The sequence below is a fragment of the Danio aesculapii genome, chromosome 16, assembly GCF_903798145.1.
Source record: "Danio aesculapii chromosome 16, fDanAes4.1, whole genome shotgun sequence".
NCBI lineage: Eukaryota > Metazoa > Chordata > Actinopteri > Cypriniformes > Danionidae > Danio > Danio aesculapii.
The window spans coordinates 26,552,984-26,697,162 of record NC_079450.1 but is presented as its reverse complement, the minus strand read 5'-3'; the positions used below and the strand labels follow the sequence as shown (position 1 = coordinate 26,697,162).

At 34.7% G+C, this 144,179-nt stretch overlaps 6 protein-coding genes and 1 pseudogene across 6 annotated transcripts in view; 3 read left to right on the top strand and 4 right to left on the bottom strand.

Annotated features, from left to right (window-relative positions):
- Positions 1-3,562, top strand: part of tmod4 (tropomodulin 4 (muscle)) — a 24,956-nt gene extending 21,394 nt beyond the window's left edge. The window contains exons 9-10 of the mRNA XM_056475599.1: positions 1,413-1,557; positions 3,334-3,562. Of these exons, the coding sequence (XP_056331574.1) occupies positions 1,413-1,557; positions 3,334-3,356 (168 nt within the window). The 3' untranslated portion in view covers positions 3,357-3,562. The remainder of the gene's footprint in view (positions 1-1,412; positions 1,558-3,333) is intronic.
- A 1,602-nt stretch (positions 3,563-5,164) lies between these two features.
- Positions 5,165-9,344, bottom strand: LOC130243966 (sodium channel modifier 1-like). Its single transcript, XM_056476285.1, is given in 10 exon segments — positions 5,165-6,103; positions 7,321-7,411; positions 7,414-7,455; positions 7,550-7,644; positions 7,780-7,880; positions 8,157-8,251; positions 8,935-9,023; positions 9,119-9,177; positions 9,179-9,190; positions 9,279-9,344. Coding segments are annotated over 10 exon segments (747 nt in total). The 5' UTR covers positions 9,330-9,344; the 3' UTR covers positions 5,165-5,991.
- Positions 9,345-10,438: 1,094 nt separating this feature from the next.
- On the top strand, positions 10,439-17,526 carry LOC130243420 (lysM and putative peptidoglycan-binding domain-containing protein 1-like). The gene is given in 6 exon segments (XM_056475588.1): positions 10,439-10,525; positions 10,527-10,571; positions 10,573-10,620; positions 12,751-13,058; positions 16,656-16,684; positions 16,687-17,526. Coding segments are annotated over 6 exon segments (633 nt in total). The 3' UTR covers positions 16,803-17,526.
- Positions 17,527-24,838: 7,312 nt separating this feature from the next.
- On the bottom strand, positions 24,839-28,557 carry LOC130243418 (sodium channel modifier 1-like). The gene is given in 10 exon segments (XM_056475585.1): positions 24,839-25,144; positions 25,147-25,183; positions 26,403-26,538; positions 26,634-26,728; positions 26,864-26,964; positions 27,243-27,317; positions 27,319-27,338; positions 28,019-28,107; positions 28,202-28,272; positions 28,363-28,557. Coding segments are annotated over 10 exon segments (750 nt in total). The 5' UTR covers positions 28,414-28,557; the 3' UTR covers positions 24,839-25,069.
- Positions 28,558-29,012: 455 nt separating this feature from the next.
- On the top strand, positions 29,013-37,197 carry lysmd1 (LysM, putative peptidoglycan-binding, domain containing 1). Its single transcript, XM_056476184.1, has 3 exons — positions 29,013-29,711; positions 31,853-32,160; positions 35,796-37,197. The coding sequence occupies exons 1-3, from the start codon at positions 29,532-29,534 to the stop codon at positions 35,941-35,943; spliced, it is 636 nt and encodes a 211-aa protein (XP_056332159.1). The 5' UTR covers positions 29,013-29,531; the 3' UTR covers positions 35,944-37,197.
- A 1,019-nt stretch (positions 37,198-38,216) lies between these two features.
- On the bottom strand, positions 38,217-53,864 carry tnfaip8l2b (tumor necrosis factor, alpha-induced protein 8-like 2b). The gene is made up of 3 exons (XM_056475247.1): positions 53,689-53,864; positions 40,971-41,290; positions 38,217-39,004 (listed from the first exon to the last, which is right to left on the bottom strand). Exons 2-3 carry the CDS (start codon positions 41,286-41,288, stop codon positions 38,762-38,764), a joined length of 561 nt encoding a protein of 186 aa, XP_056331222.1. The 5' UTR covers positions 41,289-41,290; positions 53,689-53,864; the 3' UTR covers positions 38,217-38,761.
- A 4,846-nt stretch (positions 53,865-58,710) lies between these two features.
- Positions 58,711-89,280, bottom strand: LOC130243862 (soluble guanylate cyclase 88E-like; annotated as a pseudogene).
- Positions 89,281-144,179: the final 54,899 nt, after the last annotated feature.

The window sequence follows — 144,179 nt, the reverse complement described above, 5'->3', positions numbered from 1 at the left end:
AGGTCATTTATTGTTAATTTCATGCTATATAAATAATTGCATTGTTTCTTTTACTTGTCCAAGCGTGACAATTGAAATTATAATGTGTTTAGGCTGCGACTAATATTAAACACCTGAGAAGAGATGGCTTTTTAAACAGCTTAAAGACAGTCGTTGATTCTGGTTTAAATCGCGTCTGGTAAAGTACAGTCTCTGTTCATCATTCTTTTTAGTAAAAGTAATCTATTTATTGCCTACTGGTTCAGTAAACTGTTAATTAATAATGAATGAGAAAATGTGAATAAAAAGAATGAATATTAAAAATTACTGATAGCTACAAGCAAATTTTGACAATTTTGTCAGTCATTTTGACTATGTGCGTGTGAGAATGTCCTCTGTGACTCAATCTGACTATGCTCTGTGTAAGTCAGTGGGCAGAGCAACAGAATCAGGCATTGCTATTTTTTCTGTGGAGGTGGTGTTTAACCTACAAAATATAGGTACATTCCAGAATCTGACATTTTTTGGGCCTGCTGTCAATAAAAGCTTCTATTTCCAGTTACAAGGATGATTTCAATTCTGAAACTTAAAGGATATTCGCTCCTACTTTATATTAAGTGGCCTTCACTAATGTGTACTGAAATTAATAATTTTTTACAATGTACTTATTGTGCTTTTACATTGTACTTATGATTGGTTAAATCCGTGCATGTAATTACATCTGACCATCCCTTACATCTTAACCCACCCTTAAACCTACCCATATCACCAAATCTGTCCCTAAACCTACTCGTATCCCAAATGAACATGTGCATTATGAACACAATAAGTACTGTACATTGTATTTATTTTTTAATGAATGTAAATAGTAGTTAAGGCCACCTAAAACAAAGTGGGACCAGATATCCTTTTAATACAATTACCCAAGGCTAAGCGATTAAAGGTCAATTCTTTTGATTACTTTCCCTACCGCATGTGTAGTCATGTGACGCCGCTCCGTTACATTATTCCGCCAGCATGTCGAGCACCGAGACAACTGAGCAACAAGAGCAGCTTCTACCAAAGAAAAATGCATATTTACTGTACAAAAATACTCAGCAAAAAATAAATAAATAAAATAATCATTCATTAATCACAATCCAGTTAAATTGTTCAACTAATCGAGATTTTGATTTTAGATTTGATTTTCAAATTGCCCAGCCCTACAATGACCTCTTTTATATCATAAGTAAAAATTATCCCTTTAAAAATGGTTTAGATAAAACCAGATTAAAATTGGGGTATTTCTACCTACAAGCTCCAGCAGGCCAAAAAGACCCCTGTAATACCTCTGTTTTCATGCTGAAATGTTTGCTCTGTTTATGTTTAAGCATTCAAGTTGGTTATGCAATGACCCCTGGCAGTGTTAAAATTGTTGACCTGTGTTCTTACAGAGGCAGAAACTGGGCGACTCTGTTGAAATGGAGATTGCATCCATGTTGGAGAAGAATCCCAGCATCATAAAGATTGGGTACCACTTCACTCAGCAGGGCCCGCGTGCCAGAGCCGCCATGGCCATCACTAGAAACAATGACATCCGTGAGTGGTTTCAGGAGTTGTTTTCTCGAATACTACTCTCAGTACTTGTAGATACCTAAAACAGGAACTTCATTTAATTTATTTCAGTGTTTGGCTCTGATTACATCAGGTACTGTAGTTCATCCAACCAATGAAAATTCTGCCATTTACCCACCCTCCTCATGTTCTATACCTGTTGAGTTCTTTCATCTGTTGAACACAAAAGAAGATATTTTGAAGAATGTTTGAAACTGGTAGCTATTGACATCCAAATGGTGGAAGTCAATGGCTAGCAGTTTTCAAATTTCTTCAAAACAGTCTTATTTTGTACTCTACAGAAAACTAAACTCATACTGGTTTGGAACCATTTAAAGATCAGTAAATGATGACCAGTTTTTCATTTTTGGGTGAATTATCATGTGAGCTATTATGGGATGTTTTTTGGTCAATCGAATAACAAGTAGACTAGGAAAACACATTGCCGTGTACAGCTTAAACTATCTTTTGTCCAGTTTTGACCACTTTTCTCATGAGGGAAGGTCTGTTTAATGGTTTTTTTTTGTATCTTTTGATCTAACATTTGCAGCATAAGACTTTTGTTAACAACTGTTTATTCTGGAAACAATTATATTTAAAAAAAAAAAACAAGTGCAAATTTAAACCTCACTCCCACCCATGGTAGACTTTAAAAGATGAATAAATAAAAATAAACAAATTAATAAAATAATTTTCACAAAAAAGTTTACAAAGATTTTTCAAAGTATGACACAACATCAAAAGCTGAATGCCACATACTGACAGTTTTCGCATTAGCTATATTGTTAATATTATATTTAATAATTATAATATTAGCTATATTGTTAATATATTATTGTTAATATATTGTTAATAGTGTACACAATAGACAATAGTGTATACTATATCACAAATATGGCAATTCAGACGGATGAATGGGGAACGTTATTTCTGATCGTCATTCAATATAATAGACTGAACAGTTTTCATAGATGATCAGTCGTTATTTAGTGAGTAGCAGATACTCGTTTGCTGGCTTTGCTGAAACATTTTTCAGAGATATATAAACGATCTAAATTAGACAGGTTTAGTTTATATAATAAATTCATTATAATGAAGGAAATAATGGCAAGTTAATACGGATAAGCTCTAATATATAATACATCTGTATATGTAAAAAAAATCTTTTCACATTTAATAAATGTATAACACTATATTAATATTTTACTCCAGCGATTGAATAGTATTTATTTTCTTAATAAAATAATAGTCATTAGTGTTTTAACTAATTATTTTAAAATACGTAATATGAGTACCAAGATGGTTGATGATGTTACACGAGAAAGCAACATAACTAAAGAATGCGTTCTTCAGCGATCTTGTGTCTTCATGTTCTCGTGTAACGTCATCATTAACTGCCAAAGTTCAGTTCCAACCAGTTACCAACCTACATGATGCATGATGTCACACAGGGTCCCGGTTGCAAAGAGTAATGAGCTGATGATCTGAATCAGGTGTGTTTGATTAAGGAGACATGGTAATGTGCAGAGCTGGTGGTCCTCCAGGAACATGGTTGAGAAACACTGCTCTACATTAACACCAGCAATCCGATCATATTGTGTCCGACAACCTCTGGAAGTGGTTGATTGTGGGCAAGCTCAAAACCTTTCAGTCTCTGTTTACTCCTGTATATTTAGTGTTGTTAAATCGTGATCAGATTGAAGTAAAGCGTCTTAATACCTGACATAAACTTGATATTATTGTATTTTTTTCCATCTTCAGTTCGTCAGCAGAGAGTAAGATGAGCAGATGGAGTTCAACATCATCATCATCTTCACTGTTCTCCTACAAGCACTCCAGTAACAGCCAGGACAACTGAAATGCCTTTAGCATTCACCATCAGCCATTGTGGATATCATTACCACCAGCTTCATAAGACTTTGTTACTTTTTATGAGTTGAGTTTCATAAAATCTAAATCTCTGACCTAATAAAATTGACCTGCTCTTTAATACCTCAAACTTGAACAAGACGCTATATAGTTCATTTTCTGGTAATATGGTGCTTCCACAACATTTCTTTTTTTGTGTAAATATTTGAAATAAAATACTACATTCTATATTGTTTAATAAGACTTCAAAGTTTTATTAAATTACAAAATCATCAGTTGATTTAGGTTCAATCACATGCTACTGATATTTTATAAAACATTTTTGAGAAGTTAATATTATTATTTAACAGGATGGATTCAACTTTTTGTAGACACTTTGGAATATTGGTTAACCATTAGTTGATGTTAATGTATTTACAAACATTTGCTAATACATTTGTTATGCATTTTATAATCTTTGTTAATGTTAACGTTTTTTAAGCTAAATAATGTTACTTTATGTTTACTCATGATGCATTAATTGATGTTAACAAGCACAACTTTGGATTTTAATAATGCATTAGTAAATGTTGAACTATGATTAATAAATGTTCTTATCATTCATACTTAGCTAATGTTAGTAAATACAATAACTAACATTACCTAATGGACCATTATTCTAACGTATTACCAATATTTATATAACATTGATCGAGCTAAAATGTTATTAAAGGATTTTAAAAAACTTATTTCTTAAAACACACATGTCAGTGTTTTTCAAAAACTATTAAATAAAGAAATTATTCATAATAAAAAACTTTAATTTTATAATATATATGTGTATATAAGAAATGCTAATTATATTATTATTATATGTAAATTAATATTTAGAATTATTAATTTAGTTCATTTATATTTTTGTATATTGACATAATAAACATTCTGATAAATCATCAAATATAATAGAAATTGATTATAATAGTATAATGTTCAGCATATATATTTTAGCATACTGAATATTTTTAGCATTTACTGCATAGTTGCAGTAAACAACTAAACAACTACATTCTCACCTAAAAGCCTCAAAAGTACAAACAGCTGCAATATTTGTCAAACTGTAGTGAGTTTATTGATCTGCTAATACACAACAGTGAAGAGGCAGTACAAGTTCAGATACTGCAGAATATTGCACGACTATCAGCCAATCAGATTCGAGAACTAGACAGAACTGTTGTGTATATATATATATATATATATATATATATATATATATATATATATATATATATATATATATATATATATATATATATATATATATATAAATATATATATATATATATATATATATATATATATATATATATATATATATATATATATATATATATATATATATATATATATACATACATACATACCATACATTATTTTATTATTTTATATACCTTTTTTATATATCTTTAAATGTATTATTTAAACTTTACATTTTTTAAAATAAATTTTGTAATCATTATCAATAGAATCGAATTATTGCTGTCTTCGTAAGACATCATTCTAGATCATTTTAAAATAATAAAGTCTGTAATGCATCCTCCTAGCAGATACTCTCAGCACGTCCACTGTACAAAACAGCTTCATTATCATTCCCAGGTCTGGACTCTGTAACGATTTAGATTAGATTTAGATTATGCATAATCGTATTAATAGAAGTCTGGAATGAAATGATGCACGACTCATGTCATAACTTTAGACTACACCATTAACCTTTTAATTAATGATGACCCAAACCCAGAGGCACAAAAACAAATGTAACCGTTCAATATCCCGCAGCCCTGCTTCCTGCTCTCCTTCGCTAACCTATTTATAAACCCAAACCACTCAGTCATGAAACCCAGTCGCATGGCTTTGAGTTACAAAGCTCCAAATATACCAGAGATTTATGCTCTCCTTCTGAACAGCTGCTAACCTACGCAGACTCTCAAACATCGCCAATTAACAAACACGCATTACTGCACTTTTCAAATGTTTACAGGCTGCGTTTTCTTCAAGTTTATATAAAGGGACCACAGTCAGGAAAAGTTGGCTGTTTTTTTTATTTATTTCTGAGGCCGACTAAAACTTCACAGGTCTATACTGCAGAAAGCCAAGATCTCTCTCTGATGGCGTTTTGGCAAAGGAACCGCAGAACGAAGCAGCCGTTCCACATTCTGTTCTCGATTTGGAACAGATTTTCAATCCTGCGACAAACATTTCAGATACTGAATGCAAACTGATTATGATAGTTGTAAAAACACCACATCAGATACAAGGTTGAAAGCTTATTTCATCTAAAAATGTATTTTGTGGAATAACGGCAAGTACACAGTACTAATATAATTACAAACAATGCAAACTCTTTTCCAAAAAGAACGTCTGGAGGTTTTAGCCTTATTATATAAAAAGTGGGTCGCTTGTAGATGTCATGTGATATACTGTGACTACTGAAATGTCATCCTGCATGCAGAGCAGTTCAAATGTAGCCTGAAGTCTTTTTCCTGAACAGTATAGAGTTGTTTTCAGTAGAGTCCGCTATGAAGATTCACTGCAAGGAGGCAACAGAGTCGGTTCTTCTTCATCAGAGTCAAACTCCACATTCTCATCTTTAACCCATTTACCACTCCGGTCCTGCAGCCACCCTGAACTGGAGGAGAGGCGTTAAAAAGAAAGAAAAGATAACAATTATGAATATTAATTATTTCATAATGATCTGCATTTACATTTAATACCTAATACCTACTGAATGATTGACTTGTTGAATTCTGGATGAATTTGAAACTTTTCATTGGTGAAACAGCAAAAGAAAGGCAATATTGATTATAAAATATGATACACTCGATATTAATTTCTTGCTGGTTATACTATTGTATCAAATTTGCAATTAAGCTCATTTGCATATACAATATCGTATCATTTTCTTCTGAAGAAAGTCTTATTTTAGTTGGAATAAAAGCAGTTAATATTATATATACAGGAACGAAACAATTAAATAAATGAAAATAATAATAAAATAAAACCTAATTACACAACTAAATAAGGGGCAGATGTCTACATTTATACAACAATCTCAATGCTACAATTCAAATAATGAAAACTGATGTGTTATTGTCAGGAGAAAGCAACGGTGATCAGTCTAGATCCAGCTGGAGAGTTTTAACATAAGAAAAAAAGGGCTTCCAAATTTTAACAACCGTTCTGTTATGTCTTTGAAGGGAGTATCTAACCTTCTCTACTTTCACAAAATACAAAACATCTTTCAGCCACTGTACATGCGAGGGTGGCTGGGGGCTTTTGCAGTATATATTCAAATAATATGCCTAGCAAACAAAGTAAGAAAGGCCACAAAGTTTAAAAAGTAAGTGGGTAATGTATAATTATCAGACATCACACCAAACAGGCCAATAATAGGTTTTGTGCTATATCTATAGAAGTAATGGCTGAAAGAGAGAGAGATACTGAACCCCAGAATGAGGAAAGAGCTGGGCATGTCCAAAACATATGGGCTAAAGTGCCTACACCTAAATGACAACTATCACACTTCAGATCAATAGTTGGGTCAATCCGTGCAATCCTACATTTCGACCAATGTACTTGGTGAACCACTTTACACTGAATGAGGCTGTGACATGCGCATGTAGATGAGGAATCTCTGTTTTGCCTCAACTATGCATGTATAAATTAAGATCTGTGTAAAATGATTTAAGACATTGATCACAATACTTTAGTGAACTTAAAGTAAGAAATTAAGTATTTTACAAAAGTCCCTTTAAAGGTCTAAAATGTAGATTTTGACAACATTTATATATATTTTAGTTTGTTATACTTTATAGAAACTCTAATGTGAGTGAATGTGTTGCAAACCTCTTTAGTTTGAGATAGTGGTCCAGTTCTCTGCGTCTCTGCTCTGTTAAAGGTTCACAAACACTGGAGCTCACAGTGCTGGATCCCTTTTCTTCTTCTTTGCTTCACCTTTAACTTCACTCGGACCCTGATGCACTACAGATGACAATTATCACAATACATATAATCTTTTACCATTTATTTAATTGACAAAATCAATCTATCCTCATATAATTTAATTTTGTTGTACCTGTTGTTATGGAGTCATTACTTTCTGTCCTCATGGACGGATGAGAGTTGGCTAAATCGTTTCTTTGCTCTTTGCTTAAAGACTCTGATCGTTCACTTCATGAAATGAGAACAAAATTCTGATGAATTGATTGAAGAAAGTAGAGACACAAACAGCCTAGAGAGGAAAATAACAACTCTATCATGTGAAAGGAGATTTAAATGCAAAGATGTTTGGCTCACAGTCCTTACCTTGCTTTTTTGTGGCAGCTACTGTAAGGAACAGTTCTGAGTAAGGCATGATGGGTAATTTTGCGTGTTTGGGTCAGCAGAGGAGCTGAACTGGAGGGTTCCTGAGTACAAGCAACAATGTAATAATGAGTATGTGTCACAATACTTTATTAATGTGTATGTAGGGTTTGAAAATAGAAATAGAAGACAAATACAGCAGAAAAAATATGATAAAATGGATAGAAAAAAGTTTTTTGTCATTGATCACACTACTAATACTGCCAATACTTTTGAGCACATGACAAATAAAAATTGTAATGTAAAAAATGTGCATTAAATTAGCAAAATGGAAAGGTGAACGATTGGATAAAGTGATCAAAGAAAATACATTGAATCACCTGTCGATCATCTTCTGCTTTGACATATTCTTGATGCCTTCTTTTGTCAATTTCGCGTCGCAGCTGATTTTTTTTGCCATAAAAATATTTCATTCCTGTAAATAAAAAAACCAAAGAGGACTTAACTTTGTGGTGATGGATTTAAAATCTCCATTTTTTTGCATTCTAGGCCTGTTTGCAAACACAGTGTCATTACTTTATAAAAGTCTTCTTTCGTTTCTGAAGGAATGATTTCTAAATGATCATGTGAAAATTCTGCATTAACAACACTAAATAAATACTACTAAGATATATATATATATATAATATAAAAATCTAAATTCATCCTACAGGTTCACAATGTTGCTGTTTATATATATATATATATATATATATATATATATATATATATATATATTTAACATTGTTTCCAAACTTTTAACTATTATATATGTCATTAATAATAATAAATATTGTACTTAATATAATATTTGAACACATCAATGTATGACTGAATACAATATTAAGAAAAAAATGTTTCACGTTGCAACTTGCAATGGTTTGTCAACAAGCACATACTGTATGTATATGTGTAAAGTTTGATAGTCACATTTTTTTGCCACTCATTTGCCTTTACAGATAATTTTAGACATATATTTGACACTAAAGGTGATCCATATATGACAGAGTCCAAAATGACCCAAGATTTGTCACCAATTTTTACTTAAAGTTTAATAAAATCAGAGAGAAGAAAGTCATATACTGTAGGTTGGGTAAAATGTACTGGTAGAAATCTCACCTTCAAGGTGTCGTTTCCCCTTCCTGTGCACCACGAGCATATCAACAGTATCAAACACGGGACGGTGAGAACACACAAGACAACTGTATCTACGGTGAGATTAACACACACACATTTACATTTCGCTGATCTTTAATCAAATGAATACTATTACCGAGCTCTTGCTACTAACCCACATAATCACCTTCCGTTTTTCATCAGAGTAGCTTCATCATCTGGGATAAAGTTTGACAGAAGATCTGAAAACACGTCGTTTCTAGTCAAGTAAAGAAAGAAACAGAAAGACAGTGTCGGCTTGTGCATGTAACGTAACACAGACAGACCTTTTGCCGCTTTTATTATACCTTCAGTATATTAAGCTGGCTTTGATCATCCCCTTCTCGTTTGAAAGACATACTTGGCGACCTATTCTCCCAGAAACTATAAATAGTGTTTTTTTTCTTATTTTGCTGCCAAATATAACAAGCTTTCAACATCAGCTTGAATTCCTGTTTCTCTGTGGAATTATGGGTAGTGGTGTTTCGACTCATGAATGAACGAGTCAGTTTGCAAAACAGAGCGAACGATTCATCCGCATTTCAGACCGATGTCGAACTCATGCATGTTTTGTATCTGCTTATATTTCGAGTTTGTTTATTATTTAGTTAATGTTGTATTTTCAACAAAGTGTACAGAATTCCTAAATAATTAATATAATGGATATCGTATTAATTAAAAACATTGTACATTTGATTTGAAGAACGTGCTAGTGTAATCGAGGGCAATCCTGATTCATTATTATTTTATTTTTAAACACATTTTCAAATACAACAAAACATGTTTTTTTCGAAAATGTATCTATGATGAATGTGAAATTTAATAAATCCCTAATTACGTTGAATGTGCTTTACGTCGCGTAAAGGAGTTCAAAACACGAAGCTTCATACAGAAACTGATCATTGTACTGATTCATTGTTCAAAAGAACGATTCGCTAAAATGCATGGGCGGATCTACATTTAGCCGACGCCATGGCAACAGTGGCTAGCTAATCTGCTACGGGCTTGTGACAAACAAGTTTTAAGACTCTTCATTTACAATGTAACGTACTAGTAATGTGTATCTCTAGGTTATTGTAAATATATTTAAATAGTCACTTTAGTGGGAGCGTCACCTCCATTTAATAAACGCTTAGCATTAGTTAGCAGGTACGTTAAACATGTTAAAGTATTAAAACTTCTCTAGGACTGCGCGGGGCTACATTATGTACCTCTAATGGTTTAATCGCTTGTTTAAGCGGCGGTTAACAGCTTTTTTTTAGTTCCAATTGTCGCTTTCTAACGTTAATCATTCAAATGCGTGACAATAAATAATCAATGGATTTCTTGTTCATAGCTTTAGACTTTATTTGCCCATAACAGACGCGGTTATGTTTAGTCCTGCCGTAATGCGATCAGCAGAAGTAAGAGACGATCAGCTGAAGTTTATCTTAAATCATTATTAGATAAACACTCTGGAGCTCGAGTCATGTCCGCGGATCAATCAGCGGCTCCAAGCTGGAGTCACGGCCTCCTCCGCGGCCAGCGCACCCGCTCGTACGGCAGCCTGGTGTCCCTCTTCACAATCACCCGTCAGACAAAGAAGAATTGAACACAAAGTTTCAGCCTGGTGAAACTCTGCAAGGACTGTCACTGAAGTATGGCGTGTCTGTAAGTATATGAGAATTATGAACTAATTACTTTGGCAAGCTTGTTTAACAGTTTAATCTTATTAATATTATTGCGTCTTATTAGTATTTGCTTTTATGCTGTATTATTTTAGATGAAACTGTCTGACTACTAATGAATAAGTAACTTTGTACTTAAACATTAGCTGCCAGTACTTTATAATTAGATACTCATACTTATATAGACACTTGGACTTATTCACTGGATACTAGAACTCATTCTTTAGATACTACTAAATGTATACTAGTTCATATTTATTAAATATTAGTACACATTTCATTTGTGGTCACTAGTAACTGCTCTTGTAGATACTATTTAAGTAACAAATTAAAAAGATCTGTTGTTGAGATATACTATATATCTCAACGGCAGATCCTCTTGTATGTAATTTGTTAATAAAATAGTATCTACAAGAACAGTAGATAGTACATTCTAGTATCTAAAAAAAGCACTAGTACCTATACCGAATAACTGCTAGTGTATTTACATTGCAATGTATACTAGTCAAAATTCAATAGTTGATATGTCAAAGTTAGATTAATATAGAAGTCAATGACAAAATGAGAAATGTACGGTGGCCGAGAGAGCTTAACGTGCTGCAATTCACGAAAAGTGTTAATTTTGACAACAGCATAGTCCCTAGTCACTAATGATTTCCGCTTGTTAAGTCGTGACATATGGAATACTGTTTCCAAGTCCAAGATGGTGGTCAGTTGAATTGAGAAAATATTCGTTTATGACCCATTTTTAGTCATATCACACATTAAGGTGATTTTTTTTGTAACATCATGGTGTACACGACAGTCTCTGCACTTGCAGCATTGCGGACATCAATATTTTTAACAAATTAATGAAAAATTAATAACTTTCTGGGCATCTGATATTAGGCATGCTTGTGTGTGTGTGTGTGTATATATATATATATATATATATATATATATATATATATATATATATATATATATATATATATTGTGATCAGGATTTTCGAAAGTATACAGCACCTTGTAGACATTTATTATTACCATTTGTTGAGCCTCCCCAAACAGTTTGATAGAGACAGGGTTCGTACGGGTGCTGGGAATCCTGGAAAATGCTTGATTTTTAATATAGTGTTTTCAAGGTCAGAAAAGTGCTTAACCTGCTTGAATTTGAATTTGCATTGCTTTCATAATAACTCGTTATCTTACAGAGTAGGTTTTCTTTTAGCTTAAAATGCATTTTGCACGTAACAAACCATTTGACAGGTGGGACATTTACCATACAGTTAAAACAGTACCTTAGTCTTAACCTAAAGTAATATTGACAATAATAAAAAGTAATATTGATGAAAGCTTTCAACTGTGGTTTCCATATTTGGTGACTGATTTTCGAAACAGTTGACATAGTTCATTAATTTGCAGCAGGAATATTCTCTGACTCATTAGGATTTAATTTGTTACATGACTTTTGAATAGTGGTGGACATGAAAGTTTGGTACTACACCCAAACACAATCTGACTGTGAGCTCATTTTTTGAGAAATCAACTTTAGGTACCATAACTTAAAGATTATTCATACAATAACTGAACTTTTTTTTTTTTTTTTTTACGTTTTTAATGTTTTTGTGTGAACTATTTCATTAAATCTATGCTCCAAATTATTTAACAATTTAAGTCGAAAGGTCATATTGTGTTTTTTAAAATAGCACAAATGGATTTAAATGCGAAAAAGTACATACAATATAAATGTAATTTATTGTGTTTGTTAGATGCTGAAAAAACATAAAAATGCACCTTGAAAAGTGCTGGAATTTGAAGTTGGAAAAGGTGTAAGAACCCTGTAGAGAGCTTGTATCCAGAAGCTGCTTCACGTGACGTCAGACTAAACAAACAGATACTTAAGTACTAGTCACAAAAAAATATGTTTTAGTATTAATTTAATAATTACTAGTATCTTATGAACAAGACCTGGTACCGAACAAACAAGTCCTAGTAAAATAACTACTATAAGTTAATGAAAACATACTATCTAAAAATAAGTGTTTATAACATGAAAACCATTTACAAAGATTAAATGTTAAAATGGCTTGCCAAATTCTGACAGTGGAATGAACTTGTACTTTCTTTACAGATGGAGCAAATCAAAAGGGCAAACAGACTGTACACAAATGAATCAATATTCCTGAAGGAGTCCCTCTTCATCCCTGTGCTGACGGAGTCTGTGTCTTTCACAAATGGAGTGGAATTGACCGAGGAGGAGACGAGTCCAGCACAAACACACACTCTGATTTCTAATGAGACTCCCAAAAGCCAAACAGACTCTAGCAAATGTGAAGCGAATGCTGATCTGTCACCGGTTGAGTACCTGAAAAAGATAGACAGCTTGATCAGTCAGTCCAAGCAAGCTGCTGTGAAGACCTTCCAGGACGGAGAAAAACAGTAAGTTGTCAGAATGAAATTTTGACTGCTGTCATTGTGGTTATGGTGCTACAGAGTTCACTTATTGCAGTCGTTTGCTGTCAGTTGAGTTGTTTAGAAAGTTTTATTTCAGTGGGTGAACTATGTCATATGACTATGGAGGGAATGCAATGAATGAACATCAGCTGATTCAATACACTGGAACATTTTGTTAAAGGATTTACTTTTACTTTAAAAATGCTAATAAATTTCACTAATTATTAGTGAACATAGTACCATTGAATTAAATTGACTGTGTTCTTTGAATGTAAAGTGCGCTCCAGTAATCTAATTTACAACTTGAAAAATAAATAGTAATGGCCGAAGAACATAAATCACACATTTAAGTAAAAGTACATATAAAAAATATATTAAGTATGTTTTATTTCCTCAATCTTAGTTGTAGGGTTCCCACAGGTCATAGAATTTCTGGAATATCATGAAATTGTTCTTTTTTAAAAGAAAATTTGTATTTTTTGAATCAGCCATGGGACTCCCATATCAATTTGTCGCTCCATAGGCAAATATTGACTAATTGTGATTCATTATGATTCCCTTAAATGTATAAAGTCTACTACATCAGTGTTTCACAACCCTGTTCCTGAAGGCACACCTACAGTACACATTTTCAACCTCTTCCTAATCAAACACGCCTGAATCAACTTAAGAAGAGACTATTCAAAACATAAGTAGAGACTACAAACCCTGAAGTTAACGGGTCAGATGAGGGAGAATCCAAATTATGTATTGTTGGAGTGCCTTTAGGAACAGGGTTCTGCATCATATATGATACATAAATGACTCTACATGATCAAACTTAACAAAACTGGTAAATCTCTTCAACAATAGCATTAAAAAAGTAATGTTAGAACATCACTAGTAGAACATCACATCTAAAGTGGGTCACACCTAAGGAGAAGCGCAGCGCTGTGCAGCTTAAGATTTTGTGCACACCAGATGAGCTCTTTCTGTAAGTAAATTTAATGTTATTTATTTAAAAGAGTTCAGATGGCGCAGAGGGAATTTTATCCAAAGTCTGTAAGAAATCTGCAAAGAATAACAAATTGTGACCTTCTTTAAGTTCTTTTCTACCATTATTATTTTCATTTTGCCTTAAATTCATCTGTAGAATCGTTAAATTCTGGAGGAACACAACAGTTGGCTGTTTTTTTTTCTTTGCTATAGGTCATGAAAGTTTTAGAAGTGAAAGTAGAGAAGTACAAATATGCTGTCCCCAGTTCGAAATAAAGCAAATTGTATGTTTTTACGAAATGATGCAGAGTAAATCTCAAACCCAACAGGAAGTCAGATATTTTTTTTTACTTCCTCTGCCGAAAAAGCGAAATTTTAGTGATGTTAAATTGCGAAGATCTAGAGTTTTCATTGAAAGGCGTGTCTGTGGCGGCCTCACAAAATTCGATGTTTGGCCACGAAAAGGAAGTTGTTATAACTCAGGATCGCATTGTCCAATCTGCCTCAAAATCCAGATGTTTGATAACAGGCTCGACCCACGTTTACATGCCAAAATTCAGTTACAGTTATAGCGCCGCCTGCTGGCAATAGGAAATTACGTTTTACACTATAACAAACTCCTCCAAGAAATGTTATCAGATGAATCCAAAATTTCTCAGTATAATCCAAAGGTCTTGTGATGTGAATTTGTGAAGATCCAGAGTTTTTGCCCAAAGGCGTGTCCGTGGCAGACTGACAAAGTTCAGTGTTTTGCCATGGAGGACGAAGTACTTACAACTCAGCCACACAATGTTTGATCTGGCTGAAAATTCACAGGTTAGATGAGATCATAGCCCTAACATCAATTGTGATGAAAATTTTTGAAAAGTTTGTGAGGTCTGAAATACTGAGAAGAACAGAGTATGCACTTGATCCCATGCAGTTTGCCTATAGGCCTCACCGGGGAGTAGAGGATGCCACAGTTACTTTGTTTAACCTACTTTTTAAACATTTGGAAAAAAATGGTTCCCATGCCAGACTTCTGTTTGTCGACTTTTCCTCTGCTTTTAACACAATTCAACCTCACATTTTAATTAGTAGACTGCTGGAACAATTTGACCTTAGTAATACCTGGTGGGCTGGATCCTTAACTTTCTAACTAATCGAACACAAAGTGTTAGAGTGAATGGATGCTTATCTGATAAAGTTGCTCCTCAACCGGTCCCCACAAGGATGTGTTCTTTCACCTCTGTTATACATCCTTTACACAAACATGTGCCAGAGCAGGTGGGAAAATAGAACCATTATTAAGTATGCAGATGACACTGTCATTGTCAGCCAACTTCATGATAATGAAACAGGTCATGGTCCAGTACTAACTGACTTTGTCAGATGGTGTGAGGAGTCATATCTTCAGTTAAATGTTTTAAAGACAAAAGATATGATCATTGATTTTAGGAAGGCTGCTCACACAGGTGAGCACTTCCATTAAAAATCATGTGGAAAGTGTGCAATCATACAAATATCTTGGCACAATTATTGATCTAAACTTTCCTTTGATGAGAATTGTGCAGCAGTGTGTAAAAAGGGGCACCAGCGATTATTTTGTTTGAGAAAGCTAACATTTCCTATTGACAAACACATGATGATTTATTTTATCATGCTTTTCTTGAATCCATTTATCCTTTGCTTTGGTGTCATGGTTTGGGAATCTCTGTCAAGAATAAAAACTCACTAAATCAAATAGTTAAGTGGTCCAGTAAGCTGACTGGGGTGTCACTAGCAATCTAGAGGCTGTGTACACCAGCAGCTAAAGAGAATCACAAATTCAATTTTAAGTGACACTGCTCATCCCTACACTCAGAGTTTCAGCTCCTTCCTTCTGGTCGCAGGTTTCTAGTATAAGCTGTAGAACGAAACGATACAAAAATAGTTTCATACCAGCAGCCATTAGATTTAAATAAGGCATAGACTAAAGCAGAGGTATTTCGGTGACTGTATATTTTAGATCGTTTTAAACATTTATTTGGGGGTGGGGGGGGGGTGGACACTTGAAGTGATTATTTATTATACTTTATAAGTGTTTTTATGTTTATGTTCTATGTCTTAATGTTCACTTGTTGTTGTTACTGTGTGAGTTCCTTTGTGTGGCACTGTTGTGAGATGAGGACTCTTGACTGCAAACCAAATTTACCTTAATTAAATAAAGTAACCTAACCTAATTCCTCTCCTGAAGACATCTACATGCCAAAATTGAGTCACAGTCATAGCATCACCTGCTGAAAGAAGGAAGTTTGGCATTAATCTGTGATTTTTTTTTAAATTATTTTTTTCTCAGGTTTTTTAATATATATCGGCTTAAATTATTGTCCACTGTTCTCTGTTATCCACTGGGCCGGTGAGCTCGGTGCGAGGTCCCTTTCATCGCTGCTTGCAGCTTTAATTGTTTTCCGATACTTTAGAAATCTACTGAAGTACAGTAATGAAATAAATAATACTTATTCAGTGCAGTTTACAATGCAAATTGGCTTCACCATTTTCACATTTGCAAATCTGTGAGGCCTTTATAAGGAATCAGTTCCTTTTTTCCATGCATACAACATCAAACTTTCGCTTTTGCATTTACAGGTTCTCTTCTGTAGAGCATCTTAAGCACACAGTCTGACCTGCAGCACAGCAACATCCCAGCAGGCCATATTGGGAGCTGTTCCTGTTACCATCACCAAACGCACCAGGAATTTGAGGGATAGTGAAGATGAGATGTTCCAGCTCTGATGTAGGCATTTACTAGGGCTCTCCTGACTTACTTCTGTGTTATTTGTATGAATGCACTGTTTTAGAAGGCTCCCACTTCTGCATTCACGTCTATACAATGTGGAGACTGCTGGAGTCATTTGCAATAGTGGTGTTTTATAAAACTACTGCCAGCAAGACAGGCACATAAATTAGCACTGCTATAACACTGTAGCCCGATACCGAAAAATATCTGTATCTCTTAAAAGCTCAACCAAAGTAATGACTGTTTTTGTTTGTATAAAAGTGCTAACCAGGAATGTAGCTTGAGAAATAGTTCTACTTGTAGATAATATTTAATACTACCTCACACATACTCAATAGAAATGCCTTAGATTTCAGGAAATTGGAGGAAGATATGCTTTAGGAATGTGCCATTGGGAAATCGATCAGATGTTAACACAATGCGTAGTTTTGCACTGCATCATCTTGGTTTTGTAATGTTTACAATGTGCTAAAGTGTCTAATACTGTTTGTGGTTACCAAATCATGATAAAGGCTTTGTTTTCATTTGCTAGAGCATTTGTGTTTGGCATCAGTGATTTGTGAACTTCAGACTTACAACCGTAAATGAATGCGCTTTGAAACTCTCAGGTCAAATGCCAAAAACTCAACTTCAGTATGAAGTCTTGCGTGATATTCAGTGGCAAAGAACAGATGATCTAAGCAGTGTGTAACAAAATCATGCATTGTGTTCCTCCAGGTAATGTCAGTTGAACTGTGCCAGCATTCTATCAATTGTGCACTTTTAATCAGAAACACTTTTAGAATTTAATTTCACGTTTATACAAAGGGTGGAATTGTGAAATGAATGTCTTCCAAGAAAAATAAAATATAGGACTGTTGCTTTGGTAAACAGTTTCTTGTCATTAGTAAATTATTTAAAGGGCACCTATTTTACCCCTTTTTTTAAGATTTAAGAGAAGTCTTTTGTCTCCAGAACGTGGAAAGTTTCAGCTCAAAACACACATCAGATTCTTTATTATAGCTTTCAGAATATTAGAATTTTCTGCTCTGAACACAGTGTAGCTGTTTTTGTGGCCTGTGCCTTAATACTAGTTCTTCCCCCCACCGTTCCCACGTGCCTGTCAGTATGGATTGTATGGATATCATTGTTAATGTACAAAATAAACCTGATTTAACTTTTTCTTTTATAATTGTACTGACATGCTGCTGTGGTGATTAAGTAAAGACGCATTACAAACTTGCACTGTTTTAAAAACGTTTTAAACTTGTAAAACTCATTCTTGATCACATTGATGACGATTGATAATTACAGCGAGCTGAACAGATCTTTTAATTCTGGTTGCTTTGCTCACATCCTGTCTTGTTGATATGATTATTCGCGTTACTACACGTTATACGGTGGGGCTCAAAATAGTAGGGATCTGGATCCTATTTTATCTACACACAGTTCTGTCAAAACAATATTTTTTTTTTATCATAGGTGCCCTTTAAAGGGATACAAGGTTTAAATGTTAATATCAAATGTAACTCAAAGCAAATATATAGGCTTTAATAAAACTATTAAAATTATTACAAATTAAAATAATGATTTTCTATTTTAACCTTCTGGTGCTGAATTTTAACTGTTAATTTTAAACTTTATTGAAATGGAAACTCTGTAAATGTTTTGGCATCTGCCATGTTTTTGAAGTAACAATGGTTTTGTAATGTTTGAGCCTCACATTTAAAAACAACTCGTTTGGTTTCATGGCATTATTTTTCTCAATTTTACAGAGAAACATGTTGCAGCAAATACATTTCTCATTTAAAATAAAATTGTTATTCTGTGCATTTTTCAAAACAGTTAACCTAAACTAAACTACTATTTTTAAAGACAGAGACCAAACTGTGCTCCACAAGGTATGCTTATGGACTACTAACTATGAACTACTTGTCTTAGTTTTACTAATGCATAAATAAAATGTTGTACCATACAGTTACACAATATACAATATCAAATGCAAAATGTTTAAAAAATGTAAACATAATTGAAATATAATCAATTTATTTACATTTATAATAGAAATAAAACTCATTTATAATAATATATTTTTATTTAAAATTAAAAACTGTTAGGAGCACCAGAGGGTTAATATGTTTCAAAATGTAATAATAATAATAAGGCAAATTTTCAGTCTTTAGCAATCATTTTAATATGCCGAATTAAATATAAATCTAACTGACCCTAAACTTTCCATCTCAACTCCATATGCAATTACATAAGCAATAAGTGAGGGCTGTAAAATATTTATTTAGTGGTTGTTCCCTTTCAGAACACAGCAGATCCCTCTCAGAGATGTTCAATATAGTAATGTTGTTCATGCTATATAAAATAATTGCATTGTTTCTTTTACTTGTCCAAGCGTGACAATGAAATTATATGTGTTTAGGCTGCGACTAATATTAAACACCTGAGAAGAGATGGCTTTTAAACAGCTTAAAGACAGTCGTTGATTCTGGTTAAATCGCGTCTGGTAAAGTACAGTCTCTGTTCATCATTCTTTTTAGTAAAGTAATCTATTTATTGCCTACTGTTCAGTAAACTGTTAATTAATAATGAATGAGAAATGTGAATAAAAAGAATGAATATTAAAAATTACTGATAGCTACAAGCAAATTTTGACAATTTTGTCAGTCATTTTGACTATGTGCGTGTGAGAATGTCCTCTGTGACTCAATCTGACTATGCTCTGTGTAAGTCAGTGGGCAGCAACAGAATCAGGCATTGCTATTTTTTCTGTGGAGGTGGTGTTTAACCTACAAAATATAGGTACATTCCAGAATCTGACATTTTTTGGGCCTGCTGTCAATAAAGCTTCTATTCCAGTTACAAGGATGATTTCAATTCTGAAACTTAAAGGATATTCGCTCCTACTTTATATTAAGTGGCCTTCACTAATGTGTACTGAAATTAATAATTTTTTACAATGTACTTATTGCTTTACATTGTACTTATGATTGGTTAAATCCGTGCATGTAATTACATCTGACCATCCCTTACATCTTAACCCACCCTTAAACCTACCCACACAAATCTGTCCCTACTACGTATCCCAAATGAACATGTGCATTATGAACACAATAAGTACTGTACATTGTATTTATTTTTTAATGAATGTAAATAGTAGTTAAGGCCACCTAAAACAAAGTGGGACCAGATATCCTTTTAATACAATTACCCAAGGCTAAGCGATTAAAGGTCAATTCTTTTGATTACTTTCCCTACCGCATGTGTAGTCATGTGACGCCGCTCCGTTACATTATTCCGCCAGCATGTCGAGCACCGAGACAACTGAGCAACAAGAGCAGCTTCTACCAAAGAAAAATGCATATTTACTGTACAAAAATACTCAGCAAAAATAAATAAATAAAATAATCATTCATTAATCACAATCCAGTTAAATTGTTCAACTAATCGAGATTTTGATTTTAGATTTGATTTTCAAATTGCCCAGCCCTACAATGACCTCTTTTATCATAAGTAAAAATTATCCCTTTAAAATGGTTAGATAAAACCAGATTAAAATTGGGGTATTTCTACCTACAAGCTCCAGCAGGCCAAAAAGACCCCTGTAATACCTCTGTTTTCATGCTGAAATGTTCGCTCTGTTTATGTTAAGCATTCAAGTTGGTTATGCAATGACCCCTGGCAGTGTTAAAATTGTTGACCTGTGTTCTTACAGAGGCAGAAACTGGGCGACTCTGTTGAAATGGAGATTGCATCCATGTTGGAGAAGAATCCCAGCATCATAAAGATTGGGTACCACTTCACTCAGCAGGGCCCGCGTGCCAGAGCCGCCATGGCCATCACTAGAAACAATGACATCCGTGAGTGGTTTCAGGAGTTGTTTTCTCAATACTACTCTCAGTACTTGTAGATACCTAAAACAGGAACTTCATTTAATTTATTTCAGTGTTTGGCTCTGATTACATCAGGTACTGTAGTTCATCCAACCAATGAAAATTCTGCCATTTACCCCCCTCCTCATGTTCTATACCTGTTGAGTTCTTTTCTCTTTGAACACAAAAGAAGATATTTTGAAGAATGTTTGAAACTGGTAGCTATTGACATCCAAATGGTGGAAGTCAATGGCTAGCAGTTTTCAAATTTCTTCAAAACAGTCTTATTTTGTACTCTACAGAAAACTAAACTCATACTGGTTTGGAACCATTTAAGATTAGTAAATGATGACCAGTTTTTCATTTTTGGGTGAATTATCATGTGAGCTATTATGGGATGTTTTTTGGTCAATCGAATAACAAGTAGACTAGGAAAACACATTGCCGTGTACAGCTTAAACTATCTTTTGTCCAGTTTTGACCACTTTTCTCATGAGGGAAGGTCTGTTTAATGGTTTTTTTTGTATCTTTTGATCTAACATTTGCAGCATAAGACTTTTGTTAACAACTGTTTATTCTGGAAACAATTATATTTAAAAAAAAAAAACAAGTGCAAATTTAAACCTCACTCCCACCCATGGTAGACTTTAAAAGATGAATAAATAAAAATAAACAAATTAATAAAATAATTTTCACAAAAAAGTTTACAAAGATTTTTCAAAGTATGACACAACATCAAAAGCTAATGCCACATACTGACAGTTTTCGCATTAGCTAATTGTTAATATTATATTTAATAATTATAATATTAGCTATATTGTTAATATATTGTTAATATATGTTAATAGTGTACACAAAGACAATAGTGTATACTATATCACAAATATGGCAATTCAGACGGATGAATGGGAACGTTATTTCTGATCGTCATTCAATATAATAGACTGAACAGTTTTCATAGATCGTCGTTATTTAGTGAGTAGCAGATACTCGGTTTGCTGGCTTTGCTGAAACATTTTTCAGAGATATATAACGATCTAAATTAGACAGGTTTAGTTTATATAATAAATTCATTATAATGAAGGAAATAATGGCAAGTTAATACGGATAAGCTCTAATAGATAATACATCTGTATATGGTAAAAAAAAAATCTTTTCACATTTAATAAATGTATAACACTATATTAATATTTTACTCCAGCGATTGAATAGTATTTATTTTCTTAATAAAATAATAGTCATTAGTGTTTTAACTAATTATTTTAAAATACGTAATATTGAGTACCAAGATGTTGATGATGTTACACGAGAAAGCAACATAACTAAAGAATGCGTTTCTCAGCGATCTTGTGTCTTCATGTTCTCGTGTAACGTCATCATTAACTGCCAAAGTTCAGTTCCAACCAGTTACCAACCTACATGATGCATGATGTCACACAGGGTCCCGGTTGGCAAAGAGTAATGAGCTGATGATCTGAATCAGGTGTGTTTGATTAAGGAGACATGGTAATGTGCAGAGCTGGTGGTCCGCCAGGAACATGGTTGAGAAACACTGCTCTACATTAACACCAGCAATCCGATCATATTGTGTCCGACAACCGCTGGAAGTGGTTGATTGTGGGCAAGCTCAAAACCTTTCAGTCTCTGTTTACTCCTGTATATTTAGTGTTGTTAAATCGTGATCAGATTGAAGTAAAGCGTCTTAATACCTGACATAAACTTGATATTATTGTATTTTTTCCATCTTCAGTTCGTCAGCAGAGAGTAAGATGAGCAGATGGAGTTCAAACATCATCATCATCTTCACTGTTCTCCTACAGCACTCCAGTAACAGCCAGGACAACTGAAATGCCTTTAGCATTCACACATCAGCCATTGTGGATATCATTACCACCAGCTTCATAAGACTTTGTTACTTTTTATGAGTTGAGTTTCATAAAATCTAAATCTCTGAACCTAATAAAATTGACCTGCTCTTTAATACCTCAAACTTGAACAAGACGCTATATAGTTCATTTCTGGTAAATATGGTGCTTCCACAACATTTCTTTTTTTGTGTAAATATTTGAAATAAAATACTACATTCTATATTGTTTAATAAGACTTCAAAGTTTTATTAATTACAAAATCATCAGTTGATTTAGGTTCAATCACATGCTACTGATATTTTATAAACATTTTTGAGAAGTTAATATTATTATTTAACAGGATGGATTCAACTTTTTGTAGACACTTTGGAATATTGGTTAACCATTAGTTGATGTTAATGTATTTACAAACATTTGCTAATACATTTGTTATGCATTTTATAATCTTTGTTAATGTTAACGTTTTTTAAGCTAAATAATGTACTTTATGTTTACTCATGATGCATTAATTGATGTTAACAAGCACAACTTTGGATTTTAATAATGCATTAGTAAATGTTGAACTATGATTAATAAATGTTCTTATCATTCATACTTAGCTAATGTTAGTAAATACAATAACTAACATTACCTAATGGACCATTATTCTAACGTATTACCAATATTTATATAACATTGATCGAGGCTAAAATGTATTAAAGGATTTTAATAAAAAACTTATTTCTTAAAACACACATGCAGTGTTTTTCAAAACTATTAAATAAAGAAATTATTCATAATAAAAAACTTTAATTTTATAATATATATGTGTATATAAGAAATGCTAATTATATTATTATTATATGTAAATTAATATTTAGAATTATTAATTTAGTTCATTTATATTTTGTATATTGACATAATAAACATTCTGATAAATCATCAAATATAATAGAAATTGATTATAATAGTATAATGTTTCAGCATATATATTTAGCATACTGAATATTTTTAGCATTTACTGCATAGTTGCAGTAAACAACTAAACAACTACATTCTCACCTAAAAAGCCTCAAAAGTACAAACCAGCTGCAATATTTGTCAAACTGTAGTGAGTTTATTGATCTGCTAATACACAACAGTGAAGAGGCAGTACAAGTTCAGATACTGCAGAATATTGCACGACTATCAGGCCAATCAGATTCGAGAACTAGACAGAACTGTTGTGTATATATATATATATATATATATATATATATATATATATATATATATATATATATAGTATATATTATATATATATATATATATAAATATATATATATATAAATATATATATATATATATATATATAGATATATATATAATTATATATATATATATATATATATATATATACATACATACATACCATAACATTATTTTATTATTTATATACCTTTTTTATATATCTTTAAATGTATTATTTAAACTTTACATTTTTTAAAATAAATTTTGTAATCATTATCAATAGAATCGAATTATTGCTGTCTTCGTAAGACATCATTCTAGATCATTTTAAAATAATAAAGTCTGTAATGCATCCTCCTAGCAGATACTCTCAGCACGTCCACTGTACAAAACAGCTTCATTATCATTCCCAGGTCCTGGACTCTGTAACGATTAGATTAGATTTAGATTATGCATAATCGTATTAATAGAAGTCTGGAATGAATGATGCACGCTCATGTCATAACTTTAGACTACACCATTAACCTTTTAATTAATGATGAACCCAAACCCAGAGGCACAAAAACCAATGTAACCGTTCAATATCCCGCAGCCCTGCTCCCTGCTCTCCTTCGCTAAACTATTTATAAACCCAAACCACTCGTCATGAAACCCAGTCGCATGGCTTTGAGTTACAAAGCTCCAAATATACCAAGAGATTTATGCTCTCCTTCTGAACGCTGCTAACCTACGCAGACTCTCAAAACATCGCCAATTACAAACACCTTACTGCACTTTTCAAATGTTTACAGGCTGCGTTTTCCTTCAAGTTATATAAAGGGACCACAGTCAGGAAAAGTTGGCTGTTTTTTTTATTTATTTCTGAGGCCGACTAAAACTTCACAGGTCTATACTGCAGAAAGCCAAGATCTCTCTCTGATGGCGTTTTGGCAAAGGAACCGCAGAACGAAGCAGCCGTTCCACATTCTGTTCTCGATTTGGAACAGATTTTCAATCCTGCGACAAACATTCAGATACTGAATGCAAACTGATTATGATAGTTGTAAAAACACCACATCAGATACAAGGTTGAAAAGCTTATTTCATCTAAAAAATGTATTTGTGGAATAACGGCAAGTACACAGTACTAATATAATTACAAACAATGCAAACTCTTTCCAAAAAGAACGTCTGGAGGTTTTAGCCTTATTATATAAAAAGTGGGTCGCTTGTAGATGTCATGTGATATACTGTGACTACTGAAATGTCATCCTGCATGCAGAGCAGTTCAAATGTAGCCTGAAGTCCTTTTCCTGAACAGTATAGAGTTGTTTTCAGTAGAGTCCGCTATGAAGATTCACTGCAAGGAGGCAACAGAGTCGGTTCTTCTTCATCAGAGTCAAACTCCACATTCTCATCTTTAAAACCCATTTACCACTCCGGTCCTGCAGCCACCCTGAACTGGAGGAGAGGCGTTAAAAAAGAAAGAAAAGATAACAATTATGAATATTAATTATTTCATAATGATCTGCATTTACATTTAATACCTAATACCTACTGAATGATTGACTTGTTGAATTCTGGATGAATTTGAAACTTTTCATTGGTGAAACCGCAAAAGAAAGGCAATATTGATTATAAATATGATACACTCGATATTAATTTCTTGCTGGTTATACTATTGTATCAAATTTGCAATTAAGCTCATTTGCATATACAATATCGTATCATTTTCTTCTGAAAGAAAGTCTTATTTTAGTTGGAATAAAGCAGTTAATATTAGTATATACAGGAACGAAACAATTAAATAAATGAAAATAATAATAAAATAAAACCTAATTACACAACTAAATAAGGGGCAGATGTCTACATTTATACAACAATCTCAATGCTACAATTCAAATATGAAAACTGATGTGTTATTGTCAGGAGAAAGCAACGGTGATCAGTCTAGATCCAGCTGGAGAGTTTTAACATAAGAAAAAAAGGGCTTCCAAATTTTAACAACCGTTCTGTTATGTCTTTGAAGGGAGTATCTAACCTTCTCTACTTTCACAAAATACAAAACATCTTTCAGCCACTGTACATGCGAGGGTGGCTTGGGGCTTTTGCAGTATATATTCAATAATATGCCTAGCAAACAAAGTAAGAAAGGCCACAAAGTTTAAAAGTAAGTGGGTAATGTATAATTATCAGACATCACACCAAACAGGCCAATAATAGGTTTTGTGCTATATCTATAGAAGTAATGGCTGAAAGAGAGAGAGATACTGAACCCCAGAATGAGGAAAGAGCTGGGCATGTCCAAAACATATGGGCTAAAGTGCCTACACCTAAATGACAACTATCACACTTCAGATCAATAGTTGGGTCAATCCGTGCAATCCTACATTTCGACCAATGTACTTGGTGAACCACTTTACACTGAATGAGGGCTGTGACATGCGCATGTAGATGAGGAATCTCTGTTTTGCCTCAACTATGCATGTATAAATTAAGATCTGTGTAAAATGATTTAAGACATTGATCACAATACTTTAGTGGAACTTAAAGTAAGAAATTAAGTATTTTACAAAAGTCCCCTTTAAAAGGTCTAAAATGTAGATTTTGACAACATTTTATAATATTTTAGTTTGTTATACTTTATAGAAACTCTAATGTGAGTGAATGTGTTGCAAACCTCTTTAGTTTGAGATAGTGGTCCAGTTCTCTGCGTCTCTGCTCTGTTAAAGGTTCACAAACACTGGAGCTCACAGTGCTGGATCCCTTTTTCTTCTTCTTTGCTTCACCTTTAACTTCACTCGGACCCTGATGCACTACAGATGACAATTATCACAATACATATAATCTTTTACCATTTATTTAATTGACAAAATCAATCTATCCTCATATAATTTAATTTTTGTTGTACCTGTTGTTATGGAGTCATTACTTTCTGTCCTCATGGACGGATGAGAGTTGGCTAAATCGTTTCTTTGCTCTTTGCTTAAAGACTCTGATCGTTCACTTCATGAAATGAGAACAAAATTCTGATGAATTGATTGAAGAAAGTAGAGACACAAACAGCCTAGAGAGGAAAATAACAACTCTATCATGTGAAAGGAGATTTAAATGCAAAGATGTTTGGCTCACAGTCCTTACCTTGCTTTTTTGTGGCAGCTACTGTAAGGAACAGTTCTGAGTAAGGCATGATGGGTAATTTTGCGTGTTTGGGTCAGCAGAGGAGCTGAACTGGAGGGTTCCTGAGTACAAGCAACAATGTAATAATGAGTATGTGTCACAATACTTTATTACATGTGTATGTAGGGTTTGAAAATAGAAATAGAAGACAAATACAGCAGAAAAAATATGATAAAATGGATAGAAAAAAAGTTTTTTGTCATTGATCACACTACTAATACTGCCAATACTTTTGAGCACATGACAAATAAAAATTGTAATGTAAAAAATGTGCATTAAATTAGCAAAATGGAAAGGTGAACGATTGGATAAAGTGATCAAAGAAAATACATTGAATCACCTGTCGATCATCTTCTGCTTTGACATATTCTTGATGCCTTCTTTTGTCAATTTCGCGTCGCAGCTGATTTTTTTTTGCCATAAAAATATTTCATTCCTGTAAATAAAAAAACCAAAGAGGACTTAACTTTGTGGTGATGGATTTAAAATCTCCATTTTTTTGCATTCTAGGCCTGTTTGCAAACACAGTGTCATTACTTTATAAAAGTCTTCTTTCGTTTCTGAAGGAATGATTTCTAAATGATCATGTGAAAATTCTGCATTAACAACACTAAATAAATACTACTAAGATATATATATATATATAATATAAAAATCTAAATTCATCCTACAGGTTCACAATGTTGCTGTTTATATATATATATATATATATTATATATATATATATATATATATATTTAACATTGTTTCCAAACTTTTAACTATTATATATGTCATTAATAATAATAAATATTGTACTTAATATAATATTTGAACACATCAATGTATGACTGAATACAATATTAAGAAAAAATGTTTCACGTTGCAACTTGCAATGGTTTGTCAACAAGCACATACTGTATGTATATGTGTAAAGTTTGATAGTCACATTTTTTTGCCACTCATTTGCCTTTACAGATAATTTTAGACATATATTTGACACTAAAGGTGATCCATATATGACAGAGTCCAAAATGACCCAAAGATTTGTCACAATTTTTTACTTAAAGTTTAATAAAATCTAGAGGAAGAAAGTCATATACTGTAGGTTGGGTAAAATGTACTGTAGAATCTCACCTTCAAGGTGTCGTTTCCCCTTCCTGTGCACCACGAGCATATCAACAGTATCAAACACGGGACGGTGAGAACACACAAGACAACTGTATCTACGGTGGAGATTAACACACACACATTTACATTTCGCTGATCTTAATCAAATGAATACTATTACCGAGCTCTTGCTACTACCCACATAATCACCTTCCGTTTTTCATCAGAGTAGCTTCATCATCTGGGATAAAGTTTGACAGAAGATCTGAAACACGTCGTTTCTAGTCAAGTAAAAGAAAGAAACAGAAAGACAGTGTTCGGCTTGTGCATGTAACGTAACACAGACAGACCTTTTGCCGCTTTTATTATACCTTCAGTATATTAAGCTGGCTTTGATCATCCCCTTCTCGTTTGAAAGACATACTTGGCGACCTATTCTCCCAGAAACTATAAATAGTGTTTTTTCTTATTTTGCTGCCAAATATAAACAAGCTTTCAACATCAGCTTGAACTTCCTGTTTCTCTGTGGAATTATGGGTAGTGGTGTTCGACTCATGAATGAACGAGTCAGTTTGCAAAACAGAGCGAACGATTCATCCGCATTTCAGACCGATGTCGAACTCATGCATGTTTTGTATCTGCTTATATTTCAGTTTGTTTATTTATTTAGTTAATGTTGTATTTTCAACAAAGTGTACAGAATTCCTAAATAATTAATAATAATGGATATCGTTATTAATTAAAAACATTGTACATTTGATTTGAAGAACGTGCTAGTGTAATTCGAGGGCAATCCTGATTCATTATTACTTTTATTTTTAAACACATTTTCAAATACAACAAAACATGTTTTTTTCGAAAATGTATCTATGATGAATGTGAAATTTAATAAATCCATAATTACGTTGAATGTGCTTTACGTCGCGTAAAGGAGTTCAAAACACGAAGCTTCATACAGAAACTGATCATTGTACTGATTCATTGTTCAAAAGAACCGATTCGCTAAAATGCATGGGCGGATCTTACATTTAGCCGACGCCATGGCAACAGTGGCTAAGCTAATCTGCTACGGGCTTGTGACAAACAAGTTTTAAGACTCTTCATTTACAATGTAACGTTACTAGTAATGTGTATCTCTAGGTTTATTGTAAATATATTTAAATAGTCACTTTAGTGGGAGCGTCACCTCCATTTAATAAACGCTTAGCATTAGTTAGCAGGTACGTTAAACATGTTAAAAGTATTAAAACTTCTCTAGGACTGCGCGGGGCTACATTATTGTACCTCTAATGGTTTAATCGCTTGTTAAGCGGCGTTAACAGCTTTTTTTTAGTTCCAATTGTCGCTTTCTAACGTTAATCATTCAAATGCGTGACAATAAAATAATCAATGGATTTCTTATGTTCATAGCTTTAGACTTTATTTGACCCATAACAGACGCGGTTATGTTTAGTCCTGCCGTAATGCGATCAGCAGTAAGAGACGATCAGCTGAAGTTTATCTTAAATCATTATTAGATAAACACTCTGGAGCTCGAGTCATGTCCGCGGATCAATCAGCGGCTCAAGCTGGGAGTCACGGCCTCCTCCGCGGCCAGCGCACCCGCTCGTACGGCAGCCTGGTGTCCTCTTCACAATCACCCGTCAGACAAAGAAGAATTGAACACAAAGTTCAGCCTGGTGAAACTCTGCAAGGACTGTCACTGAAGTATGGCGTGTCTGTAAGTATATGAGAATTATGAATAATTACTTTGGCAAGCTTGTTTAACAGTTAATCTTATTAATATTATTGCGTCTTATTAGTATTTGCTTTTATGCTGTATTATTTTAGATGAAACTGTCTGACTACTAATGAATAAGTAACTTTGTACTTAAACATTAGCTGCCAGTACTTTATAATTAGATACTCATACTTATATAGACACTTGGACTTATTCACTGGATACTAGAACTCATTCTTTAGATACTACTAAATGTATACTAGTTCATATTTATTAAATATTAGTACACATTTCATTTGTGGTCACTAGTAACTGCTCTTGTAGATACTATTTAAGTAACAAATTAAAAAGATCTGTTGTTGAGATATACTATATATCTCAACGGCAGATCCTCTTGTATGTAATTTGTTAATAAAATAGTATCTACAAGAACAGTAGATAGTACATTCTAGTATCTAAAAATAAGCACTAGTACCTATACCGAATAACTGCTAGTGTATTTACAATTGCAATGTATACTAGTCAAAATTCAATAGTTGATATGTCAAAGTTAGATTAATATAGAAGTCAATGACAAAAATGAGAAATGTACGGTGGCCGAGAGAGCTTAACGTGCTGCAATTCACGAAAAGTGTTAATTTTGACAACAGCATAGTCCCTAGTCACTAATGATTTCCGCTTGTTAAGTCGTGACATATGGAATACTGTTTCCAAGTCCAAGATGGTGGTCAGTTGAATTGAGAAAATATTCGTTTATGACCCATTTTTAGTCATATCACACATTAAGGTGATTTTTTTTGTAACATCATGGTGTACACGACAGTCTCTGCACTTGCAGCATTGCGGACATCAATATTTTTAACAAATTAATGAAAAATTAATAACTTTCTGGGCATCTGATATTAGGCATGCTTGTGTGTGTGTGTGTGTATATATATATATATATATATATATATATATATATATATATATATATATATATATATATATATATATTGTGATCAGGATTTTCGAAAGTATAACAGCACCTTGTAGACATTTATTATTACCATTTGTTGAGCCTCCCCAAACAGTTTGATAGAGACAGGGTTCGTACGGGTGCTGGGAATCCTGGAAAATGCTTGATTTTTAATATAGTGTTTTCAAGGTCAGAAAAGTGCTTAAACCTGCTTGAATTTGAATTTGCATTGCTTTCATAATAACTCGTTATCTTACAGAGTAGGTTTTCTTTTAGCTTAAAATGCATTTTGCACGTAACAAACCATTTGACAGGTGGGACATTTACCATACAGTTAAAACAGTACCTTAGTCTTAACCTAAAGTAATATTGACAATAATAAAAAGTAATATTGATGAAAGCTTTCAAACTGTGGTTTCCATATTTGGTGACTGATTTTCGAAACAGTTGACATAGTTCATTAATTTGCAGCAGGAATATTCTCTGACTCATTAGGATTTAATTTGTTACATGACTTTTGAATAGTGGTGGACATGAAAGTTTGGTACTACACCCAAACACAATCTGACTGTGAGCTCATTTTTTGAGAAATCAACTTTAGGTACCATAACTTAAAGATTATTCATACAATAACTGAACTTTTTTTTTTTTTTTTTTACGTTTTTAATGTTTTTGTGTGAACTATTTCATTAAATCTATGCTCCAAATTATTTAACAATTTAAGTCGAAAGGTCATATTGTGTTTTTTAAAATAGCACAAATGGATTTAAATGCGAAAAAGTACATACAAATATAAATGTAATTTATTGTGTTTGTTAGATGCTGAAAAAACATAAAAATGCACCTTGAAAAGTGCTGGAATTTGAAGTTGGAAAAGGTGTAAGAACCCTGTAGAGAGCTTGTATCCAGAAGCTGCTTCACGTGACGTCAGACTAAACAAACAGATACTTAAGTACTAGTCACAAAAAAATATGTTTTAGTATTAATTTAATAATTACTAGTATCTTATGAACAAGACCTGGTACCGAACAAACAAGTCCTAGTAAAAAATAACTACTATAAGTTAATGAAAACATACTATCTAAAAATAAGTGTTTATAACATGAAAACCATTTACAAAGATTAAATGTTAAAATGGCTTGCCAAATTCTGACAGTGGAATGAACTTGTACTTTCTTTACAGATGGAGCAAATCAAAAGGGCAAACAGACTGTACACAAATGAATCAATATTCCTGAAGGAGTCCCTCTTCATCCCTGTGCTGACGGAGTCTGTGTCTTTCACAAATGGAGTGGAATTGACCGAGGAGGAGACGAGTCCAGCACAAACACACACGCTGATTTCTAATGAGACTCCCAAAAGCCAAACAGACTCTAGCAAATGTGAAGCGAATGCTGATCTGTCACCGGTTGAGTACCTGAAAAAGATAGACAGCTTGATCAGTCAGTCCAAGCAAGCTGCTGTGAAGACCTTCCAGGACGGAGAAAAACAGTAAGTTGTCAGAATGAAATTTTGACTGCTGTCATTGTGGTTATGGTGCTACAGAGTTCACTTATTGCAGTCGTTTGCTGTCAGTTGAGTTGTTTAGAAAGTTTTATTTCAGTGGGTGAACTATGTCATATGACTATGGAGGGAATGCAATGAATGAACATCAGCTGATTCAATACACTGGAACATTTTGTTAAAGGATTTACTTTTACTTTAAAAAATGCTAATAAATTTCACTAATTATTAGTGAACATAGTACCATTGAATTAAATTGACTGTGTTCTTTGAATGTAAAGTGCGCTCCAGTAATCTAATTTACAACTTGAAAAATAAATAGTAATGGCCGAAGAACATAAATCACACATTTAAGTAAAAGTACATATAAAAAATATATATTAAGTATGTTTTATTTCCTCAATCTTAGTTGTAGGGTTCCCACAGGTCATAGAATTTCTGGAATATCATGAAATTGTTCTTTTTTTAAAAGAAAATTTGTATTTTTTTGAATCAGCCATGGGACTCCCATATCAATTTGTCGCTCCATAGGCAAATATTGACTAATTGTGATTCATTATGATTCCCTTAAATGTATAAAGTCTACTACATCAGTGTTTCACAACCCTGTTCCTGAAGGCACACCTACAGTACACATTTTCAACCTCTTCCTAATCAAACACGCCTGAATCAACTTAAGAAGAGACTATTCAAAACATAAGTAGAGACTACAAACCCTGAAGTTAACGGGTCAGATGAGGGAGAATCCAAATTATGTATTGTTGGAGTGCCTTTAGGAACAGGGTTCTGCATCATATATGATACATAAATGACTCTACATGATCAAACTTAACAAAACTGGTAAATCTCTTCAACAATAGCATTAAAAAAGTAATGTTAGAACATCACTAGTAGAACATCACATCTAAAGTGGGTCACACCTAAGGAGAAGCGCAGCGCTGTGCAGCTTAAGATTTTGTGCACACCAGATGAGCTCTTTCTGTAAGTAAATTTAATGTTATTTAATTTAAAAGAGTTCAGATGGCGCAGAGGGAATTTTATCCAAAGTCTGTAAGAAAGCTGCAAAGAATAACAAATTGTGACCTTCTTTAAGTTCTTTTCTACCATTATTATTTTCATTTTGCCTTAAATTCATTATCTGTAGAATCGTTAAATTCTGGAGGAACACAACAGTTGGCTGTTTTTTTTTCTTTGCTATAGGTCATGAAAAGTTTTAGAAGTGAAAGTAGAGTAGAAGTACAAATATGCTGTCCCCAGTTCGAAATAAAGCAAATTGTATGTTTTTACGAAATGATGCAGAGTAAATCTCAAACCCAACAGGAAGTCAGATATTTTTTTTTACTTCCTCTGCCGAAAAAGCGAAATTTTTAGTGATGTTAAATTGCGAAGATCTAGAGTTTTCATTGAAAGGCGTGTCTGTGGCGGCCTCACAAAATTCGATGTTTGGCCACGAAAAAGGAAGTTGTTATAACTCAGGATCGCATTGTCCAATCTGCCTCAAAATCCAGATGTTTGATAACAGGCTCGACCCACGTTTACATGCCAAAATTCAGTTACAGTTATAGCGCCGCCTGCTGGCAATAGGAAATTACGTTTTACACTATAACAAACTCCTCCAAGAAATGTTATCAGATGAAATCCAAAATTTCTCAGTATAATCCAAAGGTCTTTGTGATGTGAATTTGTGAAGATCCAGAGTTTTTGCCCAAAGGCGTGTCCGTGGCAGACTGACAAAGTTCAGTGTTTTGCCATGGAGGACGAAGTACTTACAACTCAGCCACACAATGTTTGATCTGGCTGAAAATTCACAGGTTAGATGAGATTCATAGCCCTAACATCAATTGTGATGAAAATTTTTGAAAAGTTTGTGAGGTCTGAAATACTGAGAAGAACAGAGTATGCACTTGATCCCATGCAGTTTGCCTATAGAGGCCTCACCGGGGAGTAGAGGATGCCACAATTACTTTGTTTAACCTACTTTTTAAACATTTGGAAAAAAATGGTTCCCATGCCAGACTTCTGTTTGTCGACTTTTCCTCTGCTTTTAACACAATTCAACCTCACATTTTAATTAGTAGACTGCTGGAACAATTTGACCTTAGTAATAACCTGGTGGGCTGAATTCTTAACTTTCTAACTAATCGAACACAAAGTGTTAGAGTGAATAGATGCTTATCTGCTAAAGTTTGCTCCTCAACCGGGTCCCCACAAGGATGTGTTCTTTCACCTCTGTTATACATCCTTTACACAAACATGTGCCAGAGCAGGTGGGAAAATAGAACCATTATTAAGTATGCAGATGACACTGTCATTGTCAGCCAACTTCATGATAATGAAACCGGTCATGGTCCAGTACTAACTGACTTTGTCAGATGGTGTGGGGAGTCATGTCTTCAGTTCAGTGTTTTAAAGACAAAAGATATGATCATTGATTTTAGGAAGGCTGCTCACATACAGGTGAGCACTTCCATTAAAAAGCAGAAAGTGTGCAATCAGACAAATATCTTAGCACAATTATTGACTCTAAACTTTCCTTTGATGATAATTGTGCAGCAGTGTGTAAAAAGGAACACCAGCGATTATTTTGTTTGAGAAAGCTAAATCATTTCCATATTGACAAACACATGATGATTCTATTTTATCATGCTTTTCTTGAATCCGTTTTATCCTTTGCTTTGTTGTCATGGTTTGGGAATCTCTGTCAAGAATAAAAACTCACTAAATAAAATAGTTAAGTGGTCCAGTAAGCTGACTGGGGTGTCTAATCTAGAGGCTGTGTACACCAGCAGCTAAAGAGAATCACAAATTCAATTTTAAGTGGCACTGCTCATCCCCTACACTCAGAGTTGTAGCTCCTTCCTTCTGGTCGCAGGTTTCTAATAATAAGCTGTAGAACGAAACGATACAAAAATAGTTTCATACCAGCAGCCATTAGACATTTAAATAAGGCATAGACTAAAGCAGAGGTATTTCGGTGACTTGTATATTTTAGATCGTTTTAAACATTTATTTGGGGGTGGGAGGGCATGGGGGTTGGACACTTGAAGTGATTATTTATTTATACTTTATAAGTGTTTTTTATGTTTATGTTCTATGTCTTAATGTTCACTTGTTGTTGTTACTGTGTGAGTTCCTTTGTGTGGCACTGTTGTGAGATGAGGACTCTTGACTGCAAACCAAATTTACCTTAATATAAATAAAGTAACCTAACCTAATTCCTCTCCTGAAGACATCTACATGCCAAAATTGAGTCACAGTCATAGCATCACCTGCTGAAAGAAGGAAGTTTGGCATTAATCTGTGATTTTTTTTTTAATTATTTTTTTCTCAGGTTTTTTAATATATATCGGCTTAAATTATTGTCCACTGTTCTGTTATCCACTGGGCAGCGGTGAGCTCAGGTGCGAGGTCCCTTTCATCGCTGCTTGCAGCTTTAATTGTTTTCCGATACTTTAGAAATCTACTGAAGTACAGTAATGAAATAAATAATACTTATTCAGTGCAGTTTATCAATGCAAATTGGCTTCACCATTTTCACATTTGCAAATCTGTGAGGCCTTTATAAGGAATCAGTTCCTTTTTTCCATGCATACAACATCAAACTTTCGCTTTTGCATTTACAGGTTCTCTTCTGTAGAGCATCTTAAGCACACAAGTCTGACCTGCAGCACAGCAACATCCCAGCAGGCCATATTGGGAGCTGTTCCTGTTACCATCACCAAACGCACCAGGAATTTGAGGGATAGTGAAGATGAGATGTTCCAGCTCTGATGTAGGCATTTACTAGGGCTCTCCTGACTTACTTCTGTGTTATTTGTATGAATGCACTGTTTTAGAAGGCTCCCACTTCTGCATTCACGTCTATACAATGTGGAGACTGCTGGAGTCATTTACAATAGTGGTCTTTTATAAAACTACTGCCAGCAAGACAGGCACATAAATTAGCACTGCTATAACACTGTAGCCCGATACCGAAAAATATCTGTATCTCTTAAAAGCTCAACCAAAGTAATGACTGTTTTTGTTTGTATAAAAGTGCTAACCAGGAATGTAGCTTGAGAAATAGTTCTACTTGTAGATAATATTTAATACTACCTCACACATACTCAATAGAAATGCCTTAGATTTCAGGAAATTGGAGGAAGATATGCTTTAGGAATGTGCCATTGGGAAATCGATCAGATGTTAACACAATGCGTAGTTTTGCACTGCAGTCATCTTGGTTTTGTAATGTTTACAATGTGCTAAAGTGTCTAATACTGTTTGTGGTTACCAAATCATGATAAAGGCTTTGTTTTCATTTGCTAGAGCAATTTGTGTTTGGCATCAGTGATTTGTGAACTTCAGACTTATACAACAGTAAATGAATGCGCTTTGAAACTCTCAGGTCAAATGCCAAAAACTCAACTTCAGTATGAAGTCTTGCGTGATATTCAATGGCAAAGAACAGATGATCTAAGCAGTGTGTAACAAAATCATGCATTGTGTTCATCCAGGTAATGTCACAGTTGAACTGTGCCAGCATTCTATCAATTGTGCACTTTTAATCAGAAACACTTTTAGAATTTAATTTCACGTTTATACAAAGGGTGGGAATTGTGAAAATGAATGTCTTCCAAGAAAAATAAAATATAGGACTGTTGCTTTGGTAAACAGTTTCTTGTCATTAGTAAATTATTTAAAGGGCACCTATTTTACCCCTTTTTTTAAGATTTAAGAGAAGTCTTTTGTGTCTCCAGAACGTGGAAAGTTTCAGCTCAAAACACACATCAGATTCTTTATTATAGCTTTCAGAATATTAGAATTTTCTGCTCTGAACACAGTGTAGCTGTTTTTGTGGCCTGTGCCTTAATACTAGTTCTTCCCACCCACCGTTCCCACGTGCCTGTCAGTATGGATTGTATGGATATCAGTTATGTTAATGTACAAAATAAACCTGATTTAACTTTTTCTTTTATAATTGTACTGACATGCTGCTGTGGTGATTAAGTAAAGACGCATTACAAACTTGCACTGTTTTAAAAAACGTTTTAAACTTGTAAAACTCATTCTTGATCACATTTGATGACGATTGATAATTACAGCGAGCTGAACAGATCTTTTAATTCTGGTTGCTTTGCTCACATCCTGTCTTGTTGATATGATTATTCGCGTTACTACACGTTATACGGTGGGGCTCAAAATAGTAGGGATCTGGATCCTATTTTATCTACACACAGTTCTGTCAAAACAATATTTTTTTTTTATCATAGGTGCCCTTTAAAGGGATACAAGGTTTAAATGTTAATATCAAATGTAACTCAAAGCAAATATATAGGCTTTAATAAAACTATTAAAATTATTACAAATTAAAATAATGATTTTCTATTTTAACCTTCTGGTGCTGAATTTTAACTGTTAATTTTAAACTTTATTGAAATGGAAACTCTGTAAATGTTTTGGCATCTGCCATGTTTTTTGAAGTAACAATGGTTTTGTAATGTTTGAGCCTCACATTTAAAAACAACTCGTTTGGTTTCATGGCATTATTTTTCTCAATTTTACAGAGAAACATGTTGCAGCAAATACATTTCTCATTTAAAATAAAATTGTTATTCTGTGCATTTTTCAAAACAGTTAACCTAAACTAAACTACTATTTTTTAAAGACAGAGACCAAACTGTGCTCCACAAGGTATGCTTATGGACTACTAACTATGAACTACTTGTCTTAGTTTTACTAATGCATAAATAAAATGTTGTACCATACAGTTACACAATATACAATATCAAATGCAAAATGTTTAAAAAATGTAAACATAATTGAAATATAATCAATTTATTTACATTTATAATAGAAATAAAACTCATTTATAATAATATATTTTTATTTAAAATTAAAAACTGTTAGGAGCACCAGAGGGTTAATATGTTTCAAAATGTAATAATAATAATAAGGCAAATTTTCAGTCTTTAGCAATCATTTTAATATGCCGAATTAAATATAATCTAACTGACCCTAAACTTTCCATCTCAACTCCATATGCAAATTACATAAGCAATAAGTGAGGGCTGTAAAATATTTATTTAGTGGTTGTTCCCTTTCAGAACACAGCAGATCCCTCTCAGAGATGTTCAATATAGTAATGTTGACTGTAGTGCCAAGCCTCCATTTGTGTCATCGCCATGAACACATGATAACACTAGATGGCAGTATGAAGAGAGTCCCTTGCTAAAACCTTTGTGTGTTCTCTGCTTCTTGTTATTCTGCTGTCTTGGGGGGTAAATATTCAGCACAAAAAATGCAAACAGTTTCGAACAATACATTGTGCTCTAATTTACAGCAGAGGGGCAGAACTCCAGTGGTTTAAACATCTTGACTTGGAGTCTCAGAGCTTTAAAAAATTGTTCAGATGACAATTTAAGATTTGATCTAAGCTCGCAGTGGCTGTTATAACAGTATCAGGCCACTAAATGAGCTAATGCATTAACACAACACTGTTTCAAAGGTGCCCGATGCCTCCAGTCTGTCGCTTTTCGTCTCTTTGGTTGCATCATATTTGCAATTTGGGATCACGGATGCCAAGTCCTGTAAAAGTCTGTCAGTGTCCTCATAATGTTCCGTTCTCCAGCAGTTTGTTGAGGCCGTTGCAGATTTTGTTGAGGTGGGGTTTAAGGGGCCCGGATGGGTTGTAAAGCTGGGTCAGGAGCTCTGGGTCCGCGTAATGGTTGAACACGTGGTTGATGCGTCCGTGGGATTTTGTGGTGAGGTGAGTATTTACAAGCTTCAGAAGCATGTCCCTACTTTCTGTTAGGATGTCTGACATAACTGTTTTGTCAAATGTGAAATCTACCTGAAAAAGGAAAAGAAGAGACTTTTTTTAGGGTAAAGTTCAAATCTGGGTGCAAGTATGGCTTTGGTTAGAACAGGGGTGCCCAAACTCAGTCCTAGAGGGCCGGTGTCCTGCAAAGTTTAGTATTCACCCCAATCAGATACACCTGGGGTAGCTAATAAAGCTCTTACAAGGCTTTCTAGAAATATCCTTGCAGGTGTGTTGAGGCAGGTCGGAGCTAAAATCAGCAGGACACTTGGCCCTCCAGGACCAAGTTTGGACACCCTTGGGTTAGAACTACACTTAATTATTCAGTTTAAAAAAAACTAGTTTAAAAGAACACAACAAAATTATTACATTGATATTAATTAAATAATTAACAAAACTATTAAATAATGAGACTGAAAATCTTGAATATTTTTATTAATATATGGTTTAAATAATGCAGCTTAAAATGACACTTTATTGACATTTTACTTTCATTCTTTAATGTATTAATTTTCCTTTAGCTTAGTCCCTTATTTATCAGAGGCCACCACAGTTGAATGAACCGCCAACCATTCCTGATTGTTTTACATAGTGGATGCCCTTCCAGCTGCAACCCAGTACTTGGAAACACCCATACACTACGGACAATTTAGTTAATCCAATTCACCTATACAGCATATTTTTGGACTGTGAATGAAAAAGCATTCGGAGGAAACTCACATGAACACGCAGAGAACATACAAACTCCACTTGAACCAGCAACCTTTTTGATGTGATGTGACAGTGCTAATCACTCAGCCACCATGCTGCTATTATTTTACCTTTTATGTTTTGTAAATTCAAAGGACACAAACTGACCTTAAGAAGCAAGTAAAATAAAGTATGAATACTTTTCATTATATATTTGATATTTATATGAATTCCAAAACTAAACAAAAACTAAAAGAAAATTACAAAAATAATTTAATGGAAAACATTATATTAAATAAACTGATAGATATTAAATAAATTGACAGATTTTTCCATTATATGTTTTATAGATCCAAATTCTACACTTTTCAGTGAAAATTGTTGACCTGTGATTTTCATAAACTAATTTTATTTTTCACATAGCAGAGCTCAACATAGACAGTGATCTTACAAGAATAAATAAAGAACTGCTTGTGTTTTTCTGTGCTTTAAAAAGGGGGAATATTTGAAGGTGAGGGAATAGTGAAGAGAGGGCAAACAATTTAAGATGTCCTCACTGCAGTCTATAACCACGATGACGTACTGGACCAGGTCCACTACGTAGTGGACATTGTACCACCCACTAAGGTAATGCCCATGCTACTGTGACGGGTTTAGGGTAGTGGGAGGTGTAGGCGGTGATCAAACTGCAGGCTGCAGCGAGGACTGTCTTAAACAACTTGCAGTTTAGCTTAGCATCGATATCGTCTTAGACAAATTCTTTTTAAAACATTTTACTGACTTTTTTTTTCATCCATTTGTTTTGCATCATATAAAACTTTTTTTTAACCCTTTACCTGTTAGAATTAGCTTTTAGACAGATGGATAGATACTTAAAATAAACGAAAACCAGCATATAGTGGTCTTCTGGGACAAAAAAATAAAATAAATAAAAAACACCAGAGCCAAAGTTGTATTATATTCTAAAACAAAACTTATAATTTCTATATCTAAATTATATATATATTGTCCATATATAACTGAAAATAAATGTGGTGTCCCAAAAAAGGCATATTATTTTTTTTATTTTACAATTACTCCCACTCTGCCAGAAGATGTCACCCCAAAATGGATCATGTAATATTATTACACAAGGTAAGAGTTACATAAGCTTAACCTCTGGGGGGAAACTTCATATATAAATATACACTGTAAAGGGAAAAGCAGACAGGTCCTTACACATTGAGTTTTTGCACTCAGAATAATTGGTTTTCACAGAATATAAATTTAGAAAAAAGTACATTTTCTAAATACTCAAATGTATTCATACCTCATGAAAACTGATGGCCGTCATGGCTCCCTGGCGCATTTTCTTTTGGAAATTCTGGGCCAGCTTTAGCTCCTCCTCATTGAATCGATTGTGCCTGAATAGGACACCTATCTTCACCACCACCTTAATGAGGTCTTTCACCACTTTCTGGGCCTCGGAGCGGTTCCCAGTGTACTCTTTTGACACTCTGTAAAGCTCATCTAGGATCTCACTGCTGGTGTCGTCGATAATCATCTGCACCATAGACTTGGTGGCCATTTTGCTCAGGATCTTTTTCTGGGCCTTCAGAGCCATGTCCTTGGAGCTGAACGTCTCCATATCTTAAAGAGAAAGAGGAGAGATTCAGGATTCTGATATTTCCGGTTTCATACAGTAATCCAAACACCTAATACATTGCGTTTAAGATCAATACCTCTCATTAAGTTAAAGGATCTAATTTGCTTTTCTCGTTTTCAATTTCCTTTAGTTCCAAATGTTGCTGTTTGAGCATTAAACAAATCTTCAAAGTTCAAAAGCACTACAAAAATCACTGACGGCAGTTTGTGAACTCCCTCAAACACATTTGTGTTATAGTTAGTTAACTTCATTAATTATTTAACTTTATTTCTCCCCGTAGGGAAATTTCATTAGCAGCTTACACTCACAGAAACATCTGACATTTCACATTTGCCATTTATATAATTAAATCAAATAAAAACATGATACACCTACTCTAATATCTAATATCCAGTCTACTGGCCATGCTACTGAGAGGGGAGGATTTTAAAAACTTAATTGCTTGAGGTATAAATGATCATTTTGTCCTATTTCTTACACATCTGGTAACACAATATTTAAGACATGATGGTAACAATTGGAGCGTGTATGATAAAAAATGTCTCTCATCATTCACAATCATGATAACCTTATTTAGTACTCCTTCTTTGCATATCGTGTCAATGCTCTTTAGTTTTTTTCCCAACAACTTACTGGCTGTTGTTACCACCTTCACCATTGACTTTTCTGGGCCTCAGAAGCATTTCCATGCCAACAGATCACCCAAAATGTAATAATACTTTCGATAAAAGCACTATACACCATTGTAGTCTTGAGTTTTTCTGACTGTACATGTCTAGTACCTGCCTAGTACATGTCACTATTACACATTTATAGAGATAGTTCATCCAAACATAAAAACTTGGAGTTTCTCTCTCAACCCTTTACATTTACAGTAGTAATCAAAGCAACAGCAGAACAAAAGTATGTAAATATATCAAAAATTCATATATTTATATTTACCTCAAAAATAGTAAAAGAACCATGAAGTATTTTAGGCGGAAATTTGACAGACATTCCTTTAACATTTTATTTCATACAAAACAAATTGAAAAAATGATGCCCTCTAATATGACCCCAATAAAACTATACGTAAACATGTGCCAAAATATAAGTAAATTTTGACTTTATTTTAATGAATAACTCATCATATTAACAAGCTATTAACTAAGACTAGTAGTTCAATAAATGACCAATTAGCTGCTTTATTATTAGTTAGTAAAAGGTGTTCGGTTTAGTATTGGGGAGGGTTAGGGAAGTAGAATAAGATCATAAGATCATTTATAAGTACTATTAAACAGTTCATATCTGAATAATAGGCATGTAATAAGCCAGTAGCTAATTGTGTGAACTGTGACTTAAACTAAAGTGTTATCTAAATATTTTCTTTAGTTTGTGTGCTACAAGTCAAATGATTTTACCACTTGAAATATGCTGCAACATAGTTTCCAAAGTGACTTATGGAGTGAAATTGACTTAGATTTTTATTAAATGCTAAACATTTTGTTTATAGAATGCCACAACATTTTCTGCTTGTTATTAGAATATACAGTCCCATTCTGAATCCTAAAAATCTAATTGAAAGAATTTGTTGTGAAGTGAGGGGAAGGGGACATTTTGTTTGTTGGCAGCTAGCAATGTGTAAAATGCTTTGAGTGTGCAAGAAAAGTGCTATATAAGTTTAAGGAATTATTATTATTTTGTTTTATTTAGAGTAACCACACTGTAAAACCATTTTTTGTAATTACGTTATACATAACTTCTCAGGGTTATTTGTTTCAAGGCAACCATTTAGTTTTTATAATGAGATCCTTATAATTAATTAACCATTGATGCACTATTTCCACCGTTTTCGATTTATTCTATTTTTCTATTGATTTATCTACAAAAAACCTTCCTACTTATACTGTGATGAGGGCTTCTCGTAGCAATTATGAATGCTTGTTCTTTTGTCAGTCTGATTGCTTATAATTTTCTCCTAATTTGAGTGTCGCTTTGGCTAAAAGCATCCGCTGAATCTGCTGAATTTATACATCATGTAAACATAATCACCTGGCTTTGTTTCTTTTTTTTTTGTATTGGTAACACTGTCAGCCCTGGGAGAAATCCCACCATTGGGGAAATCCTCGGTTTACAGACTTCACTCTCACACCTTTTTCACCAGGGGAAACCTGGTGCCATTTAGGAGCTCATCATTTCCCACTCATCTCATAAACAACACTAATTGTTCTCTAGACTCTCTTGATGTGTCATCATATCCAACCCTAGACTCTCAGGGTGAATGTTTACATGCACACAAATACACTGATAACTCTCAAAAACCTGAATTTTGGAATAAGCTGTTATTTTAAAATGTATCTAATGCCAAGTTTACCGTTAATTTAGCTGTCATGTCAAAGGGATAATTCATGCAAAAGAGGAACTCTTTACCCTTCACTTGTCAAAAACCTGTGTTTTTTTTTCCCTTTTGTTGAACGTAAAAGAAGATATTCTGAAGAAAGCTGGAAACTGGAAACAATTGGCTTCCATAGTATTTGTTTTTTCCTCATATGCATGTTAATGCTTAACGTTTTCTGCAGGTTCAGCAGAAAAAAAAATGGAACCATCTGAAGGTGAGACAATAGTGAGCAAATCTCAAAAAAACTAACTCTTTAAATCAGTCATTAAATACCAAAGAAGAGTTTGCACATGTTAACAGGCAACTTAGGGCTCATATATTCTCCTCAAAAATGTTAAACCATGTAAAATCTGACACATGTGCCCTTCAATAAACCGTCAGAAAGCTACAGGTTAACATGCTGGGTGGAATCAGTGTAAGTGTTAAAAATCTCTGACTCTAAACAGGAAGCAGTCGGGTTTGTAACGTTTTGGGTCGCTCAACATATTTTTGTTTTGACTTGCACTATTTGCAACACATTTCTGCATTTGCACGTTGTGAAATTTTATGCATGTGTTGACAAACTGAATGTTTTCACAACTTGTTTTAAGGTTGTTTAAGGTTCGTTTGTTTTAAGGTCTTCCAATATGCATGTTTTCCAATACAATCTCACGACAATTCGTAACTTTTTGATTTAGTTGCTAATTCATATGAATTCGAATGATCTCATTTATATAATTTAGTGTAATTTGCTTATTCCAGAATGACGATTGGGTATAGGGGCAGGGTTGAGTGGCACACTTCCTTTCTAAAATCATAAATTTTCATACAACTTCATATGAATTAGCCACTGAACTGACAAAACGTAAAATACTTTAAAGGGCACCTATGATGAAAACCATCTTTTGGAAGCTGTTTGGACAGAACTGTGTGTAGCTACTGTATAGTGTGTCCACAGTCATATTGGGGTGATATAAAGACAATTAGTCTCATTTTTAAATTTCCTGATGTTAAAATAGGATCCAAATCCCTCCAAGTTTGAGGCCGACCGCACCGTGAAGTAGGAGTGCAGTTTCCCAGCCCACTGAATTGATTGACGTATTACTGCATATTAACATGTCTCTGTAGTATAATCATATAAACAAGTCAGGACGTGCGCAAAGCAACTGGGATTAAAAGATCTGTTCAGCTCTCTGTGATCATCAATCATGATCAAATGTGATCAAGAATGAGTTTTACAAGTTTAAAACATTTTTAAAATAGTGCATGTTTGTAATGAATTACAGCGGTTTTACCATCTTTATCACCACAGCCACGTGACAATTCTAAACGAAGATGCTTCAATCCTGGTTTGTGGGCGTTAAATCAGGTTTATTTTGTACATTAACATAACAGATATCCATACAGCAGTGGCTATTAACGTGTATACTTTCACATTTGCTTGCAAAAACAGTGCAAGTTAAATGTGCATGCTGTGTGTGTGTGTGTGTGTCTGTGTGTGAAATTTGTAATGCAATTGTGTGTGACTCGTCGAAAGGTTTGAATTAACTTCACAACAAATACATCAAATTTAGTAATAGTATTTCTCACAAACGTTACGTGAGATCTGCTTCCTATATGTCTGTCACTCTGCTGTTTATCTGACGCAGCCGGAGATTGAAGCACACTCTGACAGGCACGTGGGAACGATGGGCAGGGAGAACTAGCATTAAAGGCACAGGCCACAAAAACAGCTACACTGTATTCCGAGGAGAAAATTCTAATATTCTGAAAGCTATAATAAAGAATCTGATTTGAGCTGAAACTTTACAGACACATTCTGGAGACACAAAAGACTTCTCTTAAATCTTGAAAAAGGGTAAAATAGGTGCCCTTTTAATAATATTGTGTAAGCTCTCGCAGTCACCGTATTATGCCATTTATGACCATTATGACCATGTACATTGTCAGTTTATGAAGCATAATCAGGTTTCATCAACATACTTGTGAACACACTCAGTGTCATCCAAAAATATATAGACTTCTTTATTTCAACATCCTTAAATTTTAAATGACTTTTTTTTTGTGCAGTGTAATTTAATGTACTATTACATTTATTATAAGTTGCGCTTACAGTTCCTTTATGCATTTAGGCTCAGCATAGTTTAGGATTGCTTCACAGTGTTGAGAACGTGCAAAGACATGTATGAAAGAAACACTCACTGCATACTACTCTCAAGTTCCTACATGAATCTTCAGATTGTATCATGATTAAGGCATCTGTTGGCAATGCAGTTGCCTATTAGCTTTACTAGATATTCTTGTCACTACTGATTATCATTCTGCGCAATGTAATTATTAATATATATTAATGTGCATATAACCTGCACAGTGTTCCTCAAGATATGTCAAAAGTGATGTCATATATCTGTGCCACCATCAGCTGCGTTTAAATCCAATTTTGTTTACAGTGAACCAACCTGATTAAATTTGAATGCAGTTAGAGTTTCATTTCCTAATGAACTCTATTCAATTAGAAGCAATGGGTACATTAGAAAGGCTATTACCTTCTAAGACATGGAACATCAAAACAAGTACATAAACACTGATTTGAACAAATCAGCATTCCGTACACTTCATTTCATCTGTGAAAGCAGCACAATCCTAGGGTTTAACACTCAACACTTCTCATTTAATCTGATTAATCTAATTAAGGCTAAATGGATCTGATGTCTAGGGTTTGTGGGTAGAAAATAAATGCAAATTTGTTTTGAAAGGTTCTGCGCTGGACTTACAAATGCTAAACTATTGATACCTGATATCTGATCAGATGAGGCTTTTGGGTTTTATTTGCAGTTTTGTATTCAGCTGTACTTAGTGGAGCTGCACAATATATCAATTCAGCATCTGCAACATCGCAAAGATATGCAATTTTAGGTCTGGATTATAGACCTATTTGACGAATGTAAACAAAAACAATGGTCACAGCTTATTTCCTGTTTAACATTTTTAATTTCTATAGCTTCCAAGAATCCAAAATGAGCCACATATTGATACATAATGTTATGATAGCTGTTTTAACATGAGGTTATGATTGAATTGCCTCTTCTTACAGTTATGAAAGAGTTTGATAACCAGCAGGAAATGTTCATGGGCCAATGACATGACCATATTAAAATGGTCTATAGTCAACCAGGAGCTACAGAATTGTATTTGATCACTGAATTCATTCATTCATTCATTCATTCATTTTCTTTTCGGCTTAGTCCCTTTATTAATCCGGGGTTGCCACAGCCCCGATGAACCGACATGAACCGCTAACTTATCCAGCATATGTTTTATGCAGCGAATGCCCTTCCAGCTGCAACCCATCTCTGAGAAACATCCATACACACTCATTCACACACATACACTATGGACAATTTAGCTTACCCAATTCACCTGTACCGCATGTCTTTGGACTGTGGGGTAAACCGGAGCACCCGGAGGAAACCCATACGAACGGAGGGAGAACATGCAAAATCCACACAGAAACGCCAACTGACCCAGCTGAGGCTTGAACCAGCGACCTTCTTGCTGTGAGGCGACAGCCTACCTACTGCAATATTTTGCTACTACCTAATGAAATTTTTAATATTTATGCAGTAAGAAATTAAATTTAAATGTTTTTCTTACTTAGAATTTTTGTCTGTTTCTAGTCTAAATATCTACATTTCAAAGCAAAAAAAAAAAAATACTTACAGTGCATCACTAGCAGACAATTTATCTTCTTTTAAGGAAAAACTCTTAATTTTGACATATTTCATCTGACTTTAAATCTGCTGGAATCAGCTTCCAGAAATGATCAGATGTGCTCCAACATTAGGCACATTCAAATCAAGACTGAAAACACATCTGTTTAGCTGTGCCTTTACTGAATGAGCACTGTGCTACGTCCGACAGATCGAACTACTATGTTTTTCTCTTCTTTTTAACTCTTTTATAACACATTTTATCAGCTTTTATTTTATTTTATTTTTATTCTGTTTGTTTTTATTTCTCTTATAATTGTTTCTTTTATTCCTGTTTATGTAAAGCACTTTGAATTGCCACTGTGTATGAAATGTGCTATATAAATAAACTTGCCTTGCCTTGCCTTTATTTTTAAGTATTTTTTAACTTGACAATTTTTTTTTACATATAAGGGCTCGAAATGAGACAGCAAAGAAAGAAAAGCATTTTCTGCATTGTGATTATTTAGTTTCTGTACCTTAATACTGTTAAACTTCCAAGAAAACCATCAAATAGTGTTATTCATCTTGTGAAACTGTATTTATATCACATATTTATCATTTATTCATTTTCTTTTCGGCTTAGTCCCTTTATTAATCCGGGGTCTCCACAGTGGAATGAACCGCCAATTTATCCAGCACTTGTTTTATGCAGCGGATGTCCTTCCAGCTGCAACCTATCACTGGGAAACATCCATACACACTCATTCACACACATACACTGACAATTTAGTTTTACCCAATTCACCTATATCACATGTCTTTGGACTGTGGGGGAAACCGGAGCACCCGGAGGAAACCCACGCAAACACAGGGAGAACATGCAAGCATCCACACAGAACATCCACACAGAAACGCCAACTGACCCAGCTGGGGCTCAAACCAGCGATCTCCTTGCTGTGGAGTGATTGTGCTACCCACTGCACCACCGTGCTGCCCATCAGAATATTTATCGCAGAAAAATTAAATATTGCAATATCAGATTTTTCCAATATCGTGCAGCCCTGGTACTTATGATATATACATTTGATAATATAAAATAATACAAAAATTATTGCCAACATTTAATATATTTCTTAAGTAAAAAGATTTTGTAATTATGTATTAACAATTAACATCAACCACTACAAATTTTATTTGTTTACTTTCATTACTGATTTTATTTGATGCAATTTTAGGTTTAATTCAGCTCTTTAAATAATAATATTTTATTAATAAAAGTATATTTATTGAACAAATAGCTTCTGTTTTTTGAGGTTTACATTGAGCTCATTCATACTTTAGGAAACTCTTGTTCGATATTAAATATGTATTATTTATAAGAATTTATAATAATGACCCTACATGTGCCACAAAACCAGTCACAAGTCTCTCTCTCTCTCTGTTTTTTAAATTGAGATTTAGAATTTATATAGTTCGATTAATAAACAATGAAATAATTGGTACTATTGATATTTATATTCTTATATGAATATTTTTTGAATAATAAATATACAATATAGTTTTAACACACATTATATTACTATAATATAGTATTAACATACAGTTGATGTCAGAATTATTAGCCCCCGCTTGTCTTTTTTTAAATATTTCCCAAATGGTGTTCAAGAGAGCAAGGAAATGTTCACAGTATGTCTGATAATATTTTTTCTTCTGGAGAAAGTCTTGTTTGTTTTATTGTGGCTAGAATAAAAGCAGTTTTTAATTTTTTAAAAGCCATTTTAAGGTCAGAATTATTAGCCCCTTTAAGCTTTTTTTTTTTTTTTTACTTTTAGTATAACTTGCCTTATTACCCTAACCTGCCTAGTTAACTTAATTAACCTAGTTAAGCCTTTAAATGTCACTTTAAGCTGTATAGAAGTGTCTTAAAAGAAGAGTCCTGAAATATCTAAAGTATTATGTACTGTCATCATGGCAAAGATAAAATAAATCAGCTGTTAGAGATAAGTTATTGAAAATATTATGGTCAGAAATGCGCTGAAAGAAATCTCCCTGTTAAACAGAAATAAAAATAAACAGGGGGGCTAATAATTCTGGCTTCAACATATAGTTTTAATTGCTAATTATACTTAAAATATACGATTTAAATCAGTGTATTGAATAATACTGTTCCTTGAAAAAAGTTGCATTTTAAAAGAATTCCAAAGTAAGTTATTGCACAAGTTGATCGACGTTAAGCGCATTCATACCTGGCAGGATGAGACATGAGCAACTTTACCTTAATTTGATTACAACTGACTTTTGGTCCCAACTTTCAGCTAAAAACATCTGAGGTCAGTTCAGTTCATTATTATTATACCTCTTAATTTACTATAAGCTGAATTTGCCATCTGTATCCACTTCCTGATTGAAATGTTTGTCACAGACAAGGTAAATATTTAGCATTCCTCAGATTACTTCAGCTCATAGCCTGAAGCTGTCTCTCTCTCTCTCTCTCTCTCTCTCTCTCTCTCTCTCTCTCTCTCTCTCTCTCTCTCTCTCTCTCTCTCTCTCTCTGTGTGTGTTCACACGTGTGTATGTGCTAAGCCCAGGGATTTACAAGATGTGAGGAATCATGTTGTTCCTCCATCCTAAAGACCACAATAGTCACCCTGTCATTACAAAGCAGCAAGTCACAGCAGTGACAACACAGAAAAGACAGGTCAAAACCTGCCTCTGAGTTGCACAGGCCCACTCTTTTGTGTTTATTCGGGTAAAACATGACCTTTACAATACACATATACAAAAAACAAAAGTGTGGAAAGTCCTGTATTAAGTGTACGAGTGAGAGACAATTGTTTCTGAATGACTCTAGGCTAAGTTTCATTGATTTAGAGAATGAACAACTCCTTAATCCAGCTTAAGATAGACTGCTCTTAAATGTTTTTATATAGGCCAAGATGGTCTTCATCCAAAATCATTTAATACACCCACCTGGGAGCACAGTTATGACCAGTAAACTATATGTTAAGAGGGTTATCTGTGCTGCAAACTGCATTCAATGTAAAATAGCTGCTTGCTAAATGTTACTAGAAGACACCACGTGGACTAAAAATAGATATAGCTTGTTCAGTAAGTCTCTATATTTATCAATGGATCTGATAAATATAGCAACACAATTAGCCAATAATTGTTATTTTAGGCAGGAGAGACCTAGTGTATTTTAGGAGTGACATACACTATAGGTGCGTTTAGAAATGTGAAAGATTTTTTATTAAAAGTTTTCAGCACTCATATCTGCCATAATTACCAAAACTGTAATACATGCCAGGCCAGAAGCTGGAATTTTGCACAGAAATAAAACACACCTACATTCAAACAAAATATTTTGCTGCTTGTTTAAACTACTTATTTAAAATGAGTTTACACAATTCTTGAATTTTATTTGACAACTTATTTATTTTATGTTCAATCTACTAAATTTGTTAAGTTAACGTAAAAGATTTGTGTTGGGACGATGCATGAATTGTGTTAAACTCTGCATTTTTACACTGTATGCACATATGTATTCCTCTACAGTCAAATTCAGTTATATAGATATAAAGTTGTAAAAGTTGTTTTTGCAGTGATGTTATAATATAGAGGAACCATGGTTCTTCTCTGAACAATTGATGCTATAAGATCCTTTATTTAGTCCCTCATTGTAGTTTTGGCTCATGCAAGCTTGTAGACTGAACACAAGAGATGATATACAGTTGAAGTCAGAATTATTAGCCCCCTGTTTATTTTTTTCTCCAATTTCTGTTTAACGGAGAGAAGATTTTTTTCAATACATTTCTAAACATAATCTAATACTGATTTATTTTATCTTTGCCATGATGACAGTACATAATACTTTACTAAATATATTTCAAGACACCATTAAACAGCTTAAAGAGACATTTAAAGGCTTAACTAGGTTAATTAGGTTAACTAGGCAGGTTAGGGTAATTAGGCAACTTATTGTATAACAATGGTTAATTCTGTAGACTATCGAAAAAAATTATAGCTTAAAGGGGCTAATAATGTTGACCTTAAAAAAATTAAAAACCTCTTTTATTCTAGCTGAAACAAAACAAATAAGAATTTCTCCAGAAGAAAAAAATATTATCAGACATACTGATAAAATGTCCTTGCGCTTTAAAACATCATTTAGGAACTATTTAAAAAAGAAAAAAAGGGGGCTAATAATTTTGACTTCAACTGTATCAGTACTGATGAATTAATACTTTTAATTTTCCTATCAGCCCAATAGGAATAAATACATTATCAGCTGATAAATTATGTATTTTTTTCACCAAGATGCTGGCAGTTTTTTTATGTTAAAAAACACACCAGAATTGCAATTTATAAATGATTTTGGGAAAAGAAAGCGCTATATAGTATGTTTGATTACAGTATCCTTGATTTCTTTAGTTTTAAAGATTTTAAAATAAGATCAATTGTCCATTGTATTTTTTTGTGTTTTGTTTTTTAATCAAGCTCAGAAAAATTTGCGATTGTCGAGCTATATTGGTTATTAGTAATACAAAAGTCTTCATATTACTGCACCCCTGCATGCTGAACATTTATGACACATACTGTACACTACTGGTCAAAAGTTTGGGGTCAGTTTTTTTCATGTTTTTTTTTTTATTTATATTTTGATTCTGTTCATTAAGGCGACATTTATTAAATGTAAATAAATAGTAAGTTGTTAAATATTTAATAAAATTTTAAATAACTGTTTTCTTATTGTATGTATTTTCAAATAAAATTATTTCTCCAGTCGTTATTGCTTACTGTTACCATTAATAATAATAATAATAATAATACAGATAATAATAATAGTAATAATAATACTGATAATAATAATAATAATAATAATAATAATAATAATAATAATAATAATAATAATAATAATAAAATAATATAAGATCATGTGACTCTGAAGACTGGAGTAATGAAGTAATGAAGTAATGGAGTAATGGAGTAATGAAGACTGGATGCGGCTTAAAATTCCTCTTTAACATCGCTGGAATAAATTATTCAATTAAATTATAAACTACTTTTGAACAGTTATTTTGTAATGCAATAACATTTCACAATTTTACAATCTGTACTGTATTTTTGAGAAAATAAATGCAGCCTTGGTGAGCAGGATAAGCTTATTTTAAAGCATTTAAAAATCCTACTGACCCCAAACTTTTGACCATTAATGAATGCATGATCACAATACGATAACAGTACAGTTCTCAAAAAACTGTTTCAAAAGTTTTCATTTTAACCCCACTGAAATACCATATTCATGTGAATGAATGGCCAAAATACATAAGAACATGTTTAATAAATGTTTATATCCTTCATTATCAAAACATGATCTATACTGTTTACAGTATCACTTTAAGCTGGTTGACCGAGGTTGATCAGCTGGTTAAGCTAGTTAAAGACATTAGCATACCAAAACGCCATAGGTCTGCTTCAAAACACAACTGATGCTGATCTTTGCGGGTGTTTTCCCTCCAGATTTTTCCCTATAGCATCTGAACAGTGAGATTTGAGTGTGTGATGACGTCACATATTGTGCAAAAGTTTCCTTATTACCCAATGCCGCCTGTTTTTCTTTAGTTCATTTATTAGCATTGTAACTCTACTCATGGGGTACAAATCTTTGTAAAGTAGCAGTTACAGTATGTGAGTGAGTGTGACACTCTTTTCTTTTTAATCTCACCATGAGAAATTATTTTTTAATATAACCAAACAATGTGTAAAGTGATCAACGAAGGAAGTGAAACCCCCCCACCCCCCCACCCCCCAACCCCAAAAAAGAAAATGTTTCAGTGAAACCCACAACAGCATAATATCTCCTGCTACAAAACAGCTCACAAACTACCCATCGCCTGAGAGTTCACCGGAGGCCATTGACCAAACATACTTTACAGTTTATTTTTCAGTTGAATGTGTTTTTTCCATCATCTTACTGGCTTGTAACAGAGACTAGAGCTTGTTTTGTTTATAGAAAGTCCACCGGATGCAACAACAGCTATCCCAGTGTGTTTTAGATGTTTAACATGGGAGTGGTTGAAGGGAAAAACAAGTTTCAACATGATATTATTCTCCACAAACCTCCACGTTTGCTTCTAACCAAAACAAATCTGTCAAATTAGAGTATCTCTTATGGATATAGTAGAATACTGGCATCATGTTACCTTAAAAACACGTGGAGGAGTGCGGTAAAACTTTCAAACCACTGAAGTAAGACCATCTGATGTGTACATAATCACAGCGCTCTCTATTCTGATGGAGGAGAGGGCAGAGGTCAAGCCCAACACCAACTCACCTGGCTTTTCCCTCGTTCTCTCTCCCTCTCGTGTTCAGTCGCTCAGATCAGATGCTTGAATCCAGCGGACGGGTGATGAAATAATGTCCTCAGACAAGGGGATATCAAAGACAACTCCTCGGAAACCTCTCTCTCGTGCTCTCAACACTGTAACAAGATAATTTGACTTGTACTTCCTTGAGGAACTAAATGTATAAGGCACACCCACATTAGCGAGTCTCTCTCTCTCTTTCTCTCTCACTCACACTTTTTCAGTGTCTCTCCGCCCGTTCAGTGTGTTTGCTGCTGACATGTGTGTCTGCTTGCCCTGACAAGTGCAACCCGTGTAAAGAATTCAGCAGTAATCCTGGATGCGGCCCAGAGAAAGGGGAGCTTTTAGTCTCTTTTGTGGTCTGGAAACCTGGTATGCGGCTACTGTCATCACTGGCCTTGCTGTGTTTCAGCCAAATAGAGATTAAATCATTGTTGGATTCAAATTAAGTTATATTTACAGGTCTGGAACGTTGTAGACAAACAAACAGGGTAATGCAAATGCAGAAGAGTGCCTGCGCTGTACTGTATATATATCAGTTAGAGAAATTAGAGACATAAAGCTGTAAGTGCACACGTATTTATTGGTAATTTCTCAGATCTGATTGCAAAAAAGTTGAGCATTGGGAGTTTATACTCTTAGTATAACATCTTTATGATAAAAATGTATGGTAAACAGACAGATCAACTCTTTTCAGACCACCAAGGCAAGGCAAGGCAAGGCAAGTTTATTTATTTAGCACATTTCATACACAAAAGTAATTCAAAGTGCTTCCCATAAACATGATGAAAATAAACAAGGGAATAAACATGATTAAAACAGTTAAAATAGATTCAAATGTGTTAAAACAGGTTATAAAAGAATAAAAAAGAAAAGAAAGACACAATAGTGCGGTCTGTTGGACGTAGCACAGCTAAACAGATGTGTTTTCAGTCTTGATTTGATTGTGCCTAATGTTGGAGCACATCTGATCATTTCTGGAAGTTGATTGCAGTAGCGGGGGGCACCGTAGCTGAAGGCCGATTCACACTGCTTTGAATGAACTCTTGGAATTTCTAATTTACTTGATTCTAATTTACTTAATAGACAAGTCTAATTTACTTAATAGACAAGTAGTAATACTTTAAAATCTATTCTGAATGTATCTAGCGCTCTGATTTTCTGGTTCTGGTCAGATAAATAAACAAAATAAATTACCATCATTATTCACAGCCCTGTATAGCCAGGGGGTCGCTGACAAAGTCCAGAATTTGTCCCATACATGAGCGAATTTGTCCTATTTTTACTGCTATGCTATCATAAATTGTGAAAATAATCCATCGAAGAAGGCTTTAACACCAAGCAGAATCATGTGTAGGCTGTCACTTCAGCATGACTGAGGAAAGTTGAATGTGCTGGCCAGTTGTTATTTAAATGAATGATTTTACAGTTGAATTGTTAGCCCCCCTTTGAAAGTTTTTTTCTTTTTTAAAAATTTTCCAAATGATGTTTAACAGAGCAAGGAAATTTTCACAGTATGTCTGATAATGTTTTTTTAGGTCAATATCATTAGCCCCTTTAAGCTGTATAGTTTTTGATAGTCTACAGAACAAACCATCGTTATACAATAACTTGCCTAATTACCCAAACCTGCCTATAACCTAATTAACTTAGTTAAGCCTTAAATATTTACTGTCATCATGGCAAAGATAAAATAAATCAGTTATTAGAAATGAATTATTAAAACTTTTATGTTTAGAAATGTGTTGAAAAATCTTCTCTCTGTTAAACAGAAATTGGGGAACAAATAAACAGGGCACTAATAATTCAGGGGATTTAATCATTCTAATTTCAACTGTAAATGACAACAGGCTAGTATTTAATTTGAAACTTAAACAGATTCCCTTTTTTTAGTATTAGTGTATCCTAAACATTTTAATGAGAGAAGAATAATTACATGCCTCAATGCCTTCTAGAGTTTCCCGCCAGGAAGTGAACTCACTTGGAGCAAGTTACAGTACATGTTATTTCCATCAGCACTTTAAAGATTGTTATACTTGAGTTGAACAACAAAAAAAAAAACTACTACTACACTGTAAAAAGATCCTGGTTGCCTTAATTTTTTAAGCTGAATCTAATTAACCTTATGACTCCATTGAACTTATACTATTTTAAACTGACTTAAAACAGCTCGCATAACTTAAAAAAATAGGTTGTAACAATTAACGTAGTTCAATAAGTTACAATGAAATAAAAACATATGATGTCATGACTAATTGTCCATATAATTTTTTACAGTGTAATAATATTACAGTATATTACGTGTAATTCTTTCTTTCTTCTTTCTTTCTCTTTCTTCTTCTTTCTTTCTTTCTATTTTTTCTTTCTTTCTTTCTTTCTTTTTCTTTCTTCTTTCTTTCTTCTTTCTTTCTTTTTTCTTTCTCTGTCTTCAATGTCTCCCTTTTTTCTGTTCTGTTTCCATTAGAGTCTTTCTTTCTTTCTCTGTCTCCTTCTGTTTGTTTTCCCATTAGAGTGTTTGACTACTGATCAGCTGTTTCCCCTTTTTTTTTCCACGCATGGTTTTGTTTTTCAACTGAATAACACTCTCGCTTTGCAATGACCAGGGACAGTTAATTTTGTTTACCTATAGCAACATACAGAAATTTCATTGATTTCATGCAAATTGGGATCTGAATTAAGCATTACACTTCGCTGACTCGCATTACTTAACCTACTGTACATCTGAAGTGTATGCATGTAGTGTACATATGCATTTTATTAGCTTATTTGTGACATTTATGAGTCAGCAGTTGATATTTAAAGAGTTTACATGCAAAAACCTCTAAGTACCGTCTGAAATTTCTATGAAATATGAGGATTTTTCTCAGCATTCTATGTTATTTTGAGATATTTCACTTTAAAGACCATGAAAATAACTTATTTTTCCCATAAAAGTAAAAAAAAAAAACCTGGTAAAACGCTTATTTTAGAAGAAAATTTCAGAGGTCATTTAAAGGTTTTTGCATCTGAACTCTTCATTTTATTAAAACAAGGACCAGTTTTTTTTAATATACATATATTTTCTTTTCAGCTTAGTCCCTTATTAATCAGAGGTCACCCACAGCGGAATGAACCGCCAACTTACCCAGCATATGTTTTACGCAGCGGATGCCCATCCAGCTGCAACCCATCACTGGGAAACATCCATACACACTCATTCACACACACACTACGGACAATTTAGCTTACCCAATTCACCTATAGCGCATGTCTTTAGACTTCTGGGGGAAACCGGAGCACTGAGGAGAACATGCAAACTCCACACAGAAATGCCAACTTACCCAGCTGGAGCTTGAACCAGCGACCCAGCTGCACCACCTTTTATATATATTTAGACATTATTATTTTATCTAGCATTAGTTTTATCCCCCCCCCCCCTGCTTTAAACGTAGTTCTGATTGTTTGACATAGATTTTCTAGATTCTCTAGAAGCCTAAATGCATGTTGTTTGCTTTTGTTTCGTTTAAAAATCCTGTAATATTCAGAGATGGAAAATAAATTCCCATGTTATTAGTAGAAAATTACAAGTGTGAAGAATTGGGTTGTATTCTTACCCCCTTATGCACAACTGTCCATTCATAAATGATATTAGGAACAGATTTTGTTCTTATAGACAGTCGATTATGATACATTTCATTTTATTTCAGTGTCCTAACCTCCAAACACCACAATTGAATCCTGTCACTGATGTAGACCTAAGCCAAAACAACCTTATTTGCTCTTCTCTTGGCTAAAGTTCATTGTTTAGTCACTATAGCATTAGAAATTGCTGCACAATGAATTAGTCCTGTGTAATAGAAAGTCCCCCTTCAGGGCTAATGTCTGTGCATTAGCATTGTCCACAGTACAAATGTGTGCTTATCAGTCTGCTATCTGAATTGGAACCATCTGGACTTACGCCCTAATGCACATGGACCACAGAGAAATCAATGCAGAAGTGTTGTTAACAATATCTAACATTGAATAAATCCATCACTACCACCTGACATCTCAAGTTCTCATAGTTTTGTTCTCCAGTTGGGTGATTTTAAAAGTGTAAACATGACATCTGTGTTTTTCTGCAAAGCTAACTGTGTTCGGGCAAAGTAAGAAAAGCTTGTCTCCAAGCCAACAGACAGGAAGTGTCGCTTAAGTGGTTTCCTGATGGCTTCCTCTTTATCGCTCAATCATATCTGACATGCTGTGTGTGCAAGTGCGTAATGCGTTTCAGAGATAAAGCTATGAATATCCAGTTAGCTATGAATTTAATGTACCTTGTGATACTTGTGATAATGTAAATAATCTCACTGTTTCAATCTGGTTGAAATAATTGAACTATTCAGATAAATAGAAACACATTTCTGCTCAGATTTGTGTTACTTTTTTTGTTGTTTCTTGTTTACTCTTCAGTATCAATGTATTTTTGGCACAGGAATTGCAGAGGTTGAATGTCATATGTCGTTTTTTCTAAATAGGGTTTGTTTCCTGGTTTGTCCTCTGTCTCAGTGTTTATATTTGTGTATGTGTGTTTGTGGCTTATTTAGGTCTCTTGAGTTTATCTGATGTCTTATGTACGCAAAATATGTTTTACAGTAATAATGCAGTGCTTACCAAACTGTTACACTCAGTTATTCAACATGTAAAACAAAATTTGTTTTCACTGAATGATTATAATTATGTACATGTATTATAATTGACTTCTCTAAATTCTTATAGATGTTGTGACTCTACATGCAAATGTGCTAAAATACTTAATACAGCTCGATTTTAACATGTAACATGTTATTAAAATTCTTTAAAGAAACACACTGTTGTCTGATACCCAGGCCTTGTATGAGGTTCAATTTAGGGCACATTATTCTGCAGGGTAGTACTCCTTCTCATACTTCAGCCTTCACATCAAAGTTCCTGAAAGCAAAGAAAATCAAGGTACTCCAGGATTGGCCAGCCCAGTCACCAGACATGAACATTATTGAGCATGTCTGGGGTAAGATGAAGGAGGAGGCATCGAAGATGTATCCAAAGAATCTTGATGAACTCTGAGAGTCCTGCAAGAACGCTTTCTTTGCCATTCCAGATGACTTTATTAATAAGTTATTTGAATCAATGCAGAGATGTATAGATGCAGTCATCCAAGCTCATGGGAGTCATACACAGTATTAATTCTTTTTCCACTGCACCATGAGTTTATATTCTATACTGTACATTATTTCTGTTAAGTGACAAGACTTTTGTCGGAGCAAAATCAGACCTGACTGTCCTCATTAAATAATTAAAAATCAAGGCATGATCATATTTTATTTTGGCAAAATAAGCATAGTCTAGAGGCCATTGCCTTTCACATAAGCCACTTCTGATACCAAATGATCAATTAGAAGTCCAGTTATTATTTGTTGTTCCTACAACTTGGATAGGCGACAAGACTTTTGTCAGGTAGTGTACATTTGTTCTGGTCTACACTGAAAAAAGTGAAAAGGAAATGGCAGATAATTAAAAATATATAAATTGACTCTCAATGAGTAAGTGGAACAGCAGGAATACAATATATTTGTTCCTCAGTCATTGACTAGATAAATTAGTATATTTTAATGTACGTTCACTGCTATGGCATCTTGTTCTCTCATTTTAAGGCTGTTTTAAAAATGTGTTTATGTATTGTACAGTCTAAACAGAAAACATGTAAATATGTGCACAGATGACAAACATTAGTTAATAAATTGCAAAGTAGTCAAAATAAAAGGCAAAGTACAATGTGTGTGTTTCAGATATTTCATATACAAACCCAAGTTCAATTTTTGCATTAGTCTGATCAAAACTGGCAGACTGTAAACAATGAAAATGTAAATTCACTTTTAGACAGTAGGTGGCGCTTGGACATTCTCAGATTACAACAGTAAACGAAGCAGTTTTGTGCTTAAAAAACTCCACTTTATTAGTGTGTGGGGGGTAACACATTACATGTAAGTTATGTAATATTACTTTAAGTAATGAGTAAAGTATCGCATTACTTTTAAAAATTAAGTAATAATATTTGAGTTACTTTTTTGAAAATGTAATGCGAGTTACTTTTTAATTTAAATTAATCAGCTTTTAAAAAAATGCTGAATTAAAATGAAAGTAGTCAGAATAAATCACACAGCCATTAAAAGAATGTGTTCATTATTTTGAACGCATCAAAGAAAAAGAAAAGGGTATTGTCTCAATGGACAGTGATTTTACTTAAGACAAATAGTACAAAAGTAGCAAACACACTGCTTTAAACTTTCAATAATCTAGCTATACACTAGATTAATAGCTCTGGGGTCAGGAAGTTCTCAGATAACATTATCCTAATATAATTTTTTATGTGTTTGATGTGCGTAAATGTAAGTGTAGGTTATACAACGTGTTGTTATTGCAGAGCTTCTCTGTTAAAAAGAAAAAAAAAGCAGGGTTCTGAAAGAGATCAAGACTCAGAAGGTAATAAATAGTAATGTTAAGTAATGTTACGCAACTAGTTACTTTTTTGGGAAGTAACTCAATATTGTAATGCATTACTTTCAAAAGTAACTTTTCCCAACAATATTTATTAGTCATTAAATGGAAGTAATATGCCAAAAAGAATATTCTGAGATATATGCGGATGTTGCAGGGTAAAGTAGAGTTGATATTTGCCACCATCTCACAACATTCACAAAAAAAAAAAATATAAAATAACATAAAAATATATAAATAAAATAGAATACTGTTATATTTTGTTGCAGGTACTTTAATTTGACAGCTTTGTAATTTTTTACTTATGTTTTTGCACACATATGTGTTTGTTATAGACATATTTACATTACATTACATTTCAATTGAATAATAATAACAACACCAGTTGGCCTTTGTCCATTTCACCAAAAATAGCATTGAAATAACCAAGCATTTTTAGAGTGTACTATTAATATAATCAAGACTGCTTATAAGACTAAGTCAGCAGTGCAAGTAAGGATGACCCAGAAATAACATAAGCAGAAGACAATGACAGCAGTCAAAAACAATCACAAAGCAGACACCCCTGCTGAAAAATCCAGCTTAAACAGCCTAGGCTGGTTGGCTGGTTTTAGCTGTTGACCAGCCTGGTTTTAGAGGGGTTTTGGCCATTTTCAGGCTGGTTTCCAGCTATTCCAGCCTGGTCTTAGCTCGTCAGGCTGGGAGATGACCAGCTAATCCAGCTAAAACCAGCCTGACCAGCCTGGTTTAAGCTGGACATAGCTGCTTGGCTGGGCTCCCAGCCTGCCTAGGCTGGTCGAGCTGGTTTTAGCTGGTCATCTCCCAGCCTGACCAGCTAAGACCAGGCTGGAAATAGCTGGAAACCAGCCTGAAAATGGCCAAAACCCCTCTAAAACCAGGCTGGTCAACCAGCTAAAACCAGCAACCAGCCTAGTAGGCCGGTTAGCTGGATTTTTTCAGCAGGGGACCTCTGTTCTGGCACACACTAAACCTCACACTGTAGCTTTGGCCACTTTATGGAACATTTATTTAAATATATAAACTGAGATGATGATACTTATATTCGGTGACATCTAAAAGCAAGGTTCCACAGCCAGACTTTTCATATTTAAGCTGTACTTGCTGCCTGCCCATTCAAGAACAGATCTGATCTAACAGTAAACATACAAACTCATAAACAATATTCTACCAACACCACGCCGGATATTCAAGCAGATTGCAATGCTGTGCTTCGCATGGGGAGGTTAACTGGTAATCGTGAACACTGGCTCCTAAAACTGAGCTTTTTGTTGTTAGCTCAGTGCGGCATTCTCCTGGCCGCCAGCAGGGGTCGTGGTGTTCCTGCACATACCCGGAGCATTCTCTACCTTCCCTCCTTTGTTACTCTTCGTCTTTTTAACCTTTTCTTTATCCTGGGATTCATTGGCAAATGTGTTTGAGTCATGGAGCGCCCTCTAGTGCTGGCACAGCATCAGCGGGCAGATCTGCAGCAGTGGATTTGCCCTCAAGCCTGCTCCTCATTTGAAGTGTTCAGGTGTGATGGGGAATGTTTACTGTTGGTGCAAGAGGAACTAAAAGAAAAAGAAAGGAACCATAGAAAAGACAAACTTTTCAGATATGATATTTGGATGATTTGGAGGATGGTGGACTGAAAGATGCAAGGTTATGGGCCTGGTGAAATAACTGCCAGGTAAGTTTATAATTAAACTCATTCATGCGTTTGGCAAACACTTTATAAGTGATTTAATTGTGGCTGAAGGTACACTTCATAACAGTTCTTCCCTTCCCTGGAAATCAAAACCACATTTGTGTTGCTAGCACAACTAATCATGTTTCTGAAGATATGTGAATTATTATAGACTCCTGAGAATATTTTGTGTTTAGCCACCATATATGGGGGCTCACCATGATAAGAAGACACTGTTACCTGCATTTTAGTTGCATTTTCTGTTTATTGCTATGCTATTTGCAAACTAGGCTTTTTAAAACTTGCTATGATGCTTGCCTGCCAGTTTCATCAGCTAAAATTTTGTCCACAGTTAACAATTTTGAGGCCGGTTGCACAAACGTGTTGAACACACTCTGGGTTGCAGAGTAATTTTGTGTCGTGTTAATTTGTTTCATGGCAATATAATCGTTCTCTTTTAATTCAGGGTTTAAGCCAGTGGAAGTGAATAACTACACCTCCTACACCACCCAACCTGCTCTGAGCTAGAATGGAACCGGCGACTCTTTGTATGGGAGTCGGTTGCTCTAACAAGGAGGCTAAAGACCATAGCTTTTAGTGTCTGTCGTCAGAGTAGTGAGGTTTACCTGCACAGCACTTCACTAGCTGGCCTCTGTTACACTGTGCACATGAAAACGTGACATGCTGCAAAAAAGCCAATCTGTTAAAAATGAATGGTGGTGGAAAGAGTACTGAAAAATCATCCTCAAGTAAAAGTATCATTACTTACCTAAAAATGTAGTGCAAGTAGAGTTACAGTATCTGTTGTAAATATTATGAGTAAAAAGACCTTTCAAAACAAAAGTACTCAAGAGTAGTGAGTATTACGTTTTAAAAGCTAATGCATTTACATTTGTGGATGTGTGTAAACACAACAGTTTGTAGTGCAATTTAATGTAGTTATTGCCCAGCAGGTACACAACGTCATAAGACGTTAATATTAGGTTAGATTTAGGTTGTGATGTCAGTTGACCAAAATTCAAGTCTAGCCAGTGTCTAAGGACAACGTTATTTTGATGTCCAATAACGATGCCAAATGACGTTGATATTTGGTTGATTTTAGGTTGTGTTGGAAAGCTATCAAAATTCAACGTCAAGCCAACATCTTAAACCAACGTCACATTGACGTCAAATACAACGTCCACACAACTTCAAACTGTAACATCATTAGACGTTGATAATTTGTTGATTTTAGGTTGGACATTGATGTCGGCCTGACGTTGAGTTCTAAACCTGAATTTCATCTCTAAACAAAATGCAACATCTCCTTGATGTTGGGGTATAACATCAATCTGACGTCATGTTGACGCCTTGTGTCTGCTGTGTGTTTAAGGCATTTTCAGTCATCATACAGTAAACATCCGTCATCTTCTCATCAATGACATGCATCTAAACAGTCTCTGCAAAGATTATGGACAATTTGGACACTTTTAATGCTTCCAAACAGTTTGCTGCAATTCTAATCTTGATTATATGTCTTGAAGTAGTTCATTATGATGCAGTTTACCTTCTATGTGCAATTTGATTGGACAGGAATCGCAGAACTGATTTTTCCAATGCCCATATACAAGAAAAAAAATAGTGACTGCAGGTTGAAGGAAAGTAGTAGAGTAAAAGTACTGATACAGCACTGTACTCAAGGGAAAGTAAAAGTACACCTTTTAAAAACTACTTAGTAAATTACAATTCCTGAGAAAAACTACTCAATTACAGCAATTCGAGTAGCTGTAATTTGTTACTTTGCACCACTGAAAATGAAGAGATATTATCAGAAATGGATTGAAATTCATCAAATGTACAAGACCGATTCCGAAATAAAACCGTGTTGATGCAGCAAAAGATTTAGAAGGCAATTTAAACAAAATATTATTATATCACTGAAAAACAATTATTTATTGTAATAATGTAGGTTCACAAACAGCTCAAAATACAGCCAATTTTAAAGCTTTATAAATAATGTATAAATTATAAATAGAGCTATTTTATAGGTTAATATTGAAATGTAAGAATTAATTTAAAGGCATTAGTAATATATTATTTGACTATTCGAAAGTATATGAATATATAATATAAAATAGAAATGATTAAAATTCAACAATATATACTCATTTTTAGCAAGAAAAACAACAGTTTTGACTCAGTTCAGTTGCTTTTAGCACAAAATACTTATTTGTAAGAGAATGGGAGGGGCTGGGAGTGACGCTTTACTCACAGCTGATCGGACCAGTTTGGGTCTGTGAAACTAAACCAGATTAAAACCTGCTCCAGAGCAGGTTAGCCTTATAGCATGAGTTACCAAGGTGATGAAACCAACAGGGAAATCAAAATCATTCTGAATTTTTGAGTCCAAAGAAACTTTTTTTGGGTAAAAACCCAAACTGGCTTTGTGCAACAGGCTTCTTGTCTTGTAAGCAGGGTATATCATGTAGTTGTTGTGTTTAGCCATGGGACAATAATCGTTTCCAAGGTATACCGCAGTTTGGAAAAGTCAAGGTTTTAAAACCGCAAAAACTGTTATACCATTCCTAAGGTAAAAGATTATTTAGTTTCTGTTTTTTGTGTTATTAGGACAACAGTATCTCCAGCAGAAAAGATATCCAAAGATGCTGTTTTAAATTGTAAAGAAATCTGTGTTTTTAAAACAAATGAAGCCAGCAAAAATCAATGATTCATTTTCATTATTCAGTCTGACATGTTTACTGCTCCAAAATATTTTAAATGTTTCTCAAAATAAAATATATTGTGTTCCAAGGGGAAAAAGTTTTAGTTTAAAAACATTTAAAAAGAATTCATATTTTAGAGCAGTAATCACAATACCATGAATCCTTGATATTTTTATCCAAGGTTATCATACCATCCGAATTCTATACCAGCCCATGCCTAGTTGTGTTTTGCTGCATGTTTTTTCCAAAATCTTACCTATTTGAGCTTCTGTCGTCTGAGTCCAGCTCATTGCTGTATCTGAGCTCTGCTGGAGTCTTAAAAGACAGATCTTTCTTATCTTTCAGCCAGTACGTCTTCATATAACCTTTACCCTTAATCAAGAGGGATTAGAGTTGATTTCACAGCTCTTTAAGACTTTATTTGCTTGCGGTATGAGTCATATAAAGGCACACTCAAACATTTATCTTTTACTTGAGGAGTTTTACATAAAGCAATGAATAGCACGTTTGGAAAAATCAGCTTTAAACTGAGTACACTCACATCATATGAACATATTTAGATAGACTTGTGTATGTTTTACTTTGGATGGCTCAACTTGGGAAAATTGTTACCAAGTGAATCTATTTTTTGGGCAAGATGTTTTTTTTATTTGCTTTTAAAGAAATGATTACTTTTGAAACAAACAAGCTTATAGTAGCTTTCAGCAAAGGTAAATGTATATCAAATAAATACTTTTTTACATTTTACATTAACCAATGAATCATGTAAAATGATGGCAGAAAATTGTTTGCATAATGGAAATGGAATAAATGACTTTTTAAAAGATAGTTTGACATCTGTGTCAAATCAACAAATTTCAGAAGATTTTTTTAATGAAGGAAGATAAACATAAATGGTGATTAAAGCCATCATATTAAATGTCAAGGATGCATATTTAATTGAGTAACTAATTGTTTTTGAGGGGGTCAAAAGTACTATTTTCACCTCATACTTAGACCCAAATACATGGGGCAAAACATTATTGCAGGAAAATGGCAGCATCATATTTTCAACACAGATATTTGTATAAACTGTCGACTTGAGGATTCTTTGTGTCATTATATGCTCATAGTGAGAGTTTCCAGTGTTGTTTTTTGGAGTTTGGATGCCGGTAACTGTAAGATTGTATCTTCTTTTAGATTTCGTTTTTTGGACAAATCTTTCTCTTGGAATCCTAATTTTTTAAAGGGCCCATAAGGGTTACATTTTAAATCAGAACTGCAATATACACTCACTGGCCACTTTATAAGCAGTGTTGGGAGTAATGCGTTACAAAAGTAATGTATTACAGTAATGTATTACATTTTCCAGTAACGCAGTAGTGTAAGGCATTACTTATGCATTTTCAGTAATATTTTACTCGGTACATGTTCAGTACGCGTGCGTTACAACAAACTTTTCGCCCCGCAAGACATTACCAAATAAAAAATACCGCAAGTAAGTTCTATTTTCCTGTTCGTGGTTAGTGAATATATGCGCGTGTTGTCATTAATATCCCTCTGGCTATTGGAACTTTTTACTTTGAACGCGGAATGATTTCAGCCTCTGAGCTCGAGGTCCGAGACTATTGGCTCAGCCCGGTTCACAGTAAGGTCAAGCCCTGACGTGCAGCGGAAGAGCGCAAAATAGAAAGAGCAGAAGACAGTACATTCGCGAGATGGACGTATGTGCATATGGCGTTATTTCACTGACTACAGTCATAAGCGCAGTTTTACAAGAGCGCATTCATGTAATTCTCTGTTCGTGGACAACTCGACCGCAATTTTTTTTCGCAGTCGCGCGCACTCAAAACACGGCTGCTCACGTGCGAATGATCTGCTCTGGCTCCGTCAGATGATGCAGACTCACATTTTGTGCCTCATGTTTTCTCTTCTTTTCGTGCTTTTGCTCTCCAGAGATCCTCCTGTTCAATTGGTTATCCCAAGAATGTTGATATGGTTTATATATTGCTACAGTATTTATTAGCAATACACGAAACACTAAAAGGTTATGATAAATTCTATAATAAATACTTGTGTTTTTGAGTGTTAGATATACTGCCTATGTTTTAGGCTAGTATTATTTACAATTTGTTAATGAATCCTTCAGCAAACTGTAGTATTAAGAATAGTGAACTGATAAAATGAAATACAAAGTGTAGCTTTACTACAGTAAAGTGTGGTGAATTGTAGTATAGTATACCCTATATTGTAAAAAAAAAAACTACAGCACTGGGTAATTTGTTTACATTACGCTTGTGTTACCATAGAAACTAGTATTAGCACAACTGATTAATTGAAGTACTTTGCTGTAGAACTGTTCAAAACACTGTACATGACAGGGAAAATGTCCTCCACAATCTCATCAGCAATGTGGAAGACAACAGAGACGTGTTCAATTTATTTTAGTTGCCATGATAAAATGGGATTGATAGTGAGATTTATTTGAGGAGTGAATAGTTCAGTAGGCTATAATACCTCATCAAGTTTTCCCCTATTTTTATCGGTTACATTTCTGCTTGCATTCGTTATATTTTTGTTTTAAATGTTGTTTTATTTGATTAGTATGGTGCACCTTTTGGATGTTTCATAAATGTTTTTTTTTAAAATGTATTCTTGCATTCAACTTCTTTTTCTCTGTGTCTTAAGTGTTTGAAATTGGAAATATTTCATCATATAACAAACAACAAAAAAGGTTATAGTGGATTAGATTAAAAAAATTATATGTAAGTCTATTTTAGTATTTGGTTATTGTTAATAAATAGTGTACAAATATAAATTATATCAAAAAGCATGAAAGGAAGAGGGAACACAAGACACAAATTGTGAGTCTGCATATAATCTCACTGAGCGAGTAGTGTACTGTGAGCGCACAAGAAATATTGTGCGTGAGCAGTGCATATTTGAGAGAGCATGAGAAAATTTGCACGTGAGCAGCAAAGGAAATCGGTGCACGAGCATTATATTGAGAAAGCTATGTTCATCATGCTCACTTTGTGCATGACAGTTTTGTGTTGTGAACCTGAATTTAAAGTGAATAGAATAATGGCAAGATTAAGAAAAAAATGCATCTGGTCATGGCATTGGAGTTTACATATAGGCCTGTTGTGTCTAATATGAAAATAGCCAAGCTATTCACAGATATTGCCAGATAATCACTTTACCTTTACCATACTTTCAACAGACTTTGATCATTTGTGATTCTGGCTCTTATCCTTTCTTGCATTGTCTTGAGCCTTCACGTTGCTAAATATATACTATATTGTTAGTAGCCTGGATAGGTCACCGTCATTCTGCTACATCATATCGCTTTCTACTGGATGTAAAATGCTCTGCAGTGCATTTAGTCATTTTAGAATGTTAAGTTCTAATTCTGTAGTTATTTTGGTGAAAGTAACTAAAAAGTAATATAAGAGTAATGTAACATATTACAATTTTGAGACAGTAATATTGTAAGGTAAGGGATTACTTTTAAATCACAGTTATAAGTAATCTGTAATGTATTACAGTTCGGAAGTAACTTGCACAACACTGTTTATAAGGTACACCTAACTAGTTCAGGACCCCCTTTTGCCTTCAGAATTGCCTTAATCCTTCATGCAGTTGCACATCCATGATGCAAATCTCCCGTTACAGCATATCCCAAAGGTGCTGTAATGGATTGAGAACTGGTGACTGTGGAGGCCATTTGACTACAGTGAACTCATTGTCATGTTCAAGAAACCAGTCTGAGATTATTTGCGTTTTATGACATGGCGTGTTATCCTGCTGGAAGTAGCCATCAGAAGATGGGTATACTGTCGTCCTAAAGGGATGGACATGGTCTGCAACAATACTCAGGTAGGCTGTGGCGTTAACACAATGCTCAATTGGTACTAATGGGCCCAAAATGTGCCAAGAAAATATCCCCCACATCATTACACCACCATCACTAGCCTGAACCGTTGATACAAGGCAGGATGGATCCATGCTTTCTTGTTGTTGATGCTAAATGTTGACCCTACCATCCGAATGTCGCAGCAATAATCGAGACTCATCAAACCAGGCAACGTTTTTCCAATCTTTTATTTCCAATTTTGGTAAGCCTGTATGAAATATAGCCTCTGTTTCCTGTTCTTAGCTGACAGGAGTGGCACCCGGTGTGGTCTTCTGCTGCTGTGGCTCATCTGCCTCAAGGTTGGATGTGATGTGCATTCAGTTTTTCTGCATACCTCTGTTGTAACGAGGGGTTACTTGAGTTACTGTTGCGTTTCTATCAGCTCGAACCAGTCTGGCCATTCTCCTCTGACCTCTGTCTCTCAACAAGGCATTTGTTCCTCATAGAACTGCGGCTCACTGGATATTTTCTCTTTTTCTGACCATTCTCTGTAAACCCTAGAGATAGTTGTGCATGAAAATCACAGTAGATCAGCAGTTTCTGAAATACTCAGACCAGCCCGACTGACACCAACGACCATGCCACATTCAAAGTCACTTAAATCACATTTCTTCCCCATTCTGATGCAGCAGGTTGTCTTGACCATGTCATGCATTGAGTTGCTGCCATGTGTGTGCCTAATAAAGTGAGGTGAGTGTAGCTGCTTTGACACAATCTATATTGTAAAAGCGCTATAGAAATAAAGATGAATTAAATTGAATTGTAGCTCCAAAACTAAATCAGTCCTTTATGGAGACACTTTTTTTAAAACATCCGCAACCTAAAATGACTGATTTTGTAATAGCTATTTTTAAAAATGGCATTATTTGCTTCAGTGTTGTGTTTTGCTGTGAAAATACACACATTTTCTCCTTTTTTTGATCTCAAGAACCACTGGACTCCAAAAATCCTACAGGGACTGGTAAATTGTTCAATTGCACACACACTCGGTTGTCAAAAGCCAAATGGTTTTTAATATGCATAACACAGTTAATAGTAATTGCGGTGATGATGGTTCTGGTGATGATAATTATGTATTGTAGTACCTTAACAAAAATCTTTCCTCGCTCCTCGATGATGTATGGCTCATGCTCCAGATGGTCTTTGGTGGTCTGACTGATGTGGATTTGCATGCCCTAATTGCACCAAGAGTATAATTAGCTTTTTAATTAACTGTATTTCTGTAAAATTAAAGATTACTCATTATTATTCTCTGGTTTTGTTTGGTTATTGGAGGCTGTTCTGTGCAGCATGAGAGAGTTTCTCACCACACCAATCGACTCCATCCGAGAAGCCGTGTTCACAGTGTCTCCAAACAGACAATACCTGGGCATTTTCAGACCCACTACACCTGCCACCACCATACCAGAGTGAATGTCTGTGAGATGTTGAAATTAGATTAGCAAGAATATACACTGCAAGGCAAAAGTTTGGGATTGGTAAATTTTTTTCCCCCAATTTTTTTTAAAAAGAAGCCTATTATTTAGCCTATTAAAATGCCTCACCAAGACTGCATTTGTTTGGTTAAAAATAGTCAAAGCTGAAAAATTTTGTAATGTTGTTGTTTTATATAACTGTTTTCTTACTGAAATCAATTTAATATATAATTAATTGCTTTGATTCAAAGCTGAATTGTCAGCATCAATACTTGATCTTAGACTCTTTCAAGAGTTCACACTTAGATAAACTTGGCGCTAATAGCAGGTTAAAAATGCTGTCCCATGAGAGAACCCTGAGCTCGGAGATAATTGAGCTCAAGGCTCCCATCTGGTCAATAAGCATATAAAGGGGGTCCAAGATCAAGTAGATACCAAGACCTCCCCTTAGAAAAGGGAGGAAAAGGAGGAGATGGGGTGGAAGGGATCCTACTGATTACAGATGAGAATCCAGCCATGCTCAGTCATATCATGTGCTCCTCTCGAAATTAGTTTATGAAACTTCACTTAGTGTCACATGATACTTCAGAAATCATTCAGATGTGACAATCTTCTGCTCAATAAATAATAATCGTTATTATTATTATGTTGAAAACTGTTTGGCTGCTTCATATTTTTTGTGGAAACCGTGATATAGTACTATTCAAAACTAGCATTACAATGTATTTAATTTTATTCATCAAGGACACATTAAGTGAAAATGCAGACATTTATTATTCTTTTGAATATTTGCTGTAGGGATGCAACAATAATAGATTTTGGTTGTACGATTATAGTCGAAGGAACAATCACGGTTTCATGGTTATGACGATTATCACATTTATTATTAATTCATTAATTTCAAAACATTACTAGTTTAGTAAATCACATGAAAACATGGTATTTATTGCTGTTCAGTAACCAATTTATACAGCACAAAATAATAATAAACAAACAAACAAAAGTCCATTTCTGTTTGGATTAAAAAAAAAGAGAAATACGTTTTTGGCATTTAAGCATAAGTAATAATTTTACACTGAAAATAACTGACAATGAATGAATAAATGAATAAATGAATAAATAAGAATGAATAAAAAATGGTCTTTGTCTAATGTAAACTTAACAAACTTGTGCGTGAAAAAGACGTGATATGTGAATGGCCCTTAGATATTAGCTTTGGCTATAGTTAAAATCAGCCTTTAATCCAGTGTGCATGCGTATTGTGTTTACGATTAATTAACCGTTATGAATTAAATCGTGATTAATAGTGAAATCATTGCACCCCTAATTTGTTGTTAGCTTTACTGTAAAAAGCAATTAGTTGACTTTACTTAAAAAAAGAGAGTAAACCCTTTGCCTTAAAATTATTAAGTAAATGAAAATACGTTTTATAAAATTAATTATAAAAATAAACAATTTAAGTTTTGTAAACATTTTAGAGTTTCACATTTTAAAGTAAAGTAAAAGATTTTTGACAGTGTTGACCATTCTTCTTATCAACGTATCCTAAAAAGTCAAAAGTTTCACAGTTGGCACAAAACAGGAGAAATAATGAGAAGTAAATCATAAGAATCCAGAAAATCAGCATATTATAATGTTTTCTTAAGGATCATCATGTGACTGAGTGGAGCAATGATGCTGAATAATGCAGCATTCAATCACATTGTAATAATAATTTATATTTTTAAAATTACATTCGATTAGAAAACAGTTATTTAAAATTGTAATAATATTTCACTATTTCAGAATTTAAATAAAATAAACGCTGGTTCTTCTTTAATAAATATTACAAATATCTCACAAAAGCCAAACTTTTGTGTGGTAGCGTACATTTCAAATACATAAAATAGTTGTTGGAGGTGTTTTGTGATTCTGTGTGTGTCTGGATTTACCCACCCACACGGATCTGGATGTTGTCCCCTGTTGAAGGGTCTTTTAGGTGATCAATGGAGCTCAACATGTCTAGAGCCATGTCGCAGATGTGGTGGACGTGGAATGTGGTTTTGTTGGGCACACCTGCCACCACCATGTAGGCATCCCTAATGGTCTCTACCTGAGTGAGTAAGATTACTTATATTTATATTTGCATTTATTTATTTAGGTGATTATGTTATGCAAAGTGACATAAGAATGAGGACACAGAGGCAATCAAAGCAACAAAGGAACAACAATATGAAAATAATAAGACAGAAAACAATAAGACAAAAGTATAATACACTGTTGTTAAATTTTTTATATACTATATACTGTTATATCTAAAATAATGTAAAGTGTTATAGGGCCAAAAAATATATATTAAATTAAAAATAAATAAATACTTAAAACAAACAAAAATACGTATATATATATGTATGTATGTGTGTGTGTGTGTGTGTGTGTGTGTGTGTGTGTGTGTGTGTGTGTGTGTGTGTATATATATATATACACACACACACACACACACACACACACACACACACACACATATATATATATATATATATATATATATATATATATATATATATATATATATATATATATATATATATATATATATAAAATAATCTACTTTTGAGTGTCCTTCAAGATTTTCCCCAAAATATTAAAGTGCCAAAGTATTTTTAAAACTTGCATTTTACAGTAAATTAAAATAGAAAACAAATTGAAATGATTTTTTTTTTTTACAGTTTTTTTAATGAATGAGTGCAGCTTTTTTCAGCGTAAGAGACTTAAAATTAAAACAGTTGTGTATACAATATTAACTAATATTAATTAATATATCAATAATAAAAAAACTATTATAGCTAGAAAACTGAAATGGTACTGCTGTATGGTCTTTGTAAAAAAGGATGTTTTTAGAAAAACATTATGACACAGAACATGCATGATGAGCAATTCTGTTTGCATCAGTGTACAAGTTGCGTTTATGGAGTTACCAACTACCTTATAAACATAGTGCTTCTCGCTGAGTGTGTCGAAAACGATGTAGATCTCATTCAGCATGTCCACCACCTGCATGGGGGTGATGTGAATACAGATCTCATTAAACTTCACCACATCACTGAACAGGATGGTCACGTCTGGGAACACCTGGAGGGAGAGAACAAACCAAGAACAGCTCTCAAAAAAACAGCAGGACTGCAGAAAAAAAAATCATTTCATTAACTCTCTAGAGATCGAGTTCTTCCCAAATCACATTGGTCAGTCTACACCAAGTAATATCTATTTAAATAGCATGTTTCGACGTGTGTACCTGGCACGTCTCCAGGGCTGTGATTCCCTTTCGCAGTCTGTCCGCCACTGCTTTGGGTATCATGGCATACAGCAGGGAGTCTCCTCTCTTCTTCTCCTCATCCAGCTTTTTAATGATCTCCTGGAGCTGCGCGTACTTCTGCTGCTCCTGTAGGTGCCGCAGTCAGAGTTCCAACTGTCATTTGCATGCTATTTCTAGATATATAACCACAGCCAGAGACTCTGTGCTTTTTAAATAACTTCAAGGTAAAATATGCCTGTCAAACCAAATTATCTTGACCCAGTTTAACCCAGAAGCTTTGACTTGTATAAATATTCCATTTATGGATTTATCTACCTAAAAAAGTGAACACAGTGTAATAGGCACCTTCAAAGCATTGAAAGTGGTTGTCTTAAATGTGTTTTTCCAGATTGACCAATAGCAGGAGTTTTGGGGTATACTGATTGGGACTTGTCAGTAGGCATGGTCTATTGGATGACATGTTAAACATACTGTAGGTTCTAAATCTCTGTGGCCATTAACATTTCATGGTATTTCTTCCAAAGAGTAGGGGTATAACCTCTGTGTCGTGGCCAAATTCCCTGCATCATGACTTCCCAATCATCCCCATCCACTGAATTGGCACTTGCAGCTGAAAAGCTTTTTCTTTATATGATTATGACGCACTTTGGGTGTACTTCAGTACAACAGTAAACGCCCTAAAGTATGATCCCTATCTTACACCGGCGCAATAAGGCGCAAGATGTGTTTGACACGATTTGTTGCTGTTTTCAGACCAGTGCCATGTTGTTTAAATAGCAAATCCATTTGCGCCACTTTTGTAGACTCATGGGTTTTCCGGTCTAAACAGGAGGTGTGTTAAGGCACATTGTTGGCACGTTGCTATTTTGAGGAACTGAAGACTGCGCCACTGACCAACTGAAAGCTTGTCTAAAGTCCAGTACAGATCATGTTAGTTATGTGCCTATGCAGGTCCAAAATATGTACACATTGCTTTATACACACAGGATGTACAGCAATACACAAATATCTAGATATTAAAATAATTAAAGTATTTAAATGTTACAAAAATTATTATTTCTACATAAAAATAAAAACCACTGCCTCCATGCCTTCTTCTCCTCTGGTTTTTTTTTTCAGTTTATTCATGACAATTTTCATTTGTATAATGTTATTATTATTAGCAGTATTATTTATTATATGCATATTCATATTTGTTTTTAAAAAGGTTTAGATTTGTCCATCTGTTGGGTATTGGAGACAAATGCTTCACTATATGGGGCATAAGAACAGGACGTGTGTTCGGATATAACTCAGTTTTTTGACAATATTACAATATTACAATATTAAACAATAATATTTTTTGCTGGAAATTAGAACTGAATTTAGGAATACTTTTGAAAAAATGTTTTGCACTTAAACAAAATTAAGTGTGTAGGCTAATGGATATCTTCAGTGGAGTGCGTACAACACCAATTCCTTATCCACGAATGTAAAGGAGTAGAGTAAATGTAATATAAAGAGAAAGAGGCCAAATGGAGGAGTCTCGTTCTTTATCCTCGCACTGCGGATGGTTTGTTTTGCTAGTAAAGCATTCAGCTCTTCCACTTATAACGTTCGCAATGTAAATCGCAAATGCGCCATGGCGCGACGCAACTGACTTCTAAAGGGGATGTGAGATGAGACTCAAAACACACCCATAACTCATTAAGAGATTAAGCACAACCCTGTTAGACCATGCGCCAGAGCGTAGAGCCTTTTTCATCTTTAAAATAGCAAAAGTGGATTTGGACATACCCTTAAGGTTTTTGCACCATGCGCTTTAGACTTTGCGCCTAGATCGTAAAAATAGAGTCCTATACGTTTCCTTCATTCCTCCACCTTTCATTGAAATGCCAAACTTGCAGACTTTCTTCTGGATGAATACTCTAATCTCATGTTTTAAACACACTGTCTAGTGGTACTATCACAGAAAGGCTATAAGTCACTTTCCAACCAAAACCACTCTTCTATCCCCCACCTCACCACACACCAACCCAAAATACTATAAATTCTCAGTGTGCGTCACACATGTGAGTGGGCTTAACAAACACTTGAAGAAATGAAGAAACACTTGTTGAATGCTTCATCCATTGTAAGTTTGGACAAAAGCATCTGCTAAATGACTAAATGTGAATTTAATGTAAATGTTTTGTGTACATTTCTTTCCTATAAAAGTCACACATAGATAACAATATAACAGTCTTAAGTTGAACTTCATCACTTACAAAATGGTCTTTTAATAAAACTCGCCAGTCTATGGAAGAGGTTATGACATTTGAAAAGTTGCTACCTGACCAGAAAAAAAAATGGTGGTGATCTTAGTTTTTGGCAAACTGATCGGAAACTTCAACACCCATAATGCACTGGGAATGTTGCCACCACTCCTAGTCTGCTTCAACTGAATTAGCTTGGCCAGCGTTACACACCACTTTGTTGCTTTAGCCACTATATTATCAACTTGTTTTGTTCCTTTGTTCCAATAAAGTTGTAAGAAATAATTGCAATAAAGTTGTAAGACTAAATGCTGCAAAGATTTGCAAATATGAAGAGAACTCTGAGATAGAAAATCTGGACCAAAAAAAAAAACGTACAAAACAATTGTAGGCTCCATTTCAGATTGGATGACTATAAAGAAAGTGTTTTAGGCTAAATGGAGACTGTAAAACTGTCTAAATTTGTAATTTTGTCAGGTAATTTGGAAGATGAGGAACAGGAAGAACCTTCTGCCAATCCTCCTTCAGCAAAGCGCTGTCATGTACAGGTAAGACAGTTTTTCATTTGAAGAGTAGAAAAAGTATAATCCAGCTGCATCTGCTTCATCTATTGATGCTTCTGGACTTAGTTTACGAACCTGATCCAACTGCTGCTATACAAAACTATAGAAGTAAAATATGTAGTTTTCGAGAAAGCCCAGAAGCTGCCAAATGTCTGTCTGATGATGCAAACCACTGACAACACAGGCTTTTGCTGAGAAATAAATATGGATTTCTTGGTCCATGTAACATTGCAGAAAGAGTAAACATTGTATTTCAATAAATATTTAAGAGCCATATATTGCTGACATTGTAACAATATGTAGGAGGTTGAATTTATGAATTTCTATCTTCACATGAAAGGGCATGGTGGGGGGCATTTGCAAATGTTGTTAGAAAATATGCTTGCTTTATTTTAATTCCGCTAGCAGCAACTAGTAAACTATTAGAGTCCAGCCAAAATTTAGTGCCATAACTCTTGTTTTTTAAATTTTAAACTGAAAGTGTAATCAACCTGAAGTGTAATAAAAATCTGTTACAAAGTTACAAAGTGCAAAGTGTACTAAATAGAGATTTATTCACAACATCTGTAAGTTTAGTCCTTATTTTCATTTAAAGAGCCACTCATAAAAAAATAAGCATATTTTGGCCTCCAACCCAACATAATAAAAATATTTTTTTGAGCTAAAACCTCACAGATACACTCTTGGGGAAATCCTGATTCTTCTATTATATAAAATGGCCCTTTAAGGATGGTAGTGGATTACAGTGTGTGTCAGCATCGAGTCTCTGGTCTCTATGGTATCTCTGTGGCTTTCATACCTGGTCAAGCGCCAGTTGCAGCTCGGCTGATTGCTGTGTTCCGGCCAGGATGAGCTCTCTGCTTGAGTCGTGCAGGTTTAATCCATTGATGTAAACACCCATTTTTATCATGTCCCCCACTGTCTCAATACTGTACAAAGGAGAATACAGTTTTATACAACTTTGGCATTTATAGCTACAGTATAATGTAATTTACAAGTTGAACTTCAAATTAGACACGTTTTGAAAAGTAAATTTCGGGATTCTCAGGACTGAAATCAATGAATTGTTGCGTTTGCTCTCTGCCTTGTTTTACAACATGAAAGTAAACCGTTTTCTTTGAATGTTTGAGACCTCCATTTTATTAACCACAATAGGTAAAGATCTAAAAGCAGCATACATAATAAAACAATTTGTGCTTTAAGCAGTGCATTTATTATTATTATTATTATTATTATTATTATTAATATTATTATTATTATTATTATTATTATTATTATTATTATTAATAATAATAAATGTAATTAATATGAAACAAATAGCAGACTGTGCTATCAAACAGATGGACAGGCTAAAAAAGCCATCAGTGATTAACACCAGAAGCTTTGTACATTCAAGTTACAAATAGATACACTTCCTAAAAATAATGTTAAAAGAGACCATTAGTTTTTAACTGGAAGTTTGCAGATCTTTTCTGATTGGAACAATTGATAATCCAAATGATAAAATGTCAACTATGATAAAATTGTGCTTATTTTAGTTCAAATAAACTCAGTTTCAGAGATCATGTTGTTTTTTAAGCATATACAGTACTTATTTGCTTTATGTATGCTAAACATTTTTTGCTGCAGCCTTGGATGATGTCCAATGTCAAATTTAGATCCTGAAGCAACAGCAGTTGTGAATATATTTAATTGTACTGGTTAGAAAGAGAGGGGGAGAGATAGAGGGACGCGGAAAATGATCATTTAAGTCTAAGTAATGGCTCTTTCCGTGGTTGGTAAGGAAATTTCATTATAAATTGACTTAATAAAATACTATGAGAGTGCAGGATATGGTCCCTCTGAAATGACTTGGCAGAGAACACTTGATTGTCAGGTTTATGTGGCAATAACTATGCTTGTACAATAACTACTGTTTTCCATTAGCTCAGACCTCATTGTTGTAAATATGTGAGATTATAAGAGGTTACATGGGAGTTCCTAGAAAAATGAGAGAGTCCCACTGAGGGACGTACTTCATCTGGCCCTTGAGGTGGAGAGGCTTTTTAGGGGGCTCCCGCATGTCTTCAAATATGGTTTCACTGCACTTCCCTGAACAAAAGAGATGATGTTTGATTTTTAACTAGACAAACGATTTTTATTTCTATTTATAATCTAGAGGTCAGCAACATTATTTCAATATTAACACAATTAAGACATTAATCTAATTAAAATAATGTCATACAAGCAAGATTTGTTTTTCATTTGAAAGGGATATTTACCCAAAATGTACAATTCTGTCATCATTACACAGTATTCACTTGTACCAAACCTGTGTTCAATCTCATGTTAAACACAATAGATGATATTTTGAAGAATGTTGGAACGTAGCAGCCATTGACCTTCATAATATGAACAGAAACACTATGAAAGTCAATAGCTGCTGCTTTCCAACAACCATAAAATTATCGTCTTTTGAGATAAATGATGATAGAATTATCATTTTTTCGTATTTTAATAGCATAGATGTGGTTAATGAAAACAGAATTAAGTTTTCCTTCCATTACGAATGATGTTCCAAAAGGAAGATTTTGCACAGTTGTGGCCTAATGATTAGAAAATCATTAGAGAGACAATTCTTGGTTGCATAGGTGCAGAGTGCTGGCAGAAATAGTGCAGGTAAAGAAGGAGCTGAGCCAAAGACAAAGCTCTCAATTTAACGGTCCATCAATGTTCCTACTCTCACCTATGGTCATGAGCTTTGGGGTCATGACGAAAGGACAAGATCTCAGCCGAAATGAGTTTCCTTCACAGGGTGGCAGGGCACACCCTTATAGATAGGTTGAGGAGCTCTGTCACCCGGGGGAGCTCAGAGTAGGGCCACTGCTCCTCCACATCGAGAGAAGTCAGGGTAGGTGGCTCGGGCATCTGTTTCGGATGCCTCCTGGATGCCTATGTAGGGAGGTGTTCCAGGCATGTCCCACCTGGATGAGACCTCGGGGAAGACCCAGGACACGCTGGAGGGTCTATGTCTCTCGGCTGGCCTGGTAACGCCTTGGGATCCTCCCGAAGGAGCTGAAGCAAGTGTCTAAGGAAAGGGAAGTCTTGGGTTCTCTCCTAAGACTGCTGCCCCCGCAAGTCGGCCCCGGAAAATCAGTTGAAAATGAATGACGGTTCATTCCACTGTGGCGACCTTTGATGAATCCGGTACTAAGCTGAAGGATAGTGCGTATTACAAATGTAAACTTAAAATTGTAAATGTAACTTAACTTGCAGTACAAATTAATAACATACTGTACTTTTGAAGTGATTGTGCACTTGTTGTTTACTAGTCTTACATTTGTTGTACACATAAAAGTTGGTCAATTTAAAAAAGTCAGCCAATTTAGTCCAAAGCGGTATTCAGGTCATGCACTACTAGATGTTAGTATACTTACTACACAAGCATATTTAACATATATATATATATATATATATATATATATATATATATATATATATATATATATATATATATATATATATATATATATATATATATATATATATATATATATATATATATATATATATATATATATATATATATATATATATATATATATATATATATATATATATATATATATATATATATATATACTATATAGCCTACTTCCATATGTAAGTGTACTTCAAATGTAGTACACTTCTTAATCGCAAGGGTGGTCAATTTAATGAAGTGCAGTAGAGACATATACACAACTTAACCACACTTTTACCATTGTGTTGAACTTGTTGCTGCATTTTGTGGTAGTGATCAACAGTTTGAAGACAAATGAGTTCATACAAGTTCATATGAATTAGCCTCTAAATCAAAAAGATACGGATTACCGTGAGATTGTGTTGGGAATTCTGTAGGAAACATCAGATGGTGTCATATGGGGCATAATTACGGTTGCCATTAATCAGTCTTTGTACTGTAACATTATATTTCTTTCATATTCCCATTTTACAAGTAACTAATGTAAACCCCTCAATCATATTAGTGTCTTATTCAGAACAAGGTAAATAATTAAATTAATGATGTCCTTATGAATGTACCCTGCATCAGTGTCATGCTAGAGAAGTGTTTTCATGGCAGATGATGTTTTCTAAAAATTATAATTCAATGTGTGTATACAACAGTCTTGCAGTACGCCATACTGTAGTATCTCTAACCGGTGACTGGCTGGAAAGCCAGCAGCTCGATGTTCAGCTGTTGCTGAGCTGTTGTATTGAGTCAGACTGCTGCTGTATTTCTGATCCGTCCCCTTCATTTCTTCCATTGCCTTAATATCTGAATGAACAGCAAAGGCATGGGGAGAAAAAATCAGCATGAGATGTTTTAAGACAGTGTTTCTTAAACCCCTGCACATTTTGCATGTCTCTTTTGTCTGGCTTACCCAATTCTGGTCTGTACCAGTCTGTACTAATGAGCTGTAGAGTAGAATCAGTTGTGTTTAATGAAGACGACATGCAAAATGTGCCATGTTGGAGGTGCTATGGAGGTTTAAAAACCAAAGTTTGAAGACATTATGCAGAGGATGGATATTTTGATGTGAATGGTGAAATTTGCGCAGAAAGCTTTGAATACTGTATTTCCACAGGACTGGAATCATCTTTTACAGAGTTAATATTTTACATACTGTCATACAGTATAAAAGTGTTCACTGTAAAGGTCTTTAAAAAAAATATGTAAAACACACATCAAGCTGTTTGTGTTCATATTGGATTAATTGGGCTATGAAAATCTCTCTCTTTTTTTAAGCTTTTTAAGGAAAAGGTAATATTTAAATCTTTTTTAAACATTTTTAAAAGTCTCTGATGCTCATCAAGGCTACATTTATTTAAATAAAAATAAAAAAGACTTCTGGAAAACACTTTGTGGTACTGCAAATTGACGGTTCCACAAAGAACAGTTGAAAACAATCTTTTTACTCCTTAAATGGTTCTTGAAAAAAGGTTTTTAGATTATGAAAATGCAATAAGAAAAGTAAGAAATGTTCTCTGAACTGTTTTTTGAGAAACAAACAAGCAAAACTGCTGCTGCTATTGCATCACTGCAAAACAAAACAAACAAAAAACTGAATGAACTCCTTGTCATTGATGAGATATCTCATCAATTAAGACACAACTCTTCCCTACAATTTTTGGCAAGTTTTTTATGGCAATCTTTGTTCGGTAAGAGATCCAACAGGGGTCCCAAACTTAGTTTCTGGAGAGGCCCCAGCCCTGCACACTTTAGTTCCAACCCTGCTTTAACACACTTACCTGTAGGTTTCAAACAAGCCTGAATGACTCAATTTCTTTAGTCAGGTTTTATTAGGGTTAAAGCTAAACTATGCAGAGCTGTGGACCTCCAGGAGTTTGATACCTGTGCCCTAGCACATGTCTTGAATAATTTATAGATTATAATTTTCTGATTTTGTTTTGTTATTAAGTGGGGATAAAACATGAACAGATGAAGATAAATAAAAATGTTTTTATGGTTAAAAGCTCTCTTGGGCCTTTATTTTGATATATGAAATTGGCATATATTCCTCGCAGAAAATATTCTGAGGGCCATAAAATCAATAATGCATTTACTAAACAGTAATGAACTAAAATGAAAAACCTTTCTATTTGTTTTGGTTATTTGTAAACATAATCAAAACATTTTGGTGTCCTGAAAATGCTAACTTTTAAAAACAGATTTCCCCACCACTCCATCCCCCCTCATCCACAACCCCCAAATAAATGTTTACATTAAAAAAAACAACAACGTGTCTGTGGTCTTATACACACACACTAAAATACCCTGTGTCATGTCTAAAATGAAAATGCCAGTAATCATGTAGTACTGACACATTTGATCAAAATACAATCTATTCCACAGGTTTTCCTCCAAAATCAGCTTAAAATTTGTGAAAGACTCCATTTCGTCCCTGCAGTGATTGACCTACACACTATACCTCTCTCTTCCTTTTTGGGTTTTTCACTCTCCTCTTTCTCCTCCTGTTCCTCTCTGCTGAGTTTAGGGATGTTGACCTTCTGTTTACTCTCCACCACAGCTTTAGACAGCAGTTCAAACACATTGTTGAGGTGTGTGTAGATCTGAAAGAGCACAAATGTCAACAAAATGCCTTTTCAGGACACAAATGCCAGGAGATTTTTTTATTTTTATTTTGCATCATCTTTAATTTACATTCATGCTACTTGACCTCAGATCCCTCACATTCACTCACATTATCCCAGCTGAATTCCAGCATGGGTCACACCAGGGTAAACTCCTCATTGACCTTTTTGCCCTGCAGATCAGAAAACACCTCTTTTAAACCGTCTCCGATCCGATACATGGTCATGTCCCTACGGAAAATCACACTGAGAGGGAACATGTCAAAAAAGATTCCTCGCTTCATGGGCAGTTTCTCATAGCCCGGAGCTGTTTTCTGCTGGGGCATACGGTGCTTAAACGCGGCATTGTCAAAATTCATCTTGTACACCTTCACAAAGACAGAGAGGGAGAAGATCAGAAACGTGAGGAATAAAGCAAAACAGAGCTGGCTTTGTGTATACACAGGAAGGTAAATGTCTCGTCTGTTTGGACTCCTACCACATATGTCATTTTCTCTGTTTCCTCTTTGGACAGAATCTCCACCTCGATGTCTGTGTTGTAAAACTGTCAGCCCACCTGAGAGAGCTGCCCTACAGAGAAACCACAACACACCCTGCTTGAATTTTAAACAGGCTGTGGCTGCAAATGCTCTGCTTTTATAGTGTAAGATCCAGTCAAACGTCATTGGCCCTCAATCGCTAATACCTGAACTTGACTTTGAGATTGTTATTTTATCTTTCATTTCTCTCAAGAAGCATATTATGCAAACAGAAAGCATGCGTGCGAAGGTCAACGTTGTTCTTGTTCTGTTAATATGGTAACTGTTCAAATAGTTTAAAGTCCCCATGAACCGGAAGCTGCTGTCATTATTTTTTACATATTGTGACGCAGTTCCTAGAGAAACAGAATATTAAATGAGAAAACAGTGGGCGTGGCTTGTTTTATCTGCTGCGAGCTGATTGGATGTATTAAAGCATTTCATTCAGAAAGACTGAGAAAAGTGTTTGGGGAGAGTTATTACAACCTAACAGACTCCTCCTCCTTATCATTTCTGTTGTCAAAACTGACAGTTGGAGCAGTGTGATTAAATATGTCAGCCACGACCATTTGCTAAGTCATATGTAATCTGACAATCTAACTGAAAACAAAACAAAACAGGAAGTGCATTTTCAAATTAATTAAAGATTAGAAGGGCCAGTGCCTAATTTGTAAATTGCGAGGTCCCGGAACAGATCGGGGGAATGGATGGAGAGTGATATGGCGATGATATTGGATGGCAGAGGGGTGTCGCGGATGCAAGATGAAAGTGAAGAGCGGCGGGTTTGTTGCGGACGAAAGTGAAGAGGGTTGGGGAGTCGCGGAAGCAAGTGAACAGCATACGGGTGAGGAGGGTGGTTGAGGAGGGGGATTGGTAAAATGAGGTGCTGGATCAGATTTCAGAGGTGCCGGATCCGGCGTGTTCCGGCACAAATTAAGTCCTGAAAAGGGCAAACATTTTTTTTTCCTACTGACACGCACAGATGAATCACCACAAAACAAATTCATATGGTTTTAAGGTGTCCGCGTGGTCTTAAAAAGAATTAAAAGCAAGCGGCAACCTCCCACTCTCCCTCGGGAAGCCAATACGGAAGTAACTGAAACTGCAATTCATTAAAATTTCGCTAGTCCTGGCTCCATAATAGAACAAATATGTAAGATAACTGTAATAGAACCCATGTAAGATGTATGAGAAAATCTTACCTCTGATTTATACTTAGTGACGATGTCTGTGGGTGTCACCATTCAAAATTAAAGCATAGCTTTTCGCTTATAATGTCTTATTGCTCATTGTCATAAATTAAAATAAGGACACATGACAGCTCAGCAGGACTCTGTAAAATAAACTGTGAAACTTTGACCAATATGAGGAGAGTTTACTCGCACGTTTTAGCTCTTTTGGTCCGTTTAGAAACTTTGCCGTGTGAAAGCAAACCGCACCAAGAATAAAGTGCAACATTGTAACAATTTTAATTGCTTTTTCGGAACAAATGAATCGATCCACAGGTGTGAAAGCGCCCTAAGTTTGCATACTCCTGGTTGGAGAAATACCAGTTTAAACAGTGGCTGAAGACAGTCGCTAAAAACAACTGCGTAATTTATTTATTCAAGCTTTGTTTCTTTCGAGCTTCTCTGAGTTCTGTTGCGTGGTTGTGCTTTATTGATTTATTTAACTACAACTTTTTATTAACAGCTGTTTATTAAGTTAAAGGTTTGATATGGATTTGAACTTGAAGTGGCAAAGATTTCTTGGGGACTTTTTCAGAAGTTTTTAAGGAAAATGATATACAGGTATGCTGTGTTCATGTAATCAAGTGAAATCTGAATAATGGAGCCAATTATGGGTCAATTATAAGACAAACTGAGTTTTTGAAACCATTCAGTTTGCATTTTATTCTTTGCATTATTGGTGGCTATTTTTATCTTTCTTTCTATAGTTGACATTATTATGGCAGTAGGTGACCGTTGACTGTCTATTTAAGTCATTTGTTTAAAAATTCATTCAGCCAGTTCTTTCACAACAAACATTATTTACTAAGTATGTGTACAATTGTTGGAAATGAATGGAGGCTTGTGACAAAAATGCCCCACAAATTCAAGATAAGAGTGTTATAGCACAGTTATAATTATTGCCCTTTGATGTACAGTAAAGGGCCCTGGAACTCAATACTAGAAGACAAATATATATAAAAAGGACATTTCTAACCCTGATTTGCACACACGTGTGCATATTGGAATCTTCATATACGCTTTCACCAACAAATCATAATTCCTTCAGTCATTTTCTTTTCAGCTTAGTCCCTTTATTCATAAGGGGTCGCCACAGCGGAATGAACCACCAACTTATCCAGCATATGTTTTACAATGCAGATGCCCTTTCAGCCACAACCCACCACTGGGAAACACCCATACACACTCAATTACACACATACACTATGGCCAATTTAGCTTATTTATGACTGGACTTATAATTTCATTTGAAACTATACATACAATAAGTAATAAACTTTTTTTTTTACATATAAGTATTTAACAATTTAACAATTTTCTTACGTTTAATAAATGCTGCCTTGATGAACAGAATAATTTTCTTAAAACAAAAAAACAAACAAAAAAAAAAAACAATCCCAAACTTCAATCAACAAATATACCTGTGCCATATTTTTTGATAATAAACCAGGGGTTCCCAAACCTTTCAGCCCACAACCACAAAAATAATGAATCATAAACCTTGCACAATGGCGCACACATACCAGCAGGCACAAGTCTATTCATCTTTAATTTTGCATAACGCCACTCGCAGACCATCCTCCATGTTCAGTTGTCGCCTTATGCTTAACTTGTGTGAGTGCCATAAAGGTGTCCAAAATTTTAACCTGGTGCCATAAAATCAACGTGCTGCATCTGATGCTATTGCTATGTCTTTAATATAATGTAATCCCCCCAGGGGTTGCAAAAAAATTGAAAGGCTAATGGCTGTTTTTTTGGGTGTTGTTTTTTAATGTTCATTATTAACATTTTATCAATGTTACTATTAACAACTATTTTGTTTTTCAGTAGGTTATGAATAAAATATTGTAATTCTAATAGTTTATTAAAATGAATTAGATTTTTTGAAAATTGCCCTGTGACCCTGACTTTAGAACCACTGACAAACAATTATAAACAACGGCTTATGAGAGGTCTGTAATCTATGTCTGTAAAGAAAGTTTTTGTTGTGTTTGGTTTTAAACATTACACGACGAGGGCCACCAATGGCCTATAAAGTAAAAGTTTTATGAAAAGCCCTCATGTAGAGATGGTTTGGCCATGTTTTATGCAAACGACCAACCTGTGCACACAGCAGCTCATTTAGAACACTTCAAATCCTTCAGTCCTGAGGTTAAGAACAAATTAGGCAAAGATTTTTCATGAAGAGTTTTAATGTGCCTATAAATACAAATGAACTGCTCAATTATTAGTGAATGAAACCTGATGACTCATTAATGAACAAAATGAGGGACCAGTTTATCTGAAGCACTGATTAGTTCAGGATTTTAACAGGCGACTTCTATGTGAATCATTGAATCATTTATCCAAATTAATTGCTCAGCAGCAAAATATCAATACTGTATGTGCTGTTCTGAGATTCTAAATAGAGCTTTCTCTGGAAACATTTATGGTGGAGCAGGTGACTGTCAGTATATGTTTTAAATATATGTTACTGACTTAATTTTATCAAAATGTTGTATTAGAGCAATATCACACTCCAAAAGATTTGGAGCGTAACGCTACTACCTTTGGCGAACTGTGTAAATCCTTTCCTGGTTGATCAATAGTGCAGGGTAAGACTAGTCTTACATTCTTCCTCCACACAGTAACTGGGTGGCTGGATTTTTGGGAAGGAGAAACGGAAGTACTCATGCAGGTTACCCAGTTCATTGATGAAATCACGCACATTGCGGCCCAGTACCTAAAACGCAGACAGCAGAAGTGATTTAAAATGATGTGAAATGTTTATGCAATCATACATTGGGAAAAGTGCATTACGAAAATGTCATAAGCTGCTAAAAGGTCATGGTTGGAAAGATTATTTTATAAATAATGCAATTAATCCATACTTCATTAGTAATTTACTAATCCCAAGATTTTGAAATAGACCATATACATTAGTCAACATTTTAAGTGGATCAAAACCATTGAAGTTGTCCTAAAATTATTTATCATCCACTGTTGTCTGGACAATTTTATATTTAATTTATATTTAAATATATATATTTAGCCAATTCGGTTGATGACTATGTTGTACCTAATGTACAGTTGAAGTCAGAATTATTAGCCCCCTGAAATATTAGTCAACCTGTTTATTTTTTTCCCAATTTTTGTTTAATGGAGAGAAGAGTTTTTTTTAACACATTTCTAAACATAATAGTTTTAATAACTAATTTCTAATAACTGATTTATTTGATCTTTGTTGTGATGACTGTAAATAATATTTTACTAGATATTTTTCAAGACACTATTATTCAGCTTAAAGTGACATTTAAAGACTTAACTAGGTTAATTAAGTTAACTAAGCAGGTTAGGGTAATTGGCCAAGTTATTGTATAAGGATGGTTTGTTCTGTAGACTATCGAAAAAAAATATAGCTGAAAGGGGCTAATAATTTTGACCTTAAAGTGGATTTAAAAAAATTAAAGACTGCTTTTATTCTAGCCGAAATAAAACAAAAAGACTTTTTCCAGAAGAAAAAATATAATCAGACAAACTGTGAAAATTTTCTTGATCTGTTAAACATCATTTGGGAAATATTTTAAAAAAGAACAAAAATTTCAAAGGGGGGCTAATAATTCTAACTTAATTGCATATGAGTTGCAAAAAGCAAACCTCTCTTCATGGTGATAGAAAAAGCGATTAACAAATATGTAAAAACTTATATAAAAGTGATTTCTAAGTCTAAAAATCGAAAACAAATTAAAACTATTAATATATGCTCCGCCTTTAACATCTTTGCATAAAATGTTTGTATATATGTATTTTCTGTACTCAAAGTGCATTTTAATAACTTTTGTTAATAACTAAATTAGAAAAAAATATGTATATTTATATGTATACAACTGGATGTAAATTTATAATTATGTATGTATCTCCTTGTTAAGGAATGTGAAGTGCTTTTATTATATAACGCTACTGTACATGCTAGTTCTTGTTAATAAAGCAAATAATAATATATATTTTTTCAGTAATGCCAGAGAAGAATCATCTTTTGGGTTTTGTTTTGATTCTAAAAAAACCTCTGGATTAAAACAGAATCTTAAGTAAACCACTAATGCTAGTGAAAAACTTTTATACTTTCAGAACGTGCTTAAAAAATCACCTTTAATATTCTCTCATAGCCATAGTTTCCTATCCACTTAACCATGTAGACCCCGCAGGGGTACATCAGCTCATCATGTGTTTTCCCCAAAACCTCTCCAGCTGCCTTCGCCAACCTTAGAATCAGAATATCACTGGAATAACAAACACCAGCATTGTCAAGTTAGCCAGAAGCGGGGTTTTTTTTGGCCATTAAAATTATCATGTGACCCTGGACCACAAACCCAGTCTTATGTTATACAGGTAATTTTGTGGGAATAGGCAAAAAATAGAAAATAATTGTATGAATCTAAATCATCGATTTTCATTTTGTGTCAAAAATCATTTGAATATTAAGAAATCATGTCATTAAGACCCTTTGGAATTTCCTTCAATAAATATAACAACATTTGTTTTTATTTAGTAATATGCATTGCTAAAAACTCAGTCTGGACCATTTAAGGTACATTTTTTTTCAGTATTTTGATTATTTCAAATGCTCAAATTCTAGATTGTCAAATAGTTGGTTCTTGGCCAAATATTATCCTATCCCAAGAGACCATATTGTCATGATCACCAGCGATCTACAACCAGAGATCGCTGAAAAACATTCACACGAACTACAATCTGCCATTACATGGACTACAGATGCCAGTCATGCAGCACACACTCACCTGCTCCAAGTCACCATTGATTAGATTCACACAGCTGAAGCTGCTCATGGACTGATTAATGCACTACATAAGCAGCACAAACACACACAATGGGACTGAGTCTTGTTTTCTGTTCTAGTGACACTACAATGCGTTTGCTTTGTCTTGCTTTGCTGTGTTTTGATCCTTGTTTGTTTTAAGTTGTCTGCTGCCTGCTTAGTGACCATCTGCCATTTTAGTGACCATCTGTTATTTTGACTATGACTCTGAATTGCCCTTATATATTTGTTTGCTCCTAGGTTGATCATTGCTTGCTGGACCATTCTAATAAACCTGCATTTGGATCCTCACCCTTGTTGTCAGCGTCACTGTCCCCATTACATATTTCAATAGGAATCTTATTGTTTTCAACTTTCAGATGATGTATGAATCTCAGTTCCCCAAAATTGGCATGTATGACTGGATTTGTGATCCAGTGTCACATATATAATTCAACATACATCATTCAGGACTTACTTGTACATGATGTCGAACAAATTTGAGGTGTGGGATCTCCTCTCTGGCCTCGATTAGCCTCCAAACATCTTCTCCATATGATTCATTAATGTAGTCATTCACCACTTCCAAATACAGGCCGTACATCTTCAGGGGGTTTACAAACCTCCACTGTGCTTCCCCAGAAATCCGATCAGCCTGCTAAAAGCACAATTCCTGCATCTGAGACGCTTCGTTGACATTAAGAGGCTTTTAGTTCAGCTTTTAACTTGGGCTTTTAGATAAAAAAATCAATATAATGCAAGGTGCATAAACAAGCTGAGATTTATTCAGGACTCAAAAGACGCAAACAGAAAATTCATTTCTGATATGATTAAATTGTCCAGTTTAGATGAATAGATGTGAACTAGATACTTTGTTGTTGACAATTTTCTGTAATCCAAGTTCAAGATCCCTGTGTTGTTTGTTTGTTCATGCTCTCTTGTCTATTGTGTAAAATGCTTTTCTGTTTGATCGATGAGCTCTATATTATCTGCTGCACTGCTACATAAACCATCTCCACTGTGACACAGGCTGTTTCATGCACAACATCCTCAATAAACCCTATATGTACAAACTATAACAGTTAATATATTAAAAATGACCACTTCATTTGATTAATCTGAAACATCAATACCTGACAGAAAAGTAAGAGTAAATATTGTGACTTACCTGCAGACCCTCAGTCTGTGTAATGTGTAGATGAGTCTGAATTTGGCAAAAGCAGAACCTTCGCTCTCTCTCTCTCTCTTTTTTTTTAGTCTCTCACTCTTAAAACACCTGTTTTTGGCGCCTGAAGCACTTCATGCTCACTTTTGTCAAACCAATGGCCACATGGGCTAAAACAGGAGAACAGGGAGTGTTTGTGGCAGGTGCCAAGCAACACATAAGCATGAAGATCGTCACAATGTCATCATAAATAGCCCTCTTTCTCCTTTTTATCACACTGTTAAAAAAAATACACTACCGGTCAAAAGTTTGGGGTCAGTTGGATTTTTAAAGCTTCTCCTGCTCACCAAGGCTGCATTTATTTAATCAAAAAACTGTACAAATTGTAAAATTGTGAAATGTTATTGCTCTATAAAATAACAGTTCAAAAGTAGTTAAAAATTTAATTTAATCATTTATTCCAGTAATTTAAATCATGAATTTTTGAGTCACAAGATCCTTCAGAAATCACAATAATAATAATAATAATAATAATAATAATAATAATAATAATAATAATAATAATTATTATTATTATTATAGGCGACGCGGTGGTGCAGTGGGTAGCATGTTCGCCTCACTGCAAGAAGGTCGCTGGTTTGAGGCTCAGCTGGGTCAGTTGACATTTCTGTATGGAGTTTGCATGTTCTCTCTGTGTTTGCGTGGGTTTCATGTGGTATAGGTGAATTGGGTAAGCTAAATTGTCCGTAGTGTATGTGTGTGAATAAGTGTGTGTGGATGTTTCCCAGTGATGGGTTGTGTCTGGAAGGGCATCCGCTGCGTAAAACGTGCTGGATAAGTTGGCAGTTTATTTCGCTGTGGCGACCTCGGATTAATAAAGGAACTAAGCCGAAAAGAAAATGAATGAACAAATAATTATAACAATAATAATAATAGTTATTATAATTATTAATATTATTATTTGTATTTGAAAATACATAGAATAAGAAAGCAGTTATTAAATAAAAACTCTGTGTGTGTATATAATTTACATTGTAAAATGTACACAAATTTATATAGTAAGTAAACACTGTTAATAGGGTAACAATTTTTAATGTAGCACTACATTTGTTTATTAATTAAAATAATGTTCTTAAGGTGCATTATTTGTTGCTATAAATGAAACCTAATCATACACTGTTGTCATTTTATTGAGACCTAAAAGTTTTAATCCTTTAGTGAATCTGCATTACTCTCTCTCTCTCTCTCTCTCTCTCTCTCTCTCTCTCTCTCTCTCTCTCTCTCTCACACGCACACGTACAGTAAAATTTCTGTATTTTATGAAAGTACATTTTTATCCTCTAACGCTTACAGAAAACTTTCAGCATTAGCAATTGAGTCTTTTATTGTCTCTATATTTTTATTATTAAATAACCAATGAGATAACTAAAGGTTAACCTTGTATATGAAATGTGTGCATCCACTCCATAGATTCATTTATTCATTTTCCTTCGGCTTAGTCCCTTTATTCATTAGGGGTCGCCACAGCAGAATGAACCGCCAACTTATTCAGCATATTTTACACAGCGGATGGCTTTCAAGCTGCAACCCATTCTGGGAAACATCCATACAAACTCATTCACACGCATACACTACAGCCAATTTAGTTTTATTCAATTCTCCTATGGCACATGTCTTTGTACTGTGAGGGAAAACAAAGCACTCGGAGGAAACCCACGTGAACACGGGGAGAACATACAAACAATTCACACAGAAATGCAAACTCGAACCAGCAACCTTCTTGCTGTAAGGTGACAGTGCTAACCACTGAGCCACTGTGTCACCCCTACAAAGAGTTATTCATAAAATAATTATAAAATAAATGGAAATTATAAATAAATAAAGCACTATGAGTGTGTTCCAAGCGTGTTTTGTGGGTGCAACGAAGGCACTTAATCGTCACATTAAGATCACTCAGAGGAGAGTGTGCCACTGTGTGTTCTCCCTTTGAAGAAGTCACTCCAGAGATTATGGTATAAGGATGGGCCCTTCCGAATGAACCCAGCTGGGACTCGAACCAGTGACCTTCTTGATGTGAAGCGAAAGTGCCAACCAGACATGCTGTATTATGTTTATTAAGCTTAAAAATATTTATTGACAAGCTGATTGTCAGGAAATTAATATTATGCATTTCTGCCACCATTAAAAACGTCGACCACATGTTGGATCAGAGAATAAAGGTGAGTAAGAGCAGTATTATTATATAAATTGTTATAGACTAGTGACTCACATTTTTAAAAAGTCTCAATTTTTGTTTATGACAAGAAACCAAAAGTACATTAAATATAAATTTTACATTAGGATTTTCAGGATTGATCTAGGCCTGTACATTGCATAGATGTCAGCATTTCGATGGACTCGTGGATTTTATATCAAAAAATGTCACGAACTACACATTTTTTTCTCTCCTTAAAATATAACCTCTATAAACAACACCAAAAAAAGCAAATTCTTTCGTATCTTTTACATGCCTTTCTCTCAGTATCCGCTAGGGGCCACTATTGGTGCATCGTCTTAACTCTATTGACCATCCACTAAAAGCAGCAAAACGTCTCGGCTGTTGCCCTTTACTTTCAAACGACTCATTATCTTTGCCTTGCAACACAAATAAATGGCTTGCATCATGTTTACCATGTATATTATGTTTTTGTATACGTGTCTGAGTGTGCGTGCCTGTGACATATGAGCATATGTGAAAGTCTGAGCGCTTGACAGTGCAATTAGTGGTGTGTGTGGAGCGGACCCGAGAAGCGTGCATTGTGTTCTTGTAGTTCCTTCACAAGCCCAATAATTAGCATGTCTTTGTTTCCAGTCACCCAGCACAACCTTCACAGCACCTATCAGCCTTTATCTCTCACATATTCTGGCTTGTGTATTTGGAGGGAAAAGGGGGTGATATGAAGTCCCCTTACCACGTATTGTTATTTATTTAGTGTACTTATTTGTCTGTCTGTATGAGCGTAGCTGTAGAATACAGCAGGTCACAAAATAATCTTGATGCTACTTTATTTGACCATTTACAGTGACTATTAGATACTGGGCAACTGAGCAAACAAAAGAACATAATAAAGATTACTGGAATTCAAACAAAACTAATGGGCTCTATGCATAGCCAGAGTTTTAAAGCTGACGATAAACTTCTGGTAAAAGCTTAATGTGACTATTTTCAATTTCACAAGGTTGTTTTTACAGCAACGGTGTTGTAATGTAAGTACAATTGAATGTGATTAAATTGATATGCTGTTTCCCTGTGACAATATTTTTGAAGGTAAAGGTATTTTTCGTGTGGTTGATTATGATATACTTAAATGAAAAAGAGATGTTCGAGTTCAAAACATCGAGTTGCCATCTAGATGATTGAAACAATATAACAAATGTATTTTTAATGTTTTGGACTGTCAGAATTACATTGTATTGATGTAAACATACCAATTTCCTGTGAAATTATGCTATTGAAGGTGAGGGTAAATGTTTCTTGTGTGGTTAGTTATGTGGGTTGAGGAGAAGGTAAGATTGTTTTTAATCATCGAGTGACTGTCAAATGTAATTTTTTTCAATGTTAGCTGTTGGATTTTCTTTGTATTGATGTACACCTTGGCAAATGATAATAATCGATATACTGTTGCTCTGTGGAATGATGTTTGATGTGTGAAGATAGATAGTTCTTGTGTGATTACTCATGGAATCATGGAATAATGAAATGAAAATGAGAGTGGCCATCTAATTAATGACGCATTGTGATTGACTATGGGATAAAAGGGTGGAGTGAGAGGATTGTGTCACATACTGAGGAAGGCATTGTGCCGAAACGTTTGTGTCTTTAAATCACCCGAAGAATGTAAAAATAAAAAATAAAAACAGTACGAAGCAATTACTTAATGAGTGCGAATCATTAACTTTTTGAATAATAGCATTGACAAGATTGGCGCACCAAAGAAGTTTGTTCAAAATCCGCAAGCGCGCAGGGTAAACTTCAGCAACTCTACGCAATGTAATTACAATACATCAAGTTAAATAGACTCAAGCATTCATTTAGTTGTTCAAGCGTAAAACAATTTGAAAGGCCGTTGTAACCACTAACGTCGTCAGTAGCAACAGGCTATTACACAGAAATTCTATTAAAAATACTGGGGTAAAATAAACTGTCATATTTTAAAGACATGGCAGGGGGAAATGGAATTTAATGCAGTGCTTCTTGCCCAATCTGAGACCCACATAATATCGTATGTCTAACAGGCACTGAAGATCGCTGATTTTTAAAGAAATCAGATCTTAAACGTGCCAATTTTGTAATGGAAAGACAGTTCACCAGAAGCCCTTGGGCTGCCTGGCTGAAAATTAAAAGTCTGTGTGCATATAGCCTATTAAATTTCACTGAAAGTACAAGTTATCAAGTTTTAAGAGTAGTAATTGTGTATAAAATGGTTGCGTTTCATGTATTTGTTGGCCTAATTTTTGCATTTCAGTTGTGACAACTTGCCTGCTATAAAACATTTGGAGGGTTTTCAGTGAATTGGGTCTTTTAATTTGAAATAAATGTTTTATGATTTGTTAAATAATACTTTTATCACATGCACACTGTAAAAACACCAATTTTGAAAGAGCAAAGTTAGCTAAATTGAACTTTATTAAATTTTTGTATATTTTTGCTTGGGATTAGTTGAGAAAACAAGTATTGTTACATATTAAAATTTATCAAGCTAGATTAAGTCTGCAATCTGTAAAAATATTAAATAAAGGGTTATTTTCACATTTTAAATATTGACCTAACTAATGTTAAAGTGTAAGCAAAAAAAAGAATGTGTATATATAAGACACAAGCAATAAATAAACACATATTTTGAAGAAAGCAATTGCGGAAACATAATTGTTGTTTAAAACCTTTACGAACTTTCTTTCGATATAAATGTTGCTAATAACTTCCCATTGACTCTCATTGTTTTCTTCATAGATTTCCCCAAAGTTTTCAATACAGATCCACTCAGTGAATGTATTGATTATATTAATATTATTTTATTAATAGTGGTTATTTTTAGGTTTGTAACTTACTGTGTGACAACTAGCCCCAGTTGCCTCTTAATGCAAACTTATAGCCAAGTTCATTGTTTGGAGGCATTAAATTTTCTCTCGTTTTTAACAGAGGTACTTTTACTCCTGCCTCTGAGGATTAAGCATAACAAATACCTTGATCACTTGTTTACATTAGCGTTTCAGATTTGTGTCCTTAGTTATTGCTTAGTTTAATTTTTTGGTTATTCATTGATTATGTTCACCTGTGTCTTCTTTAGTTATTTATATGCCAACATTTCCTACTATTTGTTGTTCAGTATTGTCTGTGCATATTTGCTAAAGTAACTTGACCAGTGTTATGATGCGTTCAAATCAAATATAGATATAGATATATAGATATAGATAGATATACAAGACACAAGCTATAAATAAACGTATTTTGAAGAAAGTAATTGAGTAAATATAATGATCTTTGTTTTGAAAAAAATAAAATAAAATAAAAAAATGTTGCTAATAACTTCCAATCGACTCCCATTGTATTTTTTTATAGATTCCCCCAAAGTTTTCAACACACTTCCACTCAGTAAATATATTGATTATATTAATATTATTCTATTAATAGTGGTTATTTTCAGGTTTGTAACTTATCTTTTAAACATAAACCTACACCAACACTCAATATTCGCTAAACTGCGTGACAACTCGCCCCAGTTGCTTCTTTATGCAAACTTATATTCAAGTTCATTCTTTGGAGGCATTGTCTCCAGAATCTTCCCTCGTTTTCAACATAGCACGGTACTTTTACTTCTGCCTCTGAGGATTATGCATAACAAATACCTCGATCATTTGTTTGCATTAGCATTTCAGCTTTGTGCCGAAATCTTCCGTAAATCCCATGTCAGTCTATCTGTGAGGCAAATCAGGAGCTCTCAGAGGAGCCCTGCTTCCGTATGTGTGTGTGGAGGTTGAATACAGCATATGCGAATGCGCGTGCATGGATGTGTGGGAGGACAGCATGCTCATGGTTCCAAAGCCAATGCTCTAAAACCCTCTGCAGAATTTCTGTTTTATTCTTATGGCAGGTTAAAGAATTACATAAGACATTTTATCGATTTGTTTCGTAAGTAATCAAGTAAGAGCGATTGAATAATATAAAGACTGACATATGCTTCAAGCTGTATTCAGCATCCAACTGTTGTTAAGATCTAGCGTACCTGTATAAAGATATAATTCTGAATCTCTGAATTAAAAAAGTTCAAACCACACAACTTTGATATAAGCACATGATCAATATTGTTGGAATAGCTTTTGCTCAGAAACATTTGACAACCTTTCTAAATCCATCCTGCTTTAAAGAGAGTGAACATTTAAAGCGGTTGACAACATAATTGAGCCTCGGTTGGTTTCTGTTTTTTTATATTTTAAGTTAGTTCGGCCAGTGTTATGATGCGTTCAAGTCGCATTGGAAAAAAAACAACTCTCATTTATTGGATTTAAATGGGATTTTTGGGGTTATGTCAATGAGAAATCATGTCATACACAATGGATGTCAATATACTGTATGCATCTATATTGGCAGTACATTTGGTGAAATGTATTTATGAATAGCAACTTTGTTTAGTTACTAGAAAATATCTAGCAATTTAGCTTATATCACATACTGTTTGTTGATCATTTTGTAGATGTAGTTAAAAAATCATGTTGAATTTCATGTACAAAATGTACATGGCCAACTTGTAATTACAAACGTCTCTGGAGGAGTTAGTCCCTGCGTCCTTAGTTATTGCTTAGTTTAATTCCATGGTTACTCATTGATTATGTTCACCTGTGTCTTTAGTTGTATTTATATGGCGACAGTTCCTTTTGTTTATTGTCTAGTATTGTCTGTACATATTTGCTTAAGTAACTTGACCAGTGTTATGACGTGTTCAAGTCATATTGGAAAAAACAAACAACAACTCGTATTTCAACTCAAGTTTCAAAGTTAGGGTTGCGTCAATGAGAAATCATGTCAGCGCAATAGATGTAAATATATGCATCTATATTGACAGTAAATTTGGTGAAATGTATGTACTGTATTAAACGCAACAATTTTTGTTACTATAAAATATCTAGCAATTTAGCTCACATCACTTACTGTTTGATGGTCATTTTATAGATGTAAAGTTAAAAAATCATGTTGAATTTCATGTACAAAATGCACACAGTCAACTTACAAATTACAATTAATTAGTAAGTAAATTATGTAATTAAGTAATTATATGGATGAGTTATAAATTCTATGGTTACTCGTTGATTATGTTCACCTGTGTCTTGTATAGTTATTTATATGCCCACAATTCCTTCCATTTATTGTCCATAAGTATTGTCTGTGCACATTTACTGAAGTAACTTGACTACCATGCTGTTACAAAATGCAGAGCATCCCATCTTAAAATAAACATAATGATTTTGCGCATTGGTTTGAATGCTAATATATTTACAGCTGTCGTTACCTTCAAAGATATCCTGCTTGTTGTGACCCACCCTTTACTGTGAACTTGTGTGCTTTTATAGTGACCTGCTTTTAGGTTTGTCAGCAGCACGCATGTGTGTTGCTACTGAATGATGGATGAATCATGTTTACATTACAGTCAGAAATATTACTAATGCATGTACATGGCGGCACATCCTGTGGTCTGACACTGATGGATTTCCTGCATAATAAGGCCAGACTCTTTCAGGACCAGTAGTCGGTGGGAGGAATGCAAATACCCCCATCATATCTAATATGTATTCACTCATAAATGTTAATTCAATGAGAGTGCGTATTTACCACCAGAATGACTTCACGGAAATATTGCCACATTTTCAAATATGAACTCACTATTTGGCAAATCATTTGTGTGGTCCCTGTAGATAGGATTGAGTCTGCAGCTTATTTAATAGGAACGTGACCATACAAAGGCAATGTGGATAATTCACACGTTGTGGAGATGGAAATTTCTTGGCAGACGAGCCCTAAGCCATTATGCCCCATAGCTGAATTCTGAATACCCGTCTGCGCCTGTTTCCTATTTCTCCTCTTTCTTTCTTTCTCTCTCTCTCAATTCACAATCCTCACAGAGACCTTAATGTTCTTCTCTATCAATGGCATAATTTTATCTGCGGCCACACGGGTTCATGTCCAACCACAAGCGCAGTTAAAACAGCTATGATCACTTCACTTCCAACTCGGAAGCCGAAATGCCTGTTTCATATTCATGGGTTGATCTTTCGGTGATGTTGTGTGGTAAGAGCGAACATTTTTTACAGCTTTGAGATGCGCAGACATTTCATCTTGTGCCTTTAATGAAATTATTGATAATAGTATTGATTCCGAGAGGTTGGTGTGACCTTGACATTTTATCTGGCAGGCTTTTTGAAAAATGGGAACCAGACATTGTTTTGATTTATATCGCCGTTACACATCAAGTCAGATCGTTTCTTATTGGTTTGATGGATATCAGATTGATGCCATGGACATGTAGCAGGCAGCGTTGTGCAAATCAGATTACCAGTATGCAATATGATCTGTGCTTTCAATTGCACTTTCAGTTGCTGGAAAAAATCTGATCTTAGTAGAAGTTTCACAAAAAAAGGTAAATGAAAAATGATTACATATTAAGTCAGACTGTTTCTTATTGGGTTGATGGATGCCAGATTGATGAAATGAACAGGTAGCAGGCAACATCTAACGTTTTTGCAAAACTTAACATTGCTTTAGTTGTGGTTTGTTGCACTTTTCAGCAGACAAATCCACTAGAGGACACAGTCTACAGTTTTGTAAATCTAAAATATGTTTCAGATACACATCCTTGTATATGTCCATAAGATAACAAGGCTTGTCATACAGATTATCAAGTGAACCAGATAATGAAATGAGCTCTTCCCTAAACCCAACCAATAGACCATTTTGAGGGATGTAAACAAAAACAATGGTCCTTAAGACTTATTTCCTGTTTTACATTTTTAATTTTTACAGCTTACAAAAATAATGTTAAAATAGCTATCATAACATTAAATTATTATTTAATCGCCTCTTGTTCCAGTTATGAAATAGCTTGATAACAAGCAGGAAATGTTTAAGAGCCAATGACATCGCCACGTTGGTCTAAAGTGTTTTCAAAAGCAAATGTAAGAGAAAAGTGCACCACAACCAAGTAGTTTTAATTTGTTTTACATGGATTATATCTCTTTTGTAAAGAGATATATTTATATTTAGTGAAGATTGATGCACCACCAACATGCAACCACTGTAAAGCTTCCCTCACTATAAAACATGTTTTATTATATTGTGAAATTTAAAAGACGATTAGACAAGATTTCTATACTGAGAGCACTTTGATGAATGTTTAAAAAAAGTGTATTCACGTGAATAATTTTACGTAATTTATCATATATTCAACTAGAAGAGCATATAATTTTTTTTTTATGTAAAATGTTTTATTTTTTTATTTTATTTTGTATAATCTCTTAATGAGTTATTAAGTGGTTATTAATATGTAATGTAGTTCTATCTATATTAATCTTGCCACAAAAAAGCCATAAGTTATTTGGCAATAAACAAACAAACAAACAAATCATGAGCTCACAACTCTGCGTCACAACACCATACAAAGTGAGCTACTGACCAAGTCACCACAGCAAAACAGTTGTCCATATGGAGAGAGGAGGTAAACATATTTGTTTATACTGTAAGTCATAGACACCATTAAGTTCTTTTGAGGTATTTATTTGGAGATGTGTAAAAACCTGCATGAAAATAATCCTTTATTTATCAATAATATATGTCACAGTATCATTAATGTGAAAAGAAACAAAACTTGTTGACTTCATAGTGTCAAATGCATGTTTAATTAAGTATTTTTGGTTTCACAAAAATGTAGGCTGATGCTTTTCCAATGAGTCTGTGTTGCATATGTTCTGTGCTTTCTATTGGTGAAGTTTCATTTAATTTTTTTTGATCATGCTAATTTTGCTTAGAAGTAAGTCCATTTCACAAGTAGTTACAAAGAAAGGGCAAGTAAAATGAAATTTTAAGGTACACAATAAGAAAATGAAATGCTTCTAAACAGTACCAAATTAAGGTTTGTAACAAGTCATTTTGGTGCTAAATAGATCCCTTTGGCTAATAAGGTTTCATAAATAACCATCCTTTAAAAGCTTTAAAAGATGTTATGTTATGTTAATATTACTACATATTGCAGACTCTGTTATGGTTAAAAAAAGTGATAGTACTCATACAAGAGTTATTAGCTGAACACATTAATAAATGACAATTGACACTGAACATGAATAAATGCATAAAAATAGGACAAGTCAAGTTCCTGTGAAATATCTACACAATCCTCTAAGATGTCTTTATGTTAGTTGTTATAAGTGTATTTTTGTAAAATTGAGTTCTCCCTACAGATATTATAAAATCTCACAACATGTGAAAAAACACAAATGAGTTTGAAGTTACAGCATGTCTCCTCCATTTGTTTAAGTACAAACCATTGTTTATGAAGGCTAAAATAGCCTAGAAACATCAAAGAGTCCAAATTACATCCACAAATCAAAATGAATACCCATGGCTCTTGATGAAACATTTAGGTCTTGTATGAATTGAAAGTTTGAGCTGTGCAAATATCATTATATAGTAGCATAACAGGAATATCACAGGAACACACTCAGGTCTGTTTGCCAAAGCTAAAAATGTTAAAGTACAGATATTTTAGAAAATGACTGGATTATATTGTTCATTGGAACAAAAAAAGATAAATATTTTATTGAATGAACCAATGCTCAAACCTCATGTACTCAATTGATTTATTTAGACCTACTCGTAGTTCTCAAACTAAAATTCAATGCTCAATTAAGACTTTAAAAGGTGCCATACTGGATTGATTCAATAAGTTAATTTGTTCTCTGATATCAAGTAGGTACATGTATGTGCCTTAGGTAAGTAAGTATATCTCCAAAAATGGTTTCATATGCTCATTTATTACTCAATAAACAACCCCTAGAATCAAAAGCTTCATATTGACCATATTTGGAATGGTCGTGAATACTGTTAATGAGAGCTCATGATGTACTCTGAAATAAACGCATGCAAAAATATTTTAACAAACGGAGTAGATGCCTTGTTAAATCTTTTTAACTTAAGTGCTGGAGAGGTTTATTTTACTTTGGTGGAGTGAATGAGCTATCTAATATAAATTAGCAGAATAACCTATTTTTCTTCAGAGTTGTGTTGTGAATAAAATTATAATTAAACTTGACAAAAGAGACAGACAGAAATTTATTGTGTTGTATTTTGAAGCTATGATGAAAATGCAGCCAGGAATTAATATCAACCTCTACATAAACAGAGGATGTTTAATGAAGTGCATTGCTATTATTTCACTTCAGAAAAAACAGTAAGAGCTGAGTGATAACAATGCTTAAACATGCATTAAACACAATACTCAGCAGTCTATATGTTTTTGTTAGCTCAAATTTCAAACATATTCAGCAAATTTCACAATAAACATGATAAATTAACAAAAGGTACAATTAAACACCTTGTGCCTCTTTGGGGTTTCGATCAGTCAATTTTTAATCTGTATATCCTGCATTTTGCATTCTGACAAGCTTTAAAGTGATGATTGGTCAAGTCATTACTTAGTAACGCATATGAAACAAACTGGTGCGCTGACTTTGACTTTTGCAGCTCTGATGTTTTCAGAATAAGAGTCCTGCATACAGAGTAAGTTTTAAATAAATGCTGATACACTTAAAAATAAGGGTGGATCATTGTTGTAATCTCAATAAGGTGTGCATATTATAATCTTGTGTGCAACAAATCAGTCTATGTTTTGACTGCTGATCTCCTAATGACATGGCAGCTCGTCAGGTCAGAATTTACACTCACAGAATTTACAAAAGGAAGAGGAAACAATGGTGTTTGAGGCTAACAGTATGGCCATTTCCATGTACTGAACTCGTATTATTTGACTATGCGTATAGGTATACCCATATTTTCCTTTAAGGGCACCTTTAGACACAGACAAAACTCTCTGTACAATGATGGTGTTTTTGGTGGTGTTTTTACAAATCTGTTATCAGATCACAGGAAGACTATCATTTTCTCAATGTAGGTTTAAGTGGATGGTCAGATACATTTAAGTTTAGTCTGAGCCAGTCCTTTGATTTCGATTATTATGAAAGTGAATATGTTTTATGGTTCAACACCTGCTCTGAGGCAGGTTATGTTCTTGAACACAGATCTCGAACAGACGCTGAGCCAATCAGCAGTGAGCCGAGCGATGAATCTTTGATGCACTGAAGTCTTTTGCCCTTCATCTCTCCCTCCAACCTTAAGTGCACTTCACAGGGAAAGACTTTCATAAATCCACATAATCGGCTTTCCATAATAATTATTTGAGAGATATAGAAATATTAGAAGAGAGAGTTTCTTATTGTCAGCATTTTGAGCTGAGCATTGAAATTGTATTATTAGTTTGTTTCCTTTAACTAGTGGTGTATTAAAAATTACTGCTGCTTTTCTGAGTGTAAGGTGTAGAGCAGGGTCAGAACTTTTGTTTAACAATGAGTCAATGCAAAAAGTGACATTTTGTAGCTGGTGAAGTCATGGTGTTGGTCATTGAATCATTATTCAATTGATTAGTTCAAACTGATTCATTAAACACAAGATGAATAGTATAGTGTGAATATTCACTGTATTCATGTGCATTCAGGTTTAACAGGACATATTCAGTAACTTATAAGAGGACACTGTTAAACAATAACAGTACATGAGTAATATTGTACTAATATGTAAATGAAATGTTACTTTACTATGAACTAATGACGAGTTAAGGAATGTGCTTATCATTAACTAACTTTTACTACAACATGAGTTCATATGTGAATAATGGCTAACTTAATTACTTGTTAATACACGTTTGCTAATTGTAACTAAAATGAACTCATGAAATGATAATGTGTGTTTATCTCATCACTTTACTTGGAGGGGCACATAATCATTAACTCATTCTTTAAAAAAACTTTTTTAGGGGTTTTCACCTTTATTGATAGGAAAGTGGAGATTTACAGACAGGAAAGTATGGGGAGGAAAGGATCGGCAAAGGACCTCGAGTCTGGAATCAAACTCGGCATGGGAACCTGCCGGGTGCTATATGTCGGCGCCCTAACCACTAGGCTATTAGCGCCGACTCATTAACTCATTCTTAGCTCATTCTGAAAGTCATGCATGCCAATCTACTGCATGTTTACATTGAAAAACACTAGAAAATTGTTCTGTCTACATTAAAATGAACAGTTTAAACAAAGGAGTTCATGAGTAGTTAAAAATGAGTTAATGATAATGTGCCCCTCCAAGTAAAGTCAAGACATAAACAAATATTAACAGCTCATGAGTTCATGTTGGTTACATTTAGCTTAAATGAAAGTGTTAATTAATAAATTAATTAACAAAAATGTCCTAAAAAATTGTACTAACAAGCAATTAAGGTATAGCCATTATTTACGCATGAACTCATGTGACTCATATTGTCTTGATTAATGGATGCCCTAACTCATCCTTAGGTCATAATAAAGTAATGTTTAGTTAACATATTAGTACATCGTTATTCATGTACTGTTATTTTAAAGTGTTACCGAGGACACACTAGGTTCACAAAAACATGACAAAATGAGATTGAGCTGCATTGTTTATAGGGCTAGGTGATAAAATCGATATCGGTATTTATTGACCGAACACCATTGTCAATATCGATAATAAAAAAAGTTTGGCATGTAGTTTCGGTATAAAGCACTATAGTTTTATTAAAATGTGGCTGCTGAGCGTGCACCTTGGAAGCAATGCCAATAAGCTCAGGGTGACAGGAGTCATGGCGTGCACGACTGGCACATGGGAGCTACATGTACATGGTGTGCAAGCAGCGCGCACGTAAGGCTCGTGATTTTCCAGGTACACCGAGTTGAAAAACATCTGAACTTTTCCGAATGCCCTGAGCACTAGAACTAACCAATCTGCTTCAGACTTTGTATGGAATATACACATTTCAGTAATAATGGCAGACTAATTACCTCAGACAAACACAAAGCATGCGCTTGCCACTTCATGCAGAATAACAACACACGCGGAAGTGAGTGCCGTATAGCAGCAGTGAGGAGATTGTGGATAAAAAAGGATGTCACCAGTGTGGCTTTTTGGTTTCTTTTCTTGTCCATCCCAGCCACTAGCACCCCATCTGAAAGATTTTTTGGTATAGGGGTAATGTACTCATTCAACTTCACAAGTTGTAATTTTGCAGTATGTATTTGAATAATGATGGTTGGTTCCTTTACTTGTAATCTCAGATTTGATCATCATAATTAGTTTTGTTTCCAGAATTTGAGATTTACTGTATCATTAGTATTGACACCTTACAGATGTTGATCTACCTTTACCATTGTACACACTTTGTAACATTTTATTTATCAAGTTTAAGAGTCTCTAACACTTATGTTTATTTTATTATATGAGATATTTTGTTTAAATATTTTTGTTTTTGACTATTAAATCTATTTGCCTTAGTAATGTTGGTAAATTAAAATAAGGTGGTTAAATAAAAAAATCCTAATATTCCTAAATGGATTGTTAAAAAATATTCAATGATTATCGATATCGAATTGTATGAAACATGATATCATGATCATTTTATATGCAATATCGCCCAGCTTTAATTATGTAACATAGAAGTACTTTTTTTCCTCTATCATTTACTTCAATTATGGTTTCAGGTGTTTCTTTACACCTCTACTATACGTTTCACAGTGTTTTTCCCTTGCAAAAATATGTCATCCCTGCAGAGTAGCACTCTATTCTAATTAATTTCATTATTGCGAGTGACCCGAAAGTGACACTTCACCTTGAAACAACCGAAAGTATTGAGAGCAGCAGTTTTCATCTACGTGAGAGTTCGATACGCCAGAAGTCATTTCAGCTCCTTGCCAATGAGCAACATTAATATCGGCATTTGCATCTATTTGTCTGCTAGTGATTCATTAAACCTGGACTTTTCGGCAGCTGAGAATACACAACGCGTGCTAAGCTAGAACTCAAACACCAGACACACACCCATAAGTCCCTCAGCCTAACCAAAAAGCCATTACTAGTTTTGGCCAGAGCCTCCCTTCAGGCCCTTCACTCCAGCAGATCTCACAGCTCTGAGGCATAAGCAGAAACACAATAAGATTACAGTGTCTGAATGACAGCTAGCACAATGCTGGACGGATAAGGAGCGCAAAGAAAGAAACACAGACAAAGACAGACAGAAGGAGAAAGAGAAAGAGAGAGAGAGAGAGGGAGGGAAGCAATCAGTGCATGAATATTCCATTTACTGCACTGGAGCGCCATAGCAGTGCCTTTATACCTTCAGCTACCTGATCTGGAAATGAAATTACTACAGCCGATGCTCTTTTCTTCAATTTCTCACTCTTCCCTTTACTGTCCTCCGTCTTATCAAGGCTGACACTAATCCAATTTCGGTCCTGCTGGGGCCACAGCTTGCGCGGGTATGTTTACTGACGCCACACACACAAGCGTACACACACCCTTTTTGGTGGCTCCTATGCACCTTTGTGTTATCTGGATGCAACAGCTGCTCTGTAATTGCATTAGTGAAGTTCATTTGGCCGCAGCTGTTGTGGACTGGATGAGCAAGGTGGGTTTAATGCACACACCGATTCCAGCACATCTGTCCGTGGAGCCACACACTTGAGCCCCAAACGCGTGATCGGCCTCACATTTTTAATGCCTTTAAATCTGAAGCAGGCCGCCATATGAAAACACAATCCCCTCATAATCACCTGTGGCAGCGCTGGCGGGAGGGATTAATCAATCATAAGAGGCTGTTATTTCTCTCGCGCAAAGCATTGTGGTCTTGTTTTTGTCTTTTTTTTCTAGATGTGTTCCGATTGATGTTTTTCTTTCGGTGTGGTGTTCACTGCATGGAAAGATTTTGTTCATTTGGAATGCACGGCTTTGCCATTGAACAACGGTGTTCATTATGTTAAGGGTTTTCTGATCACTAAAGCAGTACATTTGAATGATTTCTGAAAGATTGTTATGCAAAAAAAAAAAAGTCTAAAAAATTACTTTGCTATTTAATATAAACTAAAAGTGAAAATCACTTTGCCATTTACCAATCAGTTCATTTTTTATGTTTATTAATAGATTCTAATAAGGTTTAAATTTACAATGTTATGATTCTAACTACTTGTTATGACTTGTTAATATTTTAATAGCAATGACTTGTTAATATTTTATTGGCCAAAGACCTGAAAATTTAATTTCCAACATAAACTGAAGCTTTGAGTGCTTTGGAGCAGGCATACAGTTTCTAGACACTTGGCACATTTTTACTGTATTGTAAAAAAAAAATTGAGGTTACAGAGTTGAAAAAAAAGTTCTACATATAGAAGTTAGGGCTATGAGAAGTGCACTAAAATACTAATGTATGTTAACAATTTTGTATGAAAGATTTATTTTCTAAACCTTAAAAAACAAACACAGACAAGAGCAACAGACTGTTAATAAATACTGTAGCAAATGTATTGCACATATTAATACTTTGATATTGCATACTTGGGTAATTAAGTAATGCTACCCTTTAGTAAGTGTTACCAATACAGTTGTGATACATATTTAACATTTGTTTTTACATATTAAAAGTGTTGTTTATTAATATAATAAGTAATTAAAAATGTTATGCATTTTATAATGTAAATATTTGTATTGTAATATATCAGCTGTATATCATATATAGTATTGTAATATATTATACATTTTATAAGTTACAATAAATTATTAAAGAGTTTAAGAAGAGTTATTTTTATTGAAATTTAATAAAATAAATGTAGCTTTGTATATCAGCTTATGCTGAAATATATGATCATTCATTCATTTTCTTTTCGGCTTAGTCCCTTTATTAATCTGGGGTCGCCACAGCGTAATGAACCGCCAACTTATCCAGCACATGTTTTACGCAGCGGATGCCCTTCCAGCTGCAACCCATCACTGGAAAACACTCACACACTCTCATTCACACACATACACTAGGGACAGTTTTTAGCTCATACCAATTCACCTGTCTAGCATGTCTTTGGACTGTGGGGGAAACCGGAGCACCTGGAGGAAACCCACGCGAACGCGGGGAGAACATGCAGACTCCACACAGAAATGCCAACTGACCCAGCCGAGGCTCAAACCAGCATCCTTCTTGCTGTGAGGTGATAGCACTACCTACTGCACCACTGCATCGCCCCATATACGATTATACACTATACATATAAAATAAGCGACACAGTGGCTCAGTGGTTAGCACTGTTGCCTCACAGGAAGAAGGTCACTGGTTGGAGTCCCGGTGTAAAACATATGCTGGATAAGTTGGTGGTTCATTCCGTTGTGGCGCACCTGATGAATAAAGAGACTAAGCCCAGGAAAAATGAATGAATGTACTATGCAAATTAAATTGCAAATAAACATTGCTTTTTACCAATTTTACTCTGGTCAAACATGTAAGCATAAGAAAAGATTGTATAAACTAAATTGGCCATAAAGTGTGTGTGTGTGTGTGTGTGTGTGTGTGTGTGTGTGTGTGTGTGTGTGTGTGTGTGAATGAGCGAGTGTATGGGTATTTCCCAGCATTAGGGGTTCACCAAAGAGGTTCACATGTTAGTGTGTTGGATTGTGGCAGGAAGGGCATCTGCCACCATATAAAAAAAACCATGCCATTTTACATAGTTCATTCCGCTGTGTTGACCCCTGATAAATCAGACATTAAGCTGAAGGGAGCGAGTAAAGTGAGAATTTAACTTTGCAACCTTTACAGTATACTACCTATCAATTTTTGGTAACACTTTATTTTACAGTGTATGAACTAAATGCATAACTGCATTAATTACAATAAATTATATTTAATTACATACAGTTCACCCATATTAAAACCTATTCTCAACCCTAACTCGTATAATAAGTACATGCTATTAATTACTATTCAGTACCTAAAGCATAATTACATGGGAACAAGGACACCTAAAATTAAAGTTAACGCTCTTTTCTTTGTAGGCAATAGGCACACATGTCTAGCTCCTGCATGCTTGAATGGGGGCCGTCTCCTCTTTGCAGTTTCTGAAATAATGAACTGCACCTTTAAGAAACCTTCTGTCAGATCATCACGTTAAGCTGTTGAATACGTTTTGCAGTGTATAAAATGTAACTTGTCTGAGGTGCCCTTGACCAGACTTGGTAAATGGAGGAAGGTGAAATCTTTTCCCCTCAAAACCAGCTCTTTAAATCCATTGCTCTGAGGAGCAATCATTGTGTCCCTATTATTCCTCCCGCTGTCACCAGCGACAGATAGTGTGTCTAAGTGTGCGTGTGCGCGCGTGTGTGTGTGTGAGTGCTGAGTAATAGTAGGTGGAGGAAGGTCAGCCAGTCCTTGCAGAGCGACTCCGGGGAGCATGAACAGGGATATTAGATTATCCGCACATGCAAATCACAGGCTAAAACAAAGGCCAACTCGCAGATTCAAATCACTTCGGCAACAAGCTTATTTCAGAGCTGCTGTGAAAGTGTTTCTAATAAACCTCAGCTCATGGTTCAGTTCAAGTTGAGCTCAATCAACTGCTTGATTAGCACAAAAATAATTGTTTACACAAATCTGAATTTCTGATTACAGTGAGGCATTTACAACTGAAAAAAAATTGGCATTTCTGTATTAACCCTCTAACATGTTGCCCTCAGGCAACAAACCAGTATTTTTTGGCCCCCAAAAAGGCCCTTTATTTTTTTTATTAAAAGATCACAAAGTCTAATAATAAGTTGGCGACCAATGAAATTTGTGGTGGGTGTCATTTGACCTGTATTCTGGGGGCAAAAGAGCCATTTTTAGGATCATAGCCTGCTTGAGCACACTGCTGGCAGAATGTAAGATAGATTTGACTTTTTAACATATTTAAATATAAATATCTTTATATTATATGCATGGATATGTGAAGAAGCATATTTGATTGAGAAAAGATACTGGTTATTATCTACTAAAATGGTAGTTTTTCATTTGTTGCCTCAGGGCAACATTGTGCAGTTAGACAACTTTTGTTAAAACAATAATATCCTATGGATGGAAATGTGCAGAAATGTATAGTTATCACCATTATTTATATATATATATATATATATATATATATATATATATATATATATATATATATATATATATATATATATATATATATATATATATATATATATATATATATATATATATATTCAGAATATGTATACTACCCAAATAATAAATCTTTGAGAACGAGTTTCTAAAGCCATGTGGCGCATTAGACCAGGGGCTCATCTCCTGTTTTCAAAATGCCCCACAAACTGCTTGAGAAACTGTTCTACTATGATAATTGGTGATGAAAATAAATGATGTTTAATAAGATGTACTTGTGTTTACTAACTGTTTATTCAGTTAAACATGAATTTTGAACTGTAGGCCTACATAAGCTCCAAACAGCGATTTCATACTTGCTTATGGTGTACATACGGAAAATGCTGCTTCTCAATGCCAAGTACACAGAGCCCTGACGGTGTGTCAAACATTGATTATGTTTACATTGGCAACAATACTTTTAATACGATTTTAATATGATTAATCAGAATAAGAGTCTACCATGTAAACAGAGATTTTTGATTACCTAATGCCACTAAAGTCATAACTGAACTTAACAGAAATGGAATTAAGACATGTGGAGTGCATATATAGTGGCATTACTGAAGTAAACACTGCAATCAAACTATTACCGTCATGTAGGACTTTTCGCTATATTTTCTGACAAGATCCACATAGCTAGGCGGCTGTTACTAAAGGACCACGCACAAACAAACACACACACATCGCGAAATGCGGAAGTTTTTTCTTTCCGTTTGGTGAGCGTTATTGCATTCTATAACCCTCTCACCAGTCCTTGCTCCTTATTTGCGTCTAATACCCCAGTTTGTCACGACGGCATGAATGAAATGTTCATTAGTTAAAGTGAAACTGCCGAACTGCAGCTAAAGTCAGGCATCCTGCTGATTTGATTCAGAAGGGCACTTTTTTGTCAGATGGCTCACCGGTCAGGTATACATCCGCGTTAAAATATTAAGGTGAAAGTCATCATAGCTTGCGTAGAATGGACCCAGCTCCCAACCCAACTTTGAGAATAGATTAATGGCAATATTTTTTACTTTTTTGGCCCAGCACCAATATATATATATATATATATATATATATATATATATATATAGTTTGCTTTTTTGTATACTGTAACGCTCGTCTTTAAATCAACGGGATACACAAAAATAAAAATAAAAAAATGGTTCAATTCTCTAGCTCTTGTTTACAAATTTTATCATGGATTGATAAAGAATACTTTAAGGATTATAACTACACAGATCTCTGAAAATGTCCTTACATTCAAACAAAAAAAACAAACAACATTCGTACAATAACACAATACAAAAAATGGTGAATCCCCGTGTGTGTGTGTGTGAGTGTAAAGTCCAAAAGTCCGTGGATGTGTACGTGCAAAATGGTTCGCGCTCACCCCAAAGTTTGAGTCCAAATAATTGGAACCATGCCTTGTTGCTGTACGGTAAAGGTCCTCCTAGGATAGTCTTGACTGTGGTCCTGCAAGACTAATGAGTCCTAAAAGAGCAAAAAATCCACGCAAAACAATTGTCCTTTGCCCACGAATCAAAAAGAAAAATACAAGGTAGTTTTGGCAAACACCTTACTCCATGTGCTCCTCTGGCTTCTTCAGATGTCACCTTGAGCAGTGTCCATGTGCCCACTATCTCCCCCTTGTGGTGTGTATGTTATGTAAATGTGTATTTATGGAAAAAAACAGCAACAGTTGGAACAGGAAATAGATTAGACACATTCACTTCCCCTCATCACTTCAAAATAAAAGACTATAAAATAAGACCATTACTCAATATATATTTGGGCTACAAAAAAACTAAGTGCGAGTATGCTTAACTGCATGGCCAATTCACACATTTAATGAATTTTTCAGTCAGCATAACTCAATTATGTGGCAGCGCTACATAGATCCCCCCCCCCAGCCGGCATCTCGGAGGAAGAACGACCATAAAAGCGTTTTAAATTAACCACATTAAAACAATCAGTTCTTGGTGGATCACCCCATGATATAGAGTAATTTATTGGCCCTTTTCTCTTAGAAATCACCCCAGGTCCTTCCCACTTCGGAGCTAATTTGGAGGTGAATTTACTGACTGCACTGGATATAGGATGAGTTTTAAACCAAACTAAGTCACCCACCTTAAATTGTACATCTTTCCTTTTAAGATTGTAGTACTTAGCTTGTTTAGCCTGGTTCATCCTCATTCTACGCACAACCTCCTGTTGAAGGTGGTGTTGTCGATCCAGTACAGTGTATGATGGTTGATCAGGTGATGGAGGCAAATGTATGAGTCTTTCCAGAGGTCCATGGATCTGACGTCCTACCATAAGCTCCGCTGGGGTGCAACGCGTTGTCTCCTGTTGAGCAGTGTTGATAGCATACCTCAACTCGGGCAACCACTTGTCCCAGTTCTGGTGTTGTTGGCCTACATAGGAAGCGATCATTGTTTTTAGAGTCCTATTTACCCTCTCAGTCAGATTGCTTTGTGGATGGTAAGCAGTAGTTAGTTTTTGTATGCAGCCCCAGGATTTACACACATCAGCCAAGATGGAAGAAGTAAATTGTGGACCTCTGTCTGAAACTAAATACTTTGGGACACCCCATCGGGTAAAGATTTCCTCTTTGAGAATCTTTGCAATCTTTTGGGTCTTACTGTCTCTCAAGGGGAATAATTCTGTCCACTTTGTAAAGTAGTCCACAATCACAAGAATGTAAGCATTTCTGTTCTTGCTTATGGGGAACGGTCCCATCAGGTCAGTTCCTAGAGTGTGTCCTGGTTCAGTAATTAAATTACTCTGCAAAAGTCCAGAGGGTTTACTGTTACTGGGCTTGTACTGCTGACAGAGCTTACAACTTTTAACATAGCTCCAGACCTCTTTTCTTACAGATGGCCACCATGCCACTTCCAAGATCTTCAGAAGAGTTTTGAGTTGACCCAAGTGACCAGCTAGTGGATTATCATGGAAGTAGTGAAGAAAGTTCTTAGTGAGTTCTTCAGGTACCACAAGCTGATACTTATTCCCTTCACCTTTTAGGGGAACTTTTCTGTACCAAATACCCTGAATATTCTCAAAGGTAATGGCTTGATCTTTGGCAGCACAGCGTGATGGAGTGGATGTTAACTGGAGTAAAGCTTTATCATCTTGTTGAGCTTTTTGTATTTCATCCAGACTGATAGGCAACTCTGATGCAGTTGTTGAAGTGATGGAAAGACAAGGGTTAGGTACTGACTCACCAGCTCTGGACAGAGCGTCAGGTACCAAGTTTACACACCCTTTACGGTGTTGAACTCTAAAGTCAAACTGCTGCAGCCTCAGGGTCCAGCGTGTCAGACGAGAAGAGGTCTTTGGGCAATTAAATGCCCAAGTTAATGCAGAATGATCTGTGAAAACATCAAAAGGCATCCCTTCCAAGTAATGTCTCCACTTTTCTACTGCCCAGACCACCGCCAAACATTCTTTCTCTGATGTACTATAGTTCTTCTCCGCTGGAGACAGAGTCCTTGAAGCATAGGCGATTACTTTCTCCTGGTTGTCACAAGTTTGAGTGAGTACAGCTCCTAGTCCCACATCACTAGCATCTGTGTGTATCTGGAAAGGCTTAGTAGTGTCTGGTTGTGCAAGTATAGGTGCATGTTGTAAGGATTGCTTCAGAGCATTCACACTTGATTGACATTCCTCATTCCAATCCCATCTCACTCCTTTTTTCTTCAACTGATTTAGGGGAGCGGTGATATCAGCAAAATGAGGAATATAGCGATGATACCAACCTGCTAACCCCAAAAACCGTTGGAGGGACTTCAGGTCAGATGGTGTAGGAAAATTCACGATTGCTTGAATCTTCTCTTTGTCCATTTCTATCCCTCTTTCTGTGATCAGGTGTCCAAGGAATTTCAGTTGTCTGGTGAAAAACTGACATTTCTTCATGTTCAGGGTGAGGTTGGCCTGAGTAAGTCTCTCTAATACTTGATGTAAGTGTTTCTTATGTTCTTCTGGGGTTTTTGAATAAATGATGATATCAAATGATGTAGACAAAGCATATCTTACCCCTCAACTCTCCCAACACTCTCTCCATTAGTCATTGGAATGTTGCAGCAGAGTTTTTCAGTCCATATGGCATCGATTTAAAATGGAATAGGCCTTTGGTGGTGATAAAAGCAGTCAACTCTTTGCTTTCCTCTGCCATCTCGACTTGCCAATATCCAGATCTTAAATCCAAGGATGTAAACCAGGTAGCTCCCTCCAATGACTCCAAGATGTCCTGAATTAGAGGCATGGGATAAGCATCAAAGATGGTCTTTTTGTTAAGACGCCTGTAGTCCACACAGAAACGATAAGTTCCATCTTCCTTGGGGACCAGGACCACTGGAGAAGACCATGGTGAGAAAGAAGGCTCAATGATGTTGTTCTCCAGCATTCGATCTACCTCTTCTTCAATAATGCTTTTCTTTAATGGAGATACTCTATAAGCTCTTGATGTTATGGGAGTATGATCTGTGAGGGTGATTTTGTGTTGATAAATCGATGTATGCCCAAGTTTTTCTGAGATGGTAATTGGCCATGCAGTAATCAAGTCTCTTACTTCTTCGGGATAACAGATGCTTGGTGTATCAGATAGATAAGCAACTTTTGGCTGATAGTCAGGAGGAACAGCACAGTACAGGTGGAGTGCAGCATGTCTCACTGAGCAGGATGGACTTACAGGCATTTCATGGGAATAGGGGGGTAAAACAGACATGAAGGGGAAGTACATACAGTCTTTTCCTCTTCTTATCCCATATCTCCCTTGTTCTAAATCCACCACCACTCTGGCGAACTTCAGAAAGTCAAGTCCAATAATCACTGGAAAAGCCAAGTGGGAATCTCTCATAATGAAGGCTCCCATCTCATATTTTTCTCCATGCCACTCAACACTCATTGACTGATGATCCCTAGAGTGGTACTATTCCTCATAGTAAATGGACGCTGAATCATTTTATGGAGGTAAAGAACAAGATTGTGCAGTTAGGCTAGAAAGTTCTTCAGGCTTGTTTGAAACCTACAGGTAAGTATACTAAAGTAGAGTTGGTACTCTACAGATCTGGATTCAGCCCACTTGATGCATGGATACACAGAAAGGGAGATACAGAGTACCAGGATGCAAAGGTTAAAATTTTAAATATCAGTTTTAAGTTTAAATATCACTCAGGTCATATAAGATGGTCACTTTTTTCTGTCACTAACATCTTCTATGGCCCGAGGTTGAGCAAATTAACTGTAACAAAAAATAATTGTGGTGAACTGTCCCTTTAATTAATTTTATGTGAAATGTATTATTTTTAAGACATGATGAATCAATTGATTAATTAGCATAATGCAGCAGCACATATGAGAACATGTAAACATGTTAGGAATTGGTGATGTCAAATTTGTATTTTACCTAATCTTGTGAATTGCATTTGACCTTGATCTTTATTCTGTTGAAGTTTGGTACTGTCATTTTAACTCTGCAGTTTAACAAAATTACTGTAATTGGCATTTTTAAAAGTTTAAAATCTGTTGTCATATGGGTAATGAGCTGCCAGTATACTTTTTATGTTATTTGACAGATTTATTTCTCTTTGAATATGAGTTCTTATACAATAAATTGTTTCTAACTCATCAAAAAATGTCAATAAAAGTCAATGTTGAACTGCAGAGTTAAATTTTCATTAAAAGTTGCTGAAGTTTTTTTTTTTCAGTAAATAAAGAATAAATAAATGTAAAGAATATAAGTATATAAAATATACAATATATAAAGAATATAATAAATAAAGAATTTGAAAGTTCAGGGAACAATTTGCACTACAAACGATTGTGTTTGTAATTATTTTATAACTATTTTTAAATGGTGAGGCAATAGCGCTCATAGGGGTTGGGATTTTAATATTTGTTTATTTAAATTTAGAAATGTCGTAGGGAAAAATACGTTTTATATACAGTCATATATACAAACTCGTTTAAATTCAATGTGTTTCTATAATCAATGGTTTTATTTCAAAATGTGTAGGATACTTGTATTTTTGTACAGTTTGTCTAAAATTTGTCAAATAAAATTCAATTCAATTCAGTTAACAGATACATAAAATAGTAAGGTCAGATAGTTTTTGTCCAGCAAAAATAGTAGTGAATGACACCAGAAGCTATACACATATGTTTTACAAATAAAACCTGATAATACACCAAAAATAAGCTGGACAGAATGTTTGCTTGCTCTTGTGAGAAATTTGTCAGCAGCTAATTAGCCGATGTTAAAGTTGCACAGTTTTAGATGCTCTTTCGAAACAAAAGCTGTGAATGTTTACCCACCATAAATCCCTATTGGTTAGAGCACCCAGAGTTTCTTTATATAAATGTATAAATTTAGCAACTCGATAAAAAGCTGAGCTTGACACTGAACTCCTGAGATGAAGGGCTCACTTGTGTCTCCGTGTGTCAGTGTGCGAGAGTGTGGGATTGCTTACTTCCGAAATGAAGGGCTCCCAAGAGTGTTTGCTTAGGTAGACTTTTATAGTATAACGGAAAAAAACGGGCTGCGCTGTCATCTTTTACCCCTCAGGCACAGACAGAGAGAGAGAGACTGAAGAGAGAGAGAGTGAGTAAGACAGAAGAGTGAGAAAGACTGAGAGAGAGGAGGAATTGTCCCCTGCTAAGCTGCAACTGCTTCTGCAATACAAATGCAAACTGAAACTGTGAGGAAAAGAGATTTTGAGTTTCAACACTTTTAAAGCGTACATCAAAGCCTCTGCTGTAGTTATTCAGAATATTTTATTTTTCATTTGTAATAGGAGATTGGAATCTGAGTTTTAATCGGTGCATCAGTGGAATGGAAAATGAATAGCTATGCACTGTCTTACTGAATACTGTAGTTTGAAGCTTGTAAAGCCCAGGAATGTGTGCATTAATTTACATGTATTCTGCTGTTCATCACGATCACCTCTGTCCTAATTTAACGAAAGTGCTCTGACTGGGTCACACTGCCTTTTTAATGTATGCTTATGCTAATCTCAATCTCATCTTATGCTAAGTTCAAAGGAGTGAAACTTGTTTCTATGCTTTCTTTCACTGTAGAGTCTTGTGAATTGTGTTAGGTGTCTCCCAGGGGGCATGCCTTGATTTGTGACTCGTATGCCAAGGGCATGACGTCCACTATCCAGTGAGCCAACCACTGTTCTGAGATGGCCTTTCTCTTCTTCTGACCTCTGAAGCAGAGAATGAGCTGCTCAGAACTTCTAAAGCTCCATGTGTGATCCGTTCAAATACTCCAATAGGCATGAATAGGACACAGTAAAACCAAGGCTGGATATTTTTGGAAAGGAGTGATAGGAACCTTGGGCTCTTATCCATGGCGAGACTCGACAAGTATATGAGAGCAATCTACTCATGTTTGCTTGTCACAGATATAAAAGTACAGCATGCTTCTTATTTTGGAAGGTGGTCTGGTGAACTGAGTCACATACTGTTGACTAGTCAGATTGTCCAATTGAGCCAAAGAGACCTGGGGTGTGTTTCCCAAACAACAACAACGTAATTTGGAGCTGAACTACCATAGTATGATGCATAATTCAGGAAATAAACTATAGCTAGAAGTGTTTCCCAAATCCATCATTTGAACCAAGTTAGATGAAATGTAAAACATCCAAACACCATCCTTTGATTGTATATAAAAATATTTTTATGGAATAAAATGTGATATTATTGTTATAATATAATATAATATAATATAATATAATATAATATAATATGATATGATATGATATAATATATAAGATAATTTAATATTATATTATATAATATAATAGAAAATAATATAATAAATTATAATATAATATATAATATAATTTAATACAATACAATACAATACCATACAATATAGAGTCAAATGTAGTCACCAGGCTGTATCTTTTATGGCTGTTTTAAGTCTGCTCAGTGCCCAACCCCTACTTTGTATAATTTTGTGGAAAAAATTATTATGGCCTAGATTTACTGATTTTGCAATCCCTTTGTTGGTCTATGGCTTCTGCGGCTAAATGTGCATTCTGATAATGTTACAAGATGTGTCTAAAAGGGGTCACATACTTAAGGAGAAGTGCAGCACTGTGCCGTGTCTATGGCTAGAGCTGTATAAATGCTCACCAATTGAGTAAATATAAGTTAATATAATGTAATAATGTTATTATAGAGTCTGCAGAAAACCAATTATTATTATTGTTATTCTTTAATTTGCATCATTTGCTTGATTTTGCATTAAAACATTTTGAAGGGACTTAACAACACAACATGTGTTTTTTTTATTCATATGTCATGGAAACTCGGCTTTTCAGTCAGTGAAAGTAAGGAAAGTTGACCTTTGGCTTTGAGTGGGCTTAACCCTAACCCTTAAGCTTAACTCTTAACCCTTTGGCTTAACCCTATATAGAGTAAGGTCCAATCCCAATTCCACCTCTTAGCCCCTCCCCTTACCCCTAATTGTTAGGGATGTACCGATCAGGTTTTTTTGCCCTTGAGTCCGAGTCATTTGATTTTGAGTATCTGCCTATACCAAAACCTGATCCAATACTTGTATAATGCAAAAAACGGATCCAAGATGTTCCTCATTTTTTATTTCATCCACTTTATTTTCACATTCAACAACTCTGTTAACAAACAGAACACCTCTGTGAGGTGGCTTGAACAATCAATTAATAAATAACATCAATTCTTCACTTTTGGACTTTAGTGCAACAGTAAATATAAAAATTCATATAAAACTAATAGCACCTCAACTTCAAATACCCGGCAGGCAATCCCAAGTTTACATATTTCACTGTTTGCTATGGCAGTGTTGTCATCATCAACTTTACAATACCTCCAGACCGCAGATATACTCGATCTTTCCACTTCAAGCTGCTTCAGTGTTCTATTTTGCTAACATTTAACCAATAGCGTCTCTGCAACAAAGTGATGTCATGCCACATGTGTTGCTGTTTCTGTGTGGAGTCAAGAAAGAGGTCTACCTCTGTGCCCCCATAACTATAGATTTAGATTAGATTTAGATTAGAAAAATGATGAGAATATAATATACATATATATTCGAGTCCTGATCGGGAGATAGCGTCCGTTTCCGATCGAGTCTGAACCCACGTGATCGGGCCCGATTTCCGATCACATGATCTGCACATTCCTACTAATTGTGGTACAAAAGGTGGTACAAATTATTGGTCAAACAAGACTTTAGAGTGGAACAGGAATAAAACAAATGAGTAGTAAAAAGCATGTGAAATGTCTCACGTTACCAACATCATACTTTGTGCACAATTTCAGTGATAAAAAAAAAAATCCTCTCGATTTGCATTCTAGTTGAATTTTTCACACTGACAATAGCTCTTTAAAACTACTCGTGTGTGACAAGCCATGATCGAGTCTTTGGTTAAAGGGTGCAATCTCTGGCTTTCCTCCCCCTAACCAAAATCACCAATGTTTGGACACGCATGTCTGCTATTTCGCCAGAAGCCTCTAGAGCTCCAGGAAGAGAGAAAAACCAGAGACAGACTGATGATCTCTTCTGCACCTTACATCTGCGGGTCAGGTTTCTGCCGTTGCATGGCCTGCAGGTCTCAGTGATATAGTGTAGAGGAGCAGGGCCCGTGAAACGCTGTCTGCTGTGAAATAATGTGCTTGTATTCTTCCTGCAGCCACGTCTCTCTATCTCCCTCTCTCTCCGTAGTCATTTGCCTCTTCTCCTTCTGCGACTTTGGCACCCAATAGATCTCCTGCTTTTATTCGGCTGCTCAAAGAAAGACATAATGAAGTGGAAAGATAAAGAGTGAGATGAAGAAAGATAAAGGTCAAATTGGGCGACTGGAAGAGAAAAAGGCAGATAGAGAGAGAGAACATTTGGAGGGAGTCATCAAAGCTGGATCTCACTTCATCAGATCATTTTGGTGGCATGGTTAAAGCTCTGGTCTGTGGCCAAGCAAGCTGAGTCAATGATGCTCCTAATCTGGATTCGGGCACACATTACAGGCGTCCTGGAGGAATCTGGACCCCACTCGTTCTCTGAGGGGCTCTTCTCGGCTGATCTGTCCTCCTGGCAAGGAGCGTTAATGTGATGTGGAGGCCTCTAATTTCTCCCCTCACAGCAGGCGTGCACTTCACCCTTTGTCTGGCTGAATTCAGCCGCTGGATGATTACAATGAGCAGCTGATTACTTTTGTGCAGGTGTCATCTAAATGAAGGCAGTGGAGAGACTGTTGTTGCCTTAAACCAGGGCGACACAATTTTTCTTTAAGCTTTAAAAAGCATCAGTAAGAAAAGATTTGCTTACCTATGTACAGTGCATTCTTAAATAAAGATACTTTCAGTTAAAGTGAATAACATAAGATATTCAACCCAGGCTCATTATGAAAACGTACCTCTATATACATTTCTGGAGAGCACCAAATACTTCCCAGGAGCTACTTCTTTTGGTGTTTTTTAGGGATGCACCATACCATTTTTTTGGAACCGATCCGTTCTCAATACCAAAATCTGAGTATCAATCGATACAGATCCGATCTTGATACTGTGCCATTTTTTTTTACATAATACAGTTTCTATACTTGTAGTGCTAAACTCAAATAATATATCTTTTTTAGTACAAATAACAGACCAGCCTACTGTATGTTCGTTCGTCATTCGTTATGACATTGATCTGTTGTGGTCCAGCTTGTTTCCTTTTTTAATATTAAGATTTTACTCTGAAATCTGTTATAGGCTACCACTAATGACACTAATCATTGGTAAAATCATTGCCCTTTAGCAAAGCCTGATATTTTCCTGCAGGTTTGATGCAGACTAAACTAAACTGTCTGAGGCCAGTTTTACTTAATAATCCCTCTCCCAATCTAACCGTGAGTGAGATGGAGAAAGTTCAAAACAAGGTCAATGCAAACTGGTTTGTTAAATAAAATATTGATATAAATAAAATTACAGCGAAATATTCACAGTTTTAGAGTAGCCTATATTAGGCAAAATAATTTTCATTGTTAATGACAATCCATATTGCGCTCTTCAGTTTCACTTTTATTAATTTAATTAACTACTTTGACCACAATGAGCCAGGCTTTACAAACTTTTCCTAGCACTTAAAGTATGCACCTCGGAAGAATAAACTCAGTCAGAATGATGAGAGAACAGAAAATCATTGTGAGAATAATCTTATGGAGCGGCGCTCATCGTGTCTGCGCAGCCAGTTCGTGAATGAAGCACTTGATGCATCATTGAGGCACATCGCGTAGCTCTCCGGTATCTGCAGACACTTTCAAAACAGCAGCACAAAGGGGAGAAATTAGTGCATTGAGCATCTGTCCAATGTATTATTGAGCCTTTTCTGATTTAAAATTTCAGGCAGGCCTACTTTTTGTGTGAAGAGCTGGTAATAACCATCTCTACTCCAGTATTGCGAATGCGATCTGCTGATCTAAGACACAGCGCAACATGATTTAGAAACAGCAATTAACTCCTTGTTGCTGTCAAAATAAAACCCATTTAATGCAAAACTAAATCCATTTCCCCTCTAATTATTTCAACTAACAGGAACAAATAGTCTTGGAGAAAGTTTTTACATTGTTATGAACTCTACATGCAGTTTGAATTGTGAACGAATGATTGACAGGCGCAGCGGTGGGAATCGCTGAACTAAACATGAATTTAACCACTTAAATATTCACCTGTGCTTCACAAGCTATAGAATGGCTTCGGAACATTTTAGGATAGAGTGGGCCTACATGACAACTTTCTAGTGCCTTATAACAGGCTACCTTCATGGCTTAGTTGGCTTATAAACACAGAATATAGTGCTTGTGCAAGATCGGATTTGGATCGGTACCAGCTGGCCGATACCCGATCCAGCAAAAATATGCGGTATCGAACCGAAATCAGATCCAAGTATCGGGATCGGTGCATCCCAAGTGTTTTTGTTTTCGCGAATCCTTCTGAGGTCGCTGTGTACAGTTTTTGAGATCTCAAATTTCTCTCGCCAGTGCCATTCGCGCATGCTCTTCTCATGTAAATCCACCAGAGCCCGCTGTGGAGTGAATGATTAACTGATTAACTGATCGACTGGCCCACGCATCTCCTTCCCTAAACCCAACCAATAGTGTTTTAAAAAGCACTGATTGACCTGCCAACCCACTTCCCTAAAACCAACTGACTGTTTAAAAAATCAGTCCAGAGAAGAAAAGCCCTCGCCTGATTTTTACCACATTTTCAGATTTTACCACATTCTCACTCTGGTATTTACTTGTTTTTTTTACTTGTCTTACCTGCTTTCTGAAACCATTCTTTGCTGGTCTCGAACCCCATCGTCGTGGTCAACTCTTCTCTGCATCTCAAGTCTGCCGAAATGCACAACGAGCTAACTGGACAAACTGGTAACAGTGGGAAAGCTATCCATATGAAAATAAGCGTTCAGCTGGTAAGCACGAAAAGGAACAGCGTCATATCGCCCCCTAGCATTTGTTTTTAAAATGAAACTTAGCCATATATACTTCTGGCTACATAATTCGCGATCTTCTGAAGTGTAAAGAGCTACGTTTTCAGAATGAACCTATGTTGAAGATATTAGCTTTTAATTGAGAAGGTGCTCTCTGCAGAGCCACTTGGGTGGAGCTCAGCTCTGTACTGTACCACTTGTTTTAATTTGCAGGTTATCATACACAAAATTTGGTGAGATTGCAGTTTAACATAGGGGAAAATACCATTGTGGTATTTTTATTTTTTTTATGAAGGGGTGTTTGCAAGTCTCTCATCAAGCCATTATAATCATAAGATGACACATCATGAAAATGAATAAGATTTTATTTGTGCTTTTAATTGCTCAGTTACTGTATGTCATTTTAAATGCAAAGGTGACGTTGTATGAGATCATTGCTTTGACAACTTCACATAACCAAATACATCGCAGCCTGTCTTTGTCATGGCAACTTCACAACATAACTTTTCATAAATATGCCATAAACATGATTATTATGAGGCCATTATAATTAACATGGACCTTATGATGTTTTTAATATTTTTATTCAAATCAAGTATAGTGGAATAAACTGAATTTGACAATAAAATGTCATTAAATGTTTAAATTGTAGTTAGTTCCTCTGAAAAAGTGATCAGAAAAATATTCATGAAAGTCATGTTTATGACAGATTTATGACAAATTGTTATCTTGGTAATCTCAAATTGTCATGACTAAAACACTCTTGGTTCGTCTTGGTAATTGTTACAACCTCCTGGCTCAAGAGTGAAGTAACAAAACCAAATAAAGATCCAAACCAGAAAATCAAATCAATTTAAGCATATTTAATCAAAAAATAATTAAAATTACACATAAATATAAAGAAAAGATTTAGGAAAAGAAAAGATTCCAAAGCTGAAAAGGAAAGGTTGCATGCCCACAATCCAATTCTCTGGGTCCTTATCCAAACGCACATCACATGCAACACTCCGCACCTGGTCCAAACGCAATTATGGCAAAACATTGCACATGTTCAAAACACTACAGAAACCCCCAGATCATGGAACACCTCCATCTAGTGGATATTAGACAGGATCACTAGGGCCGTAACAGTAATGTTAAGTTGTCATAACAAAGACATCTCAAACAATGCTATCTTTGCGATTTTATAAAACACTTACTGAACTAATGATACTTATTGATGGTTGTCATAAGCATGCATAAAATCCTATTCATATTCATGACTTGTCGTGTCATGGGTATAAAGGTGTTATAACAGTCTTATTAGCACCCCTTTTAAGTCATGCCAAATAAACTCGTTTTCCCTTTGAATTGAGCTTTTTAGCCTGCTGGCAGATTATTTTTCTTGTTTTAAGCATATCTTTTCTGCAGGCATTTTTAAAATCTTGTTTTAAGCACAAATCTATCAAGTCTAAGAATTTGTGCTTAAAATAAGAAATCAAATGCTTCTTAATATAGTCGTATTATCTTATGCAAATTTGCTTTTCACGTCTTTGAAGGATTAAAGGATGCCTAGATTTTTTATTACAAGATAAAAGGCACAAATACTGATCAAGAAAATGATTATAAAGTCTAATTAAGATAGTTTCATATCAGATTTAGATGTCGAACGGTGTGTGTGTGTGTGTGTGTGTGTGTGTGTGTGTGTGTGTGTGTGTGTGTGTGCGTGCGTGATTTATTATTTGACAGAATGTTTTATGTAGCTTGAACTGCAGTGTATAGTTCTGAATCCAACTGTTCTGTTTGCATATTTAGGTAGAAATCGCAGTATGTTCCTGGAAGCAGCCATGTGTGAAAGCACCCTGATGTTCTTGCGGATATTGAGTCTTCAGAAATAAACTCAAATTAAAACTGAATGAGTAGATGACGGGTGGAAAATTCTCTACTCAGATCTCTAATTCTGACATTAGTTTTAAAAATCATGCCACATTTGAAGCGACAGACAAAACTAATATAGTAACACAAGCTGTAATGCCACATAAAAGGCTATAATTGACAAGATGTACCAAGATTTACCAGTACTGTCTTTCTCTCTTTTCTGACACAATGACAGAATGTCCAGTTATTCCTGGGACATTGCTGTATTTCAGCTCTATTTATTAGTGCCTTGACCTGATATATAAAGCATAATAGAATTATCAAAGGTCTCAGGTGTTTGGAACAACACAAGAGTGAGTAATTAATAGCATAATTTAAATTTTTGGGAGGACCCAAGGCCCAATCCCAATTTTATTTTTTGAGACCCCTTGGTCCTAAAAAATCTAGCCCTTCCCCTTTGCCCTATGCCTTCAAGCTAAAGAGATTTGGTAAAGGGAAGGGCTAAAGGGTAGAATTGGGATTGGCCTAACTCTTTAAAGGTGCTGTATTTTAAGTTTTTGACTCTCTCTAAAGCATAAAAATATCATTGCAGATATTAAGAAACCTGTTAAGTGAACATACTTGTTTATCTAAAAAAAAAAATTCTGAAGTCAGATATTTTGCTTTGAAAATGTGCGTTACAAGTTGGAACGTCTTTGTTTTGGTCATTTAACCTGCCCAATTTAGCGAATTACATTTATGCTCCCTGGGTTGCCTTGATGGAAAACAGCATATTTAATTCATTCAGTCATGAAGGCTCTCAAAATATGAGTCCACGACCAAAATGCAACCTCCGGTGGATGGTAGCAGCCTCCGAAATGAGATGCAGTTCCTCATGAGGTGGTAATTAATTAGCAAATAATCTAAATATTCCGAACGTAAACAATAAGTGAGCAGGTTACATTGTAACTTTGTGTCCTAACAACACGCCACATGACATGGTTTGCAGTGATGAGCAATTTGGCTGTTTGCACCAGACAAAACATGACAGAAATTTAAATACAGCTATTCAGAAGCACAGAATAGTGCACTCACTGCGCTTACGAAATGGTGAGGTTTATAATCTAATTAATAGATAATAAACCTCTTTACATTATTAATTGTACATGCTGAATCACTGATATGTGTTGGCTTGCACTGAGTCACAGCTCTAAAGTTCAATATCAAATGGTTTATTTTATTTTTAAGATCTGAGGTGAGCTATCTACTGCTGCTTTCTGTAGTATGGCAATAAATGTCATGTGAACACCGAATAAAGCACATGAGGTGTACCTGAGGTGATCATTGTCAGTTTATCCTGTTCAGTTGCAAGATATAGAAGCCATTTCTAAAATATAAATTTCGAGTGTTGGTTAGAACAAAAACTCCTTTTAATATGGAAAATATTTCTTCTATTGCATGCCGTTGCGTTTATTTAAAACAGTCTTGACAGTCAAGCACACTGCTGTTGGTGTCATCAATCTGGCAACCTGCACTTGCGTCTGTTTTAAACCAGGTGTGAAATATGAACCACTGGGTGTCAAACCTGCATACTGCACCTTTAAGAGGCAACTCATTTTAGCTTCTGTAACCTGCAGAAAGTTTAGTTATTATTCTTTGTGTTTCAATCATTGCTGTACTAATGATGATACTGAGTTATTTTTATTTTGTGTTATATTGTAAAACACTTTTCTACTAGCTGCAACTAAAATTCTTTCAAACTTTGGAACAATGGAAATTACAGTATTTCCAAAACAAAAATCAAGTGTTATTAAATTGTTCTCCAATTTTGATCTCCACTATCCCAACTGTCATTTCCACATCCACTCTGAAAAATCTGGATACCCTGTCATTTTGGTCACTAGTTTCTGTCGACTGCATTTTTTCATGAAAAATGCACATCGTTCTGTCCTCCATCAAGATGAAAGCCTCGTAGTGATCGCCCTCTGAGACCGAATCCTGCTACATAGTGTGTGATCAGAGACTTTCAGTCACTAGTAAGTGTGTTTGTGATGATCCCTGGCAATCAGCGGAGCCATTTCTCAGACGTTGGAAAGACAAGAGTGACACTCATTTACTTTGCGAAGATCCTGTTCGCTTTGTTACTGCCGCACAAATCTGTATAATTCTGTCACACTTGGATTAAGACTAGCCGAAAATCTCCTACAGCATGGAAACAGAACGTACACACACACACGCACACACACACACACACACACACACACACACACGCATATTGTAGTGTTTGGGGGTCTTTGTCTGCCGAAACACTGGCTGGTGTGATAAATCCTGCTTGACTGCTGGATGTTCGACTCTGCTTGTTTGTGCCAGTAGATCTAGTAGTGCCAGTCCAAATGTGGGCGTATGCCCTCTTCCCCCTGCTTGTGCCAGGACTCTGACACCATCTGTCTGGATGTCACACTCCCCATTTTCCAGCCCATTTCTTTCCACTGCAGGATGCTGTCAAGGTGTTTAACGTTTGTGAGGTTGGAAAGCAAAGGAAACCATTTTTTTCATTGCTGAGCTCTTTTATGGCGCATTATTCTGGGCCAGACACTCAGTCATTCAGAGCGGGAAAAAGGGATCAAATCTAATTCTCTTCAGCTGGATATGCGGGGAAACCAATCAGTTTATGATACTGCCGGGCTGTGTAGGAAAGCGAACATTAAAAGGGAGATTTACAGCTCTTTCCGAATCCTCTGCATGGCCTGTGACGGAGTTTACAATATACACTGGCCCCAAAAAGTGTTTGGGTGCTTAAATACTTAAAAGTGTCTGCATGCCTTTGCATTAGATATCACGGCAAGAGGATAATGCAAAGAAAAGATGCCAGACCTTTCTCAGAAGTTCACACAGGCATCATAATCATAAGCAATGGTGTCAGTCATTATATTATCTTATAATATTATAAGCTAATGCTTGATGACAATACAGTTTTAATTTCACTGATGCTTTTATTCAGAGCAACTTACAAACGAGTCATCATAAGGCAAATGATCACAGGAAAGTTTGGTAATACAAAGCTTTAGACGTTGTAAGGAAAATACAAGCTTTTAGACGGGAGAACTTTATGATAGTTGATCATTTTATTGTACTTGTGTGTGTATATATATACTGTATATGTGTATATATATATATGTTGAAGTCATAACTATTAGCCCCCTGAATTATTAACCCCTGTTTGTTTTTTTCCCCCAATTTCTATTTAACGGAGAGAAGATCTTTTCAACACATTTCTAAACATAATAGTTTTAATAACTCATTTCTAATAACTGATTTATTTTATCTTTGCCATGATGACAGTAAATAATACTTCATTAGAAACTTCTCTACAACTTAAAGTGACATTTAAAGGCTTAACTGGGTTAACTAGTTTACCTAGGCAGGTTAGGGTAATTAGGCAAGGTATTGTATAATTCTATGGGGTTTCAACAGCATTCTTCAAAATATCTTCTTTTGTTCCCAATAGAAGAAGGAAACTCATAAGGGTTAAAAACCAAATGAGGGAGAATAAACGATGAGGTAATTTTTATTTTGGGCGAACTATCCTTTTAAGGCCTCTTTCTCTGTGGTTTTCAGCAGGATTATTAGTTATTTTATCATTTAAATGCTCAAAGGAACCATATTTTCCTTGAAATGTTTTGATTGAACGTTAGAACGTTTCCTTCATATGAAATTATACTTTTGTAATTGTAAATACTTGTTAATTTTTGAAGTAATTTAAAATATTTTAATTATCTATCTATCTATCTATCTATCTATCTATCTATCTATCTATCTATCTATCTATCTATCTATCTGTCTGTCTGTCTGTCTGTCTGTCTGTCTGTCTGTCTGTCTGTCTGTCTGTCTGTCTGTCTGTCTGTCTGTCTGTCTGTCTGTCTGTCTGTCTGTCTGTCTGTCTGTATACAGTATATAGAAATACATGCATAAATATCTACAGGTGTGTGTGTGTGTGTGTGTGTGTGTGTGTGTGCTTGCTTTTTGACTAGGCAAATACACTTGAGTGTGTTTTTGTATGATAATTATGTTATGATGATACATAAATGTCAACCTTCTAAATCTCAGACTCATTCATAGCCAAATGAATGAAACATTTGTGAGATGTTACGATGAGGCATCTGGCATTATCATACATTGTAATTCCTATACCACTGCGGATATACGATTTGCAAATGTCATGCATAATTATATGCATAATATATTTTTCTCATTTTCCACAATCAAGTTTTTGCTCAAGATTTCAGGATTATTATTCACCAGTAATAAGTTCCAATTGAATTGTAATCATAGCTAGCAAGTGTTCAAAAAGCAATCTTACAATGTGAGAGGAATAATTAAGTTCTGCTTTATGTAATTCTGATACAGATTAGATATTCTCTCTTTGTCTTTATGTAAATACAGATAAAAAACCGCTTTCTTTTATTAAAGATGAGCTGCCCAAGGGGGAAACATATTAAATATTTCATCCGCAGATATGGGCTCATTACACAAGACTGTTTTGACATTATTTAATGCTTGAGGCCGACCCAGCTTAAAGAACAAAACACACACACATACACACACATGCACATAGAAAAACATTTCCCTTGATGGCATTTTAATCACAGGGACTGCTGGATATGTACAAAACCTTTTGACACTAATATTATTTACACAATATGAAAAAGAAACAATATTCACCTCTACCACTCAAATCGAATTTCCATTCCAAGGCTCTAAATTATTCAGAGAATAAAAAAATGCTTGCCGTGACACAGGTTTTTCTGGTAGCTCAGTTGTTTTATTGTTCAGACAGATTCTTAAATAGCACACTACATGCTGTTTTAAGTTCATAACGGTGGAGATAATAAAACCATGTCAGCTGGTATCATTTCATACACTGAAAGATGAAAATAACAAACAAGTAAAATACTGGGTTACACTTTTTATGGTGCTCATTTTACAGAGTAATTTTACTTTTAAATATGAAGTAATATTTTTAAACAACTGGCTATTACCTGTATAGAGTTTCTTATGGACCACATCTGGCTTTGTATATAATTATTATGTGTGTGTAATATATACATATATATGTGTATATATATATATATATATATATATATATATATATATATATATATATATATATATATTTGTAAAAGTGTTACCAAATACTGTTGTCATTTATTCAGCCGACTCATTTTGTGTTCAACAGAGATAAACTAAAATAAAATTACATTAAATAAAAATAAATCAAATAAAATTAAATTAAATAAGATATAATTAAATCAGGCGATGCAGTGGCGCAGTAGGTAGTGCTGTCGCCTCACAGCAGGAAGGTCGCTTGTTCGAGCCTCGATTGGGTCAGTTGGCATTTCTGGTGTGGAGTTTGTATGTTCTCCCTGCGTTTGGGCGGGTTTCCTCTGGGTGCTCCGGTTTCCCCCACAGTCCAAAGACATGCGGTACAGGTGAATTGGGTAGGCTAAATTGTCCGTAGTGTATGAGTGTGTGTGGATGTTTCCCAGAGATGGGTTACAGCTGGAAGGGCATCCGCTGTGTAAAACAAATGCTGGATAAGTTGGCGGTTCATTCCACTGTGGCGACCCCAGATTAATAAAGGGACTAAGCCGACAAGAAAATGAATGAATAATTAAATTAAATCTAATACATTTAAATACAATTAAATCTTAATTTAATTTAATTTAATTTAATTTAATTTAATTTAATTTAATTATTTTATTTTATTTTATTTTATTTTATTTTATTTTATTTTATTTTATTTTATTTTATTTTATTTTATTTTATTTTATTTTATTTTATTTTATTTTATTTTATTTTATTTCATTTTATTTTATTTTATTATTTTATTTTATTAATTGAATTGAATTTAAATATAGTACAATAATACAATAATAATATAAAATATTAAATTAAATTAATCAAATACATTTTAAAAACAATACAATATAATAAAACAACATTAAATTAATAGTCAAAATAGTCAGGGTTAAGGGTGAGTAAATAATGACAGAATTGAAACTTTTGAGTGAACTATCTCTTTAACTTCATACTGTAATTCATTGTATAAAGTTATAAATAAAATAAAAAGAGTGTGTTTTATAATAAAATACTATATCAGTCTACCTCTTAGAATATGTTCAGTTCACTGTTACCTCATGCTTTTTTTTTTATTATTTGTGAAACTTGCGCTACAGTTTGGTGTATAAATTGGCATAAATGTAATTTCAAACTGTCAATTCCTGAATGATAACTCCTTTAAAGTAAACCCTACCTCAGCATTAACAGCAATAAAAAGGTAAATATATGTAAATGCAAACATTTTTAATGCATGTAACAATTGTATAGTTTTAGAATTAATTAGAGATAGATCAGAACATTATATTTTGTCTGATTACACCCTAAATGCAATTGCATAAAAAGCTTATCAATCAATTTCATACATTTATATTGAGTTTCTAGTCCTCCAACACTCATTTATTTATTGTGTAATTGTTATGGAATGGAGCAACTACATTATTTAAATATTTTACCTTCCATGGATGGAATAAAGAAATGCACACCAGTTTGGGGCTAACATAAGAGCAAGTAAATGATGACAGACTTATCATTTCTGGCTGAACAATCCTTTTAAGGCACAAACCATGTCTTTCATACTCACATCGGTATCTAGAGAGATAAATGCAGTATAAATGGTCTTGCACTTTTTTTTTTCTGTGTCTCTCTTGTTCCGTCATTTTCTCACCTCGGTATGACCCCACATCTCTCTCTCTAGGTTAAACTAGAAAGGCATAGACTCTGTAGTAAACAAAGTGAGCTCTTTTCCATCTTAACTGGTAGGCTGCATTAAAATACGGTGTGTGTGTTTCTCCTGTGGGAGCTCGCAGACGCTTTGCCGACTGAGCTCCAACATGCTGCAAATGACCGTCTGCATCCCACTTATCATCTCAGGGGTCCGCCTGAAAGTCCTTCCCTTTGCTCCTACACAGCCTTCTTTTAGATAGGCTTTATCCTGCGAGAGCGCCGATGTGTGTGTTTGTGTGTGTATTGGGGCATTCTCTTTAAGCTTTGTCATTGGCCGTCCTTGAGCTGTTATCTCCCCTGGTATAACGTTCATTGGCCACACACCACTATAAACCATCTCCGAATGCTGCATCTCCCTGCTGACGTTGGAAAAGATGAAAACAGAACATTCCCTGGACCGTGCATTGTGGTTTATATAGTGTAGAGCTGTGTACCATTCAGGATCGAATCGACAAAAGTGTCCTTATAAATTCAAGCTGAACATTTTACTTGAGGGAGGTGTACATAAGACTGTCATGAAACCTTTATAAAGCTAATAATATTAATGAGATAGTATGCATACTTATTAAAACTGTCATTCAGTGTCATTCGCTCAGTTATTCATTCATTCTCCTTTGGCTTAGTGCCTTATTTATCAGGGGTCGCCACAGTGGAATGAACCGGCAACTTATCTAGCATATGTTTTACGCAGCGGATGCCATTCCAGTCGCAACCCAGTACTGGGAAACACCCATACACACTTGCATTCACACATACACTACGGCCTATTTAGCTTATTCACCTATAGCGCATGTCTTTGGACCGTTGGGGAAACCGGAGCACCCGGAGGAAACCCACACGAACACTGGGAGAACATGCAAACTCCACTCAGAAATGTTAACTGGCCCAGCTGAGTTTTGAACCAGCGACCTTCTTGCTGTGAAGCATCAGTGTTACTCACTGAGCCACCGTACTGCCCACGGTCAGTTATGTCATTTCAAATTTACAAATGACATTATTTGAGATATCTTTATGACAACTTGACATAAACAAATACAACTTGTCTTTGACATTGTAGTGAAAGCTTGACATTATAAGACAACATATCTTGTCATAAATCTGTTATAAACATGATTGTTATGTATTGGAATTGGAATGTCTTTATTGTCCCCAAAGGGCAAATAGGTTTACAGCAATAGCCGACTGTTTACAGCAACAGGTCACACTTGGCAACATAGAAGTAACAGTAAACAATAAAATTAATCATAGTCAAGTAAAAAAAAACTACAAAAAAAAGAAACATACAATTTAAAGGTTGTTAAGTAACCCAACTGCAGTTTTATACAATAATATTTCATTATTACATGTATTAATGAAAGAAAAAATATTTCCAGCTTCTGTAAACCTTGTTTTGCCTTAAAATAAGATCGCTTAAAATAAGTTTTAAAATCACTTCAATTTTAAAATGCTCTGTTCGGCTTGTGTAGACTTTGAAGGACTCACCTTTGAAGTCTGCATCCTTCGGAGGATGCAGCCTCTGAAATGAGACACAGCTACAGTTAGTTATGCCATTTTAATTAGCTTTATTTTGTATTTTAGTTTAGTTTTTAATTGTATTATCTTATTAGGACTATCATTAAAAACAGGTTTAAGGTTTTTTTTTTTTACATTCTACAATATTAAAAATACATACAGTTGAAGTCAGAATTATTAGCCCCCCAGTTTATTTTTCCCCAATTTCTGTTTAACGGAGAGAAGATTTTTTTCAACACATTTCTCAACATAATAGTTTTAATACCGATTTATTTTATCTTTGCCATGATGACAGTACCTAATATTTTACTAGATAGTTTTAGAGACAGCTCCACACAGCTTAAAGTGACATTTAAAGGCTTAAAGGATTAATTAGGTTAACTTGGCAGGTTAGGGTAATTAGGCAAGTTGTATTTGTAAATAGTATAACGATGGTTTGTTCTGTAGACTTTCGAAAATAAAATAGCTTAAAGGGGCTAATAATTTTGTCTTTAAAATGGTTTTTAAAAAACTTAAAACTGCTTTTATTCTAGCCGAAATAAAACAAATAAGACTTTCTCCAGAAGAAAAAATATTATCAGACATACTGTGAAAATTTCCTTGCTGTGTTAAACAGCATTTGAGAAATATTTAAAAAAGGGAAAAAGTCAAAGGGGGGCTAATAATTCTGACTTCAACTGTATATTTACACAAATCACTAAAAAACGAATTATGTTTTAAAAGATAATATAACAGGGTTTTTTTCACTTAAATACAAATGATCACTTACCATTTTAGTTTTTGATTATTCATACAATTTACCAGCTTTAGTCTGAGTAAAAAATATTTCTAAATAATTTATTTAAATATTTAATTACTATTTAATGTCTATTTTAATGTGTATTTTTAAAATTTCTTTCCATTATGTTTTTATAGCTTTTATGTCTGTTAAATAACATATCTGCTAGATTTTTGACTGTTTGGTAAGGAAGTCTCCCATCTAAAAGCAAAGTGTCCAAGCACTAATTAATTAAATAATTAGCATTTTTATCATTATGTTTTGTATGTAATCTAACAAAGATTCTTTGTTATGATTGCATGAAATCCTTTGCACCTTGAACTTGTGATACTGTAGCAGCCAACAAATCAGCTTGTGTGCAGTGTACATGAGATCTGTGGACCGTCTCGAGACTGCAAACGTCCTGTTAATGACCTCTGCCTTTGTCTGAACACTCTTAGACTTGCTCACATAGTACAGTATGTTGAACAGATTGCAAGCTTCTCATACAGAACTCATCATCAGAGGAGTATGATCTGTAAATCCATGATATTGATGTCTCCTCACTCTTACAACTGGATTGCACAGGCATGAAAGAGGGAAGAGTGTGAGGTGGATGAAAAGGGCAGAGCGCATCCTGAAAATCTCCAATTTAAACCCCGAGGGGCATTCGCAATGACCTCTTTGTCTGCCTCCTGGAAGAATGTAGGATTTGCCAACGTTTACCTAGCCACAATCCATTATTTAGTGCTGGAGAAAAAGCTGGCGGGTTGGAACTGTGCTGCTCGCGTTATAAGAAAGCACGGAATTGGTATTGCATTTATTCTGAGGTTATATTTGACTGGATCTTATGCATCATTCAGCTGTTTTCAATGCGCAGGAGAGAACGACGGACAGCCATGGAGATAACGTCTACAGAGAACATGCTAATACTCACTTTTGTTTATGCAGGATGAAATAAGATATTTTATAACAACATTTGTTAAGCATGTTACACTTGGCTCTTTCCCGTTTTAGGAATGGAGAGGAGAAAAATTCATGTGCGACTGGAAATCTGACTGTATCATACCCACTCTAAGCAGCATATTGTTATATGATACTTTATAAACACAAGGAGCCCAAGCTCCCCGCGGCTTACTTTGGCTGAGAGAGCTCTGCAAATTGCCATATTAAACTGCAGTGGGCAACAACAAGGGTTTTATTTATTCCATTTTCTATTTCGAGTCTTGTATATGCCAGGGATACTCTAGATTCAACTTTAATGGCTGTTAGAGTGGAGTCTTTTCTGCAGAACATCTGTTTTTTTAACATTTCCTCTTCAATGGTTACAGCTCTAAAATGAATGGTCATTGATTAAATGTTTTAAGAGGATCACTGTCAGCTTTATATGCCAGTCTCAGCTGAGAGAGATTTTTATTGAACTTATTCTGCAATGCAGAAGTGCGCTTGTATTGTAATTGTTTTAGACCCTCCGATTTAGTTGGCTATGGCAGTGGTTTCCAAAGTGGGGGTCGCGAGATAATAAGGGTGGTCACTTAGTGATTTCCAAAAATCAAATGAATTGTATTAAACTATTAGAATTAACATGTTTTATCCATAACCTACTGAAGACCAATCAGAGTTACATTAAAAAACAGCATGCACAAAAAGCCATCAGATTTTTATTTTTTTCCCATTTGATTGCGACCCCGGGGGTGATTACATTATATTAAAGACACAGCAATAGCGTCAGATGCAGCAGATTAATTTTATGGCACCTGGTTAAACTTTCTGACACCTTGACGGCACTCGCATACATTAAAAATAAAGGCCACGACTCAATATGGAGGAGGGGCTCAGATTGATGTTCTCCAAAATTAAACGAAGAATAGACTTGGGCCTATTGGTGTGTGTGAGCTGTTGCATGCAAGGTTTGGATATTTATAACCACTTCAGAGGATATTGGGGGTCACGAGTGACTGGAATTGTCATTTTAGCAGTCGTGGGCTGAAAAGTTTGCAGAAACCCCTGGGCTATGGGAGAAATAACTTGGAATAATCTATTTAAAATCTATTTAAAAAATATGATCATATTCTACATCTCCAATTCTACCCAACCTATCAAGCATATGTTTTACGCAGCAGATGCCCTTCCAGCTGCAACCAATCACTGGGAAACATCCATACACACTCATTTACACACAAACACTACGGCCAATTTAGCTAACCCAATTCACCCATAGTACATGTCTTTGGACTGTGGGGAAAATCGGAGCACCCAGAGGAATCCCACGCGAACATGGGGAGAACATGCAAACTCTACACAGAAATGTCAACTGACCCAGCCGAGGCTCAAAACAGCAACCTTCTTGCTGTGAGGCAATCTTATATTATATTATATTATATTATATTATATTATATTATATTATATTATATTATATTATATTATATTATATTATATTATATTATATTATATTATATTATATTACTTTATGTTAATTTGTTATATTCTTTTTAATATATTGTAATGAAAATTATATAGCATTATAGAAATTTGTATTGCCATTTTAAAACTACATTTTTTTAAATAATAATAAAAATTGAAAAAATTATCAGTATTACCTTTTTTACTGTATTTACAGTATATAGCAGTTTCCTATGAAAATATCTATTTATATCTAAAATATCTGTTTATTTTCATTGTTCTTATTGACTTTCATTGTAAAAAAAAAAACTTTTTAAAAATATCCACTTTTATAGTTTAACAGTGACCAGAGGTTAATAATTGTTTACAAAATTGTTCAACATGCAATTTTAACATTGTGAAATACTCCTACAGGATTAATTAACCGTTAATTCATAAACATCTGTTAATGGAAATGAGCTTAACAAAAAGCAGACAGGTATAATTTTATTACTAACATTAACAAACATTAGAAAGTACTGTAACAAATTAATTGTCAAACCATTAACAAAGTTGATGGACCTAATTTTAAATTGTTATCAAAAAATAAAAATAAAAAAAAACTCTGTATGTCACCACTGGCTTGCATGGTTTGAGACTTGTAGAGCTGCGCATCGATGGATTTGCTTTTCAGTGTTTGGACTTTCAGCAGTAACAATTAAATCACACTGAACTGAACTAAACTGAACTTCAACTCTAAAAACTGGACTGAATATGACAGAACATTTTCATCAGAAATTGCATTACCAAGAGGATCTGAATATAACTGTTTTATACATTGCAACTCACGACTTCTTTTCACTTAAATATAGTAGAGAAGTAAATGAAATCTGATGTAGGAATTGTTAGAAACTGCAGTGGTGCATACAGTGAATGACACCATAATCCTTGTTCTTTATCATGTAAACAACATAAATTTAGTTTGTGGAGCAGCAGTATGAATATATTTAGAGAATGCGGCAAATGGAGCAAAGGTATGTTATTAAGGCGACTGACATTACAGCAAGCAATTCTGTGATTCTCTCAGTGAGAGCCCAAAGTCTGCCTCCTTTTTCTTCCTTAGCATTTGGTTGTAACCTTTCCAAGAGTCCTGTGTGAGTCATTGAGACGATAGGTGCCTCTGCTCGTGCTGAATGGTAAGGGCACCGAGCCTGGGCCTTTATGACTCTGACCTTTAACAGACAGTGACGAGGATGAAACCACAACAGTGAAATGAACAGCAAGTGTGCTATACTCGCAAAATGAAAAATCATTCGCTATTGCACAGATTTATTTATTTATTTTGTTGGGCTTGAGGAGGTCAGTGGCTCGCTCTCTACGTGATGTGTTACATGTCAAACAAATCGAGTTGTCCCAAATGGCAAGAAATGGAAAAACATTTCAGCTGAAAGTCGAACATGTACTCTTTCAGGGGAGGAAAGCATTTTCAATACAGTGCTGAACGCATACTTAAAGGGATAGTTCACCCTAAAATTGAAATTTACTCATATTCGTGATGTAGATGATCGTTTTTTTTTAAGTGATTCATAAAATTCTGCGAAACTTTGAAAGTCATAAGTCAGAAAACATACAGGCAACTCAATATTTCAAGAACAATTGACTTAAATATGAAGATTACCCTGTTAGGATGTACCGGGGAGCAGATGTACAAAACCAGTGACGAGGGATACATTCAGTTCTAGTTGTTTATTTAAGTGCAAAATAAAATTTGTGATCACAAAAAATAAAAATTTTGTATAAAATTTGTGAATTCCCAGCAAAAACAAAATTCTTTTTTTCTTCAAAATTTACAGAGTCAATAGTTGTGTTTCCATCCAAAAATTTTCATTAACTTTGTGCAAAACTGATATTCACATAAAAGACGTGCGAATAAAGCCGAGTTTCCATTCAACGAGTCAAAGAGAACGTAATCGTCACTTCTTGATTAGCTGGTGCCAAATATCAAAAATAAAAACGGAATTTGCTGCGGTAGGAGAAGCTGCTTGAATCTTTTCTTCATTTAATAAATTACTTACACCTCAGAAGACAAAGCCGACATGCAATGAACATGTGGTGGTGTTTGAAGGCGTGAGACGCAGAGCACAGATGTTCTTGACAGTTTTGGAGCTCATTAATAATATAATAACACTAATGCTAAAACGGTTAAGGCGTTTTAGAGTGACCAAAACAACATTTCAGATGTTTTACAATGTTCTCAGCTTGCTGGTTTGTCCATTCACACACATTTTTATCATCACATGATCTCTTATAACAAAATCATATGACCATTTTTTAATTCGCATACTGGAATTTGTACAGTAAAAGTGTTTCCATTGTAGTTTATGCGCATCTTTCCTTTTTGCATAAAAAGTTTATCCTACTCAGTTATGCTCATAGGTTTTTTATGCGCATTTTCAAAATTTGTGCGCATCTTGCTGTTTCCATCAATCGTTTTTTTTTTTTGAGCACATGTCCAAAATGCGCATAAACATACAGTAGGTGGATGAAAATGTAGCTAATGTGTGTTCTGGCTTTGCCAACAGTTAGGCCCAACCACTACAAACATTCACACAAGGAAAAACTTCCTAAAGCGGCTAAACATACAGTATGCAACATAAAATGCAACATACAGTTAAAGTCAGAATTATTAGTCCCCATGAATTATTAGCCTCCCTATTTATATTTTCCCCAATTTCTCTTTAACGGAGAGATTTTCTCAACACATTTCTAAACATAATAGTTTTAATAACCCATTTCTAATAACAGATTTATTTTATCTTTGCCATGATGACAGTAATTAATATTTTACTAGATATTTTTCAGGACACTTCTATACAGCTTAAAGTGACATTTAAAGGCTTAACTAGGTTAATTAGTTTAACTAGGCAGGTTAGGGTAATTAGGCAAGTTATTGTATAACGATGGTTTGTTCTGTAGACTATCAAAAAATATATAGCTTAAAGGGGCTAATAATTTTGACCTTAATGTTTAAAAAAAAAATAAAAGCTGCTTTTATTCTAGCCAAAATAAAGCAAATCTCCAGAAGAAAAAATATTATCAGACGTACTGTGAAAATTTCCTTGCTGTGTTAAACATAATAAGACATAAAAACATAAAAAGAAAAAAAAAATCAAAAGGGGGCTAATAATTCTGACTTCAACTGTATATCTCACAAATATCTATAAAAGTGTCTGATAAATATGTTGCATCAAAATCAATGATTTCCTTGAATAATCCCCATGATGTGATTGACAGTGGTAGAACCCTGATCATTGGGAAATGGAAACTTTAAAATGGCTGCTTTTCTTCCAGGTTTGGCTGTTTAGAGGTGACCCAGAATGTAAGGGACAGTATTATTTGTTTCTTAGTTTTAATCATGAAAAATAAACTATTATGTTTGCAACAAAGTCTAATGTGATCTATTTTAAATGTTAAATCAAATAATGAAATGTTAAGCTAAATCAAACTACATAAGGAAAGAAAAATAAACAAACAGCAAAAATGATTTTGCAGAAATAAATGGAGCATTTCTAATCACACAAGCAGTCAAGTATCCACACAAACAGTACATTTGATGTTTCCAGCCAGAATCTAAATTGTGTGTATAGCGGAAAACTGTTTGTGTGAGTTAATTCATGCTTACAGACTTGCCTAAAGTAATAGTCACAGCCTATCTGTGACATACCCCATTTTTTAACATTCTTGGTGTGAGATTTTAAATCTGTCAGACGAACACAGATGCAATTTTATGATGGTTTCTCTATGCTGTATAAGGGTGTTGCATCGTGGCTTTTATTTTGAAGCTTCTAAAAGCAAGCAAATAAATAAAGACAGTGACGTTGCGAGGGGGGAGGGGTTTTGGGGGGCCTGATGTATTGTCAAAAGCCCCTGATCTTTTGGAATATGTCACACTTAAAAAAAATAGGTTGTATAACATTAATTTTGTTATCCAAGTACTTAAAATTATTATTATTGTTAATATTATTAATGTCATTCATTCATTATTTTGAGGAGCTGAAGCTGATGAGGTAATAATACAACTATTTCACGTGTATGTGTGTAGTTTTGGTGAAATTAAATAACTGTAATCAATAAAATGTGCTTAAACTCAAATAGCACTAGCTTTCTAGTGCACATAGATATCTAGACATATTTATCTCAGTGAGTTCATGCATCTAGCTTATTATTTTATGTAATATAGACTTTATTCTAATGAAAATGCCTAAGATGGCTGGTAGAACACATATAGATCATTTATTGTCGCAGTCGTGTAAAAGGTCAGTTCAAGCCTTTTTATTTTCATGCAGATCTTATTTTTATTCATTCAACTACAGCAATAGCTGGATGCCTTCATCCATATTAGAGATTTCCTGGAATGTTCTACTACTTTTGTCAGGCATATATGGAATTTCTGCTCAAGAGCGCCCAGTATGAATGAAACAGGCATTACATGCTTTTGAAGTGGCACAATGCCCACATCACCCTATGTTAAGAAAAACTAAAATCCCAAACTGAAAATCTCCCTCTAAAGAAATTTGAAGTAAACATATTCCTAGCATAAAGATCTTTATTTTAATTTTAAATTTGTACTATTTTTGATATAATTGTTATTATGTTAAAGTATAGCTTACTGAATATCAATTTTTAGCAAGGTATTGATTTTAGAAATTCCAGTATCTTCACAACAATGCACCTCAGTTAACCACTCTGTCCAATTGAACATGTTTGTAGCTTTGTATCACATTGGCTAACAACTCACTATAAAATAAATCATATGAGAAATGAGAAATCCAATTGAAATGCCAGATAAGAAGGACAAAGAGCATATAAAAGTGTAAATATGGGCAGGGGGTGTTCAGCGGGGTGTATTAGAACTTATATTTTTTGTTGGGGGGGTATGGGGGATGGGGGCAGGGGACATTAGGGCTAAGCCCCTTTTCCCTTTCCACCCTAGCAACAGCCCTGAATAAAGATCTTATGAATACTGACATTAAAGGAAATCTATATATTTTTGACACACACACACACACACACACACACACACACACACACACACACACACACACACAGTGCAGTATTTGTGGTATCACATACTTTAATACAATGCTACAATTTTAAGCTGATGGATTTTTTTATGTTGCATAGTTTTTATTATTATTTTGTAGTTAAGATTGCTTTGAACTTCAAAGTCTGTTGCTGTCAAAAAAGTGACTGTTCAAACCCCAGCTGACATTCAAAACAAAAGATCCATAAACGACTCTTAAATCCATCCTGGAGTCCTCTGTCTTTTTTTTTTTTGGTCCCTTTGTGATTGGATTCATAATCGAAAGCAGCTCTATATGTTTGTTGGGGTTGAATCCGATGGGAAAGCAGTACTGAGATTAATATTTGATAGAGCATTGCACCACCAACCTTTCCAGTTTCCCTCAGGTTGGAGACTCCTTCACTGACCTTTCAATGCACACCTGTCACCATGCTGCTCTTAGCCCAGCTGCTCCTCTGAATCTAAAAGATGAACTGAGATCAATACGAAGCACTAACTGTAACCACCTGAGGACAGGAATTTTGACTCTCCATCAATACCAAGCAAGGTTCCATCAGCCGGTGACCATCGCTGTTGTAATTTCACATGTTGCATAAGCTAGAGTGTGTCCACCAAATACTTTGCGGCAAAGAAAGAATGCATAATTGAATGTGATATAGAGCACTGGTTTCCAATGTTTGGGTCACAGGACAATGTGGAGGGGTTGCTTGGTGATATAAAAAAATCAAATATACTGTAAGATTTACCATATTTTATCCATAACCTACAGTAAAAACAACAACATGCAAATAAATAGCCATCAGCCTCAGATATTTTTTTCCCCCTTGGATTGTGACCCCTGGGGTGTTTACATTATATTAATAATATTAATTAGAATATTAAATATTAATAGCGTCAGTTGTAGCAGATTGATTTTACAGTGGTAAACTTTGACACCTTTATGGCACTAACGTACATTAAAAAAATATATTTTTTAAAAGATTAAAAAATCACGAAGACGGATCTTCAAGTGGTGGTCTCCAAAATTAAACCAAGAATAGTCTTGTGCAGTAAACAAATGAGTAAATGACAAACAAAACAATACATGATTGTTAGACTGTTGCACTTTTTTGTGTTGTCAATATGTTTGTGTTTGTTTTGGCCTACTGGTGTGTGTGCACCATTGTGTGCAATTAACAATTGTGTGTTTATAACCACTTCCAAGGATAGTGGGGCTTGCGAGTCACTGGAATTGTTATTTTGGGGGTCACAGGCTCAAAAGTTTGGTATCCCCTGATATAGAGCACCAATTTATGATGTCATCATAGCGGTTTTTGACATCAAATTAACCTGTATATTGCATTTTGAAATATCATTTCCTGGTTTCTGTCCTCTCTATCCTTTCTTATCTCTTCCATTTCCGTTCTTTTAGAATAGGCAAAAGGCCCCTTTTATGCAGTTTACTGTCAAAGAACAATGCAAAAAATATAAGAGGCTTACTTAGAGGTTCTTGTTTCTAGTCCAGATATCAAAACATTTAAAAATCAAGAAGCATTTTCTAGACAAGTAAAATTATTGGTTTTGCAGTGAGGTAAGCAAAATAGTCTGAAAAAAAGCTTTTCTTAAGAAAAAACTCACTTCCAATTTTTTTTGACCTCTAAAAAAAACTTTAAACGCTTCTAGAAAAAAAGATTTTTAAATGCTTCCTGATTTAAGAACTTTTTAGATATTTCAACTAAAAGCAAGACAAAACCTCAGAGCAAGGTTTTTTGTTTTTATTTTTGCAGTGAATTTGCCATCCAATAATAAAGTTTATTTTATTGTTTTTAGTCACATCATGCTGCTTATGTCAGGTGTAGGCACTGTTGTTCTTCATATGGAATTTAGCTAGATTAACAGTCAATTTTATTATGGTTAGTTTTCTGAAATGAAACAAACTTATTCTTATCTTAATTATTCTGAAATAATTTTTTTTTATTAATGCATTAACTACACATACAGAACAATGCCAGGGGTGTACATAAAAAGATTCATTCATTTTTTTTTCAGCTTAGTCCCTTAATAATTTGGGGTCACCACAGAGGAATGAACTGCCTACTTATCCAGCATATGTTTTACACAGAGGATGTCCTTCCATCTGCAACCCATCACTGGGAAACACCCATACACTCTTGTATTCACACACCTATACTACGGACAAGTTGGCTTACCCAATTCACCTATAGTGCATGTCTTTGGCCTTGTGGGGGAAACCGGAGCACCCAGAGGAAACCCACGCGTACACAGGGAGAACATGCAAACTCCACACAGAAATGCCAACTGACCTAGCCAAGGCTCGAACCAGCGACCTTCTTGCAGTGAGGCGATCGTGCTATTCACTGCGCCACCGTGACACCCATAAAAAAGATATGAAAAGCATAATAGACTTCTATAAAAGTACATATACTCGATTGGTAAAACAAAGTAAAAATTACATAATAACAAAAAAAAGAAAAATCGGTCCAAACAAATACACAGTTTTTACAGTTTTTTTGTTTGTACTATCCTTAATGGTATTTATATAAATATCTAGTTAAGTACCTCTGAAAAGAGAGATTTCTGGCTGCTAAATTTACAACAACGGATATGAAACTTGGTAAGTATAATCAAAAGATTGCATTTTCTAGCTTCTTATCATAGTTAAAAAAACAAAAACAAAAAAAACAAAGCAAAAATGACATTCATACAGTAAAAAAAAAATGGACAGCACTTTATCGTTTATAAATTTACATATTTTCCACCATAAACCTTTTGTATAGTGACAATGCCAGAAAATATGGGGTATTGTTTCTGTGTATAAAGAACAGATTGAAGAACTGTCATCCATGTCTTCAGTAAATCTGGTTAAAACATGCGGTAAAATCATGGGTAAAATTTGTGTAGTATCATAAATGATTTTTTTTGTAATTACATATTTATTAGACAATTCCCAAAATTTCCTCCAATCAGTATTTTGAATAAACTTAGACTATAGAAAGTAACATATGGTTTACTAACCAAATTTTCTTTGGAATAATAGACATATGTTCTTATTATCATTCTTTTTGCTTAAAAATAAATTTACTAGAAGACATAGCTCCAAACACAGACCAGTGGCAGTTCTAGACCAGAGTAACTTGGGGGGTAGGCAGGGGCCACTTGTACTTTTTGGGGGCACACTTTAACATACATCACAAACTACTTAAACAATTATTCAAAGTAATTTTTTTTTCATGCATCACTCTGTAGTCTTCATAAACAAGCTTATTAAATAACTTAAACTCAAAATAATCTTCCATGTTCATTTGTTTGACAAATAACTTTGTATTGCAGGATAAGACATTTTTAACATTAAAGTACATCAAGGCACATTTTGCACCTGTAAACTTTAACAGAAACAGAAACAGAGTCCATTTTTTTGCCCTCCCAATAATGCAAAATAATGTTTTCCAAGTGATCCTTAACAAACCAATGTGTTTCCCGTAAAACAAAAATAATTCTTTTGGAGTCATAATAAGTCTTATTTCTTATAGTTTATATCTAGAATAAAAGCAGTTTTTAATAATAAAAAAGGTCAATATCATTAGCCTCCTTATGAAATATTTACTGTATATTTTATTGACTGTCTATGCAACAAACAAATTATACAATAACTTGACTACTTATTCCAACTTTCCTAGTTAACATCAGTCTTTGAATTACACTTTAATCTGAATCAAAGACTAAAAAATACTTAAAGGGAGTTTGTCTGTATACAACTATCTTGCAAAATAGCAAGTAAAATATTATGCACAGACTGTCACCATGGGAAAGACAAAATAGTTATTAGAAATTAGTTAAATTATCATGTTTAAAAACGTGTTGTAAAAAAAAAAATGTGTTTGAAGATTCATGCTTTATGTCACGACTGAAATAAAAAACGAATGAAGGCAAAACTAAACGAGTTGAATATTACTTTTAATTTAAGGACAATTTAAGTGGCAGTTTCTCAATTTTAGAATTACACAAAAATGGCAGACCACCAAGCTGGTCAAAATTGCATTAGTAACTATAGTTCACATCAAAGACAGGTTTTTCAGAAAATACTTCAACCAGTTAATCTTGAAAGTATTATTAAAGATGGAAAAATCTTTATATCTTTACATCTTCCTGTAAAAAAGACTTTCTTGGGCCAGTGATATCACTGCA

What these genes read in the sequence shown, in the direction of transcription:
- lysmd1 (XM_056476184.1), top strand. Translation starts at nt 29,532, where the DNA reads ATGTCCGCGGATCAATCAGCGGCTCAAGCTGGGAGTCACGGCCTCCTC. An exon ending in CACTGAAGTATGGCGTGTCT is followed by an intron (nt 29,712 to 31,852) that starts GTAAGTATATGA and finishes CTTTCTTTACAG; the next exon opens with ATGGAGCAAATCAAAAGGGC. An exon ending in TTCCAGGACGGAGAAAAACA is followed by an intron (nt 32,161 to 35,795) that starts GTAAGTTGTCAG and finishes TTGCATTTACAG; the next exon opens with GTTCTCTTCTGTAGAGCATC.
- tnfaip8l2b (XM_056475247.1), bottom strand. Translation starts at nt 41,288, where the DNA reads ATGGAGACGTTCAGCTCCAAGGACATGGCTCTGAAGGCCCAGAAAAAG. An exon ending in CGGCCATCAGTTTTCATGAG is followed by an intron (nt 39,005 to 40,970) that starts GTATGAATACAT and finishes TTCCTTTTTCAG; the next exon opens with GTAGATTTCACATTTGACAA.